General features: G+C 41.5%; 1 protein-coding gene across 5 annotated transcripts; it reads right to left on the reverse strand.

Annotated features, from left to right (window-relative positions):
- Window positions 1-11,045: 11,045 nt before the first annotated feature.
- Window positions 11,046-110,918, reverse strand: CCDC88C (coiled-coil and HOOK domain protein 88C). Of its 5 annotated transcripts, XM_076345289.1 has the most exons (31): window positions 110,442-110,917; window positions 110,217-110,317; window positions 100,437-100,545; window positions 69,301-69,370; window positions 60,529-60,587; window positions 58,809-58,892; window positions 57,851-57,991; window positions 56,928-57,112; window positions 56,431-56,512; window positions 55,813-55,971; window positions 49,678-49,824; window positions 48,103-48,247; window positions 45,161-45,342; window positions 40,276-40,413; window positions 37,829-38,899; window positions 35,348-35,475; window positions 34,289-34,430; window positions 33,495-33,683; window positions 32,962-33,123; window positions 31,556-31,833; window positions 26,996-27,139; window positions 25,151-25,337; window positions 24,766-24,911; window positions 23,227-23,316; window positions 22,163-22,398; window positions 18,092-18,274; window positions 17,618-17,686; window positions 16,749-16,817; window positions 15,672-15,973; window positions 14,439-14,654; window positions 11,046-13,204 (listed from the first exon to the last, which is right to left on the reverse strand). In XM_076345289.1, exons 1-31 carry the CDS (start codon window positions 110,499-110,501, stop codon window positions 12,191-12,193), a joined length of 6,288 nt encoding a protein of 2,095 aa, XP_076201404.1. In that variant the 5' UTR covers window positions 110,502-110,917; the 3' UTR covers window positions 11,046-12,190. The 5 variants fall into 5 exon arrangements, with proteins under 5 accessions (XP_076201404.1, XP_076201406.1, XP_076201405.1 ...); XM_076345291.1 differs by lacking the exon at window positions 40,276-40,413 and having other exon boundaries at window positions 110,442-110,918; XM_076345290.1 differs by lacking the exon at window positions 16,749-16,817.
- Between the last annotated feature and the right edge of the window lie 11,816 nt (window positions 110,919-122,734).

Consider the following 122,734-nt stretch of genomic DNA (forward strand, 5'->3'; position numbering starts at 1 on the left):
GGACATGAAAAACAGTCTATTGCTACCTTTCTCCATGTTAATCATTTAAATGTCTGAGGATTAGTCATGCTGTCTTTCTTAGACTTTTCTTTTGTAGACTAAACAACCCCATTTTTTCAGTCTTCTTCACAGACCATGTTTTCCAGACCTCTGCTCACTCATGTTGGTCTCATTTCCAGTCATCAGCATCCCTCTCTAAGCATATTCCAGCAGAGGCCATTTCTGGCAGTGTTGGCTCCATTTACTTCCAATTACCTGATCTATGTTTTACCTTTAAGGGTCAATTTTCCTATGGAAGTTTGATTTAAATTCTTTCAAGCACCTATTTTTGTGAGGATAAGAAGAAAATAAATAACCTCTCTCTCTCTTTTGCAGTGATAATCCACATGCACATTCCCATTTTGTGTAGCTGAGAAATGAGGACGTGCTACTGCTCTTCCTTCTGTCCTGATACTATCTCTAGAGCCCTTGCAGGTCCAGCTCTTACACTGCACTGAGGGGTGGCTATGCAACGCAAGAATTCACTTGTTTCAGCTGCCAGTGCAAGATGGAACACCGCTGCAGATTTCACTGCAGCCCAGGCACCTTGCTTTATCTGTCTCTCCTCCTCCTATTTTCTCTGGTTTCTGTTCTTGTCCCAGTCTGCACTGCATCATGTGTTATTTTTAACCTTTTCCACAGGTCACAGTTTTCACTCTGCAGGGCACATGTGCAGTCCTCAGATCTGCACTCCAGGTGCTTTGGGAAGATGTGTGGACCTGTGTCCTAGAATTTATGCCCAGAATGTGCCCCAAGTGGTGAGCTTAGCTTCAAGAGTTCCCAGTGGAAAATGCCATTGCTTAACACACATCTCACAAATAAGCGCAATCACCCAGGCCACACCTCTACCTCCAGAAGAAACTTCAGGTCTCTCCCCTTGCCGCTGTGCTGGCAGCTGTCAGGTTAGACCTGCTTTCCTCCCTCTCAATGTCTGACTTCACGGGATTTCCCAGCTTCCCTTCGGAGCCTGCAGGGCTCCCATTCCCCCAGACAGAGCACAAGACCTACAGCTGAGTTCCGTCTTCCAAGCCAACAGAAAAGCACCAAGCTTGTATCCCCCAAGAAACCAAAGAAAGGAGAAGAGCCAAAGTGCTCGCTAAGCAGAGCACCATGTGCAACAGTGCTCTGCTGGCAGCATGACAGGGCTTTGACAAAGCCAGCACCAATGAAAAGCACTGTCCTGGAGAAATGCCACTGATACCATGACAATATGCGAGGCCTGTGGCTGGGGTCACCTCCAAGCAGCACCCTGATTAATCCTCCTGAGGCGTCTCATGTGCAATGTTGGCTATTTGGGAGCTTCTGTTCTTCAAATGGTGCATATCTGAAGATGTACCCAATCCTTAACTGTTTTAAAGACTTCCATTTCTGCTAGTAATGTCTGTTGACCAGACTTTTATCCTATTCACCATCGTGCCCCACAGAGGAAGAGACAGAGTCAGGACATGCATGGGAGCCCTTTCACAGCCTCCGCTGCCAGTGGGCAGCACCTTTTGGCTGACTTGGTGGGTTAGTGCCTCAGCTCTATCTCACATTGGCTAGCACAGCTCTGGCCGGGTATCAGCCAGGCTCTGCAGGGCTAGAAACACAATCTGGGGCCAGGTAATTTAGCTTGGGGTACTGATGCGTTCATAATTCAACTTACCTTACCCCTTTTCAGGGATCCTTCCTGTGAGAGTGTCCTTCAGCAGGTGTAAACTCTCTCCCAGCTCAGAGGTTACTAAACTGGCTCTCAATTAGCACCTTCAGCAGCTACTTTCTGGAAGGTGGAAAAAAGATTGGCAACACCTTTGGGAACTCAGAAAAACTAGGGATCTTCTGTCACAAATTGAAGCTCAGCATGGTGACACAGGCTGAGACCATCTCAGCTTGTCACAGGAATGTGTTCACACCTTGTAACCAACAGGAAATTCTCTCTCTGTCCTCACCATGCTGCTGTTTCCCAAGGTCCTTCAACATGTAAATTCAGAAGTGCTCATAATTTCCTACTTCTGCCCACTTCAGCAGAGGAAGGAACCTGGAAGGGCAACAAAGACTCAATAAACTAGATGTGGACTACAAGCCATCCCCACAGAGGGTTTTTTTTTGCCAGATAACATATACCTCTCTAGTTTCTTCCCGAGGCAGGGAATATTTCATTTACACCGAGAACGTAATTTAACCATCTTTTGCACCTAGACTGCAAACATCCAACACAGAGACTTCATTTCACACACTAGAAATGGGCTTCACGTGGCTGAACTTGGGGCCCTACTAATACTGTACGATGTCTACGTGTGGATTAGCAGTTGTTGTCTTCAGATGATTAAGGACATGTAAAGGGTGAGTTGGCTTGTCCTAGAGTGAGCCCCTGTGGGACAGCTGCAGGTACCTGGTTGTCCCCTTTGCCTATAAAGGGAGAAAGGCCTCACTCTTACAGAGTGAAGAGTGAGGTGATATGAATATTACACAGCCATCCAGGAGCTCTGCCTGTTTCTATTCACAGTACTGAACAATGCAAAGACACAGACACAAAGAAAGTTGAGAATGAAGGAATTTCTATGCAAAGATTTTCAGAATGAATAAACAGTTTTGTCAAAATCTAGGAGGCAGGGGCAGTGAAATCATTTGCAGCCATCACAGCTACTCCAGAGTGCAGGCTAGAATATCTCTGTTCTTGCTATCTGCAGAACAACAGACTGAATTCATTCTTTCCCCAGCTATTATGCCACTAAAGAAACACTGGCTTTGATGTGTGGCCTTGCAACTACTGGTTGTGTGAAGGACCCGTGGATGATTGTGGATATGTTGGGAGTAACCAGCTGGACTCACTATGAATGCATGCGTGAACCTCCATTCAGATATGGAAAAGAAGTTTGGTCACAGGTCAGTGGAGTTCTTCAAGATGGATAGCCATGTGGACTTGAACTCCTGTGCTGCTGTTCTTCCCCCTATTAGCATGGATCTGGGAATTTTAGTTTGAGAAGAACCATGGTCATAGGGTGGTCCATACACCAGTGCCCCAATGCAGTGGGGAAGATTGGGCCTAAATGCCCTTGAACCAATACTTCAAGGGCAGAAAAGTCCCTGGTCTTCAGTAACTGCAGTATATGGTCAGTCAAAGTATGAATGTACCTAGTTCTCTAGATACTGGCATTTCCCATAAAACATTGTGTCCTGGTTTTGGCTGCAATAGAGTTAGTTTTCTTCCTAGTAGCTAGTACAGTGCTGTGTTTTGGATTTAGTATGAGAATAATGTTGATCACACACTGATGTTTTAGTTGTTGCTGGGTAGTGCTTACACTAGTCAAGGACTTTTCAGCTTCCCATGCTCTACCGACTGAGAAGGCTGCAGGTGCACAAGAAGCTGGGAGGGGGCACAGCCAAACTGGCCAAAGGGACATTCCATACCATGTGACGTCATGCTCAGTACATAAACTGGGGAAAGCTGGCCGGGGGGGCCGCTGCTCGGGGACTGGCTGGGCATCGGTCGGCGAGTGATGAGCAATTGTACTGTGCATCACTTGCTTTGTATATTCTATTATTGTTGTTATTATTATTATTACTATTTTATTTTATTTCAATTATTAAACTGTTCTTATCTCAACCCACGAGTTTTCTCACTTTTACTCTTCCGATTCTCTCCCCCATCCCACCAGGGCTGGGGCAGTGAGCGAGCAGCTGTGTGGCGCTCAGTTGCTGACTGAGGTTAAACCACGACTCGTTGCTACAAAGACATCATGCTAAAAACAACAGACTAGGGTTACTGAGTTAGTTCACTTTTTGCTTTTCTTCCCACTTTCATTTTTAGATTCACTTGTAAGTATACTCTCCTTTTCCCCAATAAACACTGTCTGTTAAACAGATATAACCTGTTAGAGTTTAACACATGAAGGGAACATTTCTTTTGATTTTAGTTACAAAACCTTATGTAGGTGAAATTTGATCAATAAAGTCTTGTTAGTATCTGTTTTCATTCATTTGCCTGATACATAGGGAAGAAAACAAGCACGTGTTCACATAGGACAGGGTGGGAGACTGAAGGGAATTCAGGATCTGCCAAATGGGACTCTGTTACCATTGATATGGCTGGTTAAGTAAACAAGGAAAAGGATCTGTGTTCACAGGAGCTGCATGTGGGTAATAGGAGTGGGCTTCAGGAATTCGAGTTTTTTTCAATTAAAGAAGCCAAAATAAGCAAGGAAGGAAATTCTAAAACAATGAAAATTATGTGGAAACTCATATTGTTAAAAATACTTAAGACTAAATAGAAACAATATTGCCTCAATATGCAAAAAGTGATGTGGACCTTCTTAAATGCATCTATCATCCTATTAGTATTTTTAAGGGTGAACAAATTCTTACAGAACTTTAACCAAAGATATCTCCTGATCCTAAAATGTATAACAAGCAAGCTTAGAAATTGTTATAAGATCTTGCATGAAAATCCTGCTACAGATAGTAGAATTCTGTATTTATTGTGATGAATAAATGTTTGAAAGACATCTCAATAACTGAGATGTATAATAACTTGAAAACAAGACTGGCTCTAGACTTCATGCGAATGTGCATCTTCTGCACCACAAAAACACACAGTAGTTTATAGCACATGGTGTTATTTCCTGCCTCAAGGCTCAGCCATCACTTGGCACGAACGCAGAGCAAAATGGAGCAATGCAAATGAGCTAAAGGAGGATGTGGGGAAGAGACATGATGAGAAGACGATGACCACAGTGCATACTATGGTGGGATGTGAGGGAGGAAAGGCGCCTCGAACTGATGGCACTGGTGTATTTGAGCAAAATGTTCGAGCAGAATGAGCAAGGATGAGGCAAGGGAGTGTGGGAAATGTTTGAGACAACAGTAGATAAAGAGATAAGGAAGCATCAGAAAGCACCGAGAAGAGATACTGGGGTCAGGACTACAAACTGACCTCAAGACTTGAGAATGTGACTGTGTAACAGAGTCTGGCAGGGGCAGAGAGGTACAAAGAGATGATGACAGCAAGAAGAAATGGCAAAAAGGTGAGAGCTGGCTGATAGATTACTAAAACCTTTAGCAATGGAAGCGGGCATGGAAAGAGTAGAAAAAGCTGGAACTAGACCTGGAGGGAAACAGGGTACAAAAAGTGAACTCAAGGGTAGGAAATAGTTAAAGATGACACTCTGGGTTGAAGAACAGAAAGGTCTCTAGTGCTGGAGAGGAGAAGTCATGAGGGAAAGAAAGTTGCTGGAGATAAGGAGGGCTTGGCCAGACTGTGGTAGCTAGTTGCGCTATCTGAGCTGTAGGGCAGGATCTAGCAAGAAGGCTCCTTTGCAGATTTCATGCAAAGAGTTTTCTGCTAACGCACCATGTGGCTGTTCTTGGAAGAAGTGGTTTTAAGGGCATACCGAAACATTAAAAATATACTGTTCCCCATCAAACATATATTACCAACCTCCTTTAAGCCTTAGCTATCCAGGAGCAAGATACTACTATGTGGAAATATAAGTAAGAGAAAGTCGCAACAGCAGAGAGATCCTTGTGTCAATGAAGGTACCAAAGCTGCATTCTGGAGTGTACATACTGGTGCCTTCATTGGATGCTGATTTAAACCTTTTGTGCCATAACTGGCCTAAAACTAGTCTACATGGAAGAGGAATAACTTTACCAGATAGCGGGGAGGTCTAATGGAAATGGAGTACATAACCTGTACAGTCCTTCTGCTTACACAATGCTGCTAATACAGCTCTCTAAAGCATTCTACCCCTTTGTCTCATTTACTTATGGACCAATAAAGCTGTGAGCAAGCTCAAGAGACTGAGGAAATGGAAGGTTACCAACCTTAGCTTAATTCTAGTTAAATCCCAATTAAATCGATACAAGGTCTATCCCACACAGCTTGTGCCTGCCTGTTGCCTCCATTTACCTTTTCGCAGAATCACAGAATAACTTGCATTGGAAGGGATCCATAAAGATATCAAGTCCAACTCCCTGCTCCTCGCAGGACTACGTAACACTAAACCATATGACAAAGAGCATTATCCAGATGCTCCTTGAACTCTGACAGGCTTTTGCACTGCTATGAGCAAGCAATCCTTGTTCAGAGGATTGCAGTTCTAAAAAAAAAGTTCCCGAGATTTTCACGTCACAGTCATTTCCCTGATTCTCGGTATTTCTTCTACTTTCACTCACAAATAGCCAAAAGGATCCTAACAGGAGCACTCTCAAACTGATTGGGAGTTTTCCATCTCTGTAGAAGGCTGAGACGCTGCAGCTGAACATCCCCAGGTAACCAGCAGCTCTGAAACACACATCCATGGATTAGGTATTTTATGGGCTCACAGTGCACACACATACAGATTCCAAGTTTTGGATAACTAGAGAAAAAAAATCCTCTTGCAAAAGTGCAGGGAAGCATTTTCCATGGGTTTAACAAGAATGGGACAATTCTGGTCAGAGATATTTAAAGCAACAAGGGAACATAGACTTCCACATCCCATAACATTCAAAATACCCTGCTGAATGGTAAAACAATCCGACTAGAAGCACTACAAAATGCTCACTTTGGTCCTTCACAGACATACTTTCTCCACTTACTTCTTGCAGAAAACTCCCTCTTCCCTCCAATGCAAGTCCCTAGAGATGCCTCAGCAGTCCACTGGGGAGTTGTGCTTCTCCAGCTGGAATATCCTCCTCAAACTCTCATTTTCTTCCTTAGCAGTGTGTTCCCAAACACAAACTGTGCTTTACTTGCCATTAATGTGTCTCACACTTCCAGAGCATGCCAACTACTGAAAAAGTGAGTGAGGTGGTCTTTGACTTACAAGTTTCAGGGATTTTCACATGGAGAAGGTGCCCACTGTTCCTAGTGCGGCAGCCCAGCTCCATCCTGAATCCGAAAGCAGCCAGCACCTGATGTTGGGGAGGAGGGGGACCCCCTTATATTTTACCTGATGATATTTTCTTAAAGCAGAGACTGTTTAGCTCTCCCATAAACTATCTCATGCCATAAATCAAAAACATTAAACTACTATGATATCATATTAATCTATTTGATTCCCTAAGAGGCTGGTGCAATGAGTCTCACCAATTGCTTCATTTTTCCTTTCCTAAGCACTCTCTCCTTCAGCATGACTTTCAGATCACACCATAGGGTATCACTCACTGAAGAGGGAGCTAGGCTCCTTCTGTTTTCCCTTTGTGCAATGCGTGCTTTTCACAGGCTAATGCCAATGCTTAGATGTATTGCTCTTCCTCATTCTGGTATGCACCACACACACGTTACATCCTTTGGCATAGCCTCACCATCAGAGCTACGTATTCTTCAGTTATGATAACCTTTGGTTAAAAACGTGCAAGTATTTTAACTAGAGCTGATCAGAACAGCATCTGGGAATGATAGAGAGCTGACATTAGTTTCCATGGCATTCTCTGTTTCATTTTGGGCATGCTTTAGGTTCCTAGTTTCTGTGGAATAACCGCATTTTCATTGTCCTGTTCTCAGTAAAACCCAATTTCGCTCCCGCACCGCTACCCCCCAAAAAAACGCCCAACACTCAATAAACTGTCCCTTCCATGGCTTCAGCAGGGGCAAGCACAGGTAGTCTGCCACTGGGTTGCCCACTCACCCATGTTACTCTTTAATGGGATTTTTCACAATCCTCCAAATCTGAATTAACCTCAACTTTGCGTCACACGTCATCAACTCACATTTCACTGTCTTTAGGACCCAAGTTAGCCTTTTAAGGACTTTCCCATTTGAGAAGCTTTTAAACAGCAGCTCTCTGTTGTCTACCGTTTTCTTCATACTTTTGAAGAAATCCTTGTGACTGGAAAAACGCTACTTAGTTTCGCAAAACTTGCCATAGCTTCCCCCAGTCACCTTAAACTTCTGCCAGGACTCTCTTAAATCGTAATTTTTTCCACCACTTTCCAGCTGATGCCATTCTCTCTTAATTCTTATGGCAGCCTCTAATACCAGCTTTCAAGATAGATCTTCATGGCCCAGTCTATTTCTCCAAGTCTAGCAACACTTCATAACGATAACTTCATTTGTTATTTCTAGTTTCACTCTGCACTGTTAGGTCAGGTTAATTCTGTCTGGTACTGGCGATTTGTAAAAACATTCCCAAGTTTTCCACCTTGCCTTGAACATCTCCAGTGCTGCCAGGATCTGATATTCCACAACTCTGATGGGCAGAGAAGCAGCTGTTAGGATTAAATTTTTTGGTGAAGCTTACCACAACTGATCCCCGCCCGCCCCCCCCCCCCCCCCCCATCTAAAAATGCAAACCCACAATTCAAATGCTCTCAGCACAGCTAGGTTCATGTTTAACAAAAAAAAAAAAATTGTGTTAATCTCTTTACATCCATTTAACATCCAGGTTGTAGTCATTTCACATGAACTAACGATTTCTGGAGCATTTCTTCCATGTTCTGTCTTAAAGTCATTTATCTTTGGCTGAACTTCTAAGATGCCCCCAAACATCTGGATGATCAGAAGTAATTTCCAACCACATGGTGTTCCTTGATGCGTCATTTTTCTAAGCCGACTTCTAGCCATTTTTACAATGCACTTACACTTGAAACTTCCTTCATTACAGAAAAAAGTAAATTCTATTTTTTAATTCTTCTTCTGAAGATTTTATGTTCTGAACTCAATTAACTGAAATCAGAAAAGGTCTGTTCACTTCACAATCAGCTCCCAAGTTTGAGGAACAGCTGAAGAGTATCTAATAGGAAAAAGGTTTCCATGACAAGGTGTCTCTGTAAAGGACCCGGGCTTCAGATTTCTTGGTAAGGAGATACTCTGTCACTGCAGAGCATGCAACTCCCTAGAAGCAATTTCCACGGCAGCCATTTCTTTTACTTCAAGCAAATACCATTGTCATGCAGTACGTGCAATTTTAAGCAAAATTTGTTTCCTCACATTAAACAGCTTCACTGACTTTACAGTTTGAGCACACTGCAGGGAGAGGGTGTTGCCAAAGGCACAGCCCCTTGGCTTTCTCAGAAAGCCATCGGCTACTTAGCTGCCTCCTTGGGATGGGATCCCCTTCAAAAATCTGTCCTTTAATAGAAAACATGATCTAGAGAATTAATGAGCCATGTATACAAACTGAGGCACTCCATTATTGAACAATACTTGAAGCGTTACGTCCAGAACCATTCACATCACTATTTAGCACACACAATTAGCAATCTTCAGAGAGCACGCGCTTCCCCCCCGTGTCAGGAAGTATCAGCATCCTACAGCCATTTGCCACGCAGAGCTGGGAAAAGCCCACGTGCTGAAGCCTAGGGCTCCTACAGAGGTCCCTTTTCCCTGGGGCTCAACACATACTGGTGCATGGCTGCAGCCAGCGGCTCACCAGCTTGCTGCCGGCACTCCCAACGGCTGGGCCCAGCCGCCTGCCCATGCATGGCGGGTCTCAGTAGCCTTTGAAGTTGTGCAAATTGAAACAGCCACTATTTCATCGCAGTTCCCCTTTTCTTCTCGGAAGGAATAGAGAAGCCTGAAACGGTCTGGCAGCTCTGCCCCCTCCACTTTTCCCTCACAGAAAAACCTCTCCTGGCAGCTCCTGCCACCTCACGCAAGCCGGCACCTCACAGCAGCTCTACCTGCCCAGCTCCACTGGCACAAAGGTGGGAGGATTTGCTGATTACTCTCTCTAAACACAACTGACTTCTCTCCCATGTTAGCTTTCACACACAGAAACATCCATTTATCCTACCGGTGACTGCTCTGGGCACCTCAGAAAGGCAAAGAGTAGCAGCATCTTAGCTGCGGGCAGGCTTTGTTTTCCCTCCCACCCCATTTCTTACCTGATGGTGGCTCTTACCTGGGAGCCACCGTGTCTATCAAAGAAGAGTTGAAAACAATTAATGAATTGAGCAGACTGCAAAATGACTGCACCTGCCGCGGCAGGACAGGCACCTATACCAAAATTTTCTGTTCTCAGGAAGGCCCAAGTGCCACAGGATCGTGTGCTTCAACAGTTGTTCCATGTTATAACGTCTGTATTTAAAATTATCCCATACTTGAAAGGTACTATGTAAGTATTAAGTACATTTTTATTCAAACTCACTAGAACTGAGAAAGTAAATAATTGTAAATAACTCAGAAAATTACAACTAAGGTGTAAGTGACTGTGCTGGTATTTACAGCAAAAGCAGATCTACAGTAACTGACAACTCACAGATCAATTCCTCAGCAGTCCAGCCTGCAGAGCAATCGAGCACATGCCTCCAAAAAGGAGCTGAAACAAGGGAGAAACACCAGTCTTTCACCTTTAGTGATCTGGCCAAGAATCCATGTTGAGAGGGAATTTCTGGAAGAAGAATTTTAATTTACCAAAAACACTCAGTATGTTCTAAAATTGCTGTATAGCAAATAATTTAAAAATTGTTGCAAAACTATGGTTTACAATTAAAATAGCAGAGAAGGCAGAAATTTCCTTTTGCCATTCTCTTCACGTTCAAAGATGAATAATTTCTCACTTTTGTAAGGGATCCTGAGAGTTAAGCACAAAACAGACTGTACAAAATGCAAGCTTGGTGAAAATTGACAGCATGCTTAGCATTGTCTGAAGTGGTCAGAGAAACATAAAATCTAACGGTCTGATTCTACGGTGACCTAGAAGTCACTTAATTTGCATGATCAATCCTCCTGAAGTCTTCAGTAAGAAGGTTACAATCAAATGGAAAGATTTCTGATACATCTTTTGTGGCAACATTATAAAAACACATACAACCCTGCCACACAGAGACGCCAATCAATACTGAGGCTTACACAAAGCTATTGTAGACAGATCTCCCAGCACCATGAATCGTGGGTTGTTTTTTTTTCCCCCCCGAAGAAAAAAAAAAAAGTACAACATCCATCTATTTTATTTTAATCTTTATTATAAACAATTTTGTAGTTTCCAGAATGCGTTTACTACGTACTAGATAACAAAAACATCCTCGGCTGAATCAGTTTTAGCTTTTACTAGATTAAATCAGAACCAGCAAAACAAGTATTATTTTTTTAAGGATTTAGTCTATTGCAAGAAAAACAGCTTTACAAACATGAAATAGAATTAAAGATACACATTTGATCATATATACATAAGCAGCTGATGACACTCTGGACAGAAACATACAAGGAATTTCTTTGCACATAAATAGATTTAAAAGTATATTTCTCTCACATGTATACAAAATTATTTTGCTTTCTATACTGAGCAAAGTTCTTGGAGACACAAACAAGGATTTCTAAGAATCAAAATCCCACATATCACTTAGGATGTGGGCTGTCATGCACACAAGGATGTAATAATACAATTTACACAGCATTCTTATACAATACTTGAGCTTCTTATATACATACTTACAAGACACTTTTGTACATGAGATGCCACCTTTGCAATTGAAATGGCATCTCCCCTGAAAGACTGCATTAGTTCCAGTGTTTGTATAAAAGACAAAACAAGTTTCAAAATGCAGCACCACTTGGCTTGCAGAGTCAGGGATCTACTGAGCTGCAGCTATAGTGAAGGCAGTGGGGTAATTACACTGACCTCTCTGTGTTTACACAGTCCCAGTGGGGAAGATTAAGATGTGACCCTTGAAGTCTACACATTACCTCTATAAAGTGTGGCTGTGGCAAGAACAATTGATTTTAACAGATCCATGGCTAAAGCCACACACTTTTGCTCTTCAGCTTTCTCTTTAAGCTACTTAAGCCAAGTGTCTGGTTCTGTCTTTGGGGGAGAAGTTTGGCTTTTACATGACCTTTTCAGTATGGTTAAGTTATTTATCAATGGTGGGTCTGGGTTCAGCACACACACGTGACCTGTGAAACTCTTCTTTAATGCAGGTAAAAGGGGTGCACAGTGCAGCAATGACAGAGGACCCTGCTAAGCTTCTCCTGGAGTGGGGAATGCTCAGCACCTGTGACAATCAGGTGCCAAGCCTGCTGTGAGATTAGGTCAGGCTTCCACTTTGTTTTAGGCACAACAGTGTCAAAAGAAGGGCTGGAGTTTTGCTCGTTTCTCTTAATCATACTTTGTCCAACTAGAAAACAGCACCCAGAGAACACTCAGAGCAGCATGCAGGTGATGCCTCTAAGATCTGGCACAGTGTCTAGACAAATGCTACCTGGACATCAGCAATGCCAAACACACATACTACTAGCTGCATCCATGGGTTACACACACCCATACTCATACCAAACCGTCTGCTGATCCCCCTGGGAATCCGGAGACCCGGGAGTGCTGTCAGAGCTGCTTCCTCTCATGGGCTCCTCCATAGTCCCAGCGCTGCCTTCTGGCAGCTTACCCTGGCACTTGGTAAGTAGGGCATCGCCCTGGCCTTGCCCTAGGGAAGTATTTCCCTCAGTGCTGCTGGAAACAGCTCTGGCAGGGGCCACTGTGGCCACCTCCCCAGTACGAGGGGCTGGCTTGGGTTTGACTTTAGAGGGAGTATGTGATGCGGGTAAGTAGTGTTGCCCAGGGTTGACACGCTCCTGTTGTTGCACGTTCAGATTGCTGGTGGATGCAGTGGGTGAGGCAGAGAACTGATGGAAGGAGAGCAGCCTCTCATCTTTTGGTGAGGCCAGGGAAAGGCGCCTTGCATCAAGCTGCCAGCAGCGGGAATCAACACTTTGCAAGGAACCTGCCACCTTTGCAGACTGTGGCCTCTCTCTTAAGGTTGCCTGGGAGCTCATTGGCGCAGAAGCCCTAGCGGTCTGACTGACAGCATCCTTGCCCCCACGCAGGTCTGCTGCTGACTTCTGAGGGCTCTCCTGCCTGTACGTCTCCGGGCCAGTGGCTCTGAGGAGGTCTGCAGAGGCTAAGCTAAATGCCCTGCTCAGTGATGTACTCCTCCTGCTCGTGGTTCCAGGTTGCTGAGGCTGTGCCATCTGCTGCATCCCACTGGCGGGCTGGTGCTGTGGCGTGTGAGAAAGCTTAAGGGACCCCTGTGGGTTTGCCAGAGGCTCAGGTTCAACTTGTCTGAGGTTTGGCTTCATGTAATTTCCAGGCTTAGCCATTCTTCCTTCTTCATTGGCGATGGTCATCTTTACAGTTGGAGCAACAAGACTAGTGGGCATCTTAGCAGCTTCCTTTCTGGACGGCTGAACCAGCAGGTTCCCAGTAGCTGAAGGCTCATTTGCTTTCCTAAAATAATCGCCGAGCAAGTCATCTCTGTTACTGGAGGTGTCCTGGTGTGAGAAAATATGCACATGCCACATTAATGACAACACTTTTTGTTTAAAGAATCATGTAGAGCTTTGTGTTCAGATAATCTTCCTTCCCACTTAATTCAACCCAAATACAACTATAGATTTTATATTTAAAGTGGGGAACAGAAGATATAAATGTTTACAATGGGTATAAATCCAAATCAAAGAGTAACATGCACATCATAATTAGATCATGACAGCCTTGTTTGCCAGATTAATTGTCTCAAATTTAAAAAAATTAATCTCACTTGCAACCTGAGCAGCAGCTCTTTTGCTTCCTTTCACATCAGCCACTGTCACCGTAACATCAATGTCATATTAATGACAGCCATTGGTATCAGCAGATATCAATGATGGTCTGTCATCTTCCAGAACACAGTTCATCTGGATAACACCCTACTGTAACTTCAGGGATATAACAGGACAGAATACCTTGGGGACATGTGCTAGCATTACAAGAAAGTTTCATTGCTTCTCCATTGATCCCCCTCACTTCTCCCAGTCAATATCTATATATGTTAAAAGCTGCGTGTACAATATAATGAAATGTACAAAAAATCATTACAAAAATGGAGAAATTATTGCTTGCCCACAATTAACTTGCAAATTTCAAGTCAGACAATTAACCTGGCAGTAAAAGAAAATATACAATGAATATTTCATGGGTGTGGTCCATGCCAGCCAAAAATGGTGACGTTTGGTCAGCTGCCATTGGACTATTAGTACGAGGCATGCTCAGAACAGTTAAGGGACATGCTGTCTTCACGAAAAATGTGCTGAAAGAAGCTCATGGAATTTATTTCTTTACTATTCTCTAGGGATTATGTTAAAGCTTAATATAATATATTCATTTCATTAGCGTTCCAAACGTTTCTTCCAGTCACAAAACTCATTTGCTAGAAGTGAACACCATCAATGGTAATAGTGCAGCGGGAAGATTTCTATGCTCAACTAAATGTTAAAGTGTTAGGGTTATTTTTAACTTCACTTTAAACTTGTTACGCACATTAACATTACAGAATGACTAGTCCTCCAAAAACACGCATGTTTATGAACAAGAACTGGAAATACTTTATGAGCAATTAATGCAAGTGATCTGGCAGCCTTTAAAATAACAGCTAAGAGTTACAGTATGCTTCTATAGGTATTAATATGCTAGCAAAAGCTGTGGTAAGTTGGGAGCTGTTGCCTTCATAGCAAGAACAATGGATACCCTGGGGATATAGAGTGAAGTAGATCTCCTACTTCCCCTGCCTGTTCTGTGCCTCACGCTGTCGGGACATGAATGACTGAGGACCGATTCGAGTGACTGCGAAGGTTCCTGATGGAGGGAAGGACATAGGGAGTAGCAAGAGGGATACAGTGCATCAGCTTCTAACAGAAATTGGTGCAATGAAATCATTTCACTCTCATTTAAACTGCGCCGACGCTGAAAAGGAACAAGGATGACAGAAAGAATGAAAATAGAGACATGGTCAGGTAGTTACAGACAAAGTAACTACAAAAAAAAAATCAAATTTTAAACATTTCTAAAAGCTAAGAATTGTATTTAAGATAATGAGGGAATAGGAGGTATATTTAAGTATTGCTCTGAAAATTCAAGGACCAGAATTTACTGATGCCATAACATGGTACAGCTCTGTTGATTTCAATATGGTTACCAAGACATTCATGAAACAGAAACATCTGTTCACTTACACTATCAGTGAATTTTTCTTAAGATATTAACATGCTTGATACTGCACCGCCTCACTACTGTACAGCATGTCTGAGCAGTAAAAGACAAATGCCATCTAGAAAAACAAACATTTCATTTCTGACAAAGCACTTCAGCGTGAGGCATATTCTTGCAGTCATTGAACCACCAGAACAGTGCCAGTCAGCACACAAACATGCAGCATGGTGAAAGCATCGAGAACTTCCTTCAGCAAGAAAAATATTCTCTCTCAAATGCACTGATGGTATTTTCAGATTAGGAGATGGTTTTAACAACTGCATAATTTGCACTTCAATTGAAAACTACTGTTAGGTTTCATTTCTAATTACAGAGTTAGCAGCTGAAAATTACACAGAAAACTTATCAGTTCACAAATAAAAATACCTGGAACTGAGAACTAATAACATAATACGAAACCTTGACCACAAGTGTTTGATATTAAAAAGCCCCAGCAGTCCAAGACACAGTACTTGCAGTAAATTACCTGCCTGACTTGCCATAACTGATACACCAAAATAAATTAGCAGAGTGCTGTGTGAAAGTTAATCTTGCCTTAGTTGTTGGAACTGTTTCATTCGTTTTGCAAGATTTGATAGTTCTCTGCAAGTTCCACACGTATGAACAAGGATCATCTTGTCTTTCCTTGTTTCCCTATGCCCTCATCCCCCTGAATCAGCTTTGAACAGTTTTTTGACATCTGAGATGGGCTATCTAGCTCTGTTTACTTACATTTGGTGGGGACAGCCTGTTGCTCTCTTCCAAGAACTCTTCCAAAGTTACCATCTCACTGCCAGGTGAAGCAGACCGTTGCCTGCCTGCGTAAGACTGGGATGGGATACTCTTCTGAGATGTATCATAAGAGATCAAACCATTCCTGTGGGAGGAGGACTCATGCCTGCTGCTAGGGCTTAAGATGGCAGAAGCGGAGTGAAAGGGATAGGTATCTTGGAGCAAGGCTGGTGCCTCTCTGCTTGGCACCATATCTTCGCTGCTGAGGCTCTCGGTTCTACCATGGATATGATCTAAGGAACCTGAGGAGAAGCATAAATATCATTAAAGACACTGTTCTTCCCCCTCATTTCAGTAGATTTCTCACTGAGGTAGGAACTTTATCATCCAGGGCCACTTCCACACAGACTAGGTGGCATTTTTGACCTTTCTTCTCCCACAAACTCAAGGCAGTCAGAACTTTTAAAAATCAGGACTAGTAAATGTCTTACAGGTACATACTTCGAGCCCGTGTTAAACAAGCACAACTACTTGCCCAAAGAATAGGAATAACACAGACAGTAAGGGGGCCTCTTTACCATCTCTGTGCCACTAGAAGTTCTCACGGTCTTGGCTGTGTGTGATCTGAGAGCCAGAACCTGCCAGTGGGAAAGCAGAAAGTGGATTTTTCCACAGTGCCAGGTCTCCTGGCATCCTTCAAGGATGCACAATTTCAGCAAAAGTGTATCTCCAGAGCACACTGATTCTGGACACAAGCTGTGTACAGAGTAAGAACAGTAGAGACCTGTTGTTGTAAAGGGAGTCTAAGAGTGGCCTGATACTTCCCACAATATGATGCCAGTCAGACTGAAGCAAAACTAGACTGCCTGCCTTAAAAGCCACCCCTTGCCAGAATCAATCTTAGAAAAATACTTCTTGCCAGCAGTTCTGATTCCCAAGACAGCCATGTCCAGATTGCATAATCATTACAATTTCAAAACAACAGTCTTCGAATTTAATTGGAAGGAAAATGGCATTTTGCACAGTTTCATGGAATTTCACTTCCTGTTTGTCAGAACTCAGCTGTAAAAGCTTTACCTTTCAAATTAAGAGGTGAACTACTGCTGGAAGCATTTCTACTGCTCTCTAAACTGTTTGGCCTGGACACTGAAAAACACAAAAGCAGCATTGAACAAACAGATCTTAAGTTCCTCTGGTTCTCTAAAAGACTTGGCTAAAGTCTGCCTTCTGAAAATAGGACCTGTGCAACTAAGTCACTTTGAAAACATTAACAACGTAATATACACAGGATGCCAAAGTCTGGACAGAGTAGAAGCCATTTTCATTTTTCAAGTCAAATTGTTCAGGATCCATCTAGTTTTTCTCACTTATTTTTTGCACAAAGAAATATGTTCTGGGTTTTGCTTTTACAGCAACTATAAACAAAGTAATGTAAATACTGACGAAGTTCAACAATAAGCTGCTGTCTCTTTCTCAGTTTGTTTCTTTAGAACGAGCTGGTAACCAGCCTGCAAATTAAGTCTTCCACAAATCTCTAAGCAGGCAGTGCTGCTGCTGCACCAGTGTTCCCACCGTGCATCCACACCCCCTACCCTGAATTTTTTTTATTGCTGATTCACTCCCTTAAGGAAGGAATTGAACATTGTCCAGAAAAATCAGCAACAAATCTGTACGACATGCATTAAAGGGTCTGTTGCTGGGGCAAGGCAACTCGTCTCAACGTCAGCATTGTTTCTGAAAATTTATTTTGGGAAAACGTCCATTAAAAGCTTCTCAACAGAAAAACAGAAGTACTTAGACCCACATTCCCAAAATGGTGTTGTGTTACTACATCGCATTCTACCATGTTAATTTAACTAAAATGCACCAGGACAGTTCACGTGGATGCAATGTAACAAAAGTCTTAATGTAGATGTTTAGAGCATTCGTATATGCTACAAGCTTACCATGCTGTCTGGTGCTTGCAAACTCTGCCTCAGGGGACTGTTCGCATAGATTATCTTCTGAATTAGAGCCTGGAAAGAACACAAAACTTAAAAGGCAATATTAAACACAGTAAGATTAATCCTTCAGGTCAGTCTCCAATGCATTCTAGCAGTGTAGAAGACTGAGGTGATCAAGAGGGTTTTATAGAGCCAACATTGGAAGAGCAGCCATCTTCCAACCACTGCTGTGAACCACTGGGCAGGGAACCACAGAAGAACTGACATCCAAATGTGGACTGTCAAGTTGATGACATTACAAGAGATCAGAAACAGGGATTCCTCACAATTAAACCATTAAGCAGCTAAAGTAGGAGTGAAAATACTAGTGCTCTCTTTTTGTACTTGAATGCCACTAGAAGCCATGTTTCACCCAAGCAGGAACTACGAAGTAGCCTGACTTGTACTAAGAGTTGGTATATCAAATGCACTGCACACCTTTTGGTCTGCTCTGGAGCCTGGAGATGGGGGTGGAAGTGTGCAGATGAATAGCTGAGGTCGAGTAAGTCCTGGGACCCAGCTCCACACAGCAGTGTTTTGTCGCAGAGTCTGCCGAGATTTCAACATTATCATTGCTGCCTCCGTGATGGGAATTCCTCTTTTGCTTTACATCCATTAGCACTGAGGGGGAGAGAGGTAAATAAATACAAGTCAATGAAAAATAGCATTAGGAAATTTGTATTTATCTGCCCATACAAACATGACAAGCAGGCACAAAGAAACTGCACAACAGAGGCGCTAGTTTTGCAAGCTTTTCCACAAACAGTTCAGTATTGGATAGGAAATTTCTGCCACAGTTTTTCAATCATGTGTGCTCTCTGTAAAGTGTGGGAGTGACAAGGGCTGCTTAGTGCCAGTGGGAGGGTTGATATTATACATGCAACAATTACTGTGAAAGGAGGAAGAAAAGGAGCAAAGACATGAATGCAGAAAAGGTAAGTGAGGTGTGAAATTCCCATAACGTTATTCCTTGCAGGTACATTTTAAAAGCACTTACTTCAGTAATAAAATAGAATAAGGAAAGAGTGACAGAAGTCATGCTCTTATTCCAAGAGAAATAATGCTGATTTGGAAATTATCTAGCATGATCTGCACGCTAAGCTAATTGCTTTCAGGTTTGGATCTTTGCTGTGGTAAGAGCTCAGTCTCTACAAGGTTAAAACTCTGCTGCTCTTATAAAGCTCTGGTGCAATGATTTTTAAGTGGAATTCCTGGGATCTTAGAATGATATCAACAAAAACTACCTCCTAGAATATTACCTAGACTCAGAAGGCTGAAGACATCTTTCCTAGCGATGAAGTAGGTTAATTCATTTCTTATAATGTGAATGTAACGCTTTAAGGCACACATAGAACAAAATTTAAAGAATTACTATAGGAAACACCCTTAATGAGATGCAGGATTCTAGTTTTCTATATATTTCTATGGAGTACTTGCTTAACTAACTAAATGCTGAAAACACAGCAGAGTGCAGTGGTCAAAATAAGCAACTTGCAGAGACAATGGACAGACAGTTAGTTCAAAGCACCGAGCAGCAGCAAAGCTGTATTAGAGAACTGGACCAAGTCACAATCATCTTAGATGACTCCTGGAAGTTGACTTCAGAAACAATGTTTTCTCCCACAGTCTGCATGGGCTCCATAGCACAGGGCTGGCACTTTTTCTCCCAGAATTGAAGTTTATGGCATGCCTATAGGGGCAATTACTGGCTAAAGCTTGTCGTGCAAATCTGTATTTCTAATCAACTTTGTAGATGCACTTAACACCTTCCATAGATGCCAGAATTATTAATTGCCCTGGAGACAAGTGTTCTCTGTAAGTCCCAAAATGGGCAGCAACAGGCTGCTGCACCAGTGTCCTTGGTTGTGCTACAGAGGGACCACTTCTCAGAGTGAGAAGGGAGACGAGATCTTTCGGCCTCTCTGCTGAGCTTCCCATTGCGTATTGCCTGTGGTGCGTATGTTTCTCTAACAGAGCGGGGACTGGACCCACACATTCATTTCAGAAGCCACCAGGTTGTGACTATCAGGCAATAAGAATTCTGGGCAATGGATCCATGATGAAGGTTATTCCCAATCTTAAGAGAACAAATCTACTTTCTTCTTCCAAAAAAAATCTGTCAAAACTGAAGCAGCAGAAACTGAAACTTTAGCTCAATTCAAGATGAATTTTCATAGCTGGAAATGTAAAACCTTGCTAAACAGCAGGTTTGAACGCAAAAGTCAAGACGCTTTGCGGAGAATAATTTTCCCAGTAGCTTCCACTCTATATTCAAAGCTAAACTATTTAAAAGCAGACAAAGGTGTTAAAAAACCTGCCATTTTTAGCATTTAGTGGCACAGAATGTTGGAAAAATCTCCAGGATTTGAGACTGCTTATATATGAGATTTATATTTTAGTAGGACTACAACATTGTAGAAAGCATAGCAACAGCAAATCAGTTCAACGCTTTAACTGGACAAGATGCAAATATGTGATTGCAAGAAAATATCGAAGCGCACGGCAACTTCACTTACTTATAACATGCACCACAGCCAATATACATACGCAAACTGTATGCCATGAGATCCCCTAAAAGTGTGCTGCATTGAAGAAATGATCCACAGTGTGCAATAGTGATTCATCTTCTACAGGAAAACTTAAGTCCATGTTCACTAATCTGTGCTTGTATTTAGAGTATTGTAAAGACATGCCGAGTGTTTCTATCAAGGTGTGTGTTCTTTTAAAGGCACATGGGATTTTTTTTTTTTTTTTGTTTAAAATATTTGTCAGAAATAAATGAAGATAAATGCTAAAGAGAAGGTGTTAGAAATCTCCCAATTCCGGGAAAGAAAGAGGTTCATTAGGAGAGGATGGGATGTCGGAAGAAGACCAGAACCGGAGCCGATTAGAGAGAGACTGATGATTCGATGGAGACTTAGGAGACTTTTCTTTATCCTTGATTTTGCTTCTCAAAAAGGCAATCTTTCTGCGCTGCGCAGCTAAATTGTTATCACCCAGGTATCCCAAAAAGAAGAAGAAAAAAAAGTAAAAAAACCCTTGTAAATAAAACTTTTAAGTGTCTTAAAACAGATTAAAGACTACACAACCAGTAAAAACAAAAAAGGCTAAACAAAGACTAACACATATATTTGGAGGACTGATTAATGCATAATTAATCATAGTTAATATGACTCAGATTAATGCGTATACATAAAATATAAGCAAGTCCATTAAGAAATTATTGTTAGATCACCCAAAATGTTTTTACTTAATAAAGGAAAATTAAATAGGTGTGCATGTGATATTTTATTATCACATACTTAGTGATAATATACTCAAATTTCCTAGATGTCTTCTAGGCTTTGATACTGATGCTCATCATCTCAACATAAGCATGTTTCATATAACTTCAAAAAGAATGAAGCCCCAGAGACTTTCTGTTATCTCTGGCACTCCACGAGGGCCTTGTTCTGTGGAAACCCAAACCCAAATTCCCAGGTTGAACTTTGGATGCATGTTAAACACTTAACATTTCCTGGAATCACATGGATGATCCGAGACATGCATTTTTATTTTAAGTGAATCAACGACCTCGAAGAATTAGAATGGAGAAAGGGAAATATAAAACCCAATCAAAACAAAAGCTTCAGCCAGACACTTGCAGTAGTTTATAACAACAGTTCTACCCTCCTCAGCTGCTCCCCTTCTGTTTCCCACACTCCCCAGTCAGAAGACAGGAATTATCATTTAAGGATTAATTTCAAAACTGCTTCTTGAAAAGGATTCCTGGACAGAAGTGATCTCAATAGAATAAGCAAAGCTTGGGATATATATTACCTTTAACAAAGATCACAGAGTATTTATTTTGAGGAGCTTTCCTTTAAATTTCCCATAATTAAGAATACTGATTTAATGTATGAACTAACTAAACAGGAAGAAATCATTCCATCTTCCTTATGTTTGCCTTCGTGTTCAAAAAAATCATTTCATCATTTAACACTAAGAAATTCTTAGTTTGATTCAAAGTCGAAACACTTTGATAATCTGAAGGTATCAACCTCCAAAATAATTAGATTACAAGAAATTAGCATTTTCTATGTTATTTCTTTTGCACGTGCGCCATCTCCTGGCAGCGGCTGGAAGACCACCTATTACCCATTTGAAGAATAGTTGCTAATGAACCATAATATTATACGGTCCAACTTTAAACTGCTTTGTTGCAAACCCCAGTAAATGAAGTATTTCCACCAACTTATTCAGTAAAATGCAATACATTCAGGCAAACCAAGAAACTATATACAAAAGCTGAAGGGAGAAGTAGACAAAAGGAACAAACCAAACTAAAACCCCACCTTTTAGTTTACTCAGCTTTAGGGTTTTTTTGCTTACTAAAACTTTTAGATTACTAAAAAAAGGGATATAAAACATAATGTGATGGAGTATTAACATATCCTATATATTAAATCTTTTTAAAACCTTTTCAAAAAATACTGTTCGGCTCATGAATTTAGGCTGGGCATTTCTTACCTTTGTTTGAAGAACCCCCAGGGTTCTCTCTCTCTTCCATAGAGTTTGACCCTTGAGAGGTATTATCCTGAGTCTCTTGTTGATGTTTCAGTTTTTGGGAAGCAGATGGAGAGTTTACCGTCTCTGGGGATTCAGAATGCCATGGAGGGCTTTCTGCTGCTAGTTTCAACCGCTCCCTTGTAGTCTTTGGCTTGATCAGTTTGACTAAGGCTCTGGCTCCAATCCAGTGATTTTTCCTGATAAAGCAGGTTTTGTGAATGGGATTCATAAAACACTACAAGAAATACTCCCCGAAGAAGTTTACAGCTGTGCTAGAGCCATCAGGCCATCCTACATTCTTATTTGTTTATTGTCATGAATCGGTTGGAAAGATGCAGCATGAATTTCACAGAGCTTGAGATCCATTTCTCTCCCAAAGTCAAAATTATTTTACAGAAATATTTTTTCAGCATGAGAAATGTGAGAAAGACAACCATTCCCTCTGCTAGAAGTCTAAACTACACATATGGACCCATATAAGACATTTTAACAGTGTGAAAAGCTCTACTACAGGAACAGACTGAAAAGGGAAGAAATGAAAATTACTTTAAAGATGACTCCCTCTTCTTTGCTAAGGCTATCAGTCAGAACTATGTGTGGTGGAATTAGCTTGGCTCTTTTTTGTTGTTCTTAATATAATTTTAAGTCCTTTCTCTCCGATGCACTGCTTATCCCCTTTGAAAGAGCAGCTCTGGAAGCTCCTCCTGCTGCTTAGTCACCATACTGGGGGTCCCTCCCCCTCTGCTAGGGATAAGATGATATTCATCAGGGCAACGTGGCTCTCTTCCAGTTAATACTGTTTCAGATTCCAGTATTAAAACAGAGGGCCCCATCTGAGGTACTGCGCTCTATATTAACACAACCTGCTGCTTCAGGGAATGGCTTGCTGAGTGAGAGTGAAGAGAGAAGTGGCGATGACACTGTCCTTATTTCAGATGAAATTTCTGTTATCTCCAGTTATGGAGAGCCCTTTCTCACCCTCACAAATCTGTACAATAGCAGAACTGAACCCATATGTGACTTACTTTTTTGGAGTAGGATCATAAAACTTGTACTGATCCATTATCTTCTCTTCAAGTTTTTCCTTGTGCCTTCTTAAGGCATTCAATTTATCACTGTGAGGGGGAAAAGCACATTCTGAATCATCTGTATGAAATTAAGCATAATCAAAAAATTGAAGACCAAAAGCCACCAAGAGAGGAAAGAGACCGAAATATTTTCCTATTGCATAACCTTCAGAATCCTACTGAGCTCATTCACTGTCTGTTTAGAGAGGGCAAATGCAAAAGCCTACCAAACTTGCTGATGGGTGATTTTTGTGCAATAAGCATGAAAGGTGAAACAACAACAGAAGATCGGTGCTAGATTACTCACTAATAACTCAGGCAGAGTTTGTCTGGTGGGTGTTAAGATTAATCTTATTCTGTTTTTTGAAAATTCATTTGCTGCTTGTTCAGTCTTATTCACAGATCGCTGACAATTACTCAAGGGTTAAAATCCTTACATAGTGTGAACTTCTTGTCTACATGATAACTAGGTATTTTATTCCTGTTCCGCTTTCTCTGTTGTAACTAGAAAAATAAATAATGTTTGATCTTTTTAAGACTACTTCGGTCTCCTGCAAGCATTGTCAAAGCACTTTCAGCAGTGCCATGTAATCTTCCTATTTTTTTTTACTCATTATTTTATTAACCCGCACAGTGGATATTATCAAATCTTTTTTCATTCAAGTAGTAGGTCTAATGTACCTCCATCACAGAACTGTCAGACACCGAGATAAATATGCTTAAAGTACATTTGAACTATATTCAGCCAATTTCAGCAACCAATTTCTAACATTTCAACCTATAATCCAGTACTGAAATAAAACTCAGTCAGTAACTACCACATCATCCTGAGGTGCTTAGACTAAAATTCTTGGGATTAAGAACACTTTTCTTCCTTCTTTCATACCTATAAGAGAAATTCACTTCAGTGAGAACAGGATCCTTTGTAAACGTACAATATGTCTAAACAGGGTATCTCACTTAAACATGTCACCCCCTGTGCATGGGGGACGCAGTGATGTATGTTGACACTTGCATCCTTAAAAACAACATCAAAAGAAGTATTTCTTATAACGCAAATGACAAAAAAACCCTAGAAGAGTATGAATATTTGCTATTCTTCAGAAATCTGAATATAAAATGACTCTCAGAAGACTAAATTTTCGTCACAACTCAGCTGTTTCCCAAGCTCTTCAAAAACCTTTGAGAAGTACCATTGGGTTTAGTATTCCATCTTTTATAACTAAGTTTTCCACATGGGTTCATCTATATTATTTGAAAAGACCTGTGTTTGTCCAGGTGTCTCCTGAACATCCGCCTGCGGTAAGGCAACGTGAAGAAATTTTGTAGCTTCTCCCCATTACATGTATCTCCTCCTAAACATCCCCTTTTCTAGCCAGATATCATGTAGACCTATCATTCCCCTGCCTGTCCTTCTAGTCCTGATGGATGATTTGTATTCTATGCTTGTCTAGATTACTTTTTTAGGTTTCACAATTCAAATCTCTAGTTTCTTACATGTACTGTTTCTGTTCTTCATGATACTGTTCCTTGTTCTCCATGTTCTGCTCCAGTAACATCTGATTCTGCTGGCTCAGCATCTGAATCTGACTCAGGAGATGATGGTTTTCTTCTTCCAGATTTCCCTTTAGACGGGACAGCAGCTATTAAACAAGAAAAATTAATCTCTCCTCTGCATCTGGCTTCCCTGGAAGCGCACCATAATCAAGCTAACACAATAGCATAGCAACCTAGGATACGAATTTATAAACTTCGAAGTACATGGGGGTGTTATTATGACCACATAGCTTGACCTTCTATATATAGCGTGCCAAAAACTTCACACAATGAATGTTAGCACTCTAACAGGAACCCAGCAGTATACCTGCCTATAGCTACTCACCTCACAGTGGTTATCCAGCTTGGTCAGAGAGATATCCATGGACTGGTGCTGTTCTTTCAGCTCATCGTAGCGAGCCTGCCAACGATTCAGCTCCAGCTGAGAGTTGTTCAAGGAAGTTTTCAGCTCTTTAGTGTGCGAATGCAGCCCTTCATACTCTGCCTTTAGTTGGTTGTGCAAGAAATTCACCCTAAACATGAGGAAGGACTTATGAAGTCCCATGAAGCAGGCTTATGAAGGACACTTCATAGAAAGTACCTCACATTCAAAGACCACACCATCAGTGTGCAGCTGTCACTGAATCAAACATTAAGTTCCAAAGACTAACTCCTAAAGGCATTTTTATTCTAAGCATATAATAAAATTTTATTAAGAAAGTAGTAATAGCGTTATAAAATATTTCAAATCTACAAAGGAACTTAAAGGAAAATTGAGGAAATAGCAGGTTTATGTTTCATCTATGTGTAAGAAACACCACAAATTTCTGAGGCACAACGTATTTAAGAACATTTGGATATAAAGGCAGCTCTATTTGGCACAAATAAAGAACGCTCACAGAATTTTTTTCCTGATGCATGAAATATAAGCCTAAAGTGTCCTGAGGCGCTTAGGGACATGGTTTAAGTGGGCATGGTGGTGTTGGGTTGACGGTTGGACTCGATGATCTTAGAGGTCTTTTCCAACCTTAATGATTCTAAGATTCTATGAACTGTGAGACATCGTAATGTTGTAAGATGATACTGTGGCATTCTTCTATAGCTTTTGGTAAACCTAAAAATTTCTACAAATCATGAAGGCATAAAATTAACTAAATAGATAAATAAAAAAGATTAAGTTCTGTATCTGCTGACAGATCAGCTAAACCTTGCCCTCTGCCAGCATTGCAATCAACATTTTGCAACATCTTCCTTTGTCCCTAGAGAAATTGAGTTGAAAACAGCAAGCTTGAGGAAACCTCCTTTGTAGAGCTCTGCAGTGTTCTAAAGTACATTACAATTGGGACAGCATATGAAACTTTTGTGACTGAACTTAACATGTGATTTTTAAATATGATTCAAACTGACATTGCTTTAACTTGATATGACCTTGGCCCCTTATTTGTACCAAACTATTTCTCAAAATGCCTTTGTAGTATGAACAATGGCACTGAATTGGTTATAGCGGAGAGAGGCCCAGTAGGGGTACAGGTTGGGGGTGTGTGTGTGTGGTTACATTTTACTGCTGCATTATGTAAAGTTCAGATGCCAGCTCACAAATGGGGTTTTGACATGAGTTACAGTTACCCAGTGATCATATGAATCACTAAACCCACTTTTAATAACAAGAATCAAGTCTCTTTCAAGTATCAATAAATGGCAGCTTTCTCTGGGCAGCAGAAAATAAACAATGGTAACTCTTAGAACTAAATCATATTGTGTAAAAAACATAATACAGTTCTCCTTAAGGGAAAAAAACTGGGTAGGACCATTTCACACAACTCTAGATATTATTGGGGGTTTTGGGTATTCGTAGTTCTACTTAAAGACAAGCACTTGGAAACAACTCATTACAGAAACATTTGTGAACTGAACCACACGTGGAAGCTTATTTTGAATGAACGAAAGTCCCAGAATCAAACCATGTTTAAAGCACTGAATAACAGTATTTGTTGAGTGTCCATGAAGCTGATAATCTTAAATGAATTAAACAAAACAATCAAGTTAACAAGACAGAAATTGAGAAGAATTAACAGACACATTAATGAAGGTATTCTGGAGCTACAGTTAACACAACACAGCAAAACAACTGTGTGTTTTGCATAATCGACTTTTTAATAATATATACAAGAATTTAGCAAGGGAACCATACCTGTCCAGTTCCTCCCTCAGCTTCTGATTTTCCCCAGTGGTTATTGCATTTGATCTCCTCTCTTGCTGCAGAACCTCTCTCTCAGTTTTTAAAACTATTTCCAACTCTTCCAATTCTGCCTTGTGTTTCATTAAACTGTTGTATCTGCAAAAAGAGGAGCAGCATACTCTCAACTTTCATTTAAACGTTTTCCTTCTTCTAGTTTAAGATTTTTAATAGGCAATCCCGCAACTACCAGAAAGGATTTTTTTTCCCTGCTTGATTAGTTTCATACACATTTGTGTGGTTAAACGTCTACCAAGTCTGAAGAATTCCACACAAAGCATGGAAATTCAGCTTAGTCTGTAAGTCAACAGGGAGGCTTTTAGAAGAAAAAAAAAATGCAATTTTAAGTGAACTGGAATGCAATTGCCAGAACCTTATTTCAATTCCAGATTCTGATAATTTGGTAAAAAGCATGCGAGTCTCCACGGTGAGTGGAAACTGCACCATTAAACTGGAATCCAACTCACAAATAATTGTCAGTGGCAGGTTTCAAACACCTGACTAAAAAGCAGAACGCAGCAGCCTAAAGGCAACAAGAAAGCAGTGGAACAGTTTATTAGGTAACAAACTAATGCATATTAGGTTATATGCATAGGTAATAGCATCCTGCAAAGGTAATAATCTCCTTCATATTCCAGACAGATGATGAGGCTAGTGTCAGTGAGTTGACAACAAAACACCTTTAAGCAGGGGCTGATCCACCTGCTTGAGTGGCTCTATTTGTTCACTAGTGAGAAACCCAAGAGCAACACTGGTGCTCACGTCCAGGCTTCCACTGTTACCTGGTTTATACAATTTGTGCATAAATCATTCAGGGTGGGGAGAGGGACAGAGACAGAGGGCAGATGCCATCAACTATGTCTTTAATTTCGATCTCTGGAATGCTAAAATAACAGAGGTGTGGAACACCTCCCCTGATACTTGGCACAGGCATTGACTAGACAGGCTCAGCCTCCCTGAGCTGCTACACCACTTGCATTCGGAAAAGAATGCACCTTGCTGCAAAGAACGAGGTGGCTTGAGACCACTTCGCAAAACAGCACGCTGTTCTCAGAAGATATTTTTTTCCCCTGGTGGCCTCTGTCGGGGTCTGTGCCCACACACACACACCAGCAGAAGCCACTGGGGACACCGATGCAGTGAATGTCAAAAGTCATCAGCACGTTTTTCTGTGTCTGTGATAAAACGATGTTGCCCTGAAATATCCCTGGGCAGATACACCTCTGCCAGTCATGAAGAAACATCCTTCTAAGCAATTTTAAACCAGCAACTAGGCGGAAGATGCAGCACTGCTTGAAAAAGCTAGAGAGAACAAGCATTATCCATCCGCAACTCTCATCCCAGTGCCGATGAATGCAGAGCACAGTTACTCTGCAGTCACAAAAACTTCAAAATAAAAACAAAAGCAGCAGACAGCACCAAATACACTGACTCCAGCCAACTTGTTTTTCTTTCAAGCTACCATTCTCTTTATTCCAGGGTCAAATTACAGCCTGTCCCAAATTCCAGTCCATTGAAGGGCCACACAGAAAAGTACCTGTCTCCCAGACAAAAGCTGCTTTTTGCTATTCATTCCCAGTAACAGCAGTGGAGTTTAATTAACCTTATTTATTTGTTTTCTTCCTCCATTCAGCTCCAGGACATTTCAAATTCAATGTCTGTACAACAAATGGAAGAACCTGAAAGCAGAGGAAGGTTTCACATCCAGCTCCAAGAAGGATATAAGACAGACTGCATGCCAACCCAGAATCTGAGAAGACAAACTCCACAGTCAGTCCCTTGGCAGAGATTACCATGGCTGCCTCTGCAGAAACTGTGTTGTGAATTCTTTTGCCATTTCTGTATGATAGGGCTACTCCGTTCATTTTTATCCAAGCCCTCTGTTTTTTAAAAAGGGCTACCTAGAGGGAAGCAGTATACTGGTCCAGTTTTACCAGCTTGGCCCAGCTCCACATTCTGCCTTTGAGCATAAGAATCCCTGATGTAGACCACAGCTGCTCCCCTAGATATTAAGTGAAAGGTAAGAAAGACGACACTGTTTGCAAAAATGCAAGTGATTCTGCATCTCTGGAGCCTTAATGAAATCCCTAGGCAAAATTTTCTTGTAGTCTGGATTCAGCGTGGAGTCTACCATTTGAGCAGGATTTGTGCTACCTGACAAGGTCTACCACAGGGGGCAAGGTTACCCATCCTGTAGGCTATTCAACACTCATGTTCACTCCACTTCTTTAAGCATCAGGCACTTGGACAGAGGGGTTTTAAAAAGATTTTCTTATACATGCAAATAAAATCCATTTTGGCTATGACACAATCCATTCCTCAGATTGAACAATCATATCCCTCTTTACTCCTTTTGGCTTTCTCTCTTTCTGCTGCTTTGTTAGGAGAAATACTGCGGGTAGGTATTTGTGACAGAGAACTTTAAAAATGCTCAGCTGTGATAAAAAAATGTGTGGCAAAAGGAACCCAGAAAAATAATTACCAGCCAGCATTGGTAACATAATACAAGTCCCTGTCATACGTAACTCTCCACAGCAGGGATTCTGTTTTTCCAGTGTCTCTGCAGGATTAGACTTCTGCAGAGTAAGCCACAAAGAAATGCTCAAGGATCTGCTAATCAAATGTAGCTAGAAAGTTATTACCTCCCCTCAGTAATGTGCAATATGTAAAGCAATTTAAAAAATGCAGCAAAAGAGTCCAGCCTTTCTGTGTTCACTGAGATGATCAGCCAAACACCGCAAAGTCAAGAAACTGCTATTAATGGTAAACGATCCTAACATACTAACTCTCCTTTTCTTGCTAAGTCAAACCCACATGTCTGTGGTTTGCTGGGCTATGACAGGCCATTTCACTGCAGTTACACACAACCCATTATAAATCCCCACTGCAGTGCTAATACTGTGCAGATAGAGCCGAGGGAGGTTTAACGAAGTTTGCTCAGGTGCAGAAAATATTCTGTGGTTAGAATGCATCAGAGTGAACTACACAAACCTTGGGGACCTTGGCAGTGGGACCTACACAGTGTTAGGAGCCCACAAGCTAACTAAAGTTGCTGTGGATTTTTCTAGACAAGCTGCAGTCATAGGTTTGTGCAGGAGTGCAATCCTGCCACAAGCAACAGAACTATGATTACAGTGCTGTCACCAACTGAGAAAAACCAATTACCCCGGAGTTGGGACAAGCAAAACCCGTCTCTTCAACACTGCACAAGCGAACTTCTTGGCTGCACTGAGCTGCTCTGGGAAAATTTAGCAGGTGGTGCATTCTAGCTGAAGTTGGAAGCGAGATATTTCATCTTAGCAGTTAAATGCCTCAGAGTGGCAGAAGAAAACAGTTTTCTCACAGCTGTTTTTCTAACTTTCTCCCCTCTGCTCCCTCAGCCAGCTGAACTGCACGTAGCACATGATGGAGGGAAAACAACACACACACAAAAAAGTGGTTTGTCTCTTTTTTCTGACAGCCAAATAGAGAGACAGGCCATCCTTGGACAAATCACCTTGATAAGTATCTTTTGAGACTGATGTGCTGAGGACAGTGCACTCTTAAAAACTGTCAAAATCAACCTGCTTTGAGTATAGAAAAGGCTGCCATCTGCTCCCCTGCAACCTCTCTCACTAGCAGCCCCATCTCAGTAACAGACAGTCCAAATTGTTAATGTTTACAATGGTGGTCTGAGCACTTATCACTAGAGATAATCTATTTTTAGAAACCCACTTTTTCCTTAGGCTAGAAATGTTCAATAATTGGTACTCATCAAGAAAAGAAAGAACCCAGCAAAATTAGACAATTGTATAAGAAAAGTTTTGAGGGGTAGGCAGAGTGGCATTTATGTAGTAGTACATTATATATATATATTGTTCGATCCATGCACAATTGTCAGAAAATGAGAGAGACTAAACAATGAACTGATAACTCTGATTTCACAATTCAATTGAAGGGCCTGAAGCAAAAGTCTTAGCTTGTGAGAACTAGAAGAAAATAAATAATACAACACACTCTCATAGCTAGCTCAATACAGCTTCCTTCAGAGAGCCTCCTTTGTCATGAGGTTGATGACACACACAATCTTCAATAATTTAAAATTCTTAAGATACATACTACTCACACATAAGTAATTACCTAGGTGACTTGCAGACCTTACTGTACGACTAGAAAAGATACCCCACACAGTAGAACTGGGAGAATTTTTTTAAGGCTGCATGTTATTATAGCGCAGATCCTTAAATGTAGTAAAGACATTTAAGCTACTTCTGACAAAGCATCCCCAAGACCCAAGCCCATGTTTGCTAAACCTCACCAGAGTCATCTGTGGTCTACCACCTTTAGAGGTCTAAAATCTGCAACTTTGCAAATATTGTCATCTCATCTCCTAATGATAGCAAGAATGAGAAGACACTTTTTCTGGGGAACAACTTACTCGGTAGTTTCTGTTTGTAATTGGAGACCAACATTTCAGGCTAAGATTGTAACATGGGCACATTCTGGCTACACTATACCCCTGAGCCGTGAGCCTACCTCTCACCCAGACCTTTGTGCTCCAGATCCAGGTTTTTGTGCAATGTTTTCAGGCAGCTGTGCTGGTTTATTAGCATTTCGTATTCTGCAGACTGCCGTTCATGCAGTGAAGCAAGGTGTTCATGGTCCTGAAGCAATGACTCATACTCCGCTTTCAGCTGCTCCTTCTGTTTCAGTAGATTTTCATTCTCATTCTCCTTGGCTGTCTGCTGATTTTGGAGTAAGGCATTCTGGGCCATCAGTGAAGCACTCTGGGAGCTGAGGGTTGAATTTTCTACCTAAAGTTTTCTCAAATAAAAAGCAAACATTACTTATTTACACCTACTGGTACATACAACAAATGTAGTAGCAGCTTCTATCTGTATAGAGTTAATCAAGAATGCATCCATCGCTTTGTAGACTTAAGACATTTATGGACAATTTGGCATCATTTTGGTATTGCTGGTAGTATGCACCATATAAAGTTATGCTATCAGCAGTCTGAAAAGTATCAAGATAACCTCCAAACTGAAACAACGCTGTTTTACTAGCAGAAGCTCTTGAACCTGAAGACCAAGATGAGCTGGAATACTCAAAACTCAACTGCATCTCTGACAATCACGTACAAAGCCAAAGTTACCCCATGTTTGTGTACAAGTAACGAAAACTTAAGTTCACCCAAACTCAACAAAATTAACTGCAGCACTGTGTATGGGGCAGCACTCCTAACAAATCTGATTTCAGTAGATAGGTAGTGCATTGATTTTATATGTTGCTTATATACTTCAATTGCAGATGAGAAATAAGTCAAAAGAACAAAAAAATTACCCTGTGAATGTGCGAGAGGAAAAGCTTGAAAAGGGAAATTCCCATCAAAAAAATTAGAGCTAATCCAATGTTATCCTTTAAAACTGTTCTTCTCAAGCTAAGTTTATTTTTTCAAAATTAAAGTAACGTTTAAGAGTATCTGTTTTCCACCGGCAACTTTGACATTTTGTCTGAAAGTGTGAAAACTGTGATTGGAACCCATTGCTATAATGCCTCTTGGGAGCTGACTTGTGTCCTCTTCCCATTTCTTCCAAGCTCTTTCACAGGCATAGCATTAACAGAAAAAAAGAGCAAAGATCTGCTGCAAAGAGCAAAGCTGCACTTCTGGAATAACACTGTATTGCTGTATTGATTTTACAAATTTCTCTCTAAATAACTACCTTCTTGATGAAGATAGCTACCAGACATTAGCTACAGAGCCAATTTCCCTCCTAGCTTAGAGAAATTCAGACTGCAAAATAAGCTCCACCTTCTGGGCCTCATCTTTACATCACTACGTCATCCTATCATTACAAACATTTTCTTATTAGCTGTCATCTTCTCCACACTACTATAATCAAATCCAGTCTTCTGGCACAGAGGTGCAAGGCTGTTCTGACCTGGAGTTTGGCCGTCTGCGTCTGCAGGGCAGTGTTGTGCTCCTGAAGGAAGATGTTTTGCTTCTGTAGTGTCAGGATCTGATTGTTGAAGGAGACATTCTGTGTTTCTAAATGCTTCAGCTGTTCCTTAAGCAGCTGCTTCTCAGTATGCAGGGCTGCATTCTGAAAAAGAGATGGCATTGAAGGGGTGACAGGAAGAAATGAAACAGCTGTCCTGATCATTTGGAGTCCTATCAAAGATGAGAACCAATTAGTGGTGATCATTCTGCAACAAATGTGCAAAAGCAAACTCTCCCCAGTATTAAAGTAGGACAGATGTTATACACAGGATTAATCCCTACAATGTTATATAAGAGATATATAGCATTGAAGTCCCATGCAATCCTAAGAGACACCCGAGGAATTTGGTAGACTTACGTGCTCCAGAAAACCCACCAGATTCCTATAAGCTCAGAAATCCAGTTCCCAGCAACCCACCCACTCATGATAGAAAGTGAAGTCTGAGAGATAACAGGAAATAGGAGAAGACTTACATTCCTTTCCAGTTCAATTGCCCTGTCCTTCAGTTTCAACAGCTCCACGGTAGCTTCTCGGTGTCCCATTTCCAATTTCTCATCCATTTGGTGGTTGGGAATGAGTTTCTCTGCAGAATACCTCAGTGACTTCTGAGCATACTGCCCATCCTGTTGAGTCTGCTTAAGTGCATCAAAGTCCTTCTTTACCTGCAAAGCCAACAAGCAACAACCTTAACAGTGGGATTTTATATTAATAATGATGGGATATGCAGTTCCTCTCTTGCAACGTAGGGACTTTAAGGCATTCAAGAACCATTACCCTGACTTCACAAATGGCGAAGCTGAGACACAGACAGGTGGAGGAATCCATGCCTCTTGGCCTCCAGTCAGGTGACCTTTGACTCAAGCTCACTGTCACCTAACAAACAGGCTGTTCTTAGGTGAGATGTTTCAACTGCAGTCTTCCTCAGCCTATACTCTCATTGAAACAAGGTAGAAAAACACCACCATGACAATGAAAAAAACATGGGAAAAGAGAGATCTGCAAATAGTGGTTTTGTAAAAAAACCTCCTGCCGTGCCCCCAGCCCAACAATTTTGCTGAAATTGGTGCCTATATATAGAAAGGGACAAGAGAAAGCAGTCCAGTCAAAAAAGGTTTTTGGGAAGTGCATGTATGTGTGGGGGGGTCAGGGGGAAGTAGAGATAACTTGTTCTTGCTGAGTTTAAAAAAAAACAAACAAACAATAAAAAAACCCATGTGAATGTGCAAAACCCACATCGTGAACAATTAAAATTCAGTTAACCTCTTACCGTATTTAGATCATTCTGTAACTGCTGGTTCAAGTTCAGAGAGTCTTTCACTTGGGCTTCCAGCATTGTGATCTTTTCCTCTTTCACAGCTAGTGTTGTCTTTAGTGCCGATGCAGTTTTACTCTCCAGAATCTTGTATTTTCTGAAAGACATGAGAATAGCTTTCCAATGTCTGCCACTGGGATAGGAGCCACCATCTAGGTAGGAGACTTCACCTTCACCCATTCCAAATATCAGTACATGTTACATTATATGCATTTTCTTCTTCAGGAAAATGATTTCTTCTACTGCTGCAGATCGCTACTGGTATATTATAGCTGGGGAACCTACTTTTGGAAAATCCAATCAATTTTAATAGAGGTAATGCCAGCAGGGTTCTACAGAAATATCTGAGAGCTACATAACTTAAAAGCAAATAAGTTTTTCTCTTTTTCCCCTAATTACACTAGAGAAGTTTCTTCTCACGGCTCTTTTGTACGTTCTTGACAAGGAGAAAAATCCACAGTAGATCCTAAAGACTCCTACGAGATGGGTATGTTTCTTTAATTAGGTCTTACCAAGAGGCCTATATACATATATATACAGATTGTTGGGGTTTCTTTGTTCATTACTATAGGACTTGCAAAGGAATTCCCTGCAATGAAGAATTTCTTAGGCAACACCTACGTTTATATTAACAGGTTGTTGGATCACCAATTACATGGAGTAATGACAGACACTCTTCAATAGACACTATTCTTACTTGTAAAGAGAATATGAGGAGGAATACACACTGAAATAGCTACCCAGCTACTCTACTGGGGAGTAGAGGAGGACTGTAGTAACACTGGCTAGCATGGAGAGAGAAAATGGCATTTCTTCCTTCCATTCAAGAAAACGTTTTGCAAAACTTGCAGTATACTGCCAAGCTTGCTACAGAAAAATATGCTTTATATCCAAAATTGGTAAGTATAATTGGAGTGAGACGGATGAGAACCAAAAAGAAAGGTAAAGGGCTTGAGTTAGGCTGAGGAAAAGCCTGCAGAGTCAAAAGAATGACTAAGAGGTCAGTTTCCTTACGTGTCTTCATTGCCGTTGTCATCCTGTAGCAGCAGCTCTTTGTTCAATCCTATCTTCTCCAGTTCCTGGCTCAGTTTGTCCAGCTCACTAGACAACTGTTGACTCTTCAGCTTCTCCAGGACCAAATCCTGTAACAGCACTAACATGATTAGTTGCTGTGCAAAGGGTGGTGATAATTATCCAGCACTATAGATTTTTTTAAAAAGTACTGAAAAAGTCATCGGATAAAATCCTAGTTCCAAGAAGGTCAGCTAAAATTCTTCATCAGTGACAGCTGAGTGCAGAATTAAACTGATTGCTTTTATTTATAGTTTACTTGGAATAAATATGAAGAATGCTTCTTTTGGCCTTTGTCTCGTTTACTGCACCAGATTACTTCTGCCAACACTGGCATCCTGCCTGCCTGCCAAGAGGGAATACGTGCAGGCCAGGAGACATCTTGCCCTTGTACCACAGAAGGGATGTGTGCAGGTCAGGGGACACCAGCAGAGGGAGTTCCCACCTCTCAGCTAGGACAAAAAGCCCTGCTGAAAAGCCCAGCCAACACTGGCACACAGAGGAGTGACAGGACTTCAGTATGAAAGTTTCCTGAAATAATGTGGTTAAGATGTTATTACCAAGGGACTTGGTGTATGTTCACTATTAACTCTGAGTTTCTGACATATGGTAAATTACTGCCAAAATTAAAAAAGCGTAATTACATCATCATGTAAGAGACAGGACAGCTTTGGAGACTACACAGCTTGGTCACTTATCTACCGGCCTGTTCTGGTTTCATTTAGGTTTCTTTGGAAGAAACTTAAGCAGAACCAGACAAGGAAGTCATATGAGGAAGAGATTTGATGGAGTTGTACCAGAAAGTATATTGGGACAATACTTTGCTGTTATGCCAGTAAAGTGGTCTGTGTGGAAATGGCCTGAGAAGACATAATACCAGCCTGCATGTTTAAAAAGGACATATCATTTTTGGTGCATAGCCAAGTTCAAAGATTCCTACCATTCAAAATTCTCTGAAATGCACATGTACCACAGAGAACTACATTGCTCATGTTTCTGCTCAAAAGTTTTCTTAAACAAGGTATGAGGAAAGAACAACAAAATTACTGAAGCACTTCAAGTAAGAAAAAAAATTATCCTGGATATCAAACAGAAGCAAGAATAAAATTTTAAAAATATACTTCGTTAAACATAAACTGTAGGTATTCAGTAGTCCTCTGATACCACAAATTTATCCATGTATTCATTCACATGGCAAGGGAAAAAAAGGTAAGGGTAAGGTCAGTGCTAGTCCATGGTCTGTAAACAGGTCCTTTCAACATCCATGAACTCCTGTAGAATCTATAGAAAGTAACTAAGGAAAAGAAGATACACTTCTGTATGGGTCTGTACCACTGGAAATTTGCAGAAGTCTGAGAAGGGAAAGATTAAAAAGGAGCCTTCTCAGAAACGTTATTATTTTATTTATTTTTAAGGAAAGTTGGATAGAAACACAACTTGGGACTGTTTCAAATGTTTCTGATAAACTTTTTTCCCTCCTCAAAATTACACTAATGCTTCAAAAACTAAAAAAACCCTAAATCTTCAAGTGAGTAATTGCTTAGTGCATTAGTCTTGCTAAACTTAATTATTTCACTGAGCTACTGCAGCATTGACCGTTTTCCTTTGAATGCTTTTTGACAGGAAATCCTGTTTCTGGCAGGACAACAGCAGCTGGGGCAGGCAATGAGAGCAAGTTGCAATAACCTGAATCTGCTCATAGGCCACTTATAAGAGTATCAGGTTCTGGCACACACATCATTAGTTTGCCAATGTCCTAATGCTAATTGTGTATTTTTAAAAGATGACTCCTAGGAAAAGTGCGATTACTGCATTCTGCAGTGGAGAGCAGTGCTGGAAGAGACCGCTGCTGCTTAACAACAGAGCTGCTTAGCATGCTCTCACTCTGCATGGAAGCTTTTTGGGAAAAATGCTGTAGGTAGTTGTAAAGCAAAAACTTGGTGCAGCTGTTTTTGAAAGGGTTAGGTTGGTCATCTGGGATGGTTCTTGTCTTAGCTAAGTCTGTTTTAGAACAGGGATGTTAATGTGTCCTCAACAAGTGCTCTAATTTCTAGGCTTAAAAAGTCAGTCTCCTCTGCTGGAGCTCTCACGTTAGCAAACAATTTTGTGGTCACAGGGTTAGAGAAAGTATCGAAGTCTTTGGTTTACAGCTACCAGGTGGGAGCTGTGTTAAAACCCTATTCTGCATGAAAACAGATGTCATTTGGAGACATTGCGTTCGTGGACACAAAGTGGTACATCGCAGTTTTTGGCAGGTTCCACTTTCCAAGGCAACACTATCCAATGATGGCTGTTAAGGCTGTGAAGATCCCCTAGCTCATGTATTAAACAGTCATGGGACAGCTGTCTGTCTCCCTTTGGTACTTCACAGAGCTGAAACAAAAAATAGCATCATATTGAAACCAGTAGTATTATTTTGCTTACCTCTCTCAATGTAGCTAGTGTTGTTTTATCAATCGTAACTTGCTTTATGAGATCTTTATTGTCCTTTTCAAATTCTTTCAGCTTATTAGATGAATCTCTGAATCGAGCAATTTCCTTTTCTAGTGTCTTGTTTTCTTTCTCAGCAACTGCCAACTTTACTGTACTATCATCCAAAATAGCATCTTTCAGCTCCACTTGCTGCCAAAGCCGTTTTGTTTCTTTCTCTAGCATTTTTTTGTCTTTCTCAAGCTGAGACATTTCTTGTTCTAGGGCTTTGTTCTCCTTTTCTAACCTCTCTAGCTGTTTGGCAGAAATCTTTAGTTCCTCAAGGTTTCTCTGGAGGACCTGATTTTCACTCTCCATTCCCTGTACTTCTTTTTCTAGCTCCTGGATCTTTTTGCTGCTGTTCTCCAAGATTTGCTGAAGTCTTTGGTTTTCAGAGTTGACGCTCTGATAGCTTAACTCCAGCCTCTCCGATTTCTTGCTCATTGCTTTCAACATTTCCACATTCTTCCTTAAGTCCTCTTTCTCCCTCTCCAAATCTTTATTTTCTGCTTCTATTTGTGCCATTTTTGTGCTGGTAAATCTCATGGTCTCCACCACTCTCCTAAGCTCCAGATTTTCTTCATCCAATTGCTTGTTGTCCCTTTCCAGGTCCCCTAGCCGGATGGAAATATTCTGCAATGTGTCTAGGGATTTTCTTAGCTTCTTATTTTCCACTTCCAGGTCCCCATTCTCCTGCTCGAGAACTTCAACTTTTTCTGTCACTATTTTCATCGCCGCTGCCTTCTTTGTGAGCTGTTCATTCTCTTTCTCCAGCCGATGGAGCTCTTTTTCCATCTCTTCCACTCTTTCCACTTTTTCTTTAACCTGGTCAAAATCCTTTTGCAATTGTTTCTTCTCAAATTCCAGCTTGCTCAGTTTGGTACTAGTCTCTGTAACTGTTTCATGAAGGATCTTGTTCTCTTTTTCAATATCTTTTACTCTTGCCTCGCTGCTCACTTGAGATCTTTGTCTCAGGGATAAGACCACTTGATTAAGGTGGTCATTTTCTTGTTTAAGGTCCTTTATCTACATAAACAATAAAAAAATTCATGCAAATGTTACTCATCTACCTTACAATGTGCAGTATAAATTAGCCCTGAAGCAGACAGGACAAAACCATGTCCATTTAATCCAAGACAAATTCCTCAACAGGTTTCCCTGACTAAAACCAACAACATAAATATATGAAAAAAAATTGTTACCTCTGGCAATGTGGGATTCTAACAAATTAAAAATGGTGCTATATTCCTCCTACCAGCTAAGAAGGTGGAAGCAGAGAAAGTGGATAAGTGACCTTCAGAGAACGCCATGGAGAGGACGCTTTAAGAATCATTCCTAATAAAGGCTAACTTTCTGTTTAGGTTTACATTCACATCTTTGGGATCCAAAGATACAAATTCTCTCTGATAAGGCATCAGAAACCACAAAATGTTTGAAAATTTATAGCAGTTAGATCTCATTAAGGACACACTTTCTGTAAAAACAGTACACTTACCCTACTGGCCAAATTTCAGCTGAAGCAATTGTGATTTAGACTGCAATTTGCATTTGATTCTTATCTAGACAACATCCACAGAAATAAAAAATTACTTATACCTGAAAAAAACAGAATCTGCCCTTTTCTGATGATTAGGGATACTTCTGTTTTTACTTCCTGCCCTACCTGTGAAACATTCATTAATTCTTACCACAAAGAGCCTGTATGTGTTCTAAGTTGGTGGTAAAGTGCAGTTTCCCAGTTAGAAGTCTGGGTAAGAATCCTTCAAGATGAAAAGCACTACACAAGTAAGACATTTTGTTATTAATCTTCACCCCACAAATCTTGGGAGTAAATTTTAATACATTTGAAAATATATAGACCAGCCTCCAATGATCTGTGTATTTTCTTTGCTAGTCAAATTAATACAGATGATACCTTGCACGAACCTATAATAGGATAGTTTCAAGGCATTGTACATGAACTGCAATACAGTAGTAAAAGCTGAAGAGCATTTAAAATACCAATTCAGAAGACAAATGCCGTCTCAGCATCTTTTTAAAATAGAGCAAAAAAGTTGGATGTCTAAAAAACCCAACCAAACCAATCAGGACATACAGCTGGCAGAAGACCAATCTTCTGCAATAAAATGGGGTTATATTTGCACATCCTAAAAGCAGGTGGTATCCCATTTAGTAAGATCCAGGGCTTTTTTCCCCAAAGAGGGAAGGTCTGTCCTTACAACAGCCTGAAGATCCCTCTATGGTTACAGGAGCAGTAGCTTTTACCTACATTTGAACAAGTTCAACCTGCACTTAATAGCTCTCAAATTGCCCTATCTCCCTGAGATCAGATGCTCTAAATGGCATCAGTAAATTACCATTACTGAGCATATACTTTTATATTACATTTGTGAAGTTTGCACCTGTCTGTCTTTGTCAGCTTTTAGAGTCTCCATGACGACTCGTAGCTGTTCCTTATCTTTTATCAGCTCCTCGCTCAAGGTCTCCAGATCTTGATTACTTTGCTTCTCTTTTTCAATTTGATTTTGCAACTTCTCAATCTGTGTGGAGAGAACACACCAAAACACATCAGCCACAGCTTGACACAATGACTGTTTGCACTTTATGTTATTTTGAAGACCAGAGAGGAATGAGATGGGGACTATGGCTGAAAGATGTAATCCTTCCCTTCTGCAGCTTGCCAGTCTCAGAGGAGGAAATGGACTGTTTTGTTTTTCTCACAGAGCCAAGAATCTCCTTCATGCCTATTAAGATCAGAGCATATAAGGTACAGCAGCAAGAAACGCTTCACCTGCCTGCCTGCATGCCCTGTTGTGCTCCTGTCATCAGTGATTAAGTTTCTGGTGCTCACCTTTCTGAGGGACTTGCCTCCTCCTAGCCTCTCCATCACTGATGGCCTTAATCTATCAGTGAATGTGGAGAAAGTTAAGCCAACTCAGTGAGCAACAGAACTAAAAAAAAAAGTCAGGAACAGAGGAAAAGCACCAGAGTTTCCAAGATTACTTTCCCTCTCCCCGTGCTCTGTTGGTCCTCCGTTTTCCCCAGCAGGGGACAATACTGGATTTGAAAGATTTGTGAATAAGATCCCAGTCCCACGATGAATGATGTCTTCTTACTCCCTCCTCATGAAAGTCGTACTCATAATGCACTAAGCATTGAAAAGCAGTAGCTCTTCAGTATTTAGAAGCAAGGGGTTCAGAGAGCTAGGCTCCCCAAATCAGGAAGTATTCCTTTTTATGCCTGTAAAGCTTTGTGAGCACCTACAGCTCTGCACAAATTCAGCTCATTTTTTTGTGTTGGTATTATGAACTTTGCCAACAGTGAAAATGTCAATGAAAAAGGTATTAACAATAATTCTTACAAGTGGGAAATAGCTGGAGGCTGGGCTCTGCCTATGTCAACATGTGCCTCATTACAGGAAGCGTTTAAACAAGCAAGGGCTGCCCAGATTGGAGATAAGAAGGGCTTAACAGTTACAAATGTAACCATGTTAAGGTTCATTGGTCTCAAAGGAGCTGTTCAGAGAAAGCTGGAACATAGACTCAGTAACTCAGCAATAGCTGGTCTTCGTTAGCACTTCACAGAAAACTGGAGGCAAGTAAGAAACTACTGTTTACAGCTTGTTAGGAACGCAGAGAAAACAGATAGGTACTTGGGCTGCTGTTACCTGACTGTGCCTGAAAGGAGGGTTTTCTATTATTTGCTCCTGTGAAAACCTTGCAAGAAAGGAAAAGATATATCCGTGACTTTTCCTTCCTATCACCTCCTCTTGTACTACCTGAATAATCCTGTTCCGGCTACATGATCCTTCCAAGCACTAGACCAGTAGGGCAGCCAAGCATACTCAGACAATTTTTGAAAGTCTCAGACAGAGGATGAAATCTGAATCCAGTTAAATTACTTTAGGGAGGCAAGATTTTACTATGGGTATCACAGGAAAGTTACAAAAAACATAGGCATACAACATTTGAGAAAAAGACTTCTTTATCTCTTGTCCTGTGTCTTTATATGTGCTTGTCTTTAACAGTCCTTAAGAACTGTTGCCCTCTCCTCTGTCTACTGTAGAAACCATTCTGCAATGGATCAGAGAGACTTCCCCTATTATCCCCCTTTTCCCTAGCACACCCCCTTGTGGACATGCATACCCTCTAATGAAGGGGACACGTGTGAAACACAAAAGCACGTTAGAGGAAGAGAAGATTAAAAAAAATTTCAAACATCTCAAACCTAGTGGCCTTCTATGATGGAGTGACTGCATCAGTGCACAACAGAAGAGCTACAGATGTCGTCTATCTGGACCTCTGTAAGGCCTTTGACACGGTCCCCCACAACATCCTTCTCTCTAAACTGGAGAGGTATGGATTGGATGGGTGGACTGTCCGGTGGGTGAGGAATTGGTTGGATGGTCACATCCAGAGGGTAGTGGTCAATGGCTCAATGTCCAGATGGAGACTGGTGATGAGTGGCGTCCTGCAGGGGTCCATACTGCGACAAGTACTGTTTAGTATCTTCATCACTGACATAGACAGTGGGATCGAGTGCACCCTCAGCAATTTTGCAGATGACACCAAGCTGAGTGGTGCAGTCGACAGGCCAGAGGGATGGGATGTCATCCAGAGGGACCTGGACAAGCTGGAGAAGCGGGCCCCTGTGAACCTCATGAGGTTTAACAAGGCCAAGTGCAAGGTCCCGCACCTGGGTCGGGGCAACCCCTGGTATCAATACAGGCTGGGGGATGAAGGGATTGAGAGCAGCCCTGCCCAGAAGGACTTGGGGCTACTGGGGGATGAAAAGGTGGACAGGAGCCAGCAATGTGCGCTCGCAGCCCAGAAGGCCAGTCATATCCTGGGCTGCATCAAAAGCAGCGTGGCCAGCAGGTCGAGGGAGGGGATTCTGCCCCTCTACTCTGCTCTGCTGAGACCCCACCTGGAGAACTGCGTCCAGCTCTGGAGCCCTCAGCATAAGAAAGACACGGACCTGTTGGAGTGGGTCCAGAGGAGGGTCACGAAATGATCAGGGGGATGGAACACCTCTGCTATGAAGAAAGGCTGAGGGAGTTGGGGTTGTTGAGCCTGGAGAAGAGAAGGCTTTGGGGAGACCTTCTTGCAGCCTATCAGTCCTTAAAGGGGGCTTCTAAAAAAGATGGTGGCAAACTTTTTAGCAGGGCCTGTTGCGACAGGACAAGGGGGAATGGCTTTAAACTAAAAGGGGGTAGATTTAGACTAGATATAAGGAAGAAATTTTTTACACTGAGGGTGGTGAAGCACTGGAACAGGTTGCCCAGAGAGGTGGTGGATACCCCATCCCTGGAAACATTCAAGGTCAGGTTGAACGGGGCTCTGAGCAACCTGATATAGTTGAAGATCTGCTCATTGCAGGGGGGTTGGACTAGATGACCTTTAAAGGTCCCTTCCAACTCAAACCACTCCATGATTCTATGAAATCAAGACTATTACATATCATGTATCAGGTCTCCGTACACTGAGACACAACCGTATGTCTCACACAGACTATAGAACACTGTCTACTACTTTTTTCCCCCCAAATCTCCCTGAATGGGAGGTGATGTCCATTAGCAATTTGACTGGCCTGTGGTATTTAGTCAACAGCTCCCACCGTATTCTGAGTTTCTCTAGTGAAGTGTTCGTGCATTTCAACTGCTCTTAATAGTAATATTTTTAACAGCCATTTTTTTCTCATTTATCTGATGCATACAGTGCGCCCCTTTCACCACACAGGCATTCCCCACTACTGGTTTTTGTCTTATTTAACTACCAGACCTGTAGGTGACCCCACCATGCCAACACATTCATCATCATCAAAAACATCAGACTAATTCTGGAATCACAACTGTTGGCACCAATACAGTGCCATAACAACAGGTGCCCACAGGAATGTGCCTGGGGCAAAGCCAAAGGTTGACCACAGTTGTTCAAGTGACTTAAATTGCAGATACACCACAGGTATCTGCTGAGTGCCTTATATGCCTTGATCTCAAATTTTAAGCACGTAAATTAAAGCTGAAGTGAATTACTCATACACAACAGGTCATAAATGGGAGTGTGGAAGGAGGAGTACAGTGAACCGAGTTTTTGCAGTTTTCCTTGTTCACAGAAGAAAGCCAAGAAGCAGAACTGGTCTCTCAACTTGGCAAAAGAATCTCTCCAGAAGATGGAGGGATCCAGTGATGGATACCTGTTCTCCTTGGCAGAGAAACTGGCACTCTGCTAGTTACAATTTGGTAATCCATGACCAGCATTTCATATCTACATTCTTTGACCAGCATTTCTTATCTAAATTCTTTTTCCCCTTGTCCTTTAAAACATTCAGTTAGCCCATAAGCAGGCCAGAGAAGACTGAAATCTTTGTATCAATGTCTCACACACACAGGTTACAGCAGTAATGGGAAAAGGAGAAAAGAGCCTTTTATTCTGGATAATTTAGCAAAGGTACGAATGTGGAAAAAACTGGCATGGAGATTTTTTATACTCAGACTAGCAAGCAGCCTCTTTCCCCACCGGCACTTGGCTCAATTAATCACAGTTCAGGATGCAAGTTACTAGCCAGACAAAAATAAAGCTAGTGGTTGGAAGTGAATTGAGCACGGTCTTTCACAAGGACAAGCACTGAGCTGGCATTTGAGCTAAATGTAATCACAGTTAATAATAGAGTGTAACACACACATATATATATATAAAAGTAAGTTTAAAAAGTTATGACCTGCATGTTTATTACAAAGATTAAAAGAACCCAGATCTTTGCAGGGAGGGAGACGCTAGAGAACTTGTAATAGCCAAAAGGACAAGACAAAGAGAAAGAGCTGATCCAGGACTACGGACAGCAAAGACGACTTGTTTGAAAATACACTAACCTGAATTCACCTGTGTGATTTGACTTGCATGAAAACAATATTAAAACTTTCAAACAAACAAAATAGTTCAATGTAGCCATGGCTTCCTTGCCTAGTAGTGACTACCATAAGATGACAAAAAGGGACACAATCAACAGTACAATCTGATAGGGGCAAATGAGCACTGAAAGACAGCTTTTATGAAACAGGAACAGTCACCTTTGCTTACAATAATGCACTTAAGTAGGCAGTGAAGTAGAACACAATAGAATACACCAATGTTAGAACGCAATTAAATAGATGGGCCCAAAACCATGCCCAGTCTTCTGGGGAACATAGGTGAATTCCCTTCAATCCTTCATCGTTCAGGAATGCCGTACAGCCCTATACGCACTGTGTTTAAAAACTGAAGAGCTCTGTTCCTGTGAGCAAATTACCTTTTTGCTAAGCTGTTGATTTTCCTTTTCCAGTTCCACAAACTTCAGGCTCCTCTCTCTGGAGGTCAAGGAGGCATCTCTCAGCTCTTGGATTGTGTTCTGCAAGCTCTGATTATCCTTCTCTAGCTTCAGTATGCGACTCGAAGCACATTCATTCAACTCAAACACAAAGGACTTTCTGGCTGTTGAAATATGAGAATCAGAAGGTGGCACTAACCAATTCACAAACATCTCCCTTCCTAGGTCCTTAAGATTCACTTGTATGAAGATAATTGCAGTCAGATCCTTATCATTTCAGCTTGACTGCTAATTAAATGCTTTGTTAAAAGCAGAATCCATTTTCACAGATAACAATTAAGACCTTTAATAAATAGGTAAGTATCTGAACAGATAACCATCTTAAAAGTTACTTACTTTCCTAACTCTTCTTAAAGTTGCTTTAGTCATGTTAGTAGCATGTTTAATGTTAGTAGCGAAATATACTTTGATACCTTGCTCATACTTCCATCAGAGGAAACAAATCGAGGCAGAAAGTAAACCACTGCAAAGTGTTTGCTAAAACAGCAAGATGGTACACTTCCAAAAGCTAGTGAAAACTTAGGTATTTGATCAAAATTCTTACAAAAGTGAGTTCCAGTGCTTTTCTTCACAGCTACTTCATCAAGAATATGCTGAATCAGGGAGGATATTTTACTACCAGGTACCCAGGCACAGGACATCCATCAGAATGTTGATCATAGAGAAGTGTCTGAAGTTGAAGTCTCAGAACTAACAAAATTTATGCAAGTTTTACAACAGAGATGCTATTTTACTCTAAATGTTTGTAGATCAAAAGTCTTACTACCTCTCAGCCTTAACTCCCAGCACCAAAGCCTCATTGTTCAGTTAATTTCTCTGCTCAGCACCTGAATAATTCTAAGAGCAACCCTCTGTTTCACATGGAATAATTGCTACCCTTCACCTCAAAACCACATTTCATGAGATTGACTTTAACATTGTCTTTAAATCTCAGAAAATTATTCACTCTTGCTAAATAATCAGCACTATTACATACAGCACACTGAGTACTTCAGAACTGGCAAGTTTCTGAGAATGGTAAAATCTCATTTGTCTCTTATGGAGCACCACCTGGAGAGTTTTGGTCAAATGAAGACTCAAATAGTAAACATTAACTAAATACTCCAGTTGAGCTCTGTCCTGAAGGAAAGCCGATCTAAATTACTTTTTCACATGCTTATTTTTTAAGTGATTTTAAATAAAATATTCCAAATTAGCAGGTAAAAATCTTCTCCTATCTGCCACCCTTGCAGACTCAACTTGAAATCCAGGAACAGGAGGTTTTCCAAAAGAGCTTTGCAGACTGACTCTATTTGTACAAACAAGCTGCATTCAGAACAGCAACATGCATTGAAATGGAACTTCTTAAAGAGAATTATTGTAAAAGTATGACAGCACTTCTGTGAAATAATTTAAAGTTTCAAAGTTTAATGTTCTTAGTTTTTTTTTTTAAATCAGGCTTCCTTCGCTAATTTTTTTTTTCCCTACTGAATACAAAAGATTACTGATGTTCTCAGTTCCTCTTACTCTCTTTTTCTTTGGTTAATCAGAGAGGTTCTGGAGCTCCAGTGCTGAAATGATAAGCATCAGTGCAGTGAAGGAATCTCATCTTTTTTCATTTGTTTTAAACCTCTCTGTTGATCAAATTTTGAAAGTTATGTTTGATAGAAATGAATAAATAAGAGATAACAAAATAAAACTAGCATCCTTCCTTCTATTACATGACTAGTGAAACCAAATCAGGAAGGGGGCAAAACTTGCTACTTGAAACAAGCCAGAAAATTAGATAGTTTTACATTTTCCTGAAATACTCTTCATGAAAATTTGTAAGTTTTGAGAGAACTGTTTTTTTCCCCCCACTGACTAACATAATAAGCAACATCCTTGATTACACATAAGGAGGAATAAAGTGCCATTCACATCTCAGGCTAAGGTAAACCTGCTTTGCAAGATTATTAATTAAAAGTAACAATTAATTAGCCATTAATCTTAGTAAAGAGAACTCAGATCCTAGACAGCAACCAGATTTGAGAATTGGTGTCAGGCACACGTTCAGTTATTTTACAAAACAAAGCTATTCTTCTAGACAGCTTTACTGAAAGCTGAACATCTGCTTCCTCTAATTTATTCCTTTGTCTTCAAGTTAAACTTTTCCTGGTACACAAAGCCAAACATGCAAGTCTTAGCAGAATCAGGTGAGTAATTAATAAAAGCTGCACATTGAACTGCACGAAATAGCTTATATTTCCCAAATTCCATTTCGCATTGTTATTTTGGCTGGTATTATAGTCAGAATGAATGTTAGACACAGAAACCAATGCTAAAACCTGACTAGTGGAGGAAGCATTAGTTATGTTTGTGATAGTTACGGAAATCAAATCAACCATTCAAAAAAAATAATCAGCCAGTTATTTTAACGGTACACATTTTTCAGTATCTAGTAAAAATAAATGACTTCAGCATATACTACTTCCTGGGACTTAAAGACCAGCTAATTGTCTGTACTAACTGTACTAAAGAATACTAAAGATCACAGACTCCTCCCAGCCATTCAGTTAGAAATATCCAGTGTTTGGTGTGACATTTCTGCTGTCGTTTACAAAGCCTTCTTTTTTTTTTTTTAATTTTTATCATTTTACTTAAAAGTCACTCTCTCAGTGACGAACAAAATAAAAGGAAAACTTCTTAATGCTTTCAAAAGAAAGTGAAAGAAACTAAAAGTAATACATTTTAGAAGATCCAAAAAACTAAGTTCAAAGTCAAGTGGCTGAATGACGGAAGTTCTCCAAGCTTGGACTCAGCTTCTGTTCCCGTCTCAGTCAACCAACTTGTTTACTCTGAAAGAGACCACAAGCACAACAACAACTACCCCAGCTGGTACTCACTATCTGCAAGATCTGTGCTTTTAGACAGTTGTTCTAGTTCCCAGCCTAGGTGTGCGGACTCATTCATGCTCTGTTTCTGTGCAATCTCCAAGACCATGTTTTCCTCCAGCAGCTCTTCAATTCTCTTCTTGTCCGTGTCCCGGTCCTGTGCAAGACACACATGAGTGAAAATGCATATTCAGCTTATCCTTAAGATTGTTCTGTCAGTTGCACAGCTACAAACACAACACACATTGAGGGTAGAAGAATCTCCTTAAACACCGTGTGCTTTTATATTGAAATAGATGTAAGAGCATTAAATGTTTGCTGTGGGCTACCACGCATGCCACAGAATGCAGTGCAGAGACACCCAACTAGCCCTGTTTAGAGTCAGCTCAGGTCCATGATACACTTGGAGGGAGGGTGACTGGAGCGAGAACATACTGGGTGATGACAGGGCCAGTACAAGCCAGGGCTAGTAAGGCAGGCTGGATTCAAGCTGTCTCCAGAGCTAAACTCTTCAAAAACATGTAGCATCATGCACTGACACACTGAAGACTCTGTGGATAACACCTTGAATTCTGCTGTGAGCTTCTTCAGCTCTTCACGGCAAATTTGGATCCAGTCATATGGATCGGCAAGTAACATCTGCCTCATAATTTGGGTTTTTAAATATCCAGAAAACAGATCTGGAGAATGAATCTACCGTTGCTTCTTGCGATTATTTTGGCCGTTTGCATTTGTGGGAGCTGAAGAGGTATCTCTGAGAGTCCCAAATTTTCAGAAACCATGACCCAAAAATTCATCAAGTCACCCAGAAAAGCATCATTCAAAATCACCAGCCACTTTGGAAAAGCTGAAGCATGACATGACCCTTATAATGCCCTGAATCAGTCATTAAACGTAATTCCACACAGCACCCTCAGCATCTTTGTTTCCAACAGACCCTGTTGGAAACCCTATACAGTTAAACCCACAAGAATTCAAAACACAGAGGGATAAGAGGAGGACTTAAGTAAAATACAAGAGATGAAAGAGTATTTATTATTTCTAGTGGGATTATAAACAATGTTGCTTTTTGTTTGTAGGCAATAATCTGCCACTTCTTACGTTTCCTTGTCTATGAAGCAATAAGCCATGTCTCTGATTTACACAGAAGTAAGTTTGGAGTTTTGTGTCTTTTACAGTGGTAATGGATTCTTAAAGTCATGTAATGGCTGGGGGTTTTGTTTCCAACAAAAAAGATCATTTACTACAGTAGATTTCATTTCCTATATCTAAGAGATTTCTACTTAACTGACAGATTTTAACATCTCCGTTATTAATATGTATGAAAGCAATCTGTATTTTAAAAATTGTGATATACCTTCTTGCATAAAATTAAATTCATCAGTCTCACACAAAGTAGCATTGGCAATATTTACAGTTAACATTATAATATTTCAAGAATTCATGTACACAAAGTTTAAACCAAAGAGGTCTTTAAAAGCACTGTAGATTCATTTGCCTGCCTCCACTGGTTTCTGTGACATGAATCTGACCTAGCATAAAAACAGAAGTTTAGAAAATGAGCATAATGAAAAAGAGAGGGCATACCAGCTCTACATCATGAAGTTTGGATTTCAACTGCAAATTTTCCTTCTCCAATTCATGCAGTTTATCACCACGAGCTCTCGCCATTGTTAGCTGTTCTTCTAGCATGGCCTTTGTTTCAATTAATATGATGTTGTCCTCTCTTAACTCCTAGGGAGAAAAAGTAACAATGTTAATCTCTTTACATAAACTGACTTTTCAAAGACCAGCTGACTTTCATAAACTGACATTGCAAAACACAAGAAAGAAATCTGACATGTTTCTCTGTTTCATAAAAAAGTTTTTACCTGATATTTTAATGGGAGATTATACTATGTTTAATTATCTGTGTCATTAATGCAAGTAAATCTAATATTTCTTATTGTTTTTCCTGAATTTCAGAAGTTCAATGGAGTTCCTTTTCCTTTATATGAGGCTAGATCAAGAAGTGCACCAAAGAGACTCAAGACACAGAAGAGCAACTTGTTCAACTCCAATTCCACTGTTATAATACCATTTCCTTAGCAAACTCACTGTAGTCCCCAGTTTCAAAATAGATTATATTTATTTACTTTCAAGGGATGTTATAGTGTATTCAAAGCACGTTGGGGAGCACTATCCCCATCCCCAATTAACTCATGAGCATTAACTGCACAAGCCATGTTGCTTATCCATTACAGCTTTTGGATCTGTTTTTACTGAGTAGAAGTTCAACTTATTATTCTGCTGTAGCCACAGCATTAGAAACAAGTTAATCATACTGCACTCCAAACATTCCTTGCAAAGCATCAAATAAAGCTCTGTGCATTCAAGTATCTTATCTCCAGAAACATTAAATGTCCAAAGCATAAAATCCGGCCACGTATCCTCCGTCATGTTTTAAACATTTATTAAAGTATGCCTTATTTCAAGTTACAATACCTCACTACTAGCTTTTACTCTTGTTGATCCTCAGATAAGTCTTGAGTCAGAGACAGAATTTTCTATGGCAGGAACATATCAGCATTTAAAAGATTAAATGGATACAGGATGGATTTTTGCCCAGAAGAGTTACAATGGGGCAAGAAGCAGATTATCTGATTCTCTAAAGAAAGACAAAAGAAAATTTCTTTGCTTTCCTCCCTCCTCCCCCCATCCGTTCCCCTGCTCCAATGAAATATGCAAAAACAGAAAATGTGCACACAGGCAGGATGAAATGTTTATGGCTTGACAAGTTTATTCCTGGACAACTGTCTTCAAAATGTGAAATTTCTGCTGACATCAGTGTTCGTGTCTGCTCCGTCAGACCACAAACATCCAAACCAAGTAGATTCCTGAAAGTTCACCAGGCATGAGCAAATCACTTTCACTGCTTAATCAGCAACTACCTTCTCATTTTGGGGGGTAGAATCAGCCTTAAGAAGCCTTATGTGGCTCAGTTATTTAAAAAACAAAAAGAAAAAAAGAAGGAAAAGAAGATAGCTGTAAAGCACAAGTTAAGAGTGTCTGATGACAGCCACTCACCTTGCCTTTTGGTACTACAGGGCGCCTTACATAGCAAGTAATCTTAGTTGTTTGCTGCATCTTGACTGTAGATGGCATAATATGGAAAGTCTACCTTATGCAGTACCACATTGCCCTCGATCTCTCAGTGGGTCCAGCTACCAACTTGCAAAATACAAGAGGAAAAATTTCCCTACTACAGTAGCATTAAAAGGACAAGTACGTTAGTGCTTGTGAAGTGGTTCATCTACTGCAATTAAAATGTCTGAGAATGCAAGTAACTAAAATAATAATACTGAAACACCGATTTTATAGAACCAGCATTTTGGACCAAGTCACTTCAGGGTGGGCAAACTAAAAAGGCTGATACTAAACAGATGACAGACCAGAGGAAGTACATGACACAAAATGTGCTGAGTGTCATGGAAGCTGCCAGAATACGTGTAATGAAACAGCCACATGACAAGAGTTTACTTTGCTAGATCATCACACTCAATCTGGACCACAGCCCTAAGAAGTAAGGTGGTGTCTGACCTTAAAAACGTGGCCTCAGAACTATCCCCAAAAGTGCTTACCAAGCAGGAACTAGTTATTTTAGTGTCTCATGAAGAGTCAAACTACATGCCAAGTACATACACGTATCCAGGGTCCGGTACAAACCACGCATCACTGGGAGCTGCAATATATGGAAGACTGAAGCACTTTCCATCGACCACCCAGGAGAGGTGGACATGTCAGTTGAAAGCAGTTCTGATGAAGTCTTAAATTAATAACCTGGTGGAAATGCCTGCTATGGCGGGGTCAACATTGCTCACTGGTGTACCCATGATCTGAGGTTGTCTTAATATTGAAGAGTTCATATAATTTAAATAATTACTCCATGGGAGCTTTGTAGAATTACATCTCAAGGCCTGGAAGGTAAAACTGTCCTAACTAAAACATGTCAGCACTAACATCTCCCAGAAGTTGCTGGGATAACATAGTTGACCTAAAAATGTGTCTGGCTACAAATCACACTTGTTAGACAATCAGCAGGTGGTGGTCATGGGGTGGTGGTGCTTCCACTGGAATTAAGGTTTATTTTTTTCTTTAATTAACAAACCCACCAACATTATTTTGTAACTGTGAGTTTATTTTTAAATTGACAGCAAAAATAGTTGGCTGTGGATTTTTTTTTTTTTTAATACGCTGAATTTACTAGGCAAGGGATTAAAAAACCTCTTTGTTTTATATCACTTAAATTGTGATGGTTTAATATCCAACATATATAATTCTGCTTTCGTAATTTTTAAAATAAATTACATATTGTGGTTTGATCCTGTATCACTGTTCCTTGAAATAACTTTAAGAATGTGCATTGTGTACTCATATGGTTACAATTAACTGTGGGAGTAAGTGGTTGCACAATCAGGGTGTGTTGCTACTGGAAAACATTTTCAGAAACTAAAGTAGCAATCAGATTGTTTAAATCTGAAACTAGAGAATTTGCACACGTATCCAGACCTAGTTATTAAACAAAGTTCAAACCCCTCCCTTCTGGCAGTTCAGAAACTGCCCCTACTGAGCCATGACACAGTTAACATCTTACGACAATCAAACATTGCCTTGGACAGCTATATGAAAACATACAAGAGATGCTTTTGCTTTTTTTAACGTTCACAGAAATTCCTCCCATCATCCCGCATGGAAATGTGACTGCAGTGAGAAGGAGGAAGAATGGGCAAGGCAGACTCCCTGGCCTCAGAAAATAATCTGATCTCCTGAAGCAGCACAAGGTTCAATGGAGAGGGATGCCAGAGGGAAGTTTTACATTGGAGAGAAGCACCTCCTTGGAGGAATCCCTGCATTAAGCCTGCTCCTCCACATTCTGTTATGACCTCATTAAGCCACCTCAGCAGGAAGGTCTCCAGAGCATATTCATCTCCACGTCCCTTGAACGATGGTTGAATTAAAATGTCATTTCTGAACAACTTTGTCAAGACATACAGAGAAGGAAAACAACACACATGCCTAAATGTGTTACATTCAAACAGAGAAAGACTTGCTCCTTTTGCACTCCTTGTGCAATAGCTCCTTAAATCTCTTCCTGCCACCACTGCTGATTTGTATTATGTGCTTTCCGAAACTATTTGTAAGCTTGCTCACAATTCCTAAAGCTTGTCATGGTATCATGCACAGAGCACATACTGTATTTTTTGCTCTAACTACCAAATGCGTATGTGAACTACAAGAAGGAAAAGATTTTCAAGTGCTCATTTAACAGCTTTCTGCATTGATGCACAAAGGTAAACCCACATTTTCTTCTCACTTACCGATTTGGCACTGCTTATTAACAACCCTGTCAAGACCCTATGAGCCTTATGGTATCACATTACCACAGAAAAGTGACTTACACTGTATTTCTCGCACCTACATTTTCATTGCTGTGCGTCTGTAAGATTTGTTCAGGTCTTAAGACTTAGAGCTTAGGAAGCCAGCTGCAACCAGTAAATGCCATGAGATGAATCAGCACTGTACTGTCTAGTGGTAAAAATCTCTACCATGTTACATCCCTGCACAAATCTTAACTTGGAATTGTACACCAAACAGTTTTTGAGGGAGTGGGAGGAATCTGAGCAGACACTGAACCGACTCCAGCCATTAACCCTTCTTTTGGAGGGGCGGAGGACTTGAGACAGGTAAGACAGAAAACTGAGGGACCATGGAAAGTTTGATACTGGCTACTATGCACAGCCTTTGTGCCACTCTACGACCATAAAAAAAGACAGACTAGTTCCCTGTGGAATCCTCTGAATGTATCAGCATGAAACCAGTGGAGTTTGCCTGACGCTGCCACTGCTCAACACTGGCGGTCCATGGCTGTGCCAAGACTTGATCAATGATGGAAGAAGGAGCGGTGAGAATGTGAAACACTCTGGCTATTCTAGACCACAGAGCAGCCTGCAGACAGCTGCACAATCCTGCCGCATATTAGAAGAGCTCAGCCCCTACAGCAGCAACAACTTTTGCTAGAGGCCACACTGCGGCACAGAATTAGAAGAGTGCCATATTGATGGGAAATATTCTTTGTCCCACTACTGTATTTCAGGGAGGTATCCTTGGAGAGCCGACACTCATCTCTGATGTTCAATACTTTCACCAAAAACTGGCAGGGTAGAAGAGGGAGTGAGAAAAGTTGGAACAAATTTGAAACTGAAGTGGAGGTCTCTTTACTGAATGATATGTTAAGCAAGATTAGCATGCACACAGCAGAGCAGGAAACTGCTAGCTCTAGGACAAGCGGAGGCTGAGAACTCAAGAACAGAAATAGCTACTCCCTTCATCTCAGATGAAGACAAGAATAAAAAACACCTCTCCTAGCTCCAGCTAAATTATCTGAGCAGCAGGTAGAAGCTAAGCAACTCCAGTGCACAGCCAAAAGGGAAATGCTAGGATGCCATGCTGATAGCTAGTGTGCCAGGTTAACGCACAACTGATTTGCCAGCTTGAGGGAGGAAAACAAGCGAGCCAGAGCTTCATACTTCCTAATGTAAACTGGGAATTACTGAGAGGAAAGACAGGGTTTCATAATCTATTACTACATTTAATAACCACCCATTTTAGTGAACCTATTCATAAGAAGCAGCAGCCAGCTGGCCCCTTAGGTTAGAGAGGGGAAAAAAAAAATCACCTACAAAGTAGAGTTTATAAAGCAGAAATAAGGTCTGTGTTCTCAGCTAGAGGCCTGGCAAATGCAAGTTTCAACATCACTCTTTTACCTCAGACCTGGGATTTTATCTAATTATACTGAGGTTGTAAATTACTGAACCTCCATGCGGTCAGCAAGCCTGGATATTTATTTGACTTCGGCTGAAGTGTTACATATGTGGATTATTGAGAGTTTAGGTGAGAATGGCTCAAAGAACTGGAAGGACAGAAAATAAGAGCAGTCTGACCTAAATTTAAGGTCAGTCATGCTGTGAGCAATGAGTTTGCCTAGATGATCTCCAAGGTCCTTTCCAACCTAAGTTAATTAATAACTCCAGGATGGGCATAGCTGCAGGTGACTAAGCTGAGTAACTGGCATTACTACTGGAACAAAGCTATACATTTCTCATTGACATACCCTACCTGGGGCACTAGGGAAGATCCAGATTTTCTCTCCTTACTACTACAAGCAACAGTTGCAAAAAGAGGTGGCTAGAATTTGTCATCTGAGGTCATGCTTAAAAATGCCCAGCCATTTTAACAACAGTTGCATCTGCTACAAACCCCTAAGGAAAAACACCCAGACATTCATTTAACTAATTTATACATGACATTTAAAATGTTAGTCAAAGGAATAACTCTGAAACACAGGCATTTTACCTAAGAGCAAATTTTCAAGGCTAGACTAAAGGTCTGGATTCTCTAGAAGCATCCACAAAAGGTCTGTCCTGTTTAGCCACATAATGCTGAACTAAGCAGAGTTATTAAAACTAATGGATATTTATTTTTCATGTGCACCAAGTCCTTCTTGCCACTGAATGAAGTTTTAATGTTGCTAAGTCAATAACTATAACGTATGTCATGAAATTTCCACTTGCTCTGATGTTTTGCTACAGTCAGCTCAATGACAAATGACACATGAACTGGTAACACAACAAAAGCCAAATATTAAGGATTACTCAGCAAATCTTTCTCCCAATTTTCACTTGCCTCCATGCGAGCTTTGTAAAAATCCACATCATGAAGTTTCTCTTTGCACCGAACAAGTTCCATCTCAAGTCTTTCCACACGGTTTGCCCTCTCTCTCAGAGAGTCGAGCTCATCTCTGTATGCTCGGGCAGAGCGAGCATCTGAGGCCAGGTGGATATTCTGTGAGAAGTGAGGAATAAGCAGGGAGAGAAATCTTAGTTAACACTTGAAAGCACGTCCTTTAACCTTTATTTTTATTTATTTATTTACTTATTTTAAATGTAGGCAAATAGCATTCCCCTGGTTCAGGAGTAAGAAAATTCTCCTAACTAGCCAGTAAATTCTCTACAAGAGAGAGAGGTTCTTCAGTCTGTTGGGACTCTGACATTTCTAATGCCTGATGCTGCATAAGCTTCAGGCATTACTAGACCATTTGCAAAATAAACAGATGAGACTGCTCTCACCAGTTAAGTGGAAAACATAGCATTGCTATGCCATAGCCATAATAATCATCGAACAGCTTGCTGGCGTAACTTGATTTCTTCATTAAAAAATAGGCATAGTAGTGTTTTTGGCCTCACACTGAAAGAGTCTTTTTTAAATAGGGAAGACTGTCACAGTAAAACGAGCCCATCTTACCTCTTGTTTTATTTTTTGCAGCTCTAGGGCGAGTTGCTCAACTTCATGTTTAGAATCTACAAGCTGCTCAGACTTCTCTTCCCTGAAAATGATTAGGAAAACCTTAGTAAGAAATTTTTTTTTTTTTTTTTTTTACCTCTGTTCAAATCTCATTGGTGCTACTGCTGTCATAGCTAGCTTCACTGGCCTCTGGACTTCCCACTAATAACTAAAAAGTGCAGCTAGCAGTTGGCATTTTGAAGAGGAGAAGAGAGAGATGAGACACAAAAAGAAAAATGGAAGTAGCCATCACTCTGTGTTTAAAGACCAGTTAAGAAAGAAGAAAGATGGAACATCCATACTAGCTTCCTACTGCTATGAATAAAAAATTTGAAAGATGTGATTCTGAGAGCTCCCATGGAGGCCAGTGTACTGAAGCTGACAGGCAACTGCGTTTTCAGGATGCACAAGACTTAACATACAAGTCTCCCCAGAAGCACAAATCACTGGTGACTCACAGCTCCTGCCGGATTCTTCTCAATTTAGCCTTTGTGTCTGCCAGCTCAACTGCAAGGTGCTGCTTGTCTTCATTAGAAAGACGGTTGGCTGAGTTTGGTGAAGAATCTGGACTTGGTGCTTTCAGAGGACTTGGTGGTTGCTGAGACTGCAAATAATCTCTCTCTTGAGTGAGATCTACAATGACCTGGAAATACAGAGAAGTATGTAGTGTCAAGAGATAAACGGTATAATTATACATTGTTTTTCAAGTATCTAAAAATCATTTATAAACGTAGAAAATTATTAGCCTGGCATTATACAGAATTCAAGTGATAGCCAGGAGGGAAGGTTACACAGAGGAGGAAAGGAATCTCCACTATGCTGACCACTAGAACATTCCCCTTCCAATGCTCAAAATAAGCAGTCTATTTTGCTTGGAGAATTCATAAAAACCTGTAACAACTAACAGTTTTAACTAACACAATCACAGTCAAAAGCATGACAGAAAATTAACAAGTTAAAAAGGGAAGAAGCCTTCAGAGATCTGAAGGGAAAGGAACTGATGAGTTAAGCAACAGATAGGGCCATCTTCACAAAGAAAAAAGCTAGAGAAGACACTGGAACCCATGATGGTAGATACCAATGGAGAGACAGGCAAGCAATCACTCAAAGATGAATGACTGAGCAGACACGCAGAGACAAAAATCTCAAGACAAAGACACAACTTCAAATATTTTGAAGTGACTACTCTTCTTTACCAATCATTTCACCACACCTTAGTGTTTATGCGGGAATCAATGGAAAAGCCAAAATCTTTCTACAGATTTTCAGAGGTGTAGTAGAAAGGTGCAGAAGAAATAGAAACCCAGTGCACAAACAAGACACAAGAGAAGGAATGGAGCCTGCATCTGCTACTTCACATGGGAGAGATAAGTCATCATACTTCTGTGCATTCATCTCTCTCATCAATGAGCCTCTTGAGGTGGAAAACCATATTCCTGGAGAGAGATTCTAGTTCTTCTGGGGCCATATCTGGGAGCTCCAGCCACTGCAAGTCGAAGACATTCTCCTGGTTGTGAGTCACCTAGGAACAGGAACAAAAAAATTGTCTTTCCACTGGTTGATTTGTAAATTTGTTTGCTGTATATGTTGCATCCCCCAGGTTCTTCTACTGATCAACTAAAAAACATACCACATTTCACCAAAACCAGCCTGTAAATAACAAACACAACTACCTTAACTGTAACACTACCCAGCAATTTCTGGTATTTAGATTTTTTTATAATAATAAGGCTGATTTTTAAAAGTGATCATATATATATATATATATATATATAGTGATCAATAGCCCTTGTGCTTGCATATTAGAAGTATGCACCTGTCTTAGTGCAAGCACTGAGGTGGTCACCACAGGGATTTGAAGGGACTGATTCCACACTGAACAGTTAGGCTGGTGTCTCACTGAGAAGTCCTGCTTTCAATGAATTTGCAATTTGCAGCTGATACAGCTGGGAGGAGCTGTCTTTAGCAGAAATGTCTCTGGTTGGGGACTAAGTGCCTACACTGTTGCTGCAAGGGGCATTGCAGCTCCTAAGCCATACATGCCTTTTGCAAGTAGTACACATTTATCCGTACAACAATTCCTTCTACACAGCCTATAACTGGCAAGCAAGGCATTTAACACTGCATCTCTTTAAAAGACCACTGAGCCAAGTAACTTTCCCATCGCCTATCATTTTCATCTTATGATTTGATTGCAGTAACATATTCAATTTTTTTTTTTGTGAAGTTCATGAATCCATTATGAAATTCCAAGCATTAATATTTCATAGCAAAAAAACCCCATTAAATCAAGGAAGGGAGACATAAAAAGTCAAAATAGACAATACTGAGAGTCCCACCTCCTGAATGTGTGACACAATGGCAGCTTGGGTTTCAATATCCAGTTGTTTTATTCTTTCAATAAACTCTTCTTTTCTTTCACACTGTTAAAAGAAAACACACCCTGAAACAGTGTTACATATCCTAAAACTTACTGCACCATTTTTCATTTAAATAAAAAAAAAATCCCCACATTGCTAATGACAAAATGTTCAAGACCTACACTTTGTCACACTAGAAGGTATAACACTTAATTGCTCCATATGGAGCATGAACCGAATTATGCATTAAATTATTTAAACTTTTTACAGTCAGTACAATTAAGGCTAAGTTAAATGGCTCGTTTTGCTCTTTAAAAACAAGTTCAACTTGCAATGAGATCAAGAGGTGGGGCAACAGCCAGAAGAAATCATCACAGCTTCATCAATGGAGCTGCACAAACATCAACCTACATTTACATTGCATCATTTAACCTGTCTGCTTTGCTGTTTGCATTTTGCTTGGTTTTGACAATGAAAAGAGATGTATCACTTTAGATACTATTCACATCAATGCATAATGTTGCTTGTTGGACTAAATGAACACACGTTTTAGATAAAAAATGGGGTTGGGAAACATTCTGGTTAAATACGAGTGACATTTCAGACAAACAGATTTTAGTAAATCTTTTACTTAAGGCTTTAGAAGAGGCAGACATCTGCTATCTGTGTATCTGTGATCGTACACTAACAACATTATCGCCTTCTTGTAACAACTCTGCATTGTGGAGAAGTTAAGCATTACTTAAAGCTTTTTTAAACTCATTTACAGTGTCCTTTTGGGGCCTGGTTCTCAGTCTCAACCATTCCTTTCACTGGGAAGAACCTCATATCCCTAAGTGGGGACTGAGGATGCACAGCAGCTTGCCAAATCAGACCTTTATGCTTTGTGCTGCAATGCAACACTGAGATAGTTCAGAGCAGCCATATGCAGACAGCTTTACCCTGACATAATTGACTTGACATAGCTGAGCAGGCTAAGTGTCCTAAGGCATGACAAAAACACTAGACAGACCTAAAAACAAGGTCAATTATAAGCAAAGGCTAGCCCGCAACACGTCTATTGTTTACCAGCACAGAGGTTTGGTAGGCAGAACACTGATTTCTTTATCTGGTAACCGTCATGCATTTCTGGGGAGTTTCCCATATACATTGCCTGTCTATTTATTTTAACAAATGCCACATAAAAATCCCCACATGAATATACAAAGTATCTATTCATTTCAGATTTTCTACACATAATATTCAATCAAAAGATTATGCAAATAAAATCAGGAGTCATTAAACAAATGTTTAGACTGTTAGCTTATCTGTTTGTTTGGCATTAATATGTACTGTTCCACTCCGTATTTTAAAATGGTAAGAAAATAAACCAACAACAATCTTGATATCAAGAACACTGTTCAGAGCTTATCTCTTCCCACTTTGTTATCAAAGTGGACTACTTAGTTGCAAGAGTACATATCCTATGGCTGATTAAGCATTGGCAACAAATTGAGGCTACTGCTATCACAAAGCGTGCTTCCTTTCCCCTGCATTTCTTTCATTCACCTATTGTGTCTTTTCACAATTTCAGCTCGCAAGCTGTCTTGAGCTGGAGATTTGTTCATACAGCACTGATCTTTGGGTGGATTTTCTTAGTCCAGTAAAAAATAACAGGTTCAAAAAAATCTTATTTTTCAAGCCTTTAATGAATGTTCACCTGCACAGCACATCCCAGAACCAACAACAGCAGCTTCTTAATTTCATCCATACTTTTACCTAGAGAAGAAAAAAGGGAATCAGTACGTATGTACAACAAATTAAGTACTTGCAAGCGATCTTCTCCAAAATATCCGTCTGAAAAGAGAAATAAGACCTTTGAACAAGTGCCTGAACAATACATATGTACCCATTATAACGTTACCGTACTTTCCATGTAACAATACAGTTCTTATGGATTAGTTTAAAATCCCAAATCTAGGAAGACTTTTTTTTCCCCCCTCAATGTGCTATCCTTACCTACATTTTCTGAGGCTTTTCTGATCAATGCATGGGAAGAAAAAAAAAAATCCTTTAAATAGTTCAACACATATGCCCAATGCTTGTCCCTTGTTTTATGATTAACAAGGGTGCAAAAAAGCCCACCGAACCACCACCTCTTCTCCCCTCCAAAAAAAACCCACCAAAACAAAAACCACCCTGGGCACAAGCGAAGGAAGGTTATTCTCAAAGAAAGGACTTATCCTAAATTCTCTGTCTGTAAAATAGTTGCCACTCAGACTTCCCAAAGCTGAGTGCCATTCTGTGCACATAAATTCTCTCCGAGAGATGTTTTAGCAAATAAATTCTGCCTCTGTTCTGCATCAAAGCCTGTTCGCACTTTGAAGCACAAACCCCATGTTGCTAAGAGGGATAAGAAAAAAAATGAGTGATGTAGAAGGGAGAATATGCAGCTAACCATATGCTCGGGGAGCCATGGCAGGGTGGAGACACATGCAGGTTGTTACTGCAGGGAATCCTGCTGCGACCAACAGCCCTGCCTGCTGCCTCCTAAGGTTAGGAGAGAGAAAGCTGCCCCAGGGGAACTGGTGTGGCTTTGAGCCAACTCCAGACCTTGTTTCAACAAAATTAATGTGGGAATAGTTGGGTGGTAAAGAAAATTATGTATATCAAAGATAATCAAGGGGAGATGGAAGGCAAGGAGCTTCAATGAGGAAATAAAAAATCATTATGGAGTTAGGTTCAGGAAAAGCCCGTCCTCATCCACAGTGGAAGAAGAGAAGGAGACAGAAACAGGCCATGTATAGTTTTCTCTCATCCTTATACATCTGCATGCTTCCTGACACAGAGTGTATAACTGTGGGATAAACGCTTTAATTTTATACCCTGCTTTACTTGGGTGTTCAATTGCTCCTATCACTAAATAGACAGATAATAATTTCTGAGGGCAACTGTGTTCCTCCACCAACACCATGCCCTTGTAAGGCTGCCCTGGCAGAAAGTTAGAGGCATGTGCAGGACCCAGGGCCGGGGAACTGGAGTTAAACTGACTCATCAATTAAGCTGCTGCAGCCCTGCAAACGCACAAAGGCACACTGACCTAAATTACCACAGGGGTTACTTCCATTCTGAGAACCTTGCAAGCCAGTGCAGGCAGCTTAGGAAATAACTTGTTTTCTGATTTCCTGATTTTAGGGCACACAAATGCTCTAAACCAGTCTTTAAATGTACCTTACTTGTTAAGCAATTTTTCAACAACTTTTAGGAATGTTGATCTCTAAAATATTTCAAGAATGCTCTACAGAAATCATCAGTATACTGTACGAATCAACACTAGAATTCTCAATATCGAAGTCCCACATTACTAATCATTACGATTTTGCAAGCAGGAATTCTTCTCTTCTGCAGAGACAAACATATTTAAAATGTGCTAGTTCACACTTCACCCTGCAAATACAATACTGTTTATTTCCCTGCAGAATATTTAAAAACTGTTTTTGAAATATGTACAATTATTCTTACTCTTGTCCCTGTATCTAGCAGCATACATGGCTTGCTCTTTTCTGAAAAATTACAATTTAATATACAAATAACATTTCAGTCTGTGAAAGTCTGATTGTTCTGTATGATTCTGAATAACACAACCTTAAACGTAGACAGTGTCACAAAAACACCCCTCAGCAACAACAAAAAAAGATCTGTTACTTCATGAACAGTTCCTTTAAGGGCACTACTAGCCCAAGGAGATACTTGGTTTAGTCAGAAGCCATTTTTTCCATGAAACTGAGTTCTCATTAGAGTTTCAGCATTGGGTTTCATTCTGCATCAGCTTCAGAGCAGATTCAGACCAGGGATTAAATGCAGAGCATGCCCGTGGGACATGAGAGCAAGTTGCTACATTATGGAGAGCAAGTGACTCAAGTGTGTGTCTCATTCTCCCAAACTTACTCAGGGCAGGACATCTTCTCCATGAGAGACTGAAGGAGTAGCCACCAGGCTGCTTGCTCCAGATCACACTAGACAAGTGCTCTAACCCTTGCGCGCTGTGGGCACCTCCATCTGTTGACCATAAATTCCAACCCATGCACCATGGCAATACAGCTCAGGGTGAACCTAGTGGCTTGAAATCACTTATTTTAGAAAACATCAGGGTTACTTTCCAACAGTGAGAGCATCTATACCATCCTCCAGGCATGCAAGCTACTTAAGCCATTCAAACCACACTCTACCTCTCTGCACCAAAGGTAGTAGGCTTTGCTATTCTCTCCATGAGATAACAGATGGGCATCGGTGATGCCTCATGACCCTGTGAGGTGAAACACCTTCAGCTATTACTGCAGGGTAACTTAGCAGGGTCAACCCTGTTCTCCCACCTATTTCTCCGCCTAGAAATACCACTCCAAGACCTTGTCTCCACTCGGGCCCTCCCATCGGGACGAGAATCTAAAGCAAACACAGCAAGCCCCTTTGGCAAGGAAGGCCAAGCCAGAGTTTATAGAAAGGAGTGAGAAATTAAAAGACTCGAGGTAATCATGAGATTATTAGTTTGCTATTTTAAAGATAACATTTGGCAGTCTGCTCTCCCCACTGGCAGCTTTCACAGAAAACTTAGCTGTCAGGATTTTTCCAAGATTTCTTTAATAATAAATTATTTTATGCTTGCAGACATGCTATGCACATGTAATGAAAATGACATTGTACTACCCACTAGAAACACTTTTAAGGTTGAAAGGTCTGCTTAGCAGATCTACTCTGCCAGCCACACAAGTGTTTCAGAAGATCATGTGTGACTGTTTAAAAGAGTTCAATTCCTTGGGCTTTCATTCAGAAGTTGTTTCCCATGGGGTGGAGACAGTTTGTTGGTATTAAGGCACTCCGAGATCACTCATACTCAAGCTAGGTTTGAGTAACATTTTAAAGCCTCATAGAATAACATTATTTAACAGGAGATATTTAGAAGATATAGGGTATGAGTATGAAAAAACCTCTCTACCAATCTAAATTCCTTTAGAGAGAGTTTTCAATTAAACCGCAGAATGAGCCAGGAAGGGATTAATTACCTCTCTCCCCTTTCATCTTGTCCACAGGAGAGCTGAGATACCACACACTTAAGTGAAGTGCCCAAGGTTACTATGTGAATCAGCAGCACATCTATTACATTACATCTATTACACATTATTACACAGTGCAGCAGCTAAGTTCTACACTCAGGACAGTGCCTTTATCCTGTAATGCACGTTGAACAAAAGCAAGCGATCTTTACCCCCAATTCAGTCGTGCCTCCTGAAGACTGAATGATTCTGTGGTGTTTTTCAAAAGGCTTGATTTGTGCTAATTTAATAAGGTGGTAAAGTTCCTTGTGCAACTGCGTAAGCAGGAATGTGCAGGCTTCCCTATGCTGCCTCATTGGGATAACACAGGTCCTTCCTAGATAGCTAGGAAGAAAGTCTGCTGGGTCCACCCAGGCTTATTAGCTGACCTTACCAAGACAGTGTCCTCCTACAACCTAGGATGCAAACGGTTAGGTCTGAGGCAGCTCCTGGCAGTCAGGTACCCACCACAAGCTGAAACAAATGGACAGGATTCAAACTAGCACTTAAACAGAAAGGTGCTAATTAAAAAAAAAACCAAACAAAAACCAAAACCCCAACAAAACCCCAACTCTTTTCTTTTGCACCTTTTTGAAAATTCCAGGGCAGCTGCTCTCAGGCCGCGTGTTTGTGCCTGCAAGGGAGCCAGCCACCTGGGGGATTTGCAGAAAGACCATCTGCTCCCAACCGTGAGAGAGGGCCAGCGGGTTTTCTGGAAAATAAAGGGAGGGAAAGCCCGAGCACCACCTGTGCATCCTGGGAGCCTCCCTGTGCCAGAGCCAGGAGACCCCTCTGCTCTCACAGAGAACAGAGGGTGGGAAACAGATGGCAGGACTCAGGGAAAAGGCAGGCAGAGAGATTAGGAGACACAACAACAAAAAAAAAAAAAAAAAAAAAGGAGGATCAAGGTACAGAGAGAATACAGACTATGAAAAAAAAAAATAATGAGAGGGTGGTAGGAAAGATGTCAGAAAACGGAAACAAGAGAGCCCAAGCACATGAAATGTTGAGCTTGGGATGCTTCTTTCTGCACATTTCTACTTCGACGTTCCTCCAGCGGAGGAGAGGGAGCTCCAGCACATGTAGTGCTACACACAGCAGCCAGTGGATGTGGAGAGAAGGTGGGAAGGGGTGAAACACACAAGTGACATTCTTCCCAACTGTAGCAACATCCTGAGTGAGAAAAGCTTGAATGCTAAACTTACACTATTGAGGCAGTGTTTTGTTATTAACTTTATATTTTATGAACCTTTGTGCCTCTGGAGGATTGTGAAACAAAATGAGGAAGGAAACCAGACAAAAAAATACCCCAGTGAGAGTAGACAACTTTTATGATTTTAATGGAAAACAGTTTCTATAGACACTTATTAGCAGGGACTTTGGGCTTTCTCATTCACAAACTTAACATGTAATTTGAAAAGGGGATCTAAATAGCGAAGTTTTTTGAAGAGACAGAAATGAGCCTACTTCAGGCAAATAAACCCTCATTTCCATTCTTGGTCTGAAAAAAGTTAAAAACCGCGCCCCCCCTCCCCCCCATTAACTATGACTGTTTCAAAGGATTAATTGCCATCAGTTTCCAGGTACACTCACTAGCTGTTAAACTAAGCATGTCTAGAAACTAGGAAGTTAAACACCACCTCTAAATAGAGGTTCAGGACCAGTACTGTATACTGATATTCCTTGTGTGGGCACATGAATGAATGGCCATTTATAAGGCATGCTAAAACCAGAGGTAATTATAAAAGGTGATTACAGTGATATGTATAGATGATAAATACGCTGATGATTTTCACATTGAGCACAGGGGGATTTGTGGCACAGTAATGAATTGAAAAGGCTGTTCAGCAAGAAAAAACGTGGATGAAGATAAAAACAGAGAGGAAATTTAATGGTACTGGCTGTCTACTGTACAGTGCAGTGAAGAGAATAAATCCTGTAACGTCAGCTGCATCATTCTGCAAGTCAGATTCCTGCGAAAAGTTTCTAAATCCTTTAATTAAACTTTCAAGGTTCTTTTCAGCTCCCTATATTCTAGAAAACAGTCAAAGCCTTCATCTTCTTACAAACGTCTTTGCAACTTTTATGCCCATGGCCAAATGAACTGAAGTAGGCAAAATTGCCATGGCCTGGGACAAAACAATTTAGAGGACATGAAAGCAAGGGAAGCTCCTAAACCCAGCAGACACATGCCATCTCCTATGCAAAAGCCCAACTGCTACTGCATTTTTAGTGGTGGCAGCTCTGTTTTTCCAATAGTCTCATGTTCAAAGCAGAGCTGCAGAAGCCCTCAATAGTCCCAACTGTTGAGTGCCAAATGGGAGGTAAATAGCAAGAACAGCATTCTCAGCTTTAGAGCTGTTCAGTTTATAATTTAATACATGTAACACCACTTTTGGCTGTGTTTTAGAAGGAAAAAGTAAAATTTGCAGATAGCACTGGTGAGCAGACAGCTCTGAAAAACATGCATAGCAAAACATCATGTGGGCTTGTTACAAGGAATACATCACTGAAACTGTTACACAGTGAATCATATTGAATGATCTAACAGCTCTCTAGTCTTGGACCTACGGAGTCAACACAGTCATTAGGAGCCTTCCCAGCTCAAACAGTACAAAGCAACACTGTATTTGTTCCAGGAACATGATCGTGGGATCAAATTTTTCTTTCTCTGGTCAAGAGGGACCTTTCATTCCGATAACTTACCTACAGTACGGGGAAGGCAAAACTAGGATTTCAGCACTGCCTCTCAGATCCACCCCAGCCCTGCAGACTGCCTGCACCTTGGTCTCCAGCTCCTAGTGCTCCCCACATTGCCCAGCACTGTCTCTGCAGATGCCCCTCCAGGACTCTCCTCCTTCCCTCTCAGTCTCTGTCCTGGACTGGATCACTGACACAGAGAAAGGGGTTTCTCCTCTACCATTCTTGCCACTTTTAAACACTTCCCTCAAATAACCGTCTCCATCATCTCTTCTCCCCATACTGCTGTCACCCCCAGCCTCCTCGCTTCTGTCAGCCTTCCCTGGGACTTCTCTGTATTCATGACAGAAGCACCACTTCCCATGCTGATGGACTGCGTTGTCCTCGTATCTCTATTCAATCTGCAGCCCTCCTTTAGCTCTCTCACTGAGAGAATCTCTCATTTCACTTGTTTTTCCCTTCATCTCACTCCTCTCTGCAAGACACTCAGGAACAAAGACTGACAGTCACCTGGTCATCGCTCACCCACGTTGCTCACCACAGCCTATTCCTTCATTCAGCTTTTTGTATTGGTTTTACTAACTTGTCCTCAGTCTTCTCCTCCCTGTTCCCTCTTTCTGAGCTTCCTGTCAGCACTCAGCCAGGTTCCTCTTCCTGAAGGAAGTTCTAGTTCTCCACTTCTCTAATGGTTTCTTCAGCACATCTTACTACCTAGTGGTCATGTACCTAAGGGTAAGATTAAGATGAGCTTCTCTTGAAATCCTATCCCTCAGACACTCCCCTCTTTGAATACATTCTTTGGAGCAAATACATGTCAAGTCTTTCTTTGTTCACCACCTTCCTCTGGTCTAAGCTGGAACTGGTTCTCAAACCCATTATATAATATGACTAAACAAGAACTTCATATTTTTTATACACACATACCCCATCAATTTTATACATCCAGACATTACATTTTTGCATTCTTTATCCTCTTCCCATGTTCTGAATAATGCCAATGATAAGTCAGCAATGGATAAAATAAATTTTAAAAGACCACATTAAAAAAACCCAAACAAAAACAAACCACCACATTTTAAAAGATGTCAGAAAATGAAGCAAAATTTCTGGTTGTAATTAAAGGAGCTAGAAGACGGGGACACATGGATGACCAAGATCTTTCCTACAAGAGACACATAAGGTACTTTCTTCAAAGAAAGAAAGATCTAAGGTGCTGACAAAAACCAGCAAGTCAATGATGGGAAATTATAGCTAAATACAGGACAGCTAAATACAGGACAGCTTTCAAGTGTGCAGCTTCCCCAGGAACCAACACTGTGGTTACTGCATTATGAGTCTCCTGCCAGCTGTCGCTCAGGAATGGCCATGACAAGAAACCAGCCAGCCTTTTCCATTAACACTTAGCCAGCAGAGACACTGCCTTGTTGGCCCAGACATCTCTATTCACTAGCACTCTTGACACTAGCAGCGCAGGCTCTTCCCATTGCCCATATGACTGAGAAAAGCAACAGCTCTTGTATTTCTATTTTCTTTTTTACCCATAACAATAGCCTGTACAGGAGAATTAAGACTGGCATTGCAGACTTTAATCTGCTTGCTGAAGTGGATGCCTTACCCTCAGCTTGATTTTACTGCAGAACTGCCAACACTAAGTTTCAGTGATCCAACATCTGTAAGTTAATATTCTTTTCTGATATAAACCCTTTTTTGTACGTACACACACTACTGCTAAGAGCAGCAAAATAAAATCTTCTGCCAAGCCTTCTTCCATTTGTTTGTTCTGGAGATGCTGATTACCATGTCATTCCCCATCACTGCTGACAGGGTTCATCCACTTTTCCTTCTTTGACAAAAACAAATACGTTGTCCTTGGCACTGGCACAGGGCAAAGGCGGAGACAGAATGGGCATGCAAAAAAAAAAAAAGTAAAAACCACAGCAACAAACTTTTCATTTCAGAAATGTGGTTCTATGGAGAAGTCAGCTTCCTTTTCAGGCTAAACAGCTTTCATTTTGTCTCACCAAAGACACTGGACTCTGGACATGATCTCATTGGCTTCCAGGTCACTTTTGATGTGATACCTCACGTGACAGACGTCCTTGCCTAGACAACATGGCCAGACAGATGTTTTTCTCCCTGTCCATTCTCTTCCTCACTTTTTCCAATTTGTCATATATGTGTTATTCTCTCCATCCTCATGTATTTTTTTCCCCACGCTTCCTTTGCAACAGTTCCTTCACACTTTAGGGCAATTCTGCAAGACTTTTCTGGTATGTACATATTGCCACAACTGAACTGATTATAGAGGCACACAGGACACAAAACCTGGAGGACAAACGATTCTCCTATGGCAGACTATATCCTGGGTCACTTGTAGCAAGGAGTGAAGAGACGGGACTTTCAAGCAAACAGTTGCTGCTCTGGCTTTGGCAAGAACTCAGTCACTATCACGCATGTATGTGTATGACGTGCAAACACACATATATCAGATACTATATTTGTATGTAAAGGTATGTAAATGTAAGTATTACATACTAGATACATTAAACTGTGAGACTCAGAGGTACTCAAATAATTGTAGTTTGGCTACAAATATGTGTAGTTTGTTTAAAAGCATGTTTGTTGTTTAAGAAAATTAAAAAAATACAAATTTTATTTAGCATTTCAGGAGAGGGGGGTGAAGAACCCAACAAACTACTCACCAGAAAGAGGATCTTTGCCAATCATCAAAACATTTGGTAAATTCATTACAATCAGCTGCTGGAGGACCTCCTAAACAAAAGAGAACAACAGGCAAAAGTTCAGTGTGAAGAAATTCCAATCAATCACACCACAAAGAATACAGAGCTCCATCGATTACAAAGCTTTTAACATACTGGCAGGTCAGAGGTCACAAGAGGAAGCCCCACTTGAGAGAGAAATCACTATTTGAAGATGGCATCAGGTTGCACAGCTAACATACACTAATTGCCTCTTTTAACAATGGCTAATATAGAACTTAAAGGGTCCCATGGCACTAATCAGGATAAATGCATGGCCATGCCAGGCACACCCATCAGTCATGCCTTTACCCCAGGCATGACCTGTATTCATTTGATGTTCAACATACAGCTGCTGTCATGTTCCAGGGCATACAAATGCAGTGGGTTCATCAAAGGTACCTAAGCCATTCTGTGAAGTCTGAGTAATTAAAATAATTGGTCAAATTATTTCGTGGGTCTGAGATTTTAATGATGGGCTGGGGAAGTGGGTGTGGGGGAAAGCTATTGAACAGACATCTTGCACTGCTCAGAGAAACTGGATTTAAAGTTCTACATTTGTTTGCATTGCTTTTAATGGGGAGTAAAACAGATTTAAGTATGTCATGAACCTCATTTAAAGGTCATTTTATTTTGGGGGGAGACAAGGGAAGGGATGTGCATTGCTTGGTCAGGTTCAATATTTAAATGTCAGCTGCCTGAAGCTACTCTGAAATGACAAAATGGGCTTAAGGGACTGGAAAGGCTACAAGCCCTGGGGCAGGCAAAATGCTCAAAGGTGGACAAATAAACACACTGCAAAGGGGACTCTGCATGGTAATACATTCAACCATGCACCCCAGTAACACACAGAGCACAGGAGTACAGTTGTTAGCTTCAACCTGCAGTTACCAGCACTCACTTGTGGTGATCTGAATAAAACATTTCGCAGACAAGTATTTATTTCACATAAAAGCCTGGGAGGAAAATGGTTGTGTGATTAAAGCACCGTGCTGGGAAACTTGTTCAGGAAACAAAGGTTCGCACATACAACTCTACCAAATGTTTGGCAGGTGCCTTTTCCCCCCGGCTTGTCTCCACTCTCCAGCCTACCTCTAGGCCACTGGGAGGGCACATGCATTGATACTTGCAGAGCATTCAGAGTCAGGGGAAAAAGTACTGCAGCCGAGCACAGAAACACATTTCCTGAAACAATCACTCATTCACCCAAACACTTCCCCTCCAAGTTACCCCATTGTTATTTCTCTGCTTTCAAAGTTACCATAGGAGGAAAATTAAGCCTGATTGAAAAAGGAAACATTTCAGTGAGCCTGCAGCATTTGATAAGTGATCAGTGGATATTCTAAAAAAAAAAAAAAAAAAAAAAAAAAAAAAAAAATGTTTTGGACATAACACATCTCTTTTTCCTCTGATCCATACCTAAAACATACTCCTCAGCAGTTTCTCTTTTGGATAAAGTAGAAATATCTCAGTATCACAGCTGAGAGTGTTTTTGGTGCTGTTAAGAAAGAAGGCTCTACAGACCTTTATGCAATGTGAAGTTTGGCTAATGTGGACCAAACATTCGCTGAGTCATTAGCCAAATGCATTTTATAGTTTGTATACTCAAGACGTGTTAAACAAAAGTTTGTTTGCACCTGTTACCAAAACAGGTGCAAAACCTATTGGATTTAACAGCACATGGCTGGACTGCAATATCTGCTATGACAACACAGCATGGCACTGAGGCTTAGAAAAAAAAAAAAAAAAAATCAGAATTTGCATATACCAAAGTACTGAGCTTTAACCAGCAATTTCCATGGCTGGTTAAAAAGAATTGTGCTTCCAGTCACCCAGCATGTGGAGTGGCACTGAGGCAGGAATGCATAAGGAATTTGCGTTGTCTTTGTGTAATCATCAGATCACTAGCTATTTAACTGGCAGACACAAAAGACATTACAGCTAACCTTTATGCTGTTAACATTCCCATGAGTTCCTTCTGTAAAATTATTTGAGTATACCATCCAACATAACCATGACTGAACGCCCTCGTAGCTGTTTGAACTTAGTATTTTCTGGCAAGAATCTGACAGTCACCGAATACAAGCAGAAACAGCCCCGAGCCTGCGAAGAGTGATTTCTTAATTCAGATTGAAAGATTCAAATTGTTGCAAGAGGTCATACTCTGACCTGTTTATTTTTAAAATAAATTATTTAAACAGATAACTATCTTTATTGTTCTAAATGCCTTCACCTTCAGATTAGCGCTTGTGATGATAATACCTAGCTGTTATGCAGTGCAGCTCACCGGTAGATCTCAACACTTTATAAAGGAAGGTCAATGTCATTGCCCACCTTTTTCAAGATAAGGAAAGTGAGTCACAGAAACAGAGTTACTTCAGTTTAATATACTATTCTCTGTTAACAGAGATGTACCAATGAACCATCCACTCACACAACTACAAGTGTGAGATAAAATGTTTTAACTGGAGCTCTTACGCTGACACTGATGAATTTAGCTCAGATTTTGTCCAGGCTAAAAACACAGAAAGTTACTAAGGCTCAGCTGACACTCAGTGACTGACTCAGTAGCTGGCATAATGTGACCGTGTCTCAAGTCCATTGCTTAAAATCACACATCTGGAAATACAACCAAAGTCCCCTCCCCCAACAGCAAATCAGGAGTTCTTCAATTTCTATCCACTCATTAATATTTTCTTGTTTTCTTTATCTGAAGCAGCAATAACACACGTTTACAAGTAAAATGCTGTGCCTCAGTCTGACCTCTCTGCTCCCCTCATGTTTTACCATCCCACCCCAAAGATCCCATGAAGTCAAACTTGGGCTTCAGGCAGGGAGCTGTGCTGTTACAGCCTGTGAACCGGCGCTAAGGACCAAAGGGATCCAACCATCTCCCAGGGTACAGCTACACTGGACATTGGGTTAACCTGGACACACCGCTGAAGCCCAGCCAGCAAAAGAAAGCCCAGCCAGCAAAAGAAATGGTAGGTAAAATGCAATGTTTCCCCACAAGGGCAGCAAGTTATTGTATTATATAAAGGATGTTGTTATGCTTGAAACCAAACATAGCTGCGAGACACTGCAGCGAAGGCAGAGATGGCATGTATGTGTCTATGTGTCCTTCTGCCTCAGGCAGCCGGCATGGCTAGGGGCAGCACACCCAGGTAGGAGCTGCTGGAGAGCAAAGCAGGGGTTTCAAACACTTTAAATAGCCCACAAAACCCCACAGTACCCTGGAGAGCAACTGTACAAGCAAAAAAATCTAATTCCTCCTGTGAGAACCTTTTAATCATCTTTACAGCACAACTAAAACTTGGTTAAAACAGTAAAGGTTACAGCAACAATATATGGTAACAATTTCCCTGATTATTAGAACATTTAGGGTCTGAGCTGCCAGCTTTACACCTAGACCATTAACCAACTCAGAGGTCAGCTACTGCAAGTCAGGAATCGCCTCCCTCGGACTACCTTTTTTTTTTTTTTTTTAATTGTTGCTAATGAGACTTCCATGAAAAATTAATGTTGGTATCAGAAGTGTTATTTAAGGAATCCAATTCAAAACTAATCCCCATCAGGCCTTAGTGCAGCATCTGTAGGTGCCTGAAATGCTCCTCTGCCAAAGATCAGGATATTTTAAGCTTGAAGAGATTTGTCCAAAATCTCAGCTCTTTTGACAGCAGTGATGATTGCAAGAATGGATGCTTCTAGTTAGCAGGTCAACACGACTATTGCAAAATACAGCCAAGTCTTATACTACTTGAGCAAGACCCCCAAACTCAAAAGAGTAGATAAAGCCCACAAAGGTTTCTGCGTACCCTGCGAAGAGTTGTGTGACCCCGTATCAAGAGGGAGAGCTTTCTAAGTGAAGGTCAAACTGGGTGTTCAGTCCTTGCTCGCTCCCTCTGCTGTGCTTGCCTGCAGAGGTGCAGAGCGTGAAGCAGGCTGAGACAACCGGCAGATCTGAGCAACAAGAAGGGTACTGCCTAAGCCAGAGGTAAGTTTTGCTGAAAGCAGCTAGGCACTCCAGGACTGCTACCCCAAGGATTGAAAAACATTATTAAGTTACCTAGAAATCATGAGATTAAACATAAATAAATAAATGCTGTGTTCTCATTAGCAGCCTTCTGGCATCTAAGCCCTTGCTGCGCACTTGCTTCACATTTGCAAGCTCTTTGCAATCACTTTGCTAAGAAAGGAGCTTTAAAAAAAAAAAAAGCCAAAATTCCCCCACATTGATTCTAGCAGTCAAGGCCTTTAGGAAGAAAACCAAGACATGTACGAGATTCAGGATAAAATACTAAGCACCAAGTTAAGTGCTTAGGCTTATTAAGAGCATGAACAAACATATACATTCCCTCCATCTAAAAGTTTCTAATTCGTTTCTGGAGTGCTGAGGCACATTTTACCTACTCTCTTTATCCTTCCAAGATCACACAAACCGGATGTTTGCTCTCTGCCTCAGATCATCAGAAGAGATGCAGTGGCAGCTCTCACTCTCAGGTCACCATGGTCACATATTAACGTTTTATTTACCTGTAACAGGGTAAGTGGGCCCCTTGTAATTTTGTAGGAACAAAGTCTCCTTGGTCCATAGTACACTTCAATACACATTTGCTTCTTAAAAATACATGTGCAACAGCATGGAATAAAATGGTCTTAAGGTATTATTCTTGGCTGCATTTTTAAGTGCCAATGTAAGCGTGCCAACAGCTCTTCCAAAGAATGCATTGCTAGGAAAGGAGTAGGTAGAATTGTCCTTTCCATGGCTGAGAGACCAGGCAAATACAAGCTCTACACAAAAACTTTCCCTTGCACTGCAGAAAAGCACAGCATTAATGTAGAGTAACTACTAGCTTCTCATACAGAATTAAATTAACCTCTGCCTGAATCCTAAACAAGAAGCGAGTACTAAATAATTTATGTAAGAAGAGCAGCAGTCTACCGGCCATTGTAATTCAATGCTCAAGCCAAGCAATTCCATTTAAGTATATTGCTTGGCTATAAAATGCTAATTGCCCAGGTGACTGGAAGCCAAATGGTGCATTCCTACTTAAAATGCCCATGAGGAAAAACCATCACTAGCTTTATTTATACCAGCAAGAGCAAACACTACTTAGCTAGGGAATCTGGCTTACATTTCAGCTGCAACTCAGGCCAAGGGAGCAGGAAAGTTAGCAGTCCTATCTGTGCAGCACAGCCAACACCTTTCTCCGATAACCTCAGTATGGATCTGATCTCACAAACATCCTTGGAGCGGGAAACATTTGGTGAAGGAGACACTACATGCTTAGATAAGGTCTCAGCTGGAGTCAGTGGCCATCTGTACCAGCTCAGAGCCTCCCAGCAGCAGGACGGGGTGGCAGCTTTGCCCCTATACATCTTAAGGTCCCTTTGGATGCTACCACAAAGACAGGCTGGGAGCTATGTTTCCCAGGCAAGGTGCACTCCAAGTCCAAGGGACAGCGAAACTCAAGCTTTTCTGGAATCAGAACTCTAATGAAGAGTGAGCACTCAGGCTAACATTAAAACATATTTTAAACAGCAAGTTGATACACAAGGGTTGTTTTTTAAATGTTTTTTCAAGGTTTCCAGTTTTGTTTTAATATAATAATGAAAACGAGTTATTCTGCAGCCTACAACAAGGAGGTTATGTTTTAAAAGTAAAAAAAATTTTCTTCCAATATATATAAACTATTTTTAAGGGTTCTTTTTTATTTTGCTATAATTATCTGAGGAGTTAATGGCATCAGGGAAATAATTTATAGCAAGATTCTGTAAACTGTACAACAGGGTCCCACAAAAGATTAGACAAGATGAAACAAGTTGTTGCAGGGGAATGACAAGGAAGTGAAACACAAACAGATCTTTTACTGAGATGTTTTCCATGTACATCTTACCACGCGAGCATGCCTGATGACACTATGCATGTGACTCACTACTCACTGTTTCCCTGCCAACACATTATATACATGACAAAATTCGATTAAGAACTTTGCTCATCTCTGCAACAATTGTATTTGTTATGCGACGGACTAGAGGATTAGCTGTCTTTAAAGGGATTTTTTTTTTCTTGAAAACCAGCAAATTACAAAGCATACTTCTAAAGACCCTTCAAGTGAAAACCCAAAAGCCACTAAAATAACTGTTGCCTCATCTGCCGAAAGTAATCAGTTCTGACAATCATAGACTGGAATCTCAGTGGGAGGGATGTGAAGGAATCATACCTAGTCTTAGCCATGCTCAGCCTGTGCGGGGTGCAAATAACCCACCAAATGACAAATATACTCAATGTAGAAGTATACCATATAAAATCAGATTTTATTTAAAAAAAAAAATCACACATATGCAATTTGGATGGCACATAATAGAGTATCATATAAAAAAAACCTAGAAATGACCCAGGCACAATCATCCACCCAATTCATTTGTTATGGCTCAGGTTTTGTTATTTGTATTAGAGTAGTGCAGAGGTCCCAGCCAGGAGCACAACCTCATCCGCTGCAAGCTGTACAAATACATAGTGAGACATCCCTGGAACAAAGAGCTTGTCATATATATGCAAGGCATCAGTAGGCTGATGAAAAAATAGTAACAAGCAACAGAGGAAGGAAATGAAAATAAGATTCCGTGGTTATAATGTGATCCATTGTGCACACTCTCGCTGCTTTATGAACTGGTTAAATCAACTGCTCCAGGCTGGCACAGAACTAAATCACTCCAGACAGAGGGCAAGGCGAGCAAGGCAAGTCCTGATAAAAACATTTGCTTTAAGATCAATTCAAATTGTTTACAGTGCACATTGTTTACATCATGTAACAAAAATTCTATGTATATTTAAATAAAGGTATTTTTATATATGTAAGAAGTATTTTAAGGACAAAATTAGTTTTACTTCTAGCCCAGCGGAATAAATAATGGAGAAGCTGCCACCCCCCCCCACATCAGTTGCAGAGGAAATTTTTTTTAATCAAACTAAATACAAAAATGTACATTTACTTCTAAAATATGAAATGAAATGTTCAATGTCTATGGAGCAGCAGATTTCCTACCCTAGTTTCACTGACTCCAAAACGAATCACTTATGATAATACAACATACAGCCCTATAGTTGTGCCTAGTGGCAATATTGATTTGACCCAGAGAGGAGAAAATCCAATTGTGGAGCCCTGTGTTCTGCTTTTATTGCCAGCAGCACCTTTGACTAATTTACCTATTTTGCTGAAAATAAAAAGCCTATTGATTTATCATCAACTTCTCTCTTCAAATCATGTGCAAGTGACTTCACATGTTTACAACAGTATTCAGACAAATTACTCTCAACTTCTATTTCATTTCACCTTCGATTTGTCCTGGGGTGGTTTATGCAGTAAAACAGGGAATATGAAATGTGCTGTGTTAAAGGCCTGCCACTTGACATTACAAATATAACCAGTTAAAATGCAATCCATCTGTTCAATATGCTTCCAGCTAATCTATGGTGGTCTCTAAGGACCATAATAATTTGGCCTAACACACATTAAAAAGAAACACCACAGGCCATCAGAACAGACTTGAAGCACTTCTGAATTCTCTGAAACTCAGGATCAAGCACACTCGTTTTAAAAGGAAGTCAGTTTTCTCATACACAGTTTGAGCACATTTTGCTGGACTAAAGCCAAAAGCTTCAAACTCTAAAACTGAGCAAGTATATTTCAGCTTTTAACACCAAAGCACATTAGCCATGCAGAGCTCCAAGGTAACAAACTCTGCTCCACAGCCCTCGTTCGCTGGAGAGAAAAAATTTACAATAATAAAATACAGCTTGCCATCAAGAAATAAACACCAACCCAATAAACATTTCTAGAAAGATTGTAAGATTGTTTTCTACGTTTTCTCTTATTACAAGTATTTCTAAAACTTGGGGGTTTATATGTTCATATGGAACAGACACAGTAAACACCTAACTGGGCACATGATACTAGTTCACATAAAATACATTGAATTCGTTAATATAATTTCTATACTACCATGAAGAAATGCAAAAATAATTAACCTGAGGCAAGTATATGGTGAGTTGTGGGGCTTATTTAGAGGTTCAGAGCTAGAGATCTGCATTGCAACTTCAACACTGCAATACGTGTCCCAGGCTCTGAAAAAGGGCCAAGAACTCCAAAGCAGCAGCTGACCACTGGAGTGACAATCATAATGCAATGCCTGAAAAAACAGCAGCCAAAAGTACAGGAATACAAAGCAGTTAGAGACGGGAAGATGTAGGAATACCAGTTACACATCCTAGCAATATTGCTTTCCTATAGATGAATAATGAGCAGAAGCTACGTAGTATAAATGTACACACATTTTGCACTTTTGCCAGTATCAAGTCATTTATTAGCATAAATGTTGCTTGAAAGAGAATGATGCATCTTGGGGAAAACTCTGTAAAACAAACTGTTAATCCCAGAAGGGCACAGAGGCATTTGTGATAAGAACCATTTTGAGGTTCTCTAGTACAAATATTGAAAAGTCAAATCAAAGCCATCAAAGTTAAATAAGAAAAACAAATCCGTGAAACTAGAAAGAAATTAATAAAGCAGGGAGGGGGCACACACAAGAATGGGATACTTTCAGGATTTCTAATTAATTCCTTGTTATGAACAATATTTTAGTAGCAAACAGAAGACCTAACAGATGCGATTGAGTTTCATGTGAATGTATGAATCAAATTTCATCAGCGACTAAGGGTAATAGAAGTAAACCAAACAACCCGGGTTGGCTGTTACTAATCTGATACTCTTACACCTGTTTGAAGCAGGAACTCGCTAGTAATTTTCAATCTACCCCTCAGTCCTCAAAAGAAACAAGCTGCTTTACCCTGCCACTCTTACTAATGCTGAGTAACATCCTACTGCCTCAGTAGCCCTCTTGATTGGGGTCAGCTCAAAGAGGAAAGTATTTTTCATTGTTAGCAAAAGGTGCCATGCCTCGCCTTCACTACATCCAAACATCCTTGGAGTTGCTCAAATATCAGGTAGTTAAATGCTTAGAAACAAGCACAAACGTGCTCGGTCTTTCCAGGAGAATACTCCCTGAATAAACAGGTTTTAATTCACATTACAATGGTAAATCATTTTGAGAAACTTGAATGGATGGTACCGGAGAAATGCAGAAAATGACACCTAGAAACTGAGGAACAGTAAATACACGGACAGCATTCAAGCAGTGATGACCAACAGGGATTTTACAGAATAAAACATGTAGGTTATTGGTTAACATTGCTTGCTTTGAAATGCATGAAAATCTTTCAGTCTGTAAGTCAGGAAAAATGGTAATCCCAAGACAATTTTTTCTCCCAGGGAAGAAAAGGGTTGTGACAGTTCTTGAGGAATACCAGAGAGAGAACTGAGCAACTGGTCTTTTAGCACTTGTCCTACTCTCTCCCCCTGCCCCCTAACATGTATATAAATGTGAAGAAAAAAAAATCAATTAAGTTTATTTTAAAATTATTAATTTCCAAAAGCTTATTTAAAGATTTTTAACCATGAGTTTCCAACAACTTAAACCTTCTTGTACTTGGGCAGTTTATGGACAACCTAGTATTGAACAACAAATTAATGTTTCAGAAAGCATGCAAACAGTCACTATGCCATTGGCTTATTATCTAACTTCAACAGAGGACAGCAGCACTGGCAAGAGAGAGGTCCTGGCAGCATTTGCAGACAACCGTGCAAAAATCCATGTTGGATTTACAGAAAAGGCAAGCGTTCAGCTGGTTTGAAGGGAAGACAGAGAGCGTACAGGGACAAGATATCCCACCCTGCAAGGATGCCTGACCAGACAGTAAGATACTAATGGGACAAGTGAGGTGGTTGGGGAAGTACAGGGAGGGAAAGGTTTTATTGATAACATCTGTAGGTTCAAACAAAAACAAAGGAGCTCATACATGCTAGTCATCTGATTACGTTAGCTGCTTTCTCATTCATCTCCTGCAACAACCTGACCATCTCATCACTGAGAGCTCTCTCTTGCAGGCAAACTCCTGTTACCAACCCGTTACCAGGGGCACTAAAAACTCAAATACCAGTAACGTAGAGAGAGAGTCCTCACAGTTCAGGCATGCCCCTGTCAAATACTCCTAGAAAACTTTAAGGGGTATCACTGCAGGTTAATGTTACGAGCTTTCCAATTACTTTGAAGCAGAACTTATATCCAATATCATTATCTCAACATATCACTGCATAATCAGTATCATCAAATCTACCCAATACCAACAAGTCCAACAAACACCCAGACAGTCCCTAGCCAGGAGATTTACCACTGTAGCAACAGTCTGCAATTTTTTTGTTAAGGTGGGTAAAGCGAGAAGCTTCAAGTCAGACCAGATGGTTCTTCCACGCACAAGTGTACAGCGGTGTTTCTCTTTATAGCCATCAGATTGCCCCAGGCAGGTAACATGCAAGGGATTTCGAAGGCTGTCAATGCTTCTTGCACTGTACAGGTGCAGAAGCTGCAGTAAATTTCATTTGGCTTTCCCAAAGTAACCCAAGCACCCTTGTGAAAGAAAACACTCCCAGCATTTACTGTGTCAATCACCAGTTTTACCATTAGCACTGTGCTGCAGTTATAATGGGGGGGGGGGGGGGGGGGAAGAGACACCCCACGGAAACCAGCAGCGGTAAAAACTAATAGTGAATAAAATGGGAGAGGGCAGGGAGAGGAAATGGGGGCCATGCCCTCATAATAGCTTGGCCATGCCCTTAAAATAGCTTATGGGCCTCTCATCATTCCCTTTATGGATTTTCTATGCTCATTTGTTTTCAATAGCAAACAACCTTTCTATCTGCAGAGTTACTGCGTCCCCCTTGGAGGAGGGAACAGTTACCTACAAGGAGGAGACACAGTCACCTACAGTTGACAATTGGCTATTCACAGAGTTTACTGCCAATAATTTGCACCTCAGCAAAGCCCAGTCAGGCATAACCCACAGGCAATTACCAGGTCAGGCTGCCAGGAACAGCATCTCTGGTTTTCTCAACTTGTTACCACTGAGGAGGTGACAGAGGAGCCGCCGCCGCCTCCTCGGTCCCACCCCAAGGATACCTTTAACTGGCATCTGATCGCTTTGTAAACTGCCAGCCCGGAGCTACCATGACAAAAAGGGATGGTGCTTCATGATGCATAGCCCTCAGCAGCCACCCAAGGCAAGTGGGTCCAAGAGGGTACCTGGGGCAGCCCCAGTACATCCTCAGCCCCAGGACACTGGAGCTCGGGTCCCATCCTGTGCCATCCCCATCTCAGCCAAGTTCACCCATTGCCCCTGCCTTTTGGGCATCACATAGTAACAGAAATACTATGCTCTAGAAGAAATGGATATACAACATGTATCTATATACGTGTATGTATATATATGCACACACATACAGTGGTGTGCGTACATACATATATGTATGTTTCTGCTATTTCTTCCCATTATTACTCTGGAATTACTATACCTGCTCAAACCTGGGACAAGCAAAATGCTTCTGGAAACACCATTAGATTTGCTATACATAAGACTGTCCCACGTTCAAGCATTTAGAGTCCCGTGGCTCAGCAGTGAGAGCATTAGGAGTTTCACAGCACACCACACAGCAACAAACTGGCTTCTTAAAACACACAATGCTGAAAAAGTCTGCAAAAGTGATAAAGAAAAAGCACGACACTTTGTGTACTTGATAAAATTTAACGTTTGTCTTTCAGGATCAGGAAAATTCAGTTATTCAAGTTATTTTGAGTCTGAGAAATTACACAAAAAATTAGTTGCTCCAACACTTCCTTTAAAAAAAAGAGAAAGAAAAATCTCAGACATTTTGAACAAGTATGGAAAACCACAACAGAAGGTGCTGTGGTACATTAAGATTTTAAATCTGCAATTATTAAATCCTCCCTTATGATGGATTCATCCTCTACACACTTACAAAACCCAATCACCTTCCACATTCTATTGCACACATGTGCAAGAGAGAAAAACATTAAAAATTGACAGTGAAAACCCACCAAGCCACAATGAGTCCATAATTCAAGTAGCAGTTAATATCACAGGATAACAAAGATCTCCGTACAGTTGCAACAGGGAAATATTTCTCTTTCTTCTTGAATATGAGTTGGGGGGGTGGGGTGGGGGATAAAAGAAAGGAAAAAGTCACTTCCAGCAGCTGCCACAATTTCACCTATACACAGAACAGGAAATACCTGGTGTGTCTGTGGGGTAGCTGCTAGGCAAAACTTACTTATCAATGGTAATCCAGGCTATGCATTCACACACATATGCATTCTTGCACATGCAAACACTCTCTCAAGAAGAATTTTCAGTCTTGCCAGATCTTAACAGTGCTCCTTTAAGTATCTGAAACGACTGATTAACCCTGCTTAATACAATCTGTGTAATCTACTGTGAATCTTGCAGATAACTCATAACTGTTAACATTAATTAACTCAGCAGAGCTTTACCCTTCTTGCTCCCCCACCAGCCTCATAGCACAGACCTCAATTTAAGAGTTCTCTTTCACAACAGCCCTAGCAGACAGCTTAAGCAGAATTAAGCAACAATGGCGAGCTTCTGATGTAGAAAACCCAGTTAAATAATTGATGTGCATTTTTAAAGACAACTTTCTCTCCCCGTTTTATACTTTTCTTCATCAGTACTCGCCAGTAGTCACGGCAACACTTAATGCATACAACATCCTGGGAATACCCATGATATCATAAGAAAAAATGTGAAGGGTGCAGCTGCATCCTAGAAGATCCTTTCTTTATGCCATCTGTCACAGAAACAGAGGTAAGCTGTGTCACTATGTTATGAACAACATTCAGGAAAGATTAACTTCTAATACTCCTGCTATGCTAGTTTTAAGGCTTCTGACCACTGGATTCTCTGTCAACAAAATACAATTTCCTCTTAAGCGGTGATGTTTAGTGTTTTTGTGAAAGCAAATCTCATCTATCGTGCTCATACAAAAGCCTCACCTATAGAAGTGAAAGAAAAAGTGACTTTCAAGACCTTGTATTTACTGAGGAAAACCTTAAAAAATGGTCACAAAAGTTTCAAAACCAGCAAGAGTGCCCCTGCCCCCCCCCCCCCCCCCAACACAAGAAGCTGCTCTGGCTTTTTTGTGCCTGAGCACAAAAAGCAGAACTATGCACACTACCAAAAACCTTTTGTATTACTAGTGTCATTTTTGAATTATATTTCTTAATCTTCAGTGTCCTTTAATGGCGCACGAAGGTAGCAGGCAGGTATGTTTCTAGGCAATTTCTGAGCTGCCTTACATGTGGATCCTATCCCTTACTTACATCAGCAGAGCTCAGGTTTACTATTTAAGCAACATAATCGAGAGAAACTTAATATGAGGTATTGAGTGACTTGCGCTCCCTATCAACCAAGTCACAAAACAGCAGCAGCGCAACCATGATGGCTGGCCTCTCAGCTAGCTGAAAGCAGAGGAGGGGAGGGTAAATCCCCAGAAAGATTGCTCCAGGCACAAGCGATTCAAGGCTCAGGCTGCAGAGAGCAGCAACACCTCCTCCGGTCTAGCACATTTGGGCTGCGTTGCTCTGTAAAATTTAAAGCTTATTAGAATTTTAAAAGATACAGGTTACAGAAAAGTTTACATTGTTGTTGCAACTACTGAGCAGCTGATCTAAGCCTAGCAACGTTCAAAGCATGCTAAACCTCCCTTGGTGGTCTGGAAGAAGAATGACTCCTAGGAGCAGCCTCAGATGAAATTTTAAGGGGCACTACAATCACAGAAAGGTAGCACAAGCAACATTTTATCAACAGAGAGAGTGTTTACACCCTTCACCTCAGTGAAGCACAAAACGTTGGCACGGACATCCAGCTGTACAACAGGGAAAGGAGCAATGCTAGGTCCACTGCAAACTCTGAAATGTTGACGATGTTAAGTGCTGGAGTAAGGACTCTTTTGTACTGGTTTACACGCAGCTTTTCACATAACTTACTAAAATGGCTCTGCATCATTGTTTAAACATGCTTTGGCGGAGGCATTGAGTTACTTCGACAAGCCTGTTTTTTGCTGAAAGCATCATGAATTGGTTGAGTGATGAATGGCCGATCAGAAACTGGAGCTCTATGGGAATTAGCGCAGTCACCAAAAGAAATGCTGCAGTAAAACAATTTGTGCTCTTCAAACCTACAGTAATAGTTCACATTTTGAAGCTGGGCATCTGAACTAATGGTCTTACTCCTCAGTGCTCAGAAAACATGCAGCTCCCACTAATTTTAAAGGGAGAAACAGATGCTTACTATCAGGAGGAAATAATCGGAGAAAATCCAGCAGTTGTAATACAGTACCTGAATGGAAGTCTAGATGCTCTGGCACCTCAGGAGCACTACCTGAATTCACCATTCTTCTAAATCTCCGCATAAGCCAATGTCTGTATCTCCACAACATTAAGACATATGGTAAATATAGGGTGCTAAAATCAGGCATTTAAGTTTGAATCTCCAAGCTAAGCAATTTCTGTTGGCAGTGTAAATATGCCGAAAATCTGCTAGGTTTCCAGAATTTACTACTGAACATTAACACGCAGTAGTAAAAAACAGAATTTCCCCCGAGCTAATCTGCAGTCACTGATGACACTTTCTAAGCAGAAATATAGAAACAGGCACAACCAAAACTGAAAAAGAGCGTTTGCTGGATTTCAGATTAGTAGATAGATGATTCCTTGTGAATTTTGACTGAAAGTCATTCTCACGAGGTAGAGGGAACAGCCCCTTTGAAATCAGCTCAGCACAACACCGGCAGGAACTAAGCAAACTTCTTCAAACAGCTCTGCCAACACCATTCAGCTCCAAGCTGCAAAACTCCTGCTGTTTTAAACCCAGGGCCTCCTGTGAACAGACTGCTGATTACACCAGGTTGTATGGCAGGTTTTTGATATGTGCACAGGGCAGAAGAATGAGAATGAGACCTGCTCGCTGGTCATGTTAAATAAAAGATTTCACACCACACTGAAAGAAAAGGACACTTTGCCATCTATACATTCTCTTGGCCCCCATTGAAGAGAAGATACACTGTAGTATGCCATACACACACTCCGCTCAGTGTGTACAACTCATGCAAGTGTTACTGGACATGCTACTATCATGAAAGAGAAATGGGAGACAGCACAACGCAAACATTGTATCTCCAAAGCAGAGGAGACATGCACAGTCAAAAAAGCCAGAGTGCTGAAATGCAGCACTGTGGCACATTTAATCGGGCTCTTTATTCCTAGTTACACTTGTACATTGGAGAAGATCTGGAGCAGTCAAGGAAAGGGAATGAAAGCAACTCAACAAGCATTTTCATCCTGATTTTTATGAGAGGGGGCCAGAGGAATCAAATTTTTAGAAGTTTCTGTGAAATTCTGATAGGGGAGACCCTTGGGTATCTCTCCCAGCAAGGGAAGAGCAAAGACTAGCAGGTCAGCACACACCTCTCTCCACACACACCTCCGCATATGCTTACTATCAGTTGCAAGCTGTGGCGAAAAAAAGCAGGGTTTGTGGGGGACACGCAACCTGTGGAAAGCTCTCCCCTGTTCCCAAAACAGTTGTTTTTATTTATGATTTTGAGCAAAGAGGCCTTTGCTGCCTAATCAAGTGCAGCCCCCTTGTCTTGTTGTAGCATCACAGCTGTGAATCTCCTAATTGCATCTTTGGTATGCAGAAGGTAAGAAATCTTCATGAAAAGATGACACTAAAGGCTTCGCTGGTTGGTCATAAACATGGACATTAGAGTCTTTCCTCAGGGAATGGCCAGTACAGAAATCAGATGTTCAGAATCTATTTCTGCCCTTATGGTTCAAAGTGATGAATAATGCACTTTGGAAAAGAAGGATGGCAAAAATAATACAACACTGCAGTAAAGCACCCATCATATTAAACAAATAACAGGTGGTGACTAAAAAAATGCATTTTTAATGAACGCCTCTATGAATGCACACAATGCAAAGTGGTTTCCACTGCTTTGTAACACACCACTCCTCATTATGGATTAAAAATATCTCGGTTATATAGAGCTAGATGTGTAAGCTCTTTACTTTCTCTTTGGACACCTCATGGAATTTTTTTTTTTTTTTTTAAAGATTTAGCAGCTGAACAACATGAACTTTAAATTCTGAACTCTTAATACTCACATGTTCTTTAATTAACACTAACTTTTTTCACTAGGTAAATTTGTAATTAAATGTTAAAACTTATACTTTGATGTGTGTTTTCAATGCATCTGCCTCATCAAATGTACTGTCCTTCACATGTATACAATTAACTGAGGAAGAGGGCAGTCCAGTGGTTAATGCAGAAGACACTGTTTGAATTCCTGCATCCAGACAGGCATGAAACACAGATCCACAGCAGTTCTTCAAAGTGAATTACTGCGTTCCCAAGCTCTTCCCAAACCAGTCTGCATGAAATCCAGTGGCCAAGAATGAGATGCTACTCCATAGCAGGAGGTGCTCCTATACCACAGGGTATTAAAACATCATAAGAACCATTTCACCAGGGTTACTTATCCAACTGAGAGAAAGCTAGAGAAATTATTATAGAGAACAGTTATCTAAGATATTTAGAAAGCAAGACTGGTTTAAATGGACTGTTTCTGCAATGGAAGAAGTCTCAGGCAGTTAATACAGTCAGGGAATGAGACTTTGTGCTATTAGAGCTACAGCGTAATAAAGTATGTTCAGCTAAACCTGTACCCTGCTCTGTCTCACCAGAAGAGCCATATTATCTCAAGGATTGCGGCAACAGTTTAAGCGATTACTCAAGTCTGAATCTTCTTGCATGAAGGTCAGTGTTACAGAACTTGAAAATAAACGTATTCCTCCTCTCTCAAGTGCAGCTGTCTTGTTAATCTCAAAGATGACATATTCCTCGTATATCAGTCACCACTTTAAAGCCCTGATTCATACAGAGAGAATTAGGAGCACATAGCAGGTTATTACTTCAGCAGGTTGCTTATTTCTACAAAGCATAATACTCCTTGTAATTCTTAACTGCTTTCCCCCTCGAGGGCATACAGCATATGTCTTGGGAACTGGAACAGACTTGCTCTGAATATCAAAGGAAAATTAATTACTTGTCATTAAAAAAGGTGAGAGGTAGTAGTTAAATTCTACCCTCTCCTAGTTGGTTCTTTAGAAGGACAGTGATTTTTAAAAATTTTATTTTTCTCTGTTTAATAATTTTTTAATGATACGCTAAAAAAAAACAAAAAAAGGCTTGTCCCTCCAAACAGCAATTATTTTAAGGCTGCTGCATATTTAATATTGTATTACATTAGTCAGCCTGGTTGTTCTGTTAAGCACAAACTTCGATGGCTTCCCAAGTGCCAGGAAACCAGTTCACTCCATTCATAATTTCTCTTTGATACAGCAGCAGTGTGTGCCAACGATGTGGAACTCAAAAGGGTCCGTATCACACGGAGCGGATGATGATTAAACAAACTGGGAATGCTTAAACTGACAACAAAAAACTCTCTCTCCCCATCCTCACAATAATAAGTGCAGTGAGCAGATCTCAGTTAATGTTAAGAGCCAAATTCTGTCTTTTTATGAACACAAAACTTCCCTGAGGCTTTGAGATTTGCATCACAGAATACAAAAATCTTTCACATCCATTCCAAATTTAAGACTAGCAGGAAGAACGGAGAATACCCTTCTAGTAGACTTTTCAGAGCACCCAGCAAAAAGCACTGCGCTGTAATCCCAACATGGCATTTGAATGCTTCTTTGCATACATAGAGTAATTAAATGTCATGTCTTATACTAGCCAGCTAGACACCGCCAGTACATATTAAGATACACTAGCATAATAAGCCTCAGAGTTTATGTGGGGAGGAGCTGCCTTGTTGAAGCAGCTGACCATGACTGCAGTTCCCAACTGCCATACCTGGGGGAAAAAAAAAAAAAATAGCTTCTGTCACTGTGGATGGTCCTATTAACTGTAGAAATTCAAGCCATTAAGTGCAAGAGTAAAGTCTATTCAATGGGAGCTTCCTTTTGTATTGCAAAACAGCAAGACTCCAGAACAGATAGCAAACACTCACTGCTCAGCAAAGCTCTGGTCTCTTGAGGAAGTGTGGGTGTAAGCATTCACAAGGGAACACATTCAAACCCAGTTTACGGTATCTGCTGAGGGGGGTCACCGCTCCTGAAGGCGGATTCTCTGTTGCCTTATGTCATATGCCCTACACAGTGTGAACTGACTTGGAAACACTTTATGCCCACCACAGTCACAGCATATCCGACTGATGGAGAGAAACAGTTCTTAGAACCTGGCACCCATCCAACAGAAGGCTTGTGCTGCAAGTTTTGGAAATTTGGGAAGCTGTACGTTTCAGTTCACATGCATTCATGCTTTAGGTAAGTCACTGTCAATATCAACAAATCTACCCAGCAATAAAGCAGAAATTTCTAAGTTGTTGGTCCAAAAACTGCCATGAACCCAGCAAATGAGATCGTATCTCAGATTTTCCCCTTCTCCCAAATAAATCTATTAACATCTAGAGTGCAGGTATTCTGGGGTCAGGGCATTCAGTCTCTTTTCCTCTGACAACTGTTCCATTTAATTTATTTCATATAAGACACACAGATGTGCTTTGATATCACTCTTTTTCTTATTTTGTAAAACTCAGTCTTTTCTTCTGCTTTTCTTACAAATGCCCCAAAGAAAACATTTCAGGCCAAGTTAAACATTTCACCTGGTGGCTGGGAAGGTAGGAAGGGGGAAGAAGGATTAAAAAAAAAGAAAATCATGGTCCTAGTTGAAAGTGGAATAAGACAACAGTTAAAACAAAAATTATCACAGTGAATGAAAAAGTTTAAAAATCCATACTATTTATTCATATCTATTTTTTGTTACTGTAGAATCAAACTAATGTTTGAAATATTAAACAACTGTTGTATTAAACACCTCAGAAATGTCTTACACCTGAACTGACCGGTATGAAACATTTATCAGTATTTTTTTTGCTGTTTCAGCTCTCCTCCTTTATACTCAAGTGCACTTCATTATAACTCTCAAGACTAACTTGAAAGTACAACAAATCTCTATGGTGAGAAAAGAGTTCCAGGTATCTCCAGACTTGTACACTTGTCTCTTGCAATTTGTTGGTACCATATTAGGCAGGAACCATTCCCTATCATCCCAGCAAAGAAAAAACAATGGCTGTGCGTACCCCAGCAAAAGAATACTGTGGTAGTCAACCACTCCCCATCATTGGCACCAGCAGACAGAGAAGATAAACAAGGAAGCAACTGTAAGGTCACAGCATATACCCACAGTGTATTTACTCTTAAAGAAAAAAAAACAAAACGCAATGAAACATACAGTTTAAAAAAGTAGTCTTTGATGCAAATTTGATACAGGGGGGTTGGGTTGGTTTGTTTGTTTTGGGTTTTTTAAATATGGCTTTGTTTTGGGATGAAAAAACCAAGGATGAGTATTTCCCAGCCTTTTCTCTGCTTATGCAGATGTATCTTTCAGCAGCACCTCTCTACCAGTTACACAAACACAAAAAACAAACAACACAGAAGTGCAACACCATATACTCAAAAAAATACTGTAATGACTTAAATCTGGGGCTAGCCTGATAACCTTCTTTGGCATGCTGGTCAGATAACTGCTTTAGAATCTCAGATTCACCTATGCAAAAGTATCACACGCAACCAGTAAGCTATAGCCTCTGGTTTCATGGTGCTGCAGAGGTACATTAAAAACTGCCATATAAAAAGTTATTTAAAACAAATGTGCTGAACGCATCTGCTTGTCACCTCCTTTGCATATTAAATATGGTTGGTGGAAGCACCAAGACTCCAGTGTACACTAAAGTTTTAAGTTGGGAATTGTATGCTACCTGTTACAAAAAGCAGAACAAAATCAGGAACTTGTTTGTGTTTTACGCATCATTCTGCAGCGTTCAGCCAACTAAAAAATTACTCTTCACTATTAACTTTCTTGACTTACAAAAGACTTTGAGGAATCAAGATTAATGCAGCCTGATGGGGAGAGACTTGCATGAGTATCAGTAAGATCAGGGTGGTCTGGTTTGGGTTTTGGGAGGCTTTTTTGTTTGTTTTTTGGTTTGTTTTTTTTAATGTATTTAATACTTAAAATACAAAGAAAGTGCAATTGCAAGTTAACTGAGATGCATTAAGAAACAAGAGGCCAAACTGCAGCTGCGTCTTAGAGAGACAAGTCTTCAAGCAATAGCAAATGATTTGAAGTTTGAATCCCTCAATTGCATAGAATTTGGACCCAGCAATTTATAAAGATCAAAATCACCTTTCCAATCAAGATTTTGGCTCAGGTAAAAAGAAAATGCATTCTGGAAGAAATGCAAGCTCAACCAAGTTTGAGAATTAAAAAAGAGCACTCTGGTTTAGTTTCTTCTGCATGACTGGAAGCTGGGAGCTAGATTAAGTGCCAGAGCACTGAAGTGTAAGCAAGGCTTCTAATAATGGCAGCTTTTGTGGTCCTTTACTACAGACTCATTCCTTCTGCATGTAAAACTGTAAAGATACATCCACATGCTGTTCAGATAAGCATTTGCCACAAACCTTGAAAACAAAGACAAAGTCTTCAATACTGACACGTAGCTTTTTCATATTCAGGAAAACACAGAACACACAAGGTGGGGTTTTTGTCTGGTTTGCTTTGGTGGTTTTTTCCCCCCTCCTTTTTGAAAGATCAAAATTGAAGAAGTGACCTTAAGACATTTAATACATTAAAAGGTAACTCCTTGTAGTTAAATTGTAGTTCTATTTGAAGTAACTTGAGAGACCCCAAGTAACTTAAATAGGTAACTAGTCAAATTAGAAGTTCTGGGGTTTTTTTGAAAAACAAAAAAGTGAAGCATGCTTTACTTTTAAGGTAACTACTTCTCACGACTGATTCTATTTCTTTGGAACCTGCATCCTGACAAATTAGCCTTTTAACATACATAGTAATTCTGCATTTAATATCAAAACTTAAAAAGAAATTCACCTCCTTCCAGTTTCTAGCGGTAAACGCTTATGCCTCCCGTGGGACTCCAGCCACTCAGCTTTACTGTAACACAACTGCTCCAAAATAAACCAGGCATTAACCTCAGTACCACCCTCCCCTTTTCTTCTAACACACACTGTGCGCCAAACAGGTCTTTCTGCGATACAAATTCGATGCTGCACTCCCTTACAAATACCTTTCCAGTGGATATTACAGATGGCATCACCATTTAAAAAAAACCTCTTTAAAGTGCCACAGGGAATTTATCTTTCTTCTTTTGCTTCTCAACCTTACAGCAAACAACTTAGATGTTTTTGAAATCAGTTCTTTAACATCAGGTAAACAAAGGCGACTTTTTCTAGAGGAAGACCACCACCTATTGTAGTTTAAAAGTTCTTAAAATATTAATAACCCACTAAATCCTTTTCACAGGACAGGAAGATATTTAAATGGAATTCATATAATATTTTTCCTTTGTGCAAAGACCACAAGTCTTTCCTACCACACCTCAAAGGAGCAGATGTCTATCACTGTTATCTTGATCACCTAACGGGCACTAACGATGTCATTCTAAGTCTAAAAAACAAATTAAATAAACATCTAGAAACTTTTAATAATGTTAATTCTGAAAGAGAACAGACAGTGACAGCTCCACAGGGGCCATTTCAGTCTGCTGAGCAGATTTTTATTTAGGTACTTTTACGGGCCATATGAGGACCCAGCAGAATTTAAACACTTAACTCCCCTTCAGCTCCACCTCTTAATCATAATGGGAAACAGGAGAGGCACCAACTTACACACAGCTTATATTCAAACAGCCCACCTAAACAGCTATAAAAAAGTCATTCTGCTTAAAGTACAGTGCACACACACATTAATTTGCTGCTTTATTTGCTCTTTAGAGTTCACTTTTTTAAAATCCTTCCTTTTAGAAACCAACATATTTGCAAATGGGAAACGTATGCATGCATCAGCAAGTGACAGCATTTCAATTTCTGTGAGTTGTGCCTTCCCTAATTTGTGCTGGCGTAAAGCCCATACAGCATGTAAAGTAAGAAATATACCCTTTCCTGTGGTTTGTCTTCAGCAAAGAAACTAGCACACTAAAACTTCCTCCTGTCCCCGGGTCTGTTGCTTCCTCAGGTTCAGAGACCCACTCGGAAGTGTAAATCCCATCATTCTTAACCAGGATAGGTGACTCCACAACCTCCATGCCCATTTCTTGGCCCAAGAGCATTCACCTTTGCCAAAAGTACTGGAGGTCAACATAAGCTTGAGCAGTCCTTTACAATGCAAACCACATTTTGTTTTCAGAAGTAAATACAACTCTGCATTTGGATACGATGCTCTATCCAAGATCTCCCACACATTTCTGAAACTGATAATCACTCCTTCAAAACAACAGATAAGCACCGCTTTAAGAGACATCTCAAGTATCTGTCCCAGATGAAAACACACTGTGGAAGAATTGCTTACAGGTCTAATAAGTCATTAAAAAAAGCAGCATACAAAAAGGTGAGAGTTCATTACAGACCTTTGTAACAAAAGCTAATTACAACACTGTTGGAGCAGAAAGCCTAGGCCAGCTGAATTAGAGGCACAAAGAGACACCTTTGCTCACTCCACACCACAGGGTCACAGATGTCACTGGAACTGACGGGAACAAGCCTTGACACCAAACCTTAATCCAGAGTCAGAGTTGTGTAAGAGCAAGACTGTGGACTGAATCCAGTGCGCCACAATACTGCACGTGACAGTATCCTCAGTAAAAGCCACACTGGATTAAACAACATTTTCAGACAGAACATGCAAATAAAATAACATAAATCACTTTCATTTGCTACCTGCCATTAAAAAGTAGAAACTATTTGCTTTGGGAACTGGTATGCAATTAGAGGGGTTGTTTTGCAATCATACTTTATACATTTGTGGAATTCATCTTCTTGTCTCTTTAAAGACTTTTAATGAAAAGGACTAAATGACATGGAATTCATTACAGAAAATGGCATGCAGTCTATTTTCTAACTTACCCAAAATTGGTAGGCTCTACGAAACTCCTTCGCAAAATTTCAGCTGACAAAAATGGGACATCTGCCTGAAGTCTAGGCAGCAGGACTGAACATGGCTGTGTGGTGAGACTGTCTGAACAGTGACTTACATCTTGCACCTAATATCCAAAAATATATACGTAGTAGAGAACTGAAATACCCTGTGGCTTTAGCATTGGTAACCACAGCAATAGTCTAGGAGATTAACATTAGGCCTTGGCTTTCATTAAGAAAAGCCATACACATACTTTCACATTACCCTTTTTTAAGCCATATAAAGGACACAGTGGATGCATTCTGTAATTCAGACATCCCAAGAATTGTTTTCAATTAACATGTCAGAGGTTAAGTAAATACTGCTGTGTGGGAACCAAACAGCTATTCCATATTGTAAAATTTTTACAGGTCACTTCCATTTGCCTCCATATTTTAGGACACTGCTCCTCTCTTTTCTTGGCTCAGCTTCTTCGTTTGTCTGCACAATGAATTCACACCCCTCTAGCTTATTAAGCAAAACAAAGACAGGACTACACAGAGACATGCCAGCCTATTCTGCCCTTTCCCATAATCTAGCTCCAGGAAATTACAGGCAGTAAAGTAGTTTAAAAGCCAACCTATTCTCTTCCATCTGTTTGAGGTCACTATTTCATTCTGTATTAAAACGCATGTGGAGCCTCAGGGAAAAAAATGTTTCTTTAAGCTCAGTCCTCCATTAAACTTCCAGACATAATTCAATATATCAGCTGAAATGCATCCTAGAATCACAGCCAGTAATCTCAGTCAGGTGTCCCATGGCATGCTACTAGCCACCTGAAATGGTAGCTCTTACAAACCTGGGAACACTTTTCAAACTGACCTCCGCAGAAACTTATTTCAACTCTGGGGCAGAAATGTTTGTTTTGTCTAGTTCTTCTGGAAATGAGCAAGACAATTCTCACTAAAAAAGCATCAGACAGTCTGGCTGGTAGTGATGAGTCACCTGTCTCCACCTCTTTCTCACTGAAATGCTCGATAACAGGACCTATACAAAAAGACTGTGATCTTTGTGATCATTCTTATGTTCGTTCCACTTGCAGAAGAGTGGTACCACTATTTTCAGGTGAAGAACTAAATCAGAGACTAATGTCACCAGTTCAGCATTTCCCAGAATGTCTGTGCCAAGGTCAGTCATTCCCTTCCGCTGTAGCCACCACCGCAATAACTGAACATCTTCACAATACCAGGCGTACATGCAACCTTCATGTCTTATGATCATGCTACTGCAGGACAGAAAGCCTAACTCAAAACATTTTTGTCACTGCAGAACCAAGGAGGCTTGTTAAGCTAAGTACTGCATAAATACATATAGACAGTCTGTGCCTGTAGCAAATTTAAACTAGAGAAATCAAATGAAGAATAGGAGTGGAAACAAATGCAGAGCTAATAAGGTCCTAGTCTAGGTCGTGCCTGCGGCAGAGTGGCAGTATCTCCTGAATCCCAGCCCACTGCCTTACTGAAACACAGAACATCTCTGCAATAGTACCTTAGTACTAACTTATTTATCATACTAACTTATTTATTGCACACTTGTGAAGAAAAACCCCTAAGATACAGAGGGCTTCAGCAGCTGCTCACCATTGTTTCTACATGCAGCTGCAACATAAGGCCACAAGAACCTGTAAGCTACCTTTGGTAGGTGCAACAACGCAATATCCAATGCAGAAACAACCCAGGAGACTGTATGCATATAGCCTGCTCAACTGTACAGAAAAGAGAGAGAATATACTCTTAAGAGCGCATGAGAACAGCAAAGTATTTGCATTAGAAAGAGCTTATCTCTTGAAGCCTCTGGTACCTTGCTCTAGAAAGCTGACATTCTCAGTTAATAGTCTTGGAATTTAAAGCTCAAGATGAGGAAAGGTCCCCCTTAAACCAAGTTGCTGAATTAAGATTTCTAGGGAACAGGAATCAAAGGAAAGCAGTCACCCAGGCATATTGTAGTTTAACACACCAAATGGACAAGGCTAGCAAAAAAAAAAGTTTACTTTTATCACCTAATTCAGTAGGTCATTGTGGGTACAAACTCTCTCCCTCAGAACAGAGGAATGCTTTTTGACTTCTGGGTGTGCACATTTATGTGCATTTCTAGTATTTTGGTGTTTACTTTGCTAAGGACTGGATTACTAGCCCACTAAAATTAGCCCTGCCTAGTAGGGAAAGGTTTCAACTCACAGAAGAGGACGTTGCTACTTCCAGAACTTTATTTATTGCTTGAGTACAGTAGCCAGTTCATAACTTGTGCCCAAATCTGGATCTCTAAGTTTGAATTCCTTTTTGCAGTCTAGTCAAGAGCTCTAAACCTCACTCAGTGCTTCAACTACAGAAGCAGGAGTTGTTTATTGATCTGCAAGCTGCTGGCATTGCAAGATCTTCACTGACTCACCAGGAGAACCAGCTTTTGCCCCAGCTTGAAGACAAAATGGTCTCTCTTTTCTGGAGGTTAGAAACACAACACTACTGCAGCACCAGCGCCAAACTGCTCACAGCAACAGCCAAACTCACGGGCAGCTAACTCCCTTTAACATGCCTGATAAAAACCCTGCTGCTTGTACTTGTTTTACACAAATATAGAGCAGCCAAGTAAAAGGAGAAGGACACAGGTCTGAAGAAACATGCCTTAAAAGTAAGGCATCCTTGCTCACCATTATCTCTGAGCCCAGCTAAGTGAGTTTAGGTGGTGAGGGTAGGATTTGCGGTGATATAGTCTCTAAAAATTCAGTGAATGGTTTCATCTTTACTCCCCCATACCCCCACTTCAATGTAAATGCTAAGGGTTATGAGTTTCTTATTGAAGCTGCAGGAGCCACACAGTCACAACTGGTTTCAGAACTGTCTCTCAGTATGTTGGTTTTTTTTTTTTTTTAAATGAAGAGATATTTCCAACCTATTTAGAAGCATGAAGCAATCTGCTAGGTATTTAGTGGCCACAACTGCAGGAAATACAGGCAGCAAAAATACAGCCATGACCACATTGCAGCATTTCTTCCAACAGCATTTCTCATCCACATACTCCAGATGTGGCCATAATAACCATGCAGGGACTAGCCAAGGGATGATCACAAGCTTTTTTTCTTCTCTCTATCAATCTCAAGTTTTTAATGTAAACGGTAGGAATTTTTTCTTGAGAGTGCAGTATTGACTGCTGGAGTGATTACTGGCATTTTTGAAGGTTAGGAAACTAGCTGACATCAAAACAGATCCTTTCATAAATTTAGGTTTTTTATAAACTGGTATCAAAGTGATTTTTAGTTCCTTAGAAAAACCCTAAACCCAAGGGTTGACACATGAGCAGAGGAAGGACAGCAAAGCCACTTCAAGCTTCCCCTGCCAGCCTGCCTTAGGCCTCTTCCAAAACTCTATAGGTCCGAGCACGTTCTCCAAGAGTTGCAGACATCAGGGCAGCTGCTCTTACATGGACACTTCAAGTACCAGCACTTACAGGATTTAAATATTCCCTACAGCACAGCAAAGGGATAGGCCAACACCCCTCAGATTTTCTAGCTTTCCTCTTGCATCATCAGAAGCAAGAGAACCAGCAACAATAATAGCTCTTGCACAGGTTGTTGCAGCTTAAGGAGGTTTTTGTTCCTTTGGGGGGGGATGTTGTTTTTGGTTTTGGTTTTTTTAAACATTGCCAACAAACTCCGCCAGAAACAGGAACAGTGCCACACCACTATGAAGACAGTTGCCACAGCTGGGATTAATCACCATTTGGAAAAGAAGCACAAGGCCTGGGGGAATTAAGGCCATAACAACTCACTGTCAACAAGGGTCAAGAGTACTTATTTCAGTGAAGCCGAACATCACTCAGTCTTGCAGTACTTACACCTGAACTATATTCAGGCCAATTTAATTAGACCAGTAGATAAGCCTTAGGGGAGCTCACAATAGAAGCATTTCAAAGTGAAGGCAGAGCTCAGGAATAGCAAGATAATTTAATCTGTGTTGCACTGGGCTAGCCAGTGTCAGCTTAAAGACCAACATTGCCAACCATGTTAACAACACAAGGCAGCAGACAACAGCTGGAGGCCAATTTGTTCCATATACACTGGTTAGCTGTAGTATGGGGTAAAGACTTCACTCTTTGACCAGGATGCACAACACCTGCACCAGTGAGAAGCAGATGAGCATCTCTTCTCTAATACACTCAGTTCTCTATTGACCCCTTTAATCAACATCCTCACTGCAGTTACAGACAGTAACCTGTAATTCTCTGTACTAAACTATTCCCTAAAAAACCATTTTGAATTCCAGTTTAAAGACAGCCAAGTGTCTGAATTCAGTCAGAGCAAGAAGAGACACATAAAACTTACACTATGAGCAATGAACACATTCTGCCATGCTCAGCCCTTTTTCAAGATATGGCACCAATTCCAGAAGTTTTATGACCAGCCGTTTCTCCAGTGAACCAGTGCTGTAACAGTTATTAAATGCAGTTAATGACAGATTCTCTTGAATGCTCATGAAATCCCACAGCAAAATGAGTCATTTGCTTGATTTCAAAAGAGGGGCCTCTCAAGCCAATAACAGACCTGCAAAGGTGCAACTGCTTAGAGTGGGAAATGCAGAGATGTTGCCTGCTACCACCAGTAACAAATATTATTTGCCCAATTAAAAAAAAAAATACACCAAAACCTCCATTTTAAGAGTCTTGACACAATGTTTTTCCTAGTAGCCATCAGCAATCCAGTTTTATGCAGCTGAATGTTGTGAGAAGGTAGCCCTTCAGAAAGTTGTTAATGAACAAATTCAGTTAGCAAACTTCTAAAAATGAGATGTTATTTGAACTGGAAAAAGGCTTTCCATTGCATTTACCCCTCCCAAGTTATGCCTGCTGAAGCACAGATAGGAACTGATCTTTATGGCTCAAATCAAAGCCAAATGCCACCAACAACCTGGTTTGTTCATAGCCATTCCCAGCACAGACCCTCAGTCTAAGAGATCAGGAAAGCCCCAACACTGTGGAGAATACCCAGATTCACACTTCTGGATTAGACCTGTCCTTGTTTTCTGAAGTAATATGATCTGTATTAATGAGAATTTTGCTTTAACAAAGAGATTAGCTATACAAATATATGAGAAATCTGATATTAGATGCAGATATATTAGACGATTATATGATCTGAAGTGTCAACTAGCTTCTGAATATCAGAGTTAATTTTAGTAGCCACTTACGTCACCTTCCTCAGATACAGTTTACAGTACCATGAATCCACATCACTCTTGATCGCTTCCTGCCCAGTGCAGAGAGGGGCAAGTATTACTTTCATACCTACCAATGTCCTTCAATAACGCATGAGGTGGCATTTTCCTCATTCTTTGCATGACCTGGTCTACCAAATTCAGTAACTAAGCCATAAACTTGACTTGAGTCCATTAAGTGAAAGGGAATGTAAAATGTTAAGGCCGACACTGTATTTTTAGAGCTTTTTTTTCTCTTGAGGAAGCAGCAAATTTGTGTTCCTATTGTTTGTCAGGAACTTCCCCCTCCACTTCCAGTCTGCAACCGAATTTGATTGCATGTTTTCAGTCAGTGAGACACTACCCTCATTTTAACCTAAGCTAATGTATTAATACTACTTCATCAAACAATGCCCACAACTTCAACCTATTTAAAAAAAGATAATCTCTAACGTTCAGGAGAGAAGAGCCCTAACAATATTTAATATATTCCAAAGCATCCATTTGGTTGCATGTTAAAAAAACTAGTAAAAGCTACTTATATCAGATCCTAAAACACAAGAAACCCTCCAAATATCTAACAAAGACATTAGTAGAGATGCAACATTATACTCAGCATCAATCACACACAGAGTTCAGGTACAGCATAGATGGCATTAACTCCTCCCAGACTATGGAGAGTTGAAGGCTGCACACCACTACATGAAAGGGAATCTCAGATTAGCATTGAGACCTTGGATTTGCCCTGAAGATTGTGAGAAGGACAAATAAGTTTCTTATATAATGTTATCATCACAAAAAAAAAGTTAATTTTATTTTAAGCTTTGTTGTAATTACACATTTTCAGGACCAAATGCAAAGAATGATCAGCTCTCACAACTGCTTTGTTTACATACAGTATATATAGTCTTCAGGCAGCAAGGTTCATAGTACTTAATTTCTGGACTACAACAGGAACGTCACTGTTATGCCTGCTACTGCAAGCCTCAACTACTGTTTCCCATTGAAAACTCTGCACCTTAACCCATTGTAGTTGTTGCTAGCTTTATTGGATTATGATTACACAGCTCAACAGCTAGGTGAACAAGACACCAAGCAACACATCACATGATTCTGAATCACTTTTCTTTCTTCCTGACTCTGATCTCTCTTCAGGTACTCTTAAAAGAGGTCAGATTATCACCTCTGAGATGAAGAACTCACATGAATAAAAAGCTTTAGAGTTTCAACACCTGAAGGACCAGACTCTCAGACTGTAAGTCTTGTGGGAGTGAGGAGAGAGGGAGAAAGACTAGTCCTGTGCCTGTCCTTAAACATGGTCCTTTTTGCTTGTAGACTCCATATACATTTACACTGTTCAGTGGGTAACAGAAACAAAAAAAATCCTTCAGCCTCTAGTTATGACCAAATGGAATTTCCCCTTAGAAATCACAAGTCTCAGGAATGACATCACATTGCATCAGCATCTCCAGTTCTCAAGAATCGAGACACAGGTCAGCTGCCTTCAGAAATACATGATACTCTCCTACTTCATCTCAAACCTGAGTTACACACTTCATTTTTCTAGCAGGCTGCCGGAACTTGCACAGATGAGTCATCCACCCCATCTGACTTTTTCACAAGTCCCTCTCTCTTTTAGGCTTCCCTAAGCAAGTCCAGAAGCAGAGTAGTGGCAACAACATGGAATAGCAGTGGGCAAGCTCTGGAAGAGAATGGCATCAAAAGGCACTACTGTAGTTAAGCATTACATCTCTTCTGTATTTTGAAGACAAAGCCAATACACAGTCTCTTCTGTATGTACAGAAAAGATGAAGTGTCCAGGATGGGCACACTGACATCAACTCCTACAGTTTAGTTGTTTTGTCCATTATATGATTGAGACACATATGCACAGGAGCATTTTAAGAGTCCTCAGTGGTTTCAGCCTGGTTTATACTGCACAGCATTCAAATCTGGCAAAAGATGTGTAAAAGGAAACAGTAGAACAGTTACCCCTCTCACTAAGGAGTCTAAATATACACAACAGTGTGTATACAGAAATTCTATTTAGAGTAACTGAATTCACTCCTATGGCTTTTCAGCCGCATCCAACATGTATCTAAGCCTGCAAAAGCGCTCAGCTGTCACCACCCTGGTTTTAGGGGAGCGCTATTACAGCGGAGGAACACTGACAGTTCAAGGATGTCGCCTAAGTAGTGCACTATTTGTGAGAATTTGCAGTCAGTCCTGCACTTAAGTCTCTTAGAGAAGGAGTTCAGAACAAACAACTGCTTTAACACCTAAAAACAGGTACACAGCGTAAGAAGTCTACCTTCAAGATAAGCACAAATTTATTTTTCCCTAATTAATAGTATATCAATTTGAGGTTTATATTCTAGCATTAAAGACATTTCTTCATAATGATTTATTTGCTGGCAGCCGCTTTAAGAGAAGGTTACTTGTTTTAAACAAGTTTTATACCCAGAAACATTATTCCAATTTCAGCAAACCCCTTCACGTACATACCCCACAACCCCACCACAAAAGAGCCTTTTTACCCTATGTATCTCCAAGTGCTATCACAGCCTTTGAGCACACTGTCTTCTTTAAAAAAGAGGGGGGCGGGGAAGCAGCCTCTGGCCATGAGGGACAGAGAAGATAGCCATATTGTCATTTCATAAGGAAAGCATGGCTGAAAGTACTTTTACACAAATACGATTTCCTCTCCATTTCCTGTAGCAAGCTTCTTTTTGAGCCACCGGCCCCTGCACTAGCTGAAACATTATAGCAATCACCACAGATCAGTGAGCAGAGAGCAGAAGTCTCACCTGATAGTAAGTCTTAATGTTTCTGACTAAGATGGTCAGGTTTTGAACCCGAAGATAGGCGTCATTATTTACGTGCTTGTTGACACGTTGGTTGGTTGGTCGAGGATCTCTGTTAAAAGAGGAAAAAGAAAATAAAGTATTACTAGTTTACTCGGTGCTAAGCATTAGCATCTCAATAATGCACCATTAGGAAAACCCTTAAAAATTTGCCCATTATATGCGCTGACATAATTATACAGGATACATATACATTAATTCATGATAGAGTAAGCTCATTACCTTTGCACCTATGTATGACTTGGAAATCTTCCTGCACACCAAAGTAACCTACTTTAGGTTAACCCACATAGCAATTCAGGGCAGCTTCCCTCCTTATTTATATTTCCCCAAAGCAAAGAGCATATTTAGTTTGTGCACACTAGATCAAAGCAGTTCCTGATAATACGGGGTTTATCTTATTCAAATAAAGGGAAGCCTAGGAAAGACTACCATGCCTTCCTTGGCTTTGGAGTTTTATGACAAGAGGAGGGTGTTAACACTTGATCAACGATCACTGTGCAAACTTCAAAACCCAGATGTATTATACACTGAAGTGAAGGCAAAAAGGAGCACTGCACTTTTATTATACCCATAGCATCTAACTAGATCCTTCTCATACACCCACTGTGTCACAAAAAACAGCTCTACTAGGCTCTAATTCTACCGGGCTTCAAGATATGAACAAAATACGAACATAGATAGGGATATAAACAACACAGGAAAAAAGCTGGTGGAAAGACTTTAGGGAAAGAAGCCTGGAGTTTTTGTTTCATTTTAAAGGAAGTAAATCAAAATTGTACCTGAAGCAACTTCATTTCTGAAATAAAAAATAAAACACAGGAAAAAAGCTGCAAATTATTTAATATGAATGTGCACCTTCAGATTCTCTGTGTACACCCTAACATGTTGCAAAAAAGAAACCTGAAAACCTTCATCTGCCAATAGCATAGATCAAAGCCTTGCACTTCCCCTCTAATAAAGACTCTTATCAGCAAACTCCTGCACAATCCAAACACCTGCCTCCCAGAGCTCTGCTTTGGCTGTTAATTAAGCCATTCACAGTTCTTCCAGGGTCAAATATCGAACTCAGGCATTTACAAGGAAATAAAAGAGGAACTGATCCAATATTTATTTTTAAAATATATCTGCCAAAGTTTACATAAGTATGTCAAAGAGCTTTTTCTTTCTTTTTATATTTTTTTGAAATGCACAACCATCCCAAAGCACCTCTCTAGTGAAAGCAGTGCTATGTGTATAAATATGACAGAATACATAGATATTCCAGAGATGAGAGAAAACTGCCTTGGCAGCAGATAATGTCAGACACAGTATTTATGTATCAGGGTTCAAACAACCTGAAGTACAGATGACCAAAACTGACATAAACTAGCAAGACCCTACACAGCCTTTACAGCAGCAAAGGATTTTGTATACTGATTGGCACTGTAATAAATTATTAAAAAAAAAAGAACAAAGAGGCAACTGTAACAAGCTTTTAAAGTAAAATCAGTAATCATAGAATAGTTTGGGTTGGAAGGGACCTCTAAAGCTCATCTAGTCCAACCCCCCCGCCATGGGCAGGGACATCTTCAACTAGATCAGGTTGCTCACAGCCCCGTCCAACCTGTCCTTGAATGTTTCCAGGGATGGGGCATCCACCACCTCTCTGGGCAACCTGTTCCAGTGCTTCACCACCCTTAGCGTAAAAAATTTCTTCCTTATATCTAGTCTAAATCTACCCCCCTTTCATTTAAAGCCATTCCTCCTTGTCCTGTCGCAACAGGCCCTGCTAAAAAGTTTGCCACCATCTTTTTTAGAAGCCCCCTTTAAGGACTGATAGGCTGCAAGAAGGTCTCCCCAAAGCCTTCTCTTCTCCAGGCTCAACAACCCCAACTCCCTCAGCCTTTCTTCATAGCAGAGGTGTTCCATCCCCCTGACCATTTTCGTGGCCCTCTTCTGGACCCACTCCAACAGGTCCGTGTCTTTCTTATGCTGAGGGCTCCAGAGCTGGATGCAGTTCTCCAGGTGGGGTCTCACCAGAGCAGAGTAGAGGGGCAGAATCCCCTCCCTCGACCTGCTGGCCACGCTGCTTTTGATGCAGCCCAGGATATGATTGGCCTTCTGGGCTGCGAGCGCACATTGCTGGCTCCTGTCCAGCTTTTCATCCCCCAGTAGCCCCAAGTCCTTCTCGGCAAGGCTGCTCTCAATCCCTTCATCCCCCAGCCTGTATTGATACCAGGGGTTGCCCTGACCCAGGGGCAGGACCTTGCACTTGGCCTTGTTAAACCTCATGAGGTTCACACGGGCCCACTTCTCCAGCTTGTCCAGGTCCCTCTGGATGGCATCCCATCCCTCTGGCCTGTCAACTGCACCACTCAGCTTGGTGTCGTCCGCAAACTTGCTGAGGGTGCGCTTGATCCCACTGTCTATGTCAGTGATGAAGATACTAAACAGTACTTGTCACAGTATGGACCCCTGTGGGACGCCACTCATCACCAGTCTCCATCTGGACATTGAGCCATTGACCACTACCCTCTGGATGTGACCATCCAACCAATTCCTCACCCACCGGACAGTCCACCCATCAAATCCATACCTCTCCAGTTTAGAGAGAAGGATGTTGTGGGGGACCGTGTCAAAGGCCTTACAGAGGTCCAGATAGATGACATCTGTAGCCCTTCCCATAAGTATTGCATTTTACTGATGCTCAGGAATGGGAGTGCAGAAGCCATACCCATACACAGTTTGACAGTATGGGTCTTCAGCAACACAGCAAGTTGGAGAAGCATAAGTGGCACCTGGGCTTGAACTTGGAGAGTACCTTGCCTTCAGTACTCTCTGAGCAGATGCTGACACAGATCCTGAAGGAAGCTGGATGCTTAGCCTTTTTAGGCAAGGTCACAACAACAAACCAGGAAGCTTAAAGGGAAGAAACGTACAGTAAAGAGAAGCTGGCCAAACAGAAGGGTTGGCCTACAGGTCTCGATTCTATGCGAAAGTTCATGTAGGCAGCACGCTGCCATGCCACTGTCTGGCAGTGACCCAGGTCTACGGCCAGGAAGAGAAAGCTTTGACTGTATAGCAGAGCTCCACGACCCTTCCCAAAAACATACAAAACGGAGCAAAAATCCACAAGATGCGCCCACCGGCCACAGCAAAGGAGAGGCAATTTCTTCAACAGCTGTAGGCAGTGTAACCACAGGACTTGGATGAGGTTTTCAAAAGTGTGTAAGACACAGAACAACAACTCCTTCCAACACAAGACCTGCTTGTCTTTTGGCACAGTGGAGCTAGTCATCTGTTACAAGAACATAGCATTGGCAGGACCAGGCCCTCAGAAGCAGTTCTGGAGCTTTTATCCTATCATTTTCATTAAGTGTAATTGGTTGCCCCGAGAGCCCTTAATGCCACCAACCTCAGGGTCCTCTTAACCCAGAGCCAAGCCACAGCACACAGTGCCACTCTGGCAGTCCTGCCTCCTCCTCCTCACAGACAAGGAAGTTAAAAGCTTTTCTGAAAACAGAATGTAGCTCGCGAAAATGACGGTTTGGGTTTCTGAATATGTTGTGTAACCAACTTCATCCAGCACCTCAGCTCACTTCAGAGAGGACCCTTTGCACAAGATGTGAAGGGCCAGCACGGCCTACACTTTGAACTATGACAGGGCTTACAGTCTCCACAGGGAAAACTAAACAATTCCTTCTCAACAAGCAGTATCCCATTTCTTCTTCATTTGTTACCATATTTTTTCTTAATCCTGGGTCAGAAAAGCTTGAATACTGACTACAGCTGTCCTAGCTCCACAGCCAAGAACTTGGAAGAGGCACAGAAAGTTGCTCTTGGAGGCAGTGGGAAGTTCCCCCCCCCCCCCAAAAAAAAAAAAAGACAGATTTATTCTTTTCCATTTACCAGGTAAGCTCAGTTTTATCTAATTGAACTGGCAAAACATGCTTGTTAGGTCAGAAGACAGAGATGAATGTTTGTAAGAATCAACGGTTTGAGGCATGCATTTATTCAGAAAGAATACATTTGTTGCAATTTTCAAACATTTTCTGCATCACACCTCCTGCCTAGAATAACTGCGTCAGCTTATGTGAGGAGGTCAGCTGGATTCCTCCTGCTGCTGCTGCCTCCTCCATGTCACTCACCCAGCTCCTGAGACATCTCGGGGGACGCAGAAGGGGAGAGCCAGAGGAGCCAGGAGAGGCAGCAAACGGGCCTCCTGCTGCGGGAGCAGACCCAGACCCACCTGCTGCCTCCTCCCCAAAGGGGAGTAGAGAGCAGCCCAGAGGCGGGCAGGCCTCACCGCAGGGGAACGGGGCAATACCCCGAGACTGAGCAGGCCTGAGGTTACCTGCGCCCAGGGGAGGAGCGAGCTGCCAGAAAACCCACAGCTTACCGATCTCAACAGAAGTGAAAGAAAAAGGCTAAAAACCTAGAGAGATCTAGGTACTCAAAACACTACAACCCAAACAGCCTGATCTACAGCAGGGAAAAGCAGAGTCCTCAAGGAAAAAGAGCACCTGAGTAAAATTACACCTTAAGAGGCAAATTCTGTGTTTAAAGACATTTCTACCCTGAAGAAAACAGAGATGTTGGTACCACACTCTGCACATTATAGCACCTGTTTGGTTGGTGAAACTTATTTATGAAGAATTTTACCGAAAGAAACTCTTTCCAAGGATCATATTGAAAATTAAAGAGAGATTTTTTTGCAACACTAACCAGGTAACCCAAACAAATTCCTGCCTGAATGTATCTGAAAAATCCCTGAACACAACCTCAATGAGATACTTTTTCAGTCCTTTGATGCTTGGTCTTTCCCTTTCACACTAATATAATGGAAACTACAATTCTCTTTTTTAAAAACCACCTACTCCTCAAGATCAAAAAAGTTATCTAAATAAGACTGAGGCGTGACTAAGGGAGGTACTCCACAAACCAGTAAAAAACACACAAGCCAAATAAACAGAAGGAAAGTCTCAAACCTCACTGTATACCCAAACATTTTAAAGAAGTCCTCCAGTTTTCACACCTTCATGACTTGTACAGGTGCACAGAGGAAAGGAAGGGCCAGGAGACAGAGGCTGAGAGACGAGTTCAGCAGGCAGGCACAGGGCCGGCAGCACAAGTGCTTGAAGATGCAATCCCTTAAGCTACCAATTAATAAAGTAAAAGTAACAAAAAAAAAAAAAATTCATTTTTAAAATTCAAAATTACAATCCCATTCTAGCAATTTCTGACAAGTAATTTTGCTGAGTAAGGGGGAAGCCCACAAGCCAGGCCCAAGGGTTATGAGATGCCAGAAAGAACCAACTGTGCCCGGCGTGCCCAGCATCCCACAGCACTTTACTCTGCAGGTAACTTGCTAACTGAAAATACACCACTTTTAGGCCAGTCTAACTCTCCTATCATCCAACTTCTTCCTCTATCAAGTGGCATAACACCACTAAGGCTGGCAGGGTTTCTAAATTGCCTGGAAAATGGTAGAAAAATGCACCTCTAAATGAGATTTTAAATTTAAACGGATGCATATCTTTAACCTTCTGGTATTCATGCCATTTGCTACAAACCACAAGAAACGGGCACTCACAACGTGGCTGTTCCTGTCACATGGTCTAAATTAAAGACGACAGATTGACAGTACCACAAACCATGACTGCTGAAATTGAAATGGAAAAAACTATTATTGTGCATTTTTATTATGCAGTTTTAATACAAGTAGTTTTATCAGCTGTATTCCTAATACACATTCCCGTTTGCTAAATGTTTTAAAAGAAAAGCAGAGTCTACCATGAATTAGAAGAATTAAAACAAGTCAATATGAAAACACTTATGTGCCCATGTGCCTGCATGTGTAAACCCCCACACCATTTCCCAAATAGAACTTTCTATAAGAAGTTAAACAGGGCAAATATTTGCTTATGCTTGTAGGTATTATGCACAGCTGCAACTGTAAGACTGAAGGCAGTCTATGCAGCGTCACCACGTGCTAGTTTCATACCAGGAAGTGACACACAACCATCTGAAAAAAGTTCTTTAAAATTTGCCTGCAGAGAAGCTCATTAACCTGATATACATAAATCCACCAGAAGCACAGAAGCTCAGGACACGGCAGTTCCACTTTGAATATTAACAAACTCTTTTGTATGCAGAGTATTCAGCCAGTACTGCAAGTCTGCAAAAACCAATGTGTCCTTCATGCACGATCAGGTTGGGGTATACACTTGGACAGAACACAGGAAAAGGAAACCACTCATTTACAGCAAAATTACTTGAAAAAACATTTGTCTTGTTTTAAAATATAACTGGGGAAACCAAACGCTGCTGTCTGTCTCTTCCTAATAGATTTAACTCGTTAAGCAGCTAGGCACCATTACTGAGAACTAAGCAATCCCTAACTCTCTTTTAAAAAGGGTCTTGCTTTGTTAGGGATCACCAGTAAGCAAGGGGATCACCAGCAAAGCCCAACAGCTGGTGACCTACTGACCACATTGTGGCCAGAATCTGCCTAAGCCCAGGCCAGGTTCCCTTCCCCCGCCCTTGCGCCATGGCTACATTTGGTGTGCCCGAGCAAACTACATTTTATTCAGGGCTAGCATTCCTGGGGGCAGTTAATTTCTGAACAGGATGGAGCAAAGGCACAGCCCTATTTTCACCTCCTGTCACACAGCCAGCAGGGACCTGGCAGGCAGGAAAAGCGACAGATGACATGTATCTCTCTGGTGATACAGCTGCCTTGCTGATATGAACCCACCACCTAAAAAACTTTGACACCACAACATCAAGCGGTTGGGATCTTCTCCACCCACTCTAAGTTGCCAGACAGCATCTGGGCAAAATCCAATCTATTACAACAGAAACTAGAGGCTGGCTGAACTCATACAGCCCACTCACACCTCAAACAGCTAAAGCCTTACTTTCACTCAGCAATCTCCACTCAACAGGTATATCTGGATTTCTTCACAGATCCACCTGTCTTTCTGGCCATGGATTAAACTTAAAATCTGCTTAGCTGCAGGACAAAAATGTTTTATTTTTAATTATGAAATTCCCAAGAATTTAGCTTTTGAAATCTTCACCGAAAGAAACCTGTTGATCTGCAGCAAAGTACTGCATCACACCTGGTGTTTAGATGCAAACTCATGTGCCTGTGTTATTTGTGTTATCAGGCAAGCAGAATATCTAACCTAAAAAACTAAAAGCGAAATAACACACAAGTGAGGAAACAGCTATCCACATCAGGAGCCCAGCTCTTTCACTCTGCTACCCCCTGCTCTCTGCATGCGTGTGCATGCATGCATCTGTGCTTTCAGGCAATCAACACTGTCACGACATGGTGTATCAAATTCTAACAGATTTATCAAAGGCCCTCATTAATACAATTTCAGCAGGAAGAAGTCTCAAGCCAAGCACTGAAAGTCATTTTCAGGGACCAGGACTTGAAAACCTGATGAGCAAGCATTTTAAAACACACTTTTATTTTTCTATTCTGAAAGCTTTGTGGGGCAGAAACACGCCTTGCAAGGCAAGCAGTAATTGCACTGCAATTTCTAAAGGTTAAGTCAGGAAAAAGTGAAGGTCATAGTTAGCACCCCTCCGCCTTGCTGGGTTGGGATACATAAATACAATCGCGATCCTTCCTAAGTTAAACGGTCTCAGGCTCTCGGTAGAAAGCTCTTGGTTTCAAGCTCCTTAGACACCATTAGAAGCACTGCCAAAGCTGCCTAAAAAGGGGGGGGGGGGGGAAAAGCCCTGATTGTGTATAATGGAACAGTTTCCTACTCCACGCTGCTTGTGCTTTCCCCACTTACATTTTCTGCAACACTGCTGGCAGAGGTGTTTTTTGGAAAAAACAAACTTATTTTCCTGACTACTTAAGGCAAGTAAACATGCCAGGGCATTTGTCACAAACGCATGATATCCGACAAAATGCCAACTAGTGTCACTGCATTTAGTCAGCCTATATGCTTATCTTCCTTATTTCAATGAGATCTTATCATTCACTTCTTGTCCCCAGAGCATTGTTAAGTTGCTCCACAGACTTTAACAATTTTATGTCTCCTCAGACATATTTCAATGGCCCACTACAAAATATTTAAGTTTGCATACACCACCTGATAAAGCACTTCTAAAATACATCCCTCATAAGAATGCCACAGTCATTCAAAAGCCACGTAACTTCAGCCTATTTAATAAAAAAAAAAAATCAAGAGCAACTAAGTATTAATTTTTCTTGTTTTGAAATAGTAAGATTCTTTCACATATTAGGTAACAGTGATAGTGCAGTTAGTTAAACCTGCAGCAGACTCAACTGCTGCTGTTCCTTGACAGTTTGGTTGTCATCTCCGTGCCAAACACAATGGTCATAAATTAAAATCCAATTAATCCAATTTCCCACATCTTGGAAAACTACAAGTCCAGATCTGAACACTCATACTCAAGGCTCTAATTTCCAGAAAGTTCTCTTTTTAAAGTGTAATTACTCCTTGAGAAATGCTGGAAATTACGTCTTCTCTTTACATCAGGTTTCCATCCCAGCTAACATTTCACACCACTAGTTTGTTATCCCCAAGTGGGCTGACTGATCTGGATTCTGTTCCGAATCATGAACCTTCACCTGCTTCACTAAGTTCCAGTTCACAATTTTCACTGTTAGTAACATCAAACCGGAAGAAAATTTGATTACCTTTTCAGATGGAGCAGCCAGGTACCAGAAGATAACAAAACTTGCCAACTTGAGTGGGTGAGGCATGGGTTGTCAGACTTAAGTTACTTTTCAAGAATTTCACTTAAAGTTTCTAATATGAATTCTTCATGTAAGTGCTTGGACTTGGCCTAACATTGCAAATCACTGGTCGAGCTTCAACTGATTTCATTCACTTAAGAGAGTGCAGTGCCAAAATTGAGTGATTTCCAAAGTCTCCTCCCCTGAAAGTCAAATACTGCTCCATACAAACTCTTTATCGGACACATTTCAGCATATTTAAAAGCAAATACAGAGATGATAGAAAACAGTCAGGATCTGCATGCAGCAGACCAGCAACAGGAAAGGATGTGGTTAAAAAATGTACGCGTTCTATCAACAGTTCACTTCAATGTTACAGTATTTTCAGTGTTTGCTCTTTTAACCTATTTATAAGTTTCCTCGAGACATATCCTTACAGTGCTGCCCAAAAGATACATCACTGAAGTTTTCTTTTTGCCAAATTCTGTATTTAATGTCAAAGTTTACATGAGAACGTAGAGAACTTTAGATGAAATCTTCCCAGTAAAGCTTCATATGATAAAGTACTTTCATTTCCTTATTTGTACTGCCACATACCTTCCCCTAAAGCATATGCGAACTACTAAGAAAAAGTAACTGTTCGGGGAGGAAAAAGAAAAAAAAAAAAAGCAAACAACGCATACCCCCAAAAAAACCCTAGAAAGACGTTAAAGCAGATTTTATAGAACTGGATGAGTTTGGTTTTGGCCTTTTCCCCTTGTTTTTGTTAATTTCAAATAGCAACCCGATCCCCCCAGCCTGTCCGCTGCGAAAGCTTTCCGATCAAAGCCGTGAAGACGCTGCCTAACTACAGAGCGACACACAGCCCTCCAAGAGGTGACCTCTCCTTCAGCAGCCCCGATGCCACCCGCGGGTGAGGAGCCGAGGCGTGCTCGGCGCTGCCGCCCCCCGGGCACGCCCGGCCCCGCTCAGCGCGGGGCTACCGCCCAGCCCTCCCTCGGGAGCCCACTCACATTTGCAGCATGATTCTGTTCAGGACGACGCCATCCACCAGGTCCATGTAGACGCCGAGCTTGTCCTCGTCCCCGCTCCCCAGGGCCCCGAAGGTTTTCACCTGCCGGGAGGAAGGACAGCGGGGTTGTGGGGATGGCGGGAGGGCCCGGCCGCCCCCCGCGCCCCCGCTGGGCAGAGGCCGCCCCGCCGGCAGCCCCCCCGCCGCGCCCCCCCCCTGCGCTCACCCAGGTCACCAAGGGGCTCTGCAGAAAGAGCTCCAGGAGCTCGGAGACGGTCACGTCCATGTCGCCAGGGCCCGGCTGGCGGCGGCGGGGGGCTGCGGGAGCGGGGCCGGCTCACTCGGGAGACAAAGGCGCGGAGCCCATGGCCTGCCGCCCCGCTGCCCGCCGGGCGCTGCCTACAGGGGAAACAATGCACGGCTCATCGCTCCCCCGCCCCCGGGGGAGACGCGGGGCCGCTCGCCGTCGCGGTCCCTCCTCCCGGCAGCAACAGGCCGGTCTTCCCCCGCCGAGCTCACCCCGCAGCCGCCTGGCCCCCGCCGGCGGGAGGGGCTGCCCGGGCAGGAGAGAGCCGCGCCGGGAGAGGGGGCTGAGGGGGGGCGGCCGCCCGCGGCGAACTCTCCCGAAGCCGGGATCAGAGGCGCGAAGCTCCCACTGGTCAGCTCCAGGCAGCTGCGAGAGACAGGGCAGCGCAGCGCAGCCCCTCAGTCCCGCTCCGGCCGCCGCCGCGACGCTACCTGCGGTGGGGCGCGCCCTTGCCCCGGCAATTAGACCCGGGCCGCGGCAGCGCCGTGACGGGCACGGCCCGCCGCGAATGAGAGGCGCGGAGAAGGCCGGCGCCGGCCAATGGGCGGTGCTCCTGGGCGGCCGCGGGGCGGGGGCGGGCTGCGGTGCGAAGCTGGGGCGAGCTGCCGGCGGTGACCCCGGCGCGCGCTGTCTGTCCCCGCTTCGCCTGCCTGTTGCGCCCCTCGGGAGCGGCCGCTCCCGCCTGTCCCGCCTCCGCGGCAGCGAGGTCCCTCGGCCGAAAGTGTGCGGGAGGGGCGCCGGCGGCGTCTGCCGCCCCTCTGCGGCCGGCTCCGGTGGGGCGCGGCGCCGCGGAGGCGGGAGGTAGGGACGGCCTCGTTCCCCCGTTTGAACCGAGATGGTGCGGGGCCCCGCGGCGAGGTTAGCCGGCGACTTGGGCGGCTTTGGGGCCGTGCTGTGGGCGGTTATACCTGCGCACCCACCTGGGCCCGTTGCTCGGACCTGCAAGGCGCGGTGCCCTCCTCCGCTGGGGAGCAACGCAAGTGCAGAACGCTAACGCGCAGTTTTAAAGTTTCTGCTTTAAAAAGCATGAAGCTGCCCATAAAGTACTTCAGCAGGCAAGAACAGCTTTTTTAGGGATGCTTCAAAACGTGCAGCATAAACGCTTTGCAGCACAAAAACCTAAAAAGGAAAACTGAGAAAAACGAGAGGCGCAACCTGCTGCGTGCACGTTTGAAATAAAATGCAACAAGGTGCAAATGGCGCTCCTCCTCGCTGCCTTCCGAAAGCGCAATAGCATTACAGATTTTGTCGTGGGCTAATGGTGCCGAGGTTTAAGGTGTAAGCTCTTTGTAGAGGGACGCCGTCTGTTCCGGGCTGGTGCATCCTAGGCGCAACGGGTGCGCGGTTGATAACCCGCCGCCCGCGGTACTGCCAGAGCACGGACAGCTGCAACTGAACGGGCTTGCCACCGAGATGTGAATTATTTTCCTGCGGGGGAAGAATTTATTCTGTCTTTAGTCAGGAAAAAAAAAAATCCCAGGTAACGTGGATGATAACTGCTTTATTTATCCCAGTCTCAAATTTTGAGGAAATACAATTTAGTCATGAAGTTGAACAATTACAGGCATGGTGTTACAAAGCGAGGTTTGGTTTTGCTAGGATTCGCGTTTGATGGTTTGCTTTATGTTTCACAGATGCAGTCTTTTATCTCTGGTATTTATCAGTCCTTGCATCAGCCGCTTCTTAATGCATTTTGCCTATTTCTTGTCTGAGTACACTAAACGCGCAAAATATATTTTGGATTTTACGCAGTCAGGCAAACCGTATCTGAAATTCTGTTTATTATGAACCACTTAATCTTCCGCGAGTACTTTTGGAAAGGGAGGGGGGTGTATGTTCGTTTGTGTATCGGCTGAGGGAGGGAGACCCGTTGTTTTGCCTGCGGGACCTGAGCAGTTCGTAAGCAATCTATTACTAAACGGTGGACGCTGGTGTTCATTGCAGTGGCCTGTTTGTCCCACTAAAGATCGGGTTTGATCTTTGTTTGTTTCGCGAAGATCCTTATTTTAGGCAGCCCTGCGCCTATCGAGAACCCTGCGCTTTTTGGTAGCATCGGTCACCGATACGTTAGCGAGGTCAGGCTTCGCGTTTGCTCCTGGCAGACTTCAACGGAGCGGAAAGGGAAACTTGCCGCCATGTCGGAGGGTGCTGCGCTAACCCCGGCTCCCCCTCCCGCCCTCAGCCCTGCCCGCAAGGCTGAGGGAAGGCAGCGCCTGTTTGCACGGCCCGTGCTCACGGTGCGCTCCCTTGGATCAGCCCCGCGGGGGAAACATCTGGCTTCTCGTTAAAGAAATCAAGGGTAGCCCAAGCCTCAGGCTTCGGATTTGCATTTGGATGGATCCCATTATTAGGCAGGGACGGTCCTAAATTAGCTGGTGAACGTGCTATTTAAGGTACGTGATTAATTTTTGATCCTCGAACCTGTAGACCGAGGGAGGATGGGTTAACTCCTGGCTGCTATAGCCGGACCTGGCCCATGTAAACTGCCACTTGTTTGCAAGCCCGTACAGCTGTTTTGCTCCAAGTTTCTTGAGAGGATGTACCAGGAGAGTACAAATAGTTAAACTGACCCTTTATTGTGTGAGTCACGTAGTCTAAGTGTTTCTGAACCTGAAAAGAAGGAAGGTTTGCAAGGAAACCATCTGTTGTAATTGGAAGGAGAAACAGGTATGCTTTTGAGTATAACACCTCCTGCGCAGGTGCGGAGAGAAAGAGAAGAATGGTTAATAATTTCTCAACACTTCAGAGGGATGGACTGCTACACTTCCTGAAGCCTTGTGATCTCCTGTTTTGTGAACAGATTTCATTAAATAAAATTTTAAAGCCGTTACTGCAGTACTTAAAACAGAGGACGGGTGTGCTAATCGATAGAGTCAAAACAAAAAGAACTTAATACTGGAAAAATATATAATCCCCTCTGGAGAAGACAGAATACAGGTGCAAGAATGCTTTCCTACTTTTCACAACTTGGATGCGACTCGTTTGTAGTATGCCTCTACAGACTCCTGAAATGAAGCACCAGCTGCATGGTCCGGTCTAGGCATCGCCAGTAGCGAGATGACTGAAAGGGAGGGCGCATCATGGAGCACAGTTATAAAAGCCAAACTTCTTACCCAGGAAATCTTCCTGCGGATGCCTTTAGGTGCCAAATGCTCGCACGTTATTCAAGGGTACTGCGCGCGTTACAGGAGGTATTTGGCCTCCCTCGGTAGCCCAGCCGCAGCCGCAGGACGGGAGCGGGCTTGCGGCTGCGGCTGGGGCTGCCGCCGCCTTGGCCGCGGCGGGCGGGGGCCGAGCGCCCTCTGCCGGTCGCGGCCGGTGCCACGTCCCGCCCGGGCCGGGGCGCCGGAGCCGAGGGCGGGAGCGGGATGCTCCGGCCCCGGGGGGCGGCTGCGTTCTCACCCCTGGTGCTGAAAGCAAAACAACGCTAGAAAATTACACTTTTCTTGTTTCGAAAAACGGTACCACTGATGTAGTATGTAAAATAACGGTAAACTCCTTCAACACGCGTGACAAGAGGGAATCGAAATGCTGCGAGGGTCTACAGCCCCCAGCTGAAGTGCAAAGAGCTGAAAGACTGAGACGCACACTGAGAGATGCTAACTGTGAATCTTTTAAAGTCCCCGAATCTAACTGCTCTCTTGAACAGCAAACTTCAAGCTGGCCACACTTGAGCTGCTGCGTGCTGGTAAAAAAAACCCTGCTGACCTGAAGAGGAACAAGACCAGGCTTGCCCTGGAGTCCTGCAAAGTCCAATCTCGGGTACACAGCGCAGGACTCGAGGAGGTCAGACTGCCTGCCTTGTGCAAAAAACATACCCTGGCTATTAGACCCCCAAACTGAGTATGCTGGGTTTTTTCTGCTCAGTAATTCTGTGTCATACCTGTCAGCCCCAGCTAGGTGTGTATTGCTTCCTCTATGTTCTCTCCAAACTGTGACTTAGTATTTATAGTATGAGCACTTTTATTTACCCATCCTGTGTTTTACCAGAGACGTAGCTTGTAAAACCTCACATACCTACTACAGGTCAAGTTCTCATTTCTGGTGGTACCTGAAGCTGCCACCTTCCCACAGCAGACAAAATAAATGCCTGTGAATATATCCAAGAAAGTTCAGATCCAGACATGTACATGCAATTGCATTTAGAAATCATGCTTCTTACAGTAAAGAAATTATGAAAATTTGTAGTATTTAATTTTAATGTGATTTGCAACAACCTTCTTTTCATACCATTTGCACACGGTCAGCTTTTAACTAAAAACGTAATTATCAAAGATGTAAGAAGCACCAGAACAACGATTTAAAACACATACAAAGGTACAAGCAACTAAAGACACCAGGATGTTTAATGCCTCCGTTATCATGTGTATTTCTAAAGCACTCTTCATAGCCACAAAGCACTCGACTCTCAGCAACACAGACCACAGAAGGAAATTTCTAAGCTCAAGCATTTCCAAATGTTCCTTTAGGCTGACTGTAAATGGCATGATTCACCTCCCTCAGACTGTCCCCTAGCAACGATTACAACCATCAACAAAGCTCCACCATTCATCTGCTGTCTGAAGTGTAAGTTGCTGAGGGATGGGAATAACAGAATTCACGAGGTTACAATACAAGAGTTAAACTCATGGTAATCAGGAAAAGGGCTTTTTCTCCTCCTTTGCTTGGGACTGTCATTAAGCAGCTTTCTTGTAAATATGACTCTACTGTTCATCAACCAACTTCTCAGCTATGAAGCAAGTTTACTTTAAATAGGCTCTGGAGCTGTAAACAACGGGTGCCAGGAAAAAAAAAAAAAAAAAAAAAAAAAAGGTGGCCAGAAGATAGCTTTGCTCCTCACAATATCTGATTCTGAAATGCTGTTTTCAATATTGTTCATTTTGTTTGGACAAAGGTGGTAAAGAAACTGTGTTAGAAAAATTTGAATGAAAATAAAAAGAAGCAAAACTGTAAGTGCTACCAAAACACAAACAAAAACCCAGAAGTATTTTCTTAAGTGCCTTAGATCAATCTGAATGCGGGGGGGCATGCTGGTGATTTACAGAGTCTCTGTGGCTGGTATCTGAAAGAAAACATTCAGAGAGAAACTCCCAGAAAACCTAGCATTAACCTTTGATACAGGGCAGGATGTTCATTCAGTGCTGAAATTTAAGCCAGCTGCATAGGCTCCTGACAAGATTAACATAATACAGAATCTAAAATACAAGGAGAGAAAGTTTGGGCAGAATATCTCATAAATGTCTGAGTCCATAGAAAATACAGAGTGAAATACACGAGGCAAACAATGAAGTTAATACTAAGCAAAAGATACGGGGAGAAAATGAAGGGGCTCTTTGCATGAACTTGAAAGCAAGGGAGGAGTACTGGCATCCCAGGCAAACACAGGAACAATGGCATAACCTCCTTGACTTGAACCCTTCAGAGAAGCAATGAGTGCCACAGCAGAGGAGGAATGCTCATGAACCTGAAAGAAAAGAGAACAAGTTCACTTAAGTTAGACTCATAAGCTAAAGAGGTGCTAGGAACTGCACCTGGTCGTGGTGATCTAAAGTGGTGAGCTCAGGTACAGGAATTTGGGAACTGCGTGTCCAGCAAACTGGGAAAGATGTCATTTGAAGCAGCAGCAGAGAGGGGAAGGTGCCTTGTAGATTTTAAAGGCACGATAGGGCCTGGTCTGTTGCGAAGGTGATTACTGAAGAGGCAAGGATGCAAGTAATTGTGTAAAGGCTTGGGAATGTTATCCAAAAGCTTGGGTTCTCATCAAGCCACAGAACATAACTGAGGCAGATGATTGCCATGTGTGTTCCTCAGTTTCTCTCTCTTTGGTGGGAGGTAAAAGAACTACATACACCAGCAGCATTAACTGGGAATCACGAGATGAGTAGAAGAACCAATAGGACCACGCTAGGGACTGCTACTGGCCACTCTAAAGGGAAAAAGGGAAGTATAGAAAGAACTAAAATGTATCAAATGGAATATCTTTTGATTATGTTAAAGACTTAATACTGATGATTTGAAAGTACTTTCAAATCATCAGTATCGATTCCTATGAATCATCACTAGCAAATGTCCTTATAAAATCAGAACGTGATTTTGAAGATCCAATGCTTTAGGGAATCATTCATTCTTCAGACTGCTGTTTTGGCGTTTTAGTTAGACAAGAGTGTATCAATATCTATACTGATGACATTGGGGGCTAGATAAAAATAACAGGCAAGCACAGCCAAAGATTTTATAAGCAGCTTTGGAAAGTATTTAGGCTGGCTAGACTTGAAGAAAAGTGTAAATTCACATGCAGGGAAAACACACCAAGGAGAAGTTAACAAAGCCTCGGCAGGGAGGTAGATGACAGTAGGGCTGGGACCACCACCTCAGACATCTACCAAGAGGACAGCCGTTTCTTGGAACAGTGAACAATGTGGGGAATGGGGAAATTTGTGTCCGTGCTACCTGCTCAAACAGCACCCCGAATTCACTTCTGTGTGCAAGAGACAGACACGGGAAGAATTTTAAGAATTTGAGGAACTAATGAAATTAAAGACTCCAGTTTTGAGGGGTTGTGACAGAAGGCGCGAAACTAAGGTTGTCCACAGTGATAACCCCAAAGAAGGGGTTAGAGAGCTGTTTTACAAGAATATGGTAAAAATTGGTGATCAGTGGTTTATGTATCGTGCACTGACTTAATGTGCTGAAACACAGAAGGTGGCTTTGATTCTAGTTGAATTATGTAAAAGTTTAAACTTATTTAGAGAAGGTCAACGTGAACAGAAACTGACTAAATCACATGGGCTTGGCTCACTCTCTTAGGAGTGAGATTATTTTTCAATTACAGATGCTTGAGAGAATTGTTATTTGCATTGTAACACCAGTGTTTCACAGATGCTGTAGTGACTGTAAACTCACTGTAGAGCACACAAGGACTCTACTTTGGTGATGCTACTGTTCAAAAGCCATTCTGTTCCTTGGTTATACACGCCTCCTGCCTGTCCTCATACTCTGACACAAGACCTGTAGGCAGATTATCAATCAGCATAACTCAGTTCTCTCACTATTTGATGTAGTAGTAGCTGCAGTGTCCAAAAAGCACAGAAGGAAGATCAGACACATGTTGTAGTGATTGTATTCACTACACTGTACACACTGTCATATCTGACCTACATCAACCATCTAGCCGTACTTTGCTAGTGTCTACAAAGGCCGGTAGGATACTGCAAGCTGCCAGACACATTTCGGTATTAGCGGCACCCTACAACAGCCATAGCATATTATTACTGCAGTAGAGGAAGCCTTGATGCTTAGTGGGAAAGGTCTATCAACCAACCAGTTATTGAGAGGCGGGCTACGTTGTGATATGGTAGACTACCTTTCAAATGTCTGGATAATGGCTAGAAATAGATGAGGTGGTGATGTGAATGGTTTAGCTATCAACATCACACATCTAGCTTGCAAAGTTTCTGATTGCCAGGTATGGCTCTGGAGAAGGACAGGCAAGCTGAAGCTTGCTTTTACATTTGGAGCAGGTAACTGTAAGGACCGCCCAAAGATGTCAATGAACTACAAATTCAGGTCTTGTGGAGTGAGATGCTTTGCTGTTCCGGTAAGCAGTTTTATGCCCTCAGTTATAATATGCTGAATGTGGCATCCCCTCTCTTGGGTGTCTTTTGGTATTCTGGATTTTAATAGCCATCACAGCTGTCTGTAGCTGGCTCTTTTCAGAGCTCTACAAGAGGCTTCCCAAGGGCACTCTGGCAACCACCTGGCTTTCTTTGGCTAGTTTTTATTCATCACCAGTAGCCTGCTGATCCTTCCCGTACAGAAAAAGGAGTTCATTTTCCACAGTCTGCGGAAATTTGTCACTACACTTGCAGTACTCCAAGTTGATATCTTCGTTCCTGAAATAATTGATCTCTTTAAGAGGATCCATATATTTAGGCATATATTTAATTTATTTTTCCTTAAAATGATCTAATTAACAGCAATCCTGAGTTTGAGTAATATTGCTTCACCGTGAAGGCAAGTTGCAAGATGAACAAGATTTCTAAGAATCCATTGAGGCTTGTGGCACGCTGAAAACAGGAGTAATTCTACTAATCTCATTAGGGATGATACAATCAAAATAAACACACACACAAATCTCTGTAGAATTTCTGCTGTTGTTCTGATGTTTATGATAAGAACTAAGAGATCTTGCAGTCTATTACAAAATTGTCAGCACATGTCAGCATAGGGGCTAGCATAATTGCCCAATGATACAAAGGTGGTTTGTCTTTTGATGGAGATGCTGTAGTTAGCCTGCTGTTCTCGGGTCTAGCATGCAAACTTGATGCTCTGGTTATTCCTAACTTTGATAGCGACATCGGGAAAAGGTCTGTCCTATTCTTGGATATCAAAAGAAGATATGGCTGCAGGTATCAAAATGACTTACCTCTTGCAGCTGGATAGCCAAAGACTGGCACCTTGCTTCTCCCTTACACTACTGCCATGCAAGTGGTCTCCCTGCCATCTTGACCTCTTTGAGTCTGTCTCAAAAGGTAGAAGAGCAATACAGTTATTAGGTGTCGAAAATAAGGATAGTTGGGTAATGACTTGGGTAGAACTTGACCCAAGTTGTGGTCAGGGACAAGGGGCTGAAGTGTGTTCCCCATAAAGCCATCAGGCACTTCATCTGGCATCTAGCACTGCCAGGTTATGAGGTAGGAATGTGTTTTTCCCTGGGGTTACAATCAAGCATCCTTATATTAGCAATAGCCTGCAAAAGACAGCTCATAGCTCCAAACAAACTACACAACTACCACAGCCATTTCCTTCAGGTATCACATCACATATGATGTAGCCACAGTCATGTATTGTCTCAGCTAAAGAGTTTTCAAGATAGATTTGCATGCAAACATGTCATGCAAGTGTAGCTCTTCCTTACTACAAAACTAACATGAATTAGATACCATTCAATCAGGAAAATTAAACATACTAAATGTGTGGAGTTCAGTTCCTAGAGGCTTGAGTCTAGCTTAGGTCACTGGTGTCGGGCACCTCACTCTACAGGGAGGTCTTCTTTTGAATGTCCAAATATAGAAAGCTTATCTTCTTCACCAAACTGAGCAAGAGGAAAGTCCAAGGTCAGCTAGTTGGACACTTGAGAGGTTCCACCTGTTGTCCTGCTCATAACAGTGAACAGTGAGGACTGTGGTTATTCTCACTCTGCTGAGATGCAAAATACATGCATCTCCATACTTGGTTCCAAAGGAACACACTCTCTAAAGATGAAATAGTGCCTATATATTCAGATAAAGATATGGCTAGCTACGTAAATACTAAGAAAATTTGAAAGGTGCTTTATAAAGAGCACACACACAAAAACTTCTGAAGACAAACACTTGTATTACTCTATTAGCAGCTTTGGTACTTAGTTCTGCCCATGAAAAACAAACATTTACATCTTCCTTGTTTCTTACTGCAGGTAATCTACACCTTGAAGAAGTAGAAGATTTATTTCCATTTTGAGGCTAAACTCAAACATGCTAAAAGCCGTGCTCTGTTGTTGGTTTTAATCAGCAGTTACTTCTTCAATAAGAATTGCAGCTTCCAGCTCTCCTGGCTAATCTACAAAATCCCGACCGATGGCAGCAGAGGAAGTCACTTCTGTTTTGGGGGAATCCTGGAGGCGGGGGGAGCCATGGGGAGGAAACAAGCTTTTTTTCAGGGTAAGATGATCTAACTTAACACCATTTTCAGACATGTAAAAGTAGAAGTGGATTGGAAATGTAGTTTTTTTAAAGTTTCCCCCAAATGTTCATTGTTGTTAGCATAGATTCCTGTGATTCGGTTCATCAGGAGCTGCTTCCAGTTACCTCCACATCCTTAGTCACAACATTGATCAAATCCTGCTGAATGGCGAGATTAACAAATTGCACATCCCCGATCATAGTTTCCTTCGGGGATCCTTGACCATTCAACACCAATTCAGTGACAGAGTGAAAGTACAGTCGTACTGTCTCCGGCCTCACCAGGAGGATGGAAGACTGTACTGACCTCTCCAACTTAACAGCATCAACCTCCCATCTGAACACCACAGCTGTCAAAAGGCCACTCAATGTCAGCGGGTTTAAAATAAGCCTTACTGAGGTAAGCACACTTTAAAATCGAATTTCCAAGATTTCAGCCACTAAAGTGTACATCTGAAACACAAGAGAAAGGACTAGCCTTCGTCTGAAAACTCATAAGCATAATGTAAGGGCTCCGGCATGCACGTACTTCGCGAAGCAATGCTAACGAACAGTGATAGACGTGACTGAACAATGCTTCTGAACCCTTTTAGGTGGGCAGCCCACATACAGTATCTTTATGCATGTAATTTGAAGTCGCTTACAAGTGGAGTATCAAAATCAACGTTATTCAACCCAAATCATCCCGTCTATATTACAGATGCACATTTTGTGAGCATAATTCCACCCTGAACCAACTTATTTCCAGGTCTCAACCTAAACCACAAACAGTTGTTCACATGGAGCCATCTCAGAGAAGTTCTGAGACAGACAGATACCTTGCATCTCTGGGAGATGCAAGAGTGCACAGCGAGGCTACCGGCATAGGTCTGAAATCACTGTCAATCAGTAGCTATTTCAATCATTTGCCAGTAGCACACTACCTGCTTTTTTTTTTTTTTAAGTATTATCCACTGGCTTATATATTATTTTTACATTGTTCATAAACCCAATTGGCATAGAGAAGGCTGCATCTCCCTCCTCCCTTTTTCAGATTGCCTCTTCTCCAGCAGTCTGCAGGGTTTCATTTCAGCTTTGAATAGTTACATTAATTTCAATTTATATAGAAAACCCACAAGGCTTACATGCTCCAATGAATGTGATTGCAGCTAGAGCATTATTAAATCAAGATACAAGCTCGCCAGATAGCCAGCCACCTATGAAAATATAGTAAGTTATGCCTCCCTCACATTAATAACAGACTTTAAATTATGGCTATGGTTGAAGGCAGGCATTACAAATCCTTCCACAGAAGGTTTTGCTCTATCTGCAGCATGCCCACATGCCCTGCCTCCTTTCTGGACTGAACTATAAGCTGCACATACCTTCATTTCTTCTGGACTCCAAAAAGAGAAAGCAGTAGGAGCAGGTGGAGAACACGCAAAAGGACAACTTATCTTGAAAAACTTCAGTTGTTGGCAACTTCTCTTCTTTGAATGCTTGTCCGGTTTTACACTTACGCTGCAGGTGAGCCCAAGCAGTAACCCATCTGGTCTCCTACTTTCACAGCTTACCTGGAATGGGTCTCAATATCCTCAAGGCAGGGGAACTGCAGTACTAGCACAGACAGCATTGCTCCAGGATGACTTGGCAGCTGTAAAATGGTTGATAAAGGTAAGGCTGAACTTCTGTGCCCGCTCTACAGATGCTAGGAAACATAATTTAGCAAGGCAACCAACGTAACTTGTGCTGGCTTGAAAGGTAGCTAATTACCTAATAGAGCCACAGCAGCAATATGAGAACAGACTCTTATCTTTAATTAGCTAATTAAACAGTTTCTGAAATTTGCAGAGATCTAAAAACACAGCCAAAACTAAACAGTTTCATCCTTGGTATGTTAAAAGGACTGGGCCTACTTGACACTTAATTCCATGAGAACACGACTTATCTGGTGGGCTACGAGAGATGGATGAGCAGCCTGGTCTCGTTTACCAAGTAGATAGATTACAGACAGGTACATTTTAGAGGCAACTTATTGTTAGATACACAAGCTTTCGGATCCTTCCGCCCTCATGACATAGGAGATCTATTTTTTGATGATGTGCACTGTTACCTGAAAACAGCCACCCTTTCTGTACAGTGGAAGAAAATCTGGAAATATTCCAGATTACCTGGAATTACTTTCATTAGCGTAAGGGTGTGCTTCCTTGGAGGACCAGGTACTCTATATACTTTTGTCTAGCCTCCACAGCGAACCTAGGCTCAAAGCTGGGAAGCGTACATCATAGTAACCAGCATCAAGTCTTTCAACCACTGAAGGAACACAGGGGCCTGTACTGATGACTCAAGCACATTGTGTCTTGCCTGCACGATTTACCCTGTAAACCACACTCAAGGATACAGTTAAAATGCAATTAAGACAACCGAGCCATGTTTAATACAATATACACGCAGCTCTCTTGGGATGCAGACAAGGGGTATTAAAACTAATAATAATAATAAAAAAACCCA

The sequence above is a fragment of the Aptenodytes patagonicus genome, chromosome 7, assembly GCF_965638725.1.
Source record: "Aptenodytes patagonicus chromosome 7, bAptPat1.pri.cur, whole genome shotgun sequence".
NCBI classification, from domain to species: domain Eukaryota; kingdom Metazoa; phylum Chordata; class Aves; order Sphenisciformes; family Spheniscidae; genus Aptenodytes; species Aptenodytes patagonicus.

What these genes read in the sequence shown, in the direction of transcription:
- CCDC88C (XM_076345289.1), bottom strand. Translation starts at nt 110,501, where the DNA reads ATGGACGTGACCGTCTCCGAGCTCCTGGAGCTCTTTCTGCAGAGCCCC. An exon ending in AGAGCCCCTTGGTGACCTGG is followed by an intron (nt 110,318 to 110,441) that starts GTGAGCGCAGGG and finishes TCCTCCCGGCAG; the next exon opens with GTGAAAACCTTCGGGGCCCT. An exon ending in GCTCCAGAGCAGACCAAAAG is followed by an intron (nt 17,687 to 18,091) that starts GTGTGCAGTGCA and finishes TGTTCTTTCCAG; the next exon opens with GCTCTAATTCAGAAGATAAT.